Source organism: Daucus carota, chromosome 5 (assembly GCF_001625215.2).
Source record: "Daucus carota subsp. sativus chromosome 5, DH1 v3.0, whole genome shotgun sequence".
NCBI lineage: Eukaryota > Viridiplantae > Streptophyta > Magnoliopsida > Apiales > Apiaceae > Daucus > Daucus carota.
In genome coordinates, this window is record NC_030385.2 from 3,424,738 (window position 1) to 3,568,916 (window position 144,179).

Here is a 144,179-nt window from a genome sequence, read left to right on the forward strand (position 1 = left end):
TCTCTTACCAGATTTTGTTTTATTTAACCATCAGTAGCGTGGAGTGTTATAAAAATCCCCAATTAATCTTTAAAAATGTTCATCGATTTATCGATTACACTCCGATTTGACAAAATTTCCATTTATCAACAAAATCTCCTATAAATTCTAAATAAGTAAGTTAACCGATTAATTCTGATTTCCAATTTCGACAACAATGGTATTCATTTTTCATTGATTTACTTTAACTTGGACAGGTTTCTGGAATCCAAGGTAGGTTAGATTCTGTTAGCAGTTAAAAGACTCATTAGATGGTTGGTTAAAAAGCAGAGGGTCCTTTTCACCAGATTTTAAGTGCAAAAAGACCTTGAAAGAATCACATGCATGCAAGTTGTATCATATGCGCCACAGTTGAGTTTTACATGTAAGGGGAATGTATGCAAGTTGTTGATTATGCTGTAAAGTTTCATATAATGCTTTTGATATTATTTGGAATTTCGAAATTATGCAAGTAACTGATTCATCAACAAAGAATATACAATCCAAGTTATTGAATGAATAATGAATAATCATATGTAATTTTAAGAAAATAAAAACTTAAATTTCACAAGGACAATTTCTCACTTTCTTCCTTTTTTTTCTTTTTCTTTTTCTTTCTGTCATTAGACTATGACATTAATGAATTGTATCGAAATACAATCGGAAGTATCGGAAGAGCTTCTTTCATATATGAAAATCTTTCATCTAACCAAGGGCATTGTTAAAATGTCCCGCAATAAATTAGATAAAAATCTTCATGTCTGAAAAAAACATTCGAAAGAAAAACAAAATTCACGGAACTAAGAAGAAATGAGAACTTTCATTTAAAAAAGTCTACGGACTAACCAAGGTCATGCAGAGATGGCCCCGAAAATTTAGTCAATAAACATTTAATGGCCGAAAAGAAAACCCAGATGAAAGACAAAATCCGCGGAAAAGAAGAAAACAAAGAGGGGAGAAAAAAAAAAAAGGAAAGAAAGAAAGAACCAGGCACAAAAGATTATGCTTGGCACCGAAATAAAATCATCAAAATGACACAATCGTTAATTAACGACAAACAAAATCAGAATATACGATCAAAAAGCCATCAACTATGGCACTCCCTCGAATGGAACACTACGATTAAAACTAAAGATACAACAAGTCTAAAACACAATTTGTAATATAAAGTACTCCCTCCGTCTCTTTTTAGTTGTCACATTTCTATTTTTATTGGTCAAATTAAATAAGTTTTGACTAAAAATTATGAGTCAGTCACTCATTATTTTAAAAAACTGAAAATTACATCTTAAAATAGGTTAAAAGTTATCCATATAACCAATAACAAAGAACATATACGACAAATACATTTAAAAGCATTAAGACAGAAGATTTTGAACTCATACCATTGTCGTGGGGTCAATTCACACGATCCTTACCTTACTGAATATAAATATACGTACACACCAGATACAGCTAAAACTGAATCGCAGTCTCTTAAGTCGTCATTAACTCATCCCAATTGATTTATCACCGAATCACAATCTTGAAAATCGAGTAGATCTAACATCTAGGAACAGATCCAGATGAAGAGTATTATTAAAAAAATAAGAACAAATAAAAAGAGATTAACTGATTCAGATTTTTTTGTAAGTGAAAATCAATGAAATCTCTTACGGCGACTAGGAAAAGAAGGGAGAGTTACGGAGGGTGTTTAATGTTGTGAAGGATCAGGTTTTTGAACAAGATATTGTTTTGTTGAACTCGTTTCCAATTATATTAGAATATTGAATAATTAATATATAACAGAGCTATTATTAACAAAATTTATTCTCATATAAATATTATTAGACCTTGGCACAACGTTCACTTAGAACTCAAGTAACCGCCTTCGTTGTTTGAGGGGTTTTCATCGCCTTTCACCGGTGGAAAACCCCAAACTCTTTTATTTAATTGGTTTTCTTCAATAATATTTCCTTTCGGGGAAGGATTTTTATCTGGTTTGGTTTGTTTATCTAGTTCTAGATCATCAGAGCTTCCGATCTACTTTTTCTTTGATTCTTCGTTTGGATTTGAAAGTTAATCGCCTATCGTGGTTTCGACTATCAAATCTAAATGTTTTATTTTCATTTATTTTCAGTTTGCTTTTATTTCGATATTCGCCTTGTATTTTCATGTTGTTCTCTCCTGGGTGAGGGGTTTGTTTTCGCTTCTTCATTATAAGCGGTAGTCTTGATTTGGTGATGAAATCCGTATGAAATCGTAATTCTGGTCGATAGCTCAAACGGGAAAGTCCTGGGTTTTAAGCCGAGCCAAACCTCCTGAGTAACAAAAATAGTTTGCAATTTTAGATTTCAAAAAAGTTTAACATGATCGATCATTGCAAAGAGTATAATCCCCGATCTCGAAGCTATATTACCCTATGAAATGAGAATTATGTCATGGCATCATGTGTCCCAAAGCAACCGTACGATTATTTTAAATTAAAAAATGATCGAAAGAAAAATTAACTATCCAACAATACTTCTCTTCTCTGTCGTTTTGAGAGGCGACTCTCGTGACTAGGTTCCTGTCATCATTTTTCCGCCTTCTACATCTTCATCTCCCTTATCCTTTAACTCCTTTGCTCTCTCATCCCCTTTTTTATTTCATTAGTTTTTCAATAAAATTCAGATCTAATCTACTCTGGATTAAATCTTGGATTAGATTTTGTTGAGTATTTTGTTATAAAGATTGTTAGTGGTGCCCATCTTCTTGGGATGTAAGTTGTGTACATAAAAATATTGGAATACAAATCATAGTTTTTTACTTTAATCACATATAATATCTTAAATTTTCAAATTTATATATAATTTTATTCATTAGCAACTTTTAAACATAATTGTCAATTAATCATTAACATATTTCAACTTTAACAAGCATCAAAATTATTGTCCTGTTTATGAGTTATGCTACAAATCAAAGTGTTATAATAGTGTCATGTGATTTATAACAATAATTGTTCCTTTTGATTACAATATTATGTTGTTGAACAGAATCTGCAGATTGCCGGATGTTTACAATTGTTATAAAAAAAACTAAAATTAGATAATTAAATCACATTTTATCTAATTTTAAATTCTGATACCACAATATTTTTTATGTACTCTATAGAATTTAATCCATATGATTATGTGTTATGAATATCAATAATTTATATATGAAAGGGGTACAAAATAGAGAAAAGATCGATTTGTGCGCAAGGATCAAAAATCATTTTTACTAGGACCTTATTTGCCTCGGCTTAAAACCCGGGCTTTAAGTCATATCTGACTTTAAGCACAAAATGTATGTTTGTATGATAAGTCAGAAATCGGTTTAAAATCAGAAATAAGTCAGAAACTGACTTAAAGCTAGAAGTTAGTTTGAGATACTTTTTTTAGTGACTAATTTTTTTGAATATTTTTTGATAAAAATTTCTCTTGAGTCATAAATTACTCATAAATTACTCATAAATCACTTTTATTTTTCTTATTATATTTTTAATAACTCATAAGTCATTAATAAGTCAAAATTAGCCAAACAGACAGTTTAAACTCTCAGCCTATCCAAGTCACATTAAGTCATAAGTCATGTTAAGTCATAGATCATAAACTCACCCATATCAAAAACTCGTATTTTTGTTATTGTTAATATATAGGCCAACATATCTTGAGACAATAAATTCTTTTTGTATAGCCTAAAAATAATAGTATAAAATACATTAACCCGTTTATAATATTATTGCACAGCTGAGTTATACCAAAACAAATATGTTATTTAATTTTATTTTTTAGAGCAACTCCACTTATATTAAATTATTAGTAAAAAATGAGTTGGCATATCAAAAATAAAAAAGAAATATAGATAATTTCCTCAAAATCTCACACTCCAACCATATAGTGTCCATAAATTAGCCAAACTCATGGCTATATATATATATATAGAGTTTTACTCCAATAGAAACCTCCTTATCCTAGAAACTAAAAACCAAACTGAAATATCACTAAATCCTAAAGCAAATACCACTAAATTTTTAAACAACCCCATCTCCACCTCCATCTTCATCAAACCCACCTCCATCTTCACCAACCCCACCTCCACTACCACCACCTCCGTCGTCGCTTCCTTCATAACCACTACCACCTCTATGCCGCCCACCCCCTCCATAACCACCACCTCCATCTCCATCTCCATCTCCACCTCCACCTCCATTATTTCTTTAACAACACAACCTCCACACCTCCATCTTCACCAGGCCCATCTTAATCGCCACTTCAACCTCCTTCAGATTCGTTCATACTTCTTTCTCCACCTCGACTCAACTTCAAAGGCGGAGCCGCCACTATTCCGGCAACGCTCCAACCCCCTACTTCAAGCCGCCCAAACCTCCGCTACAATCATCTTTCCTCCATCTCCACCTTCACCTCCACCATCTCCACCACTATCACCACCATCTGAATCGAAAACATGAACAGATCTGGAGATTCTAAGCTGGTTAATATCTGGAGATTGAGTTTTCACTAAATTCTACAGCACAGATCACTAAATCCTAAAGAGATAATCACTAAATTGTACTGAGAATATCACTAACTTGTATTGGTTTCTAGTTTTTATTTTAAAATTGGTTTCTATTTGATCATGAGCCTATATATATATATATATATATATATATATATATATATATATATATATATATATATATCATTTATAATATATTATATATATAAGATAATAAGTATTATCACATTAAATAAATCATATTTTACGAAGATATAAATTTAAATAAGATATTAAAGTTTTATAAAATGATGACTATTTACTTATAAACTAGTTGAGAAGCCGCGCGTTGCGGCGGTTTATAAAAATTATATTAATGATTCAATATTAATATTTGTAGAGTACAATAATTTTGTGGCTGTCTTTAAAAAGTATATTAATGATTAAAAATTAATATCTGCAGGATAAAATAAATTTATATTATAAAAATCTTGATGTAATACCAATACTAATATATAAAATTGCAAAATTTGGACTTTAATTCATGGCGAAAAAATGAAAATAAATTTCTACACGTAATTAACAATTTAAAGTATGACGAATGTTAATTTTATTTGTGTTTTTTTTAAAGTAATCATGTTCTTATATTGTCACATTCCTCCAATTTTTTTAGATTGAGTGTGCACAAAAAAATCTAACTTAAATCCGTCAGATGGCGGTCTATTATTACCCTTGCGTGTAACAACCTTTATTTTTTAATACTGTATAAACAGCTCTAACTTAAAAGTTGCTTGAACGGAGCAAACAGATAGTGCATGAATAATATTCACCTGTATACAAAGTAAATCATGTAAAAATTAATAAAAACAAACATGTCCGATGAATAAAACAAATATTATAAAAAAATAACCAACAATCCCGTGTTTGGATTTGTCGACTCCCACATAGCGGTCTATAACTACCTTTGCTTGCAATAACCTTTATTTTTTTTAATACCGTATAAACAGCCTTCACTTATTGTTGCAGAAGAACGGCACCACCGAGTTAGAAATCGAGCAAGACAACTATCAACAGAGAGAGGTAGGATTGTGGTATCGAGAGAGAATGTTGTGTTTAGATGATCCAAAACCCTACAACCTATAAGGTATTTATAGGTGCAGAGAGACTTGTGTACTCCTTTTTTCCATAATTAAATAATCTGAAACAAAATTAGATTAAAACTTTCAAGCTGCTATATTCCATAAATAATCTGAAACAAAATCAGATTCCGAAACTTGCTTCTAATATATCTGAAACTAAAAAAGGTAGTTCTAATTTTTGATATTTTTCATCCGAAAATTCCAAAAAATTAAAAAAAAAATAGAACGGAGTGATATGAGAGGCGCCACCTACACGTCTCTCGCTTCTCCTTTATATAAGTATATTGATGTGATGGATTAAAAATATAATATGCATATGATTTCGAATCGAATATGAACCGTGGATCATATTGGGGTAGATTATATTATGAAAAATTATATGAGTCTGAATCTGAGCAGGTATAGGTGTGCTCATATCCGGGATCACGATCACATAATATACGGGATTAATTTTCCGCCAGATTTGGATAATTTTTAAAACGAATATGAGACATGTATCATATTTTCGACTTGGCTATAAGCTCAGACACCGGATACTCAGTACTCCCTCCGTCCCGACCAATTCTTTACGTTTGGTTTGGGCACGAAGGTTAAGAAATATGTATAAAGTAGTAGGAAAGAGAAAGAAAAGTGGGTGAAGTGGCGGGACCCATTAATTTTTAATGTATAAAAGAGAATTAGTGGAGTAAAAGTAGTGTGAAAAGGAAGTAAAAGTAGTGTGAAAAGGGAGGAAAAGTTGGGAAGTGGTAGGACCCATTTACTATTTTTGGTAAGTTTTGAAATGTAAAGAATTGGATGGGACATCCCAAAGAGGAAACTGTAAAGAATCTGCTGGGACAGAGGGAGAGCCGTAGTTGTAGTAGTATGGTAGCTTAGATATCGAGGGCATTTTGGTGAATGAAATTTGAGATCATAAACCCAACTTAGGGCTTTACATCAAAGACCCTCTCTCTGTTTCCTACACCCTCAAAAACAATCTTCAAACATTGCAATCTATACATCAGGTTAGCTAATTTCTTTGTACATTGTCTCTTTCACTGCTTATTTTAGTCTTTATTAGTTAACAATTATTATTCATACTAATATCTTTTCTCTCAATTGCAGAATCATAAACCCTAGAAATGCAATCCCTTTTGGGGAAAATTCGATGCGTCACGAGACTTTCTACTGATTCTTGTGCCAAATTGTTGCCCCCTGTAAGCCCTAGCTTATTTATCATCGCTATTGGTACTATTGAATTTGTGTAATTAGTCTTGTTACTGCGATAATATATTCTCGAACCTGAATCAGACTCGTGTTATGAATTTTGCTTGCCATTTAATTATGGACTTTTCGTATAATTAGGTTCAGATGGGGGGGGGGGGGGGGGGGGATCTCTGCGGGGTTTAATTGGGTCTGCATTGGCAATGAGAGTGATGATTACTGATTTAGTTGCTCGTAACGTGGGTTTTATTGTGCGTATAGGACTAAGGACCTAGAGAAGCTTGTGCTGCACAATGATTGTTTTATGTTTGGTATAGGATGTTGGGTTTTGATAATGCGTTCGTCCTTTATTGGAAAGTGGAGATGACAAGTGAGTGTTGGCACATGATTTAGATGCTTTGTGAATTCCACTTATTAGGCCGCGGTCCTGATACCGAACTAGTTGGATACTTGGATGCTTTGTGCATTACACTTATGGGCTAGCGTAAGCAAAATGGGAAAGGGACGATTGATAGTTATTGGTTTAGGCAAGCAGAGAGGTACTATTACATATGTATTTGTACGGTTTTGGTCTATCTTTCTACGTATTAGTTATTTGACCCATTGGTACCAGAAAATTGTTTAGAGAAGCTGTGCTGCTGCGATATTGTATTAACACCAATATGATGTTCTTTTTAAAATGAAACATCTGTAAAGTAGTGGAAAGCAAGATAGAGATTTATATTAAGGTGTCTTGTGTGATGTAGATATATTAGAGATTCACACGTGTCTTGTGTTTGTATACAATGTGTACAGACTGGAACACCAGATATACTCTATGCAAAAGTCTGACTGATTTTGCTGTTTTAACAGCTGTTACTATTACAAGCTAAACATAAGACTAACTAATAACATAGTTCAACTACCAACACCTGTCAGTAAGCTAATTGTTTTTGGACCGGGAAACTACAAAGTTGATACCTGATCACTTGTGTTACAGTAGTCATTTGTATGTTTCTGATTTACTGGTAAAAGGAAATTGTTTTAGTTGTCAGCCTAGTTAAGCGGAAAGAGCATCCTGGACATAGATTGATTAAATGATTATCAGTTAATATATATTTTACTCAGTCATGTTCTCCTATGAATTTTCTTATTCAAGTTGTTTATAGTGGGCTGCAGTGACCCCAGCCATTGGTAGGAGGTGCATAACAAGCAGTTCAAGTGATTCAGTTCCCCAACATGCTTCTACTCCTGTCACTGAAATTTCTCCACGCATCAAATTTAAAAGACTAGATAAAACAGCCAGAAACATCATGCAGGCATGAAATTTTGTTGTACTTTTTTTTAGTTCAACATATGCCCTTTTCAAAATTTAGATGTTTACTTTCTGTAATATGGAAAGTGTCGCTTATTTTTCCGTTGCAGATTCTTGATAAGGAAGCAGTAGAGGAAGTAAGAGCACATAGGGAGATACCTGATATAAAGCCTGGTTATATAATCCAGCTTAAAGTGGTATGAATTTGGCAAGTAACTAAATGAGGCTCTTGGGTTGTATGAACAAAATAATTTTGGGAATTCATATAACCAATGTTAGCGTTCATCATAATGTTTGCGACCTGTGGAATAATTTTTCTTACGGCACATCCTGTCACAGGAAACACCTGAGAACAAGAGACGAATTTCAACTTTGAAAGGCATTGTTATAGCTAGGCGAAATGCTGGCTTAAATACTACAATCAGATTAAGAAGGCTGATCACAGGAATTGGGGTTGAATCTCTCTTCCCATTGTAAGTAAATATGAAGAAACATCTTCGTACATGTATTATATTTCATTCTAGATCATTGTTAACTTGAGCTGGCAACTTTTGTAGTGGTATATAACATATAAAAGATCCGTTTCAGACATCTGATGTAATCAGTTCTGTTATACTGAATTGTTGATTTAGTTAATGAGTTTATTTACAGGGTGTCCAGATATATTATTGCGCTCTCCCTTGAATATATTATCTTCATAAAGAACAACCGACAGTATATAACATGCTTAAATTTATATATGTCATTCTAGAAGTTGAATATGTTATTCTTTTTTTAAAATCATTGTGTAACTTTCAAATGTGTCATCAAGTGTCTTAGCTCATAGGTGGAGTTTTCATTTGTTGATGTGCAAACCTTATCCATTTCGACCTAAATGTTCTTAATACCAAGTATCCTAATTCAGTGATGAGATGATCATTATGATACATCTGTGTACCCACTCTTTTGAGTATGACCTTCACCTAGATAGTGCTGCACATGTTAACCACGGTGTGTGGCTAATGACAGGTATTCACCTAATATAAAGGAGATAAAGGTGTTGGACAAGAAGAAAGTGAGGAGGGCTAAGCTTTATTACCTCAGGGATCGATTGAATCCACTCAAGAACAAGTAGTAGGCTAATATTTGGAGTAATGGTAGGGTTCAATGTCATCTTGTGAGACTCGCTCTCAGACACTGTTTTTTTTTCTTATATGAAATCTAGTTACTCTTTTTGTAATGTTAAAGGATATTATTATTACTTTAGAAATATCTCTCTATTGTCACTGGAGTGGCTCACAGCCTGATTGTGATTTGTGACGGTCATATTTATTTTTTGACACTATTGAGGATTCTTCCTTGTCCAACTAATTGTGGCCCGCTTAAGTTTTTGAAGAGGCGGGAGATAAATTCACGACTCTGATGCCTAAAAGAATGGGATAGCTATTCTGCTGTAGCTAAGATTGGCACATGATTAGTATATTATGGAATTTAGTAATTTCTTCATATATTTGGCAACACCAAGTATAATTTGTCTTGCAAACAGTAGTTTCTTGATCACATCCTTTACATTGCAGAATATAGGATGATATTGAAATATATCAAACGATTGCTAAACAGTTATCTTCTATAAGTTTCATGTGTGTTCATAGCGCAATTACTAGTTAGATAATCCATATGCTTCCCCAGCAAATCAGTCTCAGTCCAAGGCAGGGCAAGCAAGTAAAGCGCCACGGGTCTGTAGTCTATACTTCCCCCTCGGGTGAAATTTAACAAACCTTTTGTAAACCAACCTGCAACAAACATAAGATGGGATTTTGCCAGTTGTGTTTAGTGTGTGTTGCTTTGTTGCTTTTCAAATTTTAAAAATTTATGCCATTTATCAGTTTTTCTGCTAGATTTTGTTATTATTCACTTAGCTCTGAGTTTGTGTTGACATATTTTCGTTGGCAAGCTCTGAATTTGAAGCTTATGTTTTGCAGTGGTTGGTCTACAAGGGACTTGATTGATGGCTCTTAACAGAGAAATATTCACATGTTTCTTGGTTTCCTAGTTTAATATTAAAAAAATATTTATAATCTAAATACCACACACAACTCGATTGTATCTGAGGATGTCGTGTTAGATACGAGTTTTACTCTCTAGTATAGCAAGTTCCAAAAGCAATCTGAAATTCGAAAACTATTAAACAAAATGAATAAAAATAAAAAAATATTAGATATTTCAAAATTGCTCACAAAGTTTTTTTAAATTTGAATTGATCATCTATGATTAATAATAATAAGATTCTGTATGCATATAATCATCCTGATCTATGACGTGATGAGTTTCATTTGAGGGAAAAATTTAAAACATAATTTGAATACATAATTTTACTCCCCGTTCGATATGAATGCTGATACAGCAATTGCTGTCGCAAGTGAAATGGTTGAAGAGCTGGATCTGACTGATCAAGATGTAAAATTCATTCCTATATTCCGGAATTGGCACCTGGGGATCTTTTTAGCGATCATGTTCATACTGATGGGGATATCTCTGATAATTTTGTCTCTGAAAGTCAGGGTGATACTTCTCCCACAACAAAGGGATCAGCAGCTTGTCCTGGCAGTCTTGTTCTGGAACGGAATGGGCTCCCCACTTAGACTGGGACTTTCAATCGTGTCCAACGAGGAGCCTTCAAGTAGATGGTTGGACTGATGTCGATGAACAATCACCAGTTAGCTGTCAGTCTGGGGTTGATATAAAAGATGATGTTTCATCAGAAAAGCAGGATGGTGGTGAGCTTGACAATATCATGAAAAATCAAGAATGTCACTCAGCTTATCATTCACATAGTCCTCCTGATTCACCCTCTGACAATAGAGCTCATGTGCTGTTGGAAAACCAATCACTCAATGACATTAATTTAGGTGATGATAAGTTGATCGCAGAAAGACGCGAGTGCCTCTTACTTGAGCAACAAAGAGAGCTGGATGAACTTAAGAAGAAGCACAAACAGATTGCTTCAGATCTTCTAAAAGAGCTTCCTCTGGAAACTCATAAAAGAATTGTAAGCGCCTGTGATGTAGAGATCCCTGCCTATACGTCTCACAGTGGTGAGGATGTTAGGGGTTGTTCCACATCGGTTGTGGGAGGGGCGGAAAGCTAGAATATAAGCAGCCAGAACAACTCTAATAGTACGAGGCCTTTTGGGAGGTGCTCAAAAACAAAAGCCGTGCGGGCTAGGCCCAGAGCGGACAATATCGTACTATTGTGGAGTTTGGCTCGCTTAGCTGGCCCAACAAGTTGTGGGAGGAGCGGAAAGCTAGAATATAAGCAGTCTTATTCTTCCTAGTATTGGAGTACTAACATCCATGCGTATATTATGGCGCTTCTGAGGCGAGGTATTGGTCACATTTATGGATACTGGCTATAAGAATTTCATATCTATGGAAACTTGTATATATAGTACATGCAGCATGTCAGGCCCGAGTTAATTTGTACTGGCATATGTATGTTGAGGAAACTTTATTATTAATGAAACTTGACATATACAAGTCATTCCTGTGCGTTGAAACTTTTATGCAACATAAATTTTTGTTGGAGAAAAGGATGTCACTTGCTTTCTGGTGTTAGTTTCTGCATTTCTTCTGTAGTATGCGGTTATCTGTTTTTGTTTTTAAGCTTTCTAACTCATCTTCATGCTCTTAACATAATTACTGACACTGAATTTCTGCATCCATCTTCTTTGCATCATATCGAAACTTCCCTCTGGGCAACATATATATCTCGATCTAGATTAGAGTTTATGCTAAATTGACATGAATTTTCCTTTCGGTATATTGATATAATGACATATCTACTTGAAAATCACAAATGTAGTGCAAACCTTAGATAATATACAAGTATTAGATCAGTGAGGTGGAAAACTAGAATATATTACAGTTTCTTTTATCTGATTTTCAACACATTTATGTATGCTTTCTGATCTGAGGTCCTTTAAGGTTCAGCTAGCAAGTATGAGAAGCCAAAATATCTGTTTTTTATTTGTATTTGTTTAGATTGTAACTTTGTAGCTGCTAATATGTTCCATTGCATGTGTGAGGGAAAGTTCGTAGACGAGAGCTCGTATCATGTATGAAGGCTAACAATTAACTCTTGGAGATATTTCACAAGTAAGTATACCAAATTATTTGATGAGCAATGTTAATTATGATAGCTGGATAGCTGCTATGCTTGGTTTACTAGCAACTAGCTTACATGATCACATTAGTAATTCATATCATCATTTTTTCGTTATGTTTAAATCTTTACTAAATTGAGAAGATATTCCGGTTCCCAAAGCCCAACGAGCGGATGATCTTACTATGATAGTTTAAGACTTCAAGCTACACACACACACACCAACTTTGGAGCTCTCTATCTTTCTGCACTGTCCTCTCTTCCCACTGTAAAGCAATACAAAGGGAGTAAGAAGAAAAAATCGACTCGTTTTTGCTTTCTTTAAAGCTGTAGCTCTCACCAAATCCCTTTTGTTCAATGACTTTTACAATCTGGTGATTTCTACGTGACCAGTGAATTGTTGTCTATTTATCAGACTTATGTTGGTGAGTTTAACAACTGTATCTAATGATTCTAAGGCACACTACATAGAAAGACTTTTTATATATTCTAATATCAAACAAGAATTTATCAAACACTCTTCATAAGACATTACATTCTCATCAAACATCGACACTAAGCTGCTCTCAGGCTACAACTTCATATCAAAACCTTGAAACATAGTCAATATTTCTCGGCCAAAAATGAATGTGGTGAGTGCTACATATCTGATCACAAATACCAACTCGACAACCCTGTATACGACAACTAGCAAACCAGAACTGAAAAAATACGAGTCAATCTCCTTAGCAACTACTAGGAACAAAACTCTATAACTATACTAGAGACCAAATTAGCTAATTTAGTACTCGGACCAGGTGCTCTTGATTCCCCTTCCTTGTCTGTCAATCACGCGTGCATCAGGGTTCTCGCTGTCTGCCAAGAACCCTGTTGCAGTTCCTTCAAGAATCAGCCATGACCATCTTCACTGATTACCATCTGCATGAGACTGAAACTGCGAATGAGCCTAAACCAGTAGCCCTCGTCTCGAAAGGACTCGGAAAATTGAGGCTGCAGCATATGCTGGAGCTGGTGATCTGCAACCAAGTCCATATGCAGAATGCAAAGCAATAGGGTGGTGCATGTGTTTATAAAAGTGGGATGAAATGGGGTTTCTATATATGTGCACTAGTGCAGAAATGTCAGTATATATACGGAGTGCAGAGACGGAAGAGCTAAGCTAAAACCTAATCTTGTATATTCCCGCATGCAAATGTATCACTTTAATGTACAGTGTCACCACTAGTACATGATAGTGAAAGAAGCAGCTAAAGAATAAGTGAGCACTTTCACAATTAATCATCTATATGTCTTGGTCTTCTCCAGAAATTACAAAATAATATGTTCTTGCTTTGAATTAATATTTAAGCTTGCATGTACAAAATGGTCCCGATTATAAACGAACACGATCCTGACTTCAACCCAACAGAATTTATTATCCCGATTATAAATGAACGTGATTTACGTCAAAAATCTTCACAGTTTTAGAGCCTTATCTTGAAATCATTTGAAATCATTTTATATGAATTTGAAAATATGTAACTATAAAAATATATGTCTGAAATCTGATTTTAATTAAGTGTCTCGAGAACCAGAGATCGGTCTTGTGTATTTATTATTATAATCCTGATTGCTGGATGAATTTTAACTGTTGACCCCGTATAGTGTTTTCTAAGCACGAGACGTGTTCCCGTCTAGAGGTTAAAAAACGATAATGTACTAGAAAAAATGTTATAATCTTAGCCGGATATTCATATAGCGGTCCAGAATTTATAAATTATTTAACTGACAATCATTTATCCATATATTAATTAATTCAAACTCTAGCTTGAAGATTCTAAATTAGTATCCGATTTGAAATCTGAAATCCGGAAAATACGTAAGATGGAATACGAACTGGGATTGATATCTTAGATGGGGCAGTGTTGCTATATTGTCCTGTTTGCGGTGCCTGAAAGTTGAGCTTCTTTATTAAAGCGAGGCAGCATGGTGTCCTTTGCATATATTTAAGGGGACCCTTTAATCTTTTAACTTTTGTTTGTTTGAAAATGTTTGCCCTTGTGTTTTCTTTTTTGAGCCGGTTGCTTCAAACTTCAAAAGCCTTCCTATATATTGTCCCTTTTTTACCCCCCATAAAAAAAGGGTGTCTTTTTTGTCAACCTTAACATGTTTAATCGTTTCTTCGTGATATCGACGTTTATGTTAATTTGCTTTCCCTCCTAGTAACTCTTTCATCTAGTATAGATGAGAATGTGTACGATATTTAAGTTTATCTTCTTAGACTCTTACAAAATCAAATTTTTTCATAATAGCATCAGATTTCAACGATCTTAATTAAAAATGATTGTTGAGAAATGTATTAAACAACGATTATGTAAAAAAAGTTGAGTTCAGACGATATTGGTTATAAAAATTGACTATATTTTAAAAATGTTATGTTATTATTATTTTTAGTTATTGTAAAAATAACGTATTTTTTTTGGACAGTTGATGTATGTAATCTTGTAAAAGTCTATCAAGTTTACCAATTAGAGTGTTTTTCTCTTAAATATTATTTATTTTTAACATAAAACACCTGAATTTTTTGCTGAATATTCTTATAAATGGATACCCATTCTAACAAAAAAAAATCCCTCAATACCATGAGTAGAAGAGAATCTAAGATTAATCATTAGTATCCCATTAAACTTTTTAAGTTATCTTTTGTCTAACAAATCTGGATCAATCATGTTTTAAGTTTCGATTAAGTTCTTAGATTATTTTTATTATTGTGATTATTGTGAGTATATATGTATCTTATTTTCATTTCCCTCCAAAAATAAATATATATACTATTTTAATAATAAGGCACAATAATAATTATACTGCTGAAATTGATATATTAAGATGATCTCTTCAAACCAGTAGAATATTTCTTTTATTATATTTATAAGACTAGAATATTATTGGACTTGTCCTAAGTCACTCAATTTTTAAGAAAAGATACATATATACACGTATTCCTTGATTAATACTCTCTCCGTCCCTATTTATCTGTCCACTTTGGAAGTAAAAATTTGTCCCTATTTATCTGTCCATTTATACTTTCAAAACTAATTTAATGATAGTTTTTCAAATATATCTCCATAATTTCAATTTTCAAGGTTTGACTTATTTAAAACTTGGTTGACTTCATGTTTTCAAGACATAAAGTAGGGGTATTGTATTTTCAAGATATTAATTAGAGGTATTTAATGAAAAAGTTTATACAATCAATTATTCCTTGGTATGTGTTTTTTTTTTCCAAAATGGACAGATAAAAAGATAAAAAGGGTCGGAAGGAGTAAGTCTTAACGCAAGTTATCATTCATCTATAGTGTGCAAATTAGGTCTTAAGATGTTTGGGCCCATTGTAGGGTACAGAAAGTAAACAAGTAATTGACAATTTGGGCCATGAAAGTAAGTTGAGGATCGGGTATTCTTCGCAATCAGAGGACCATTAGGACAAAAGGCTGCATCAGGACCATCAAAAAGATCCAACGGCTGTGTTTTGTCAAAAGCAGTGAAGTGCATGCTACGAATGGGGTACACAAACTTTACCCCCACAACTCCCCGGAGGATTAATTCTGGCCTTTACTTTTTTCACCCGTTATGAACTGACACGTGGGACCTAAAATTTTTCACGCCTCTTTCTTCTTCGGTTCTGCTTGATAATGATAATCAAAGTAAACACTAGAAATTTGAGGATGATTGTAAATTGTAATTTTTCTACACAATTGACAGTCTGCAAAGTTCTTTGAGATATGTAAAAACAACACACAGAGGAAACAAGAATATACTAATATTAACAATTTAGGTCGAGAAAGACTGGGACATGATAGAATTAGAAGTGAAGACAAGAGACTGGGATGAGAAGAAACTACAGAGCTCGGTAAATACCTAAATAGCAGAAGTGATAAGAATAGGCGCCAAAAAACCTAAAAATCCCGCGAATCTGTTGTATAGGTTACTAGCAGGTTACCTTAGGAATCGATGAATTGGAGAGCTATCTGGACGATTGAGCGAGAAATTTGAGGATGCCTCGTCCAGCAGTTTTTTATTTGTCATCCAGGAAGTCCAGTCCAAATAAACATGATTGCTATCAAAAATCTTAACGAGGCCCATTCTGAATGAGCTCATAATATCTATCATCCAGATGTTATCAAATGATCCCTTAAATAAAACAACTAGAAACTTTTTTTTTTTTTTGAATAGTTAGAGCAACTCCAATGCAATGCTATACTTGGTTCTATTGCTATATTATAGCATCAAAAGTAAAAAAACTCAACTCCAAAGGGGTGCTATATTTGGATGCATCCATGCTTAGATGCATCCTTGGTTCTATATTTGAAACCAAGGATGGATCCATCCATGTTGCCACATCATCAATAACTAGAAATTGGAAACTAATTAATGAGTTAATGAGTTAGGTAAAAGTTAATGAGTTGGTTCTATATAGAAGTTAGGTAAAAGTTGATGAGTTGGTTAAATTTGAAACTAGTTATAGAACTTAGCATTGGAGTGCAAGTTTTATTTTAGCACCAAAAAACACTTTTTGGTGCTATATTATAGCAATAGCAATAGATATATAGCATCTAGCATTGGACTTGCTCTTAGACCCGTAAGTCTTATAAATGAGTATCTGTTTGTTTCAATAAATTTCAATGAGAATCCAACTCGCAAAGTGGGATTGACAAGAAAACTTAAGCAATCTCATCGTGCAACAACTAAAATACTTAAACCAGCCCATTAAGAAACTTTACATCTTAAACAAGCCATGCATGCCAACTTTCAGTCCAGGATGATCAAGCTCCAGTATGATATACAAGGATACTGTGAGAATCTCTTGGCGGACAATTATTAAGTACATCATCACAGACCACAGATGTATATATAAATTGAAGGAAACAAATGCGGCTGTGCAGCACTCAACTGAGGTTTATTGCTTATAGGGATCTTCCGGACAAAGCTACTGGCTCATAAATTAGGCAGGGAGCAAATTTCTTATAAAATCCAACAAAAGAAAAAAAAGCGCAGGAAATTCACATACATGAAAAGACACCAATTGACTACTGACAAGCTATAAGGAAAATTGATGTCTTGCACCAGGTGCTAATATAGCGTTTAATTGTTTTTGCTAAAACTTGTTTAGTATGCGTTGACATTCTTGAGCCATATTAAAAAAAATTACTGTTTTCTCTGTAAAGGAACAACATCAACTGACTAGATCATGATTGGTTATATCACAATACTCTGTAAACTAAGAAGCAAACTCAAAAACATGTATCTCAATGGATGAAACAAAAACACAAGTTAGAATGTTTTGGGAGGTAAGTCAAGAAATATATATCATAGATTAAGATATCAGATGAAAGAGCAGATTCTGATTCCTTTGGTTTCAACTGAGTCATATTAAAGTGTGCGAGCATATAGCAAGTTAGCATCAAACTTTTCATATCTGTTAGTTCAAATCCTTAATGCCATGATAACAAGGCAGGACGAAGCTTACCAGGATGTCAAGTTAATCATGATGCATCTTATGTCTTGAGGTGGACCCTTGATTAACAGAACGTCGATCTCCGAGTCCAAGCCAACTCTAAGATATACCTGACCTTGGTGTGGCACTAATCATCTTACTTTCCAACTCTTGAGCAGCCTCAACCATATTCAGAGCATTGTAGACTTCAATCATTGTACTGAAAGTGATATTATCTGGTAAACATCTTCTCTTCCTCATTTCCGAGAATAACTCTCTCATTTTATCTACATTACCAGCCCTTCCATAGGCAGTGATAGCAGAATTAAAGAATGGAGTATCCAAAATTACATCTGTATTTTCCACTTGCCTCATAATCGAATCAACTTTATGCATAAGACCTGCTTCAGAATAAGCACTGATGAGAGTGCAATAAGTGATTGAATTAGGCTTTAGTCCTTGATGCTTCATCTTGAGGAAGAATTCTTCCATTTGATCAATATTTTTTACTCTCCTGAATACATTGATAACTATGTTAAACGTAACAATAGTTGGGGAGACGAATCTTTTCTCCATAAACTCCATAACTAAACTCATTTTCTCGTACATGCCTGCTTTTCCATATGATTGAATCAATATATTGAACGTTATTATGTCCGGGTTAACTCCCATATGTTGAAATTCATCAAACCATTTCTCCATCTTTTCGATTTGTCCACAGTTACCATAAGTTCCAACAACCGAATTAAACGTGAAAACGTCCGGCAGGCATGTGCAACTTTCAATCATGATTGTCAATGAACTCTCCATCTGCTCAAACAGTTGAGCCTTTCCATATCCATCAATTATAGTATTGTATGTGACAGTGCTACACTGGATTCCCAAGTACGACATTTCTTGTAAGATGTGCTCTACCCTATCAAATCGACGGTATTTAAAGCAACAATTGATCAGAACAGAGTACGTATGCACATCAAGTTTGCACTCGGAGAATGACTTTATATCCTCAATAATCTGAAACGCCTTATCAATGAGACCACTGAACCCATAAGCACTCAAAAGCGCAGTATAAACATCAATAGTTGGCTGCAAGCCTTCTGATAACATAATCTCGAAAAGCAAACTAGCTTGATTAGGTTGCCTGCACTTGCCAAGCATCACCAGTAGCTTTGTGTATGTTTGGCCTTTCGGTTCATACCAGTGTTGTTTACGCAGAAGATCAAATATCTAAACAATCAAACACATCTAACTCAAATTACTTGAAAATTCATGTTGCATTTATAACTAACTTGAAAACCAAGAAATCAAACTTACTTTGAGAGCAGACTGCCATCTTTTCGCTTTGATAGCATCATCCAAAGCTTCTAAAACAGCTTTGGGCCACAAGCGAGTGTACTTCCTTGAATCAGCTTTCCTTTCAACACGTAGAATGGCTGCCTCAGTTCTTAGTATATGAGCCAAGTTTTTGTTTGATGACTTTTGTAGACCATGCCCAGATTTCTCCAAGTTTTTTGCTGCTCTGGGTACCAAAATTCGTGGGCTTTGTTGTCTTTTATGTTCTTTCAGACATTTCATCGAACAGCTTGTGGGCATTGATGACCAACATGTGTTGATTGTGTTCGGGGGCCTTAGCTCCATTGTCATTCAATCCAGTTTCCAATTATTTTAAATGATTTCGTGTAAAGTTGAAAAAAATAAATTAAAAATCAGCTTCCAGAATTTCTTTTGCAGGTCTCGAAATATATACTGGTAGTATATCAAAACTGATATTCTTTAGTTTTGAGCGATACTTGTCTTCTTCAGCTTCAACGTTTAATACAGAAGACACTTAAAACTGAACCTGACGTGAATCGAACACGCAACCTTCTGATCTGGAGTCAGACGCGCTACCATTGCGCCACAGATCCTTACTTTAAGGATGATTTATTTTCTTAATATGATCAAAGTAGAGTTCTAGAGCAGCTGAATTTGTTGTCAGGAATCAACAAGTTTCTGTAGTTTGAAATGCCAATTGCCACATAATAACGAGATCAAACAACCAGACCAGTGCATTAATACTGTTTTATAGCCTGTGCAATGTAGACCTTTTTATTATTTTATAAATTTTATTCATAATATATTTAAAATGATAAAAATTATTTATCAATAAAAATCATAATTTTAAATTAAATAAAAATATAATATGAAGTTATATTATTTTTTAAGACAAAACTTATTTGTGCAGTACTAACCTCTTGTCTCGTCCTTTTGGTTACGTCTTAATTTTGTCCTTTGTCATCGTGCTTATTACAAAAATGAGAAGAGAAATTAGTGACCAGATGTAGAGTAATTTATGTTCAAGATTTTGGCCAGTTTTAAATTTAAAAGATTTTATTGTTGTCCTAGATGTTGAGGATTCTGTTATGTATAATATTTTTGATTAATTTGTATGCGAAAATTGTGTATGTAATATAAATTTCTATTACGATAATTTCATGTCTTTCTTTTAATTTTTTTTGTTGATATGTATTTGTGTAGCAGAGTTATACATGTGACGCCAACTTCTATTAGATTATATTTATAAATGTATTTTGTATTAGAATTATGATACCTAATGTGATTTACTTATTTTTCTAAAAAGTCATATGGTTTCAGAAATAGAATTGGTAAACATAATTTGTTTTGAATTAAGAAAAGAAATCATAAACATGCAAGAACAAGGTAGAATTTGTTTTGGATCCCAAACTTAAAATATTTTAGAGAATTTTCAATATATATTAATAATATTAAGATTCTATTAATTGTTGCACCAATAATTTAATATAAATTTTAGCTAATTTTATTATTTTTATGATTCAGTATAATTTATTTATTAATTTTATTATTTCAGTGAAAAGTGAAACTATGATCCCATCAACAAATCTCGAATAATAATAAACATTATTACAGTGTTATATTAAAAAAAATATACTTGCAAAGCCAAAGACAACAGAATTCAATGCTAAGCAGGATAACAGCAGAACGGACATAAACATTAAACAAGCAAGATCATGAACATGATCATTATTTCAAACCCTTAGCTTAATATAACCAACAGGATATTTGCTGGATTTTTATATATTATAACCGACTCAATCGGACATGGTCTGGTGAGTCTAGAAGATCCCAAATGTCACTGAAGTCATTTGAAAATTCCATTGCTGCAGCACTTGATTCATCGGTCTTCCACATTAGGTCTCTGTGTGCATCCACATTTTCTGAACCACTCGAGGATGCCATCAACAATCCTCTTGATGAATCTTGCTCTGGATCATCAATATCTATTTCTGCAAACAAATTCTTCCACCACTCCGTGCCATCTTCATCCGGTGTCAGGGTCTCAATGCCTTCGTCATTCAGTGGCAGTGTTGCTGGCAATGATGGGTTTTCATTGTTATTGATGTTGTTGTTATTCTATAATGTCTTGTCATTCAAACCAAATCTCATGTGATTCTTGAGATTAAGATTATAGCATGGTATGCTTGTGCCTTTGGAAAACCTAAGTGGAAGAGGCTTAAGAACAGTAGTAGCAGTACCACCAATACTAGTTGCAGCAATGTTACTATCTTGTTTTCCTTGAATGATCTCTCCTCTTATTGCCACCTCTTTCTGGTTGCTGCGAGTAGCGAGCTTCTTATGAATGTTGGTGTTCCAAAAGTTTTTAACATCATTAGCTGTTCTTCCTGGCAGTCTCCCCCCAATTAACGACCATCTGCGTATATTAACACACAATAAACATATACGTCTATGTTATCTTATTAAAATCGAAACATTAGAATTTTGATGTATCTTACGATAATTAATAACAGTTTTATACATGTATGACATAATCTTTCCGCTCACAATTAACTTTACAATTCATTATTTTTTCTAAAACAAGACAACATGAAAATGACAAACAGTATATAAAATATTATACTCCCTATGTCCCTCTAATTTCTTTACACTTTTTTCCATTACATCTAGACGCATTTTAAGACGCATATAAAACATATATAGTTTCATAACTTCTTTTTGAATTTTTTCTATTTCATATAAAAATTTAGATAGTAATTTTTCATTTAGAGGAAAAAAAAAGTTCAAAATAATTTATCAAACTATATTTTATAAGAATATTAGAATACATGTCGTGCCCCTGTCCTCCAATGTAAACAATTAAGGGGGCGGGGTCGGAAGGAGTACTGGATTTCATGCTAAATTTTTGAGTATTTATTTTGGGAAAACCGGCCTGTTTCCTACTTGTGGCTTCACTTTTTCTTAACCCGTTTGTATAAATAAATAGAAGTATTTTTAAGAAGTTGTGAATACTAGCTTTTCACTCACAGTCTGTACTTTCTTCCAAACATTTTATTAACTTACTTATTTCTTACTTGTAGTACTCCACTTCCTTAATTTAAACAAAAAGTCTTTTATTTTAAATTAACCCAAACAGTCTTTATATTTTATGTTAAATTGAACATGTTAAACTTAACTATCATTATACTTTGCCTTTGTTATCTTAAACCATCAAATTTCTATGAAACTATTTACAAGTGTCATTCCGTAATTTTGATAAAGTACAACGTTTGTAACTAATGTACAGTCACTTATCTTTTTTTTTTTTAGGCAAACTCGTCAGACAGCTACTCCTTTTTTCGTGCCACTCATTTTTATAAAAAATATTTGCATTACGCGATGCATATTTTAAGATTTTTATAAAATATAGAGTTCTATAATTTATATATTTTTATTCAAACAAAATTTTTTTTAAAACAATTTATGAAATTATGTTTTTTAAGAGTTCTAAATAAGAGTTAAATGATCTGCCCCAAACACATATATTAATTCTTTTAGCAACTATATATAGTTATTTTTATCCATCAAAACTTGAATGTTGTTGCTATATATAAAAGAGAAAATGCCAGTAAAACCATATTAGCATATTAATAATATAATATAATAATATTAGCACTTTACTTGTTTCCCAGCAGCCTATGAAGGCGTATCATAAGATCCACTTCATCCTCACTGAATTCTCCTCTTTTGATGGTAGGCCTAAGATAGTTAAGCCACCTTAGCCTGCAACTCTTTCTGCATCTATTCAACCCTGCATGCAAATACATATTATGTTTTTATAAGCAATATACTTTTTATTAAAATCCCGGCTAATTAATTTTTCAATATCAATAAATAGTTATAATTATATATTTTATTTTTAAAATTATATATTTTATTTTAGATTATTCTGATTCCCGTTAACATGACCAAAGTACCAGCTCTCTGAGGAACAAGGTGCCACTTTCCTTCTCCATACTTGTGGATGCATTTTCGGAGAAGAGCGTCTTCCTCAGAATCCCATGCACCCTTTCGCAGCTTTGAAGACGTATTTCCACTCTTCATGCCCTTGGAATAGCTCATTGTCACTACACTCTGCATGAATGCAATGGTATTGGATAATAAGCACTTGAATACTTACCAACTGAACTTGCTATTTATACTAGCTAGATAAGAAATACGATGAATCTTGATTCTTCAAAGGTTCCACGTGCTTCCATCCTCCCCAAGTAATTACGATGAATCGTCAAATCAGACAAGTTTGCGTTTTCATGGTATTTTTGCTTGTTTTGGATTTCTTCCTAAGGCTAATCTGAAATGGGACAAGTTTGCGTTTTCGCGGTATTTTTGCTTGTTTTGGACTTCCTAATTAAGGCTAATCTCAAATCGGACAAGTTTGCCTTTTCTTGTGATCGATTGTTATAAATTGTCTGTCATTTTCTGTACCTCGATCATTCCATAATTTGGGAAGTTGTTGGGGATCAATAAGGTAGATTACACGTGCATCAACAATGAAAACAAGCACGATGGTCGTGAATAAAATCAGAAATCATAATTAACTGAGATAAGTAGAAGCACGGCGCACCGTGTAAGACGCTGAGACTTTAGTTTCGTCCAGATCGCCGGTCCGATCGAGAATATCATGAATTCTGAAATTCACAAATTACAAATAATATCATGATAAACAATGTTGTCCTATGGTTTTAGAATATGACAGGATTAATTATTCTCAGATTTGAGCTAATCATGATGGACCAAGCCAGGACATTAGATCTTGATTACTGTACAATGATCGAGAATTATTCAGAATCCGAGATTCAGGCATGTTCTGGGATTAAGAGCAAGTCTAAGAGTGTCTTAGTTGAAGCCATATAATATAAAATATTACTCCCTCCGTTTCAATTTACATGTCCACTTTGAAGAAAATTTTTTGTTTCAAATTACTTGTCCACTCCAACTTTCAATGCAAAATCATATTTCCTAAGTCAATTCTCCTCCACATATCTCTTATTTATATTTCCTAGATCAATCTCACACCACATATTATGCTTATTTAATGCAATTAATGTGTGAACAACCACTTTTCTTAAACTGTGTGATTTTTTGAAAGTGGACATCTAATTTGAAACGGAGGGAGTATATTTTAGTATTTTAGGATATATTTTCTTGGAACTCCAACAATGTGTTTTATTCTTACAGGATGTTTAATATTTTTATTAAAGACTCTCTTTCATCATTAAAACATAATATAAAAATAGAGAGAGAAAGTGAATGTTGATGAGAATTTATAATAAAATATGGAATATGACAAAGGAAGATGTGCCTCAAAAATAGGGTTTGAGGATGTTATCCTAGTGATATAAGACATCACTAGATATTGTTGGAGCAACTTTTTTTCATCAAATGCTCTAGATAATAATTTAGAACATCATATAGGATATTTCTTGGACTTGTTCTAAGGTAGATACTCCCTCCGTCCCTTTTTATCTGTCCATTTTGAGAAAAAAAACACATACCAAGGAATAATTGATTGTATGAACTTTTTCATTAAATACCTCTAATTAATATCTTGAAAATGGTGGAATACCCCTACTTTATGTCTTGAAAACATGAATTCAACCAAGTTTTAAATAAGTCAAGCTTTGAAAATTGAAATTATGAAGATATATTTGAAAAATTATCATTAAATTAGTTTTGAAAATATAAATGGACAGATAAATAGGGACAAATTTTTACTTCCAAAGTGGACAGATAAATAGGGACGGAGGGAGTATCTTATGTGATGTTACCAGACCATAAGAGTAGCTAACTTATGTGGTGTTATCAAAGGACACGCACGTAGACCATAAGAGCACCTATATACGCATTGGTGTTCCTTAGGACTCATAAAAGTTTTGGACATTTCCATCCCTGTCAAAAATCCAAATTTGGTACTCCCTCTCTCTCATTTTAGTTGTCAGATTTTTATTTTTGTTGGTCAAATTGACTAATTTTTGATCAAATATTATAAATCACTCTTTCATTATTTTTAAAAACTAAAAATTATATTTTAAAGGAGATTAAAAGTTATTTCCGGTGACATATTTTTTTTATTTTTTCACTTGATAATATATTAATAAATTTGAGTCAAACTTTGATCAATTTAACCGGCACAAACCCAAAGGTGACAACTAAAATGAGACGGAGGGAGTATAATTTTGTCCGAAAGCACTTGAACAGTGAACTAAAAAGTGATCCAGATAGTACTCCGTCCAAATTTGAATCCATACTACTAAATATTGTTACCTTTATCATTTAATGATTTTGTTAATGTTATTAAAGATAGAATATTAATTAATATTAGAATATAATTAAAATGATGATTAATCACAAATTAAATTTTCAAAATACATGCAATTTCAAAATATATGAAAATTAGAAACATGAAACAAAATAATACATCACATGTGATCAAACGTTAATACAACATTAAATAAAAACAAAATTATCGATTTAGACGTCGGCTAAATCAGTTCTTGTTCCAAATCGAGAAGTTGAGACGGTTCCGAATGATAAAAATGAGGGATTTTAACAATTTATCGATCGCTACAAAAAAATCAAAGATAAAGACGCCCATCTTGAATTTCGAAATGCACTAATTGAGCATTTGTGAGAAAAATATACTAATTCTGAGAATTAATATTCTTATGTAATAATATTTTAATGTTTTACTTCATTTTTATGTACCGTTTTATCGCTTTCAAATTATTTTGTAACATTTTATTATTGTCTCGTTGTTAATTTTATTATTATAATTAATTATGAAATTAGTTAATCTTTTTTGAACATATTTACAAAATATATGAAAATAATAAAAATGAATGAATTTGAATCTATATTTGGACCACATAATTCGAATAGGATTTGAAATGTGTCCTTGATGATCTAGATTTTGATCTATAATTGGATTAGTCTTTTGGAAGGACCCAGATAATATACAAAATTCGAAACATATCTTTGAGTTGGTAGATTTCTTGATTTTTTAATTGACCCGAAACATATCTTTGAGTTGGTAGATTTCTTGATTTTTTAATTGACTTGTTTAGTTTTTTTTGTGTTAATCTAATATTAAAAAACTATACAGCATGATCGAGTCGAACAAGCAGTATATTGCAATCGCCTGTTTTCATATAGATACAGTTTAACGGTATTTTGAAGATGTATTATTCAAAAACTAAGAAAAAAAACAAAGTAATTAAGTGATTCGGAATTTTACACCGGTAAAAATCGATTGAAGCTCCGGGCGGCTATGACAAGAGAGGTCTGAGAGAATTAGGGTTATGTAGGGTTTGTGCGATGGAGATTGGAATGTTAACTGACCCCTTTTGTTTTGAAATTGAAAGAGGTATGATCCGGAAAACCGGAAACAATCAATGAAGAATATAAAAAAAATTTTTTATGGAACAGACGTATCAATATGCGTGGATCATTCCTTTCCTTGCACTTCTGGGTACTATGTTAGTTATAACTTATAAGTACCGAAATTAGGCCAGTGATAGACACACAAAAGAGTATACTTCTATCACTTTGTTATCTTTCGTTTTCGCTAATCGATCAACACATGATGGTGATGCATGGGATCGTTTTCAAACAACGATTTTCAGTTGAAATTTAATATAAATAATGTCTTCTTTTTTTTGAAACTAAAAAAAATAATATGTCTTCAACTTGCATCTAAACTTTATTGATAATTTATGTTTTATGAGGGATTATTTGACATATATATAAAATATTTTAATAATTAATATATCTAAAATATTGAATAAACAATTAATATATCTAAAATTTTGACTAATGAATACTCACTCTGTACCGATAAATATTTTGCGTTCATTGTTTTCTTGAGACTCCTATAAAATATAGTTTCAATAAAGTTTTTCTTAAATTTTTTTGAATAAAGTTTTGAACGTCAAATTTTTGTTCAGGAAAATTTTTTATTGAACTATATCTTATAAGATATGTCAAAAAGTAACGTAAAGAATCTGCTCGGAGAAAGGAAATAATTTTATTTGATATATATTTCTAAAAAATATGAATGAAAGTATAATTCTTAATTTGTTTCGTTTTTGTAAATAAATATTATTTTTGTTTAGTTATGAATATATTTTATCAAAATAATCTTCAAAACAAAATATAATAACACCTATAAAATATTTTAAATTTATTTTTATTTGCTAAAACTTATTTTAATATTTTATCTTTGATAATAAAATTAAAGATGTCACAATATAAATCTAGTTATATTACATAATAGAATAATACAGATATATTAATAACAAAAGTATGTACGTACAACGTACCAACGCATGTGCACTTGTGAAGCAGAGAAAGTCATAAAAAAGCATATTCTCACTGAATTGTGGTGGCTGAGGGCTCCGACGTGAGAACATCTTTATTTGGCCAACCATTGGCCAACCACTAAGGGATGTAGTAGTATTTGTAGCAAGATTTCATATACCATATGATAATATACATTCTACTTATAACAACCTGAAAGACTATTGACTTACTATCTCTGAAATATAGCCAACCAATATAGCCAGTATTATCGAAGCAAATGACTTACACCTTCGACAAATTTTACATAATGTCTTAGAGCATCTCCAACGGTGTTGACTATAATCGTCGGCTAAATAGGACATGTAAGACATTAGGTAAATTTGATGAACCTGTAACACATTTTGCTTCAAATGGTATTGGTTATATTGGTTGGCTATAATTTAAAAATAGTATGTTATTAATATTTTAGATTGTTAAAATAGAATATATCAGTTTAATATGATAATAAATAATGTTCAATCTTCTTACAGACTCTTACAGACTTGTAGTGGTTCAACAAATTTAGCTATCCAGGTTGGCTAAAATTACAGACACCAGCTCCGTATGGTTGGAGTATGAATTTTTTGAGATGTTAGGCTAAATTTTTTTATTTATAGCATGCCAACTCACCTTTTAGCTAAGGGTTTTCAGTGGTTGGAGATGCTCACATGTCCATGTGCTGATATTCTTGCATTTGCAGCTAGGGATAGCATTGAGATGGTAAGCATCGTCTTCGCCCTCTTAAGAACAAAGGTTGTGTTCACTTGGATGGAATGGAATGAGGGGAGAATGGAATGAAAAATTATATAGAAATTTTATGGAGAAAGAAGAAAGTATGAGCTAATAGTGACTAAATATGAATGAGTTAAATTTTTTTGTGATTAAGATTGTAAAGAAATATGATGTAGAGATGGAATGAGCATTCCTTCCAAAACATGTGGGGTAGAATTCTAGTTAAAATAGTATGAATGGAATGATTGAAGGAATGAAAATTGTATACATTTTGTTAGATCAACACCATTTTTGAGTACAAAATTCATTCCATTCTCCCTCCATTCCATTCACTCCAAGTGAACACAACCTAAGAGTAATCATACATGCAAACGTTAAACATGTCTCATCAGCCTATACACATTTATATAATCTAAAACTTTTATACACGGGAGGACTTGGCTATGATGTACGGAAAAAGGATGGCAGAATTTCAAGAGCTTCAGAGGCAGCTGCTAAACTACCGCCCCCAACAAGTGACGTCGACCAACTAACTCAGTCATTTGCAAACAAATGGTTACACTATCTGCTAAGAATTTTTGCATTGAATAGCTAGGCAGGATCAATTCGTACAAAGAGACGGTGACAAAAAGTAAAAATATACTAATGTTTTATGAATCATAGGTGCACACACCATTGGTCGCTCTCATTGCCCTTCATTCAGTAACAGACTGTACAGTTACAACACGACAACAGTGCAAGACCCGAGCCTAGATTTGTCATATGCAGGGTAGCTAAAGCAGCAATGTCCAGAGGGAAGTACAGATGCTAATTTGGTGGTACCAATAAACCCTTCCAAGTTCCAGCCCAGCATCAACTGATGTAGATTACTACACTGATGTTCTGTTTAATATTTTCTCATGTTCTAAGAGGGGTTTACTTCATTGTTCGAAAGAAAATTAAGGAGGATCCATATAAGCAATCCTCACAGTACTGTAGGGATGGCAGGAAAAACCGATCCGAATGGATACCCGACCGTTTCGACCCGAATGGATCTTACCGAACTTATAAAAAGTACTGTGACAGTACTTTTATAAGTTCGACCGTCTTGCCTAGAGCTTTGAAGCGGCCTGGACAGATGCGTGTGTATCTTAATTGGAGACCAAGTATTGTCACATATTACATACTGTATGCTTATTAGCAACTGATAAAAATTGTGGGAATTCGGAAGTAACATGAAACAAAACCTAAGTGCATCACTAATCATTTTTTATATGGAAATGACTGAAATCCAACAAAACCAGAAAAATGTGCCATGCAATAAGAATTGAAAATCATTAATAGGCGGTTCATAAATAAAAAACTCATCACAAGTGACCAATTGTTCCCGAAAGGACCAAGATCCTACCTAGGCAGTGAGTTCCATGATAGCACTGACTATGTCACCATCATGGGTCTTGATAGCAGTGACGGCCTTGTTTCTTGATACCCCTGCTAGTGTCATGACCAGCTCGATATCAATGGGACTCAGTACATCAGTTTCTGTCTCTGTTTCATCATATTCAGAGCCGAAGGTGTTTGAAACACGAATAGGTTTAAGTCCCGCTAGTCCTACTGGTGCAGTTGTTTTGTTGCATCTCTCGGTTCTTGAAACACGAATAGCTTTTGTAGATGCTTGAATGTTTTTAAGTTCGACATACATCCACAAGCGGTACTGCAACTTCTTCTGTGTCATTATATCCATAAGATCATTCTCGTCTGTCATGGTAATCTCCTCCTCATCTTCATCAATATACGACATCTTGAGTTCTGTGTACCTCGGCAAATCAAAGATATAAGTGATCATGTCTCTCAAATTATCCATATTCGTGTTTAAATTCCCATCAAATATCGGCACACTCAACCGCTTCAGTGTCTTCCCAAATTTAATCTGCAATTAACATAAATCATTACAAGGTCAATTTAAATTTAATACGAAATACTTAACATAATATAATAATTAGTCGAACGAACCTTGAACAAGAATGTATGAGGCGATTCATCAGATTTAAGTTCTGCATGATCGTTCTCCTCATACTTAATAGTTGGCTCAGGCTCGGGTTCGGGTCTGGTTTCGGGCTCTGACTCCCCCGTAGAGGAGTAAGTAATGCAGAAGACATAAGCACACAAAAACCATAAGAGTATGAAGTTAGCAAGAAAACTAACTGTGGTGATCAGGGCCAAAATCATGATGGAGACTACAGAATTTTTCAAAGAGTTTAATTCTGTGGTCGTCATTATATGTGCATTATGAGTGTTTTAATAACATCTAATCCCTATATATGGATATCCTGTACTATGAGGTTTCCTATACTATATTGGTCAAGGATTTCTAATCTGTTTTTGAAACCAATTCTGCTAAGCCTTCTCCGAATATAAATTGGAATTAATCATAAAAACTGTTTTATTAGAAAAAGAATTAAAAAAGTTGTTTTTGCAAAATAAGGACTTGCTTTCAGAAAATATTGCATATTTATGTAATTTTTTTTAAATAAGTGTTTATGGAGTGTTCGGCGTTCTTAATTTTGAAAAATAATTACTTATTTCCAGAAAAAGATTGCATATTTATTTACGAGTAATGCAATTATGTGGCAGACATGTAGAACCAATCAGGCATTGTCAACTAGATTTGGGGAAAAAGATTTGGGGACGTTTTGGGCTGCCTAGTATTTTCCTTTATTTAGTCCTTTCTTTTTAGAAAAAATACTTATATTAAATCTGCTTTTTGATCTCATCTTAAGGTTTGAGTTCATATGCTGGTATTTCTAATTCTGCATTGATTTATCTGCATATTTGAAGCCCTAATTGCTTAGAGGTTCACAATTACACTTATGCCAAAATATTTATGAATGTTTTTTGGTGCTGCAGCAAAAGAAAGAAAGATGGTTGCATCTGCAATTGGAGAGCTGGATGAGACTGGGATCGTGTTGTGTATCCAATGGGTAAAATCCAAAACCAACATGAATTTAGGATCGTGTACCAAAAACATAAACTCAAACACTGAAATTTTTGTGTCGTTCATTTGTGTCGTGTGTCTGAAATTGTCGGGTCTAAATTCAAACTCTTCATAGAGTAGAGTACGATTACTCTAGCAGAATTTTGTCATTCAACATGTGTTTCATTAGATTCTGTAATGAGCCAGCCGCCATAATTAGTACAGTCAAGCAGCAGCAGCAGAAAATTATCCAAAGATTAGTTAAATTAAATATTCATTCCATTCTAGAAATTCAGAGATCCAAAAAAATAAAAATAAAAATTTGAATACTAAGAAAAGCTGCACCAAGCTAATTACTAAAGAACATAGGTATGAGAACATGCCCTGAATCAAGTAAGTAACCAGTCATCCATCTCGAATTCTGGAGTGTTGGTAGGTTTTGAATTACAGATAGGTTCAAGTCCTGCTAGTCCTACTGGTGCAGTTTTTTTGTTCCATTCCTCGGTGCTTGAAACACGAATAGCTTGTGTAGTGGCTTGAATGTTTCTGAGTTCGACATACATCCACAAGCGGTACTGCAACTTCTTCTGTGTCATTATATCCATAAGATCATTCTCGTCTGTCATGGTAATCTCCTCCTCGTCTTCATCAATATACGACATCTCGAGTTCTGTGTACCTTGGTAAATCAAAGATATAAGTGATCCTGTCTCTCAAATTATCCATATTGGTGTTTAAATTCCCATCAATTATCGACACACTCAACCGCTTCAGTGTCTTCCCAAATTTAATCTGCACGTAACATAAATCATTACAAGGTCAATTTAATTTTAATACGAAAAACGTGACATAATATAATAACAAGTCGAACAAACCTTGAACAAGAATGTATGAGGAAATTCATCAGATATAGGTTCTGCATGATCCTTCTCATCATACTTAATAGTTGGCTCAGGCTCGGGTTCGGGTCTGGTTTCGGGCTCTGACTCCGTAGAGGAGTAAGTAATATGGCAGAAGACATAAGCACACAAAAACCATAAGAGTATGAAGTTAGCAAGAAAACTAACTGTGGTGATCAGGGCCAAAATCATGATGGAGACTACAGAATTTTTCAAAGATTTTAATTCTGTGGTCGTCATAATATATAATTTGATTGCATTATGAGTGTTTTAATAACATCTAATCCATATATATAGCCTGTACTATGATGTTTCCTATACTATATTGGTTAAGGATTTCTAATCTGTTTCTGAAACCAATTCTGCTAAACCTTCTCCGAATATAAATCGAATTAATCATAAAACATGTTTTCTTAGAAAAAGAATCGAAAAAATTGTTTTCGCCAAAAAAAGACTTGCTTTCAGAAAAATTGCATATTTATGTAATTTTTTTTTTTGGAAATAAGTGTTTATGGAGTGTCCGGGGTTCTTAATTTTGTAAAATAATTACTTATTTCTAGAAAAAATGCATATTTATTTACTCCTTCCTTTAAAAAAATACTTATATTAAATCTGCTTTTTGATCTTATCTCAGGGTTTGAGTTCATATATGCTGGTATTTCTAATTCTGCATTGATTTTATCTGCATATTTGAAGTCCTGATTGCTCGTCTTCCACTAGAGGAAGATTACTCAAGCAGAATTTTGTCATTCAACATGTGAACCCATATGAAATTAGGATCGTGTCGTGTACCCGATTGGTAAACCAAAAACCGATATGAAATTAGGATCATGTACTTTCGTATCTTGTACTAAAAACGTAAATACAAACAAGAAATTTTCGTGTCATTCATTTGTGTTGTGTATATACAATTGCCAGGTCTAAATTCAAACTCTTCTTACAGTAGAGGACGATTACTCTAAAATTTTGTCATTCAACATGTGTTTCATTATATTCTGTAATGATTGAGCCGCGAGAATTAGTACTGTCAAGCAGCAGCAAAATTATCGAAAGATTAGTCAAATTAAATATTAATTCCATGCTAGAAATTCAGAGATCCAAACGCAAAAAAAAATCTTGCATACTAAGAAAAGCTGCACCAAGCTAATTACTAAAGAACATTGGTATGAGGACATGCCCTCAATCAAGTAAGTAACCAGTCATCCATCTCGATTTCGGGATGTTCCTGAAACTTTGGAGTGTTGGTAAGTTTTGAAGTACAGATAGGTTCAATTCCAGCTCCTCCTCCTACCTGGGAGGTTGCTGGATTGTTGATATCCCTGAAATATAGCTTCAGTTGCTCCGGCTTCTTCGCCATTACATACTGAAGATCACTGTCGTCGGTTATGATCACCAACATACCTTCTTCATCATGACACCGTACATCAAGCTTTGAATAACGTGGTAAGCCAAAGAGGCCGGTGATCCTGTTTCTCAGTTCATTCATGTCGATGTCAAGAATTCCATTAATTATCGGTACATACCACAGCTTAACTGTCTCTGTTTCCTCATTCATGATCTGCACAAATCAGAGAAAATAATGGCTTAAATAGAAACACATTGATGATTTGTTGAAGATCTAGTTTGCATAAGACCCTCTTAATTATAATTCAATGAAGCAGAGAAGAAATATTTATCGTACCTTAATCAAGAAGCGTTCATTAGACTTGGATTCTGCTTTACTACTCGACTCCTGCTCATCAACATGATGATTAGTCTCATCATTAGTAGCAGTGGCCTCGTGATCATCGGATTCGGCCATGGAGTCTAAACCCTTCCCCGAAAAGAGAAGGGAACACAATAAAAACAGCAGCAGAAAGTTAGAAAGAAGAATAAGCGCAGTGAAGAGTTCTAACATGGTTGATGATTAAGAGCTTCAAAGAGCTTTTGTATTTGTTTGTTGAATATCCTGGATTGTTTTAATTCATAGATGCCAATGTATATGGTGTGTGTGATATACTAAGAGGGTGTTTGTTACTCACAAGGACTCCTGATCTTTACTGAAACTAGAGTTCTTCTTTATCGGCTCTGTTTGAGTTTGGACGTGTTTTGCAAGGAGTTCTAGTTGTTTACCAACTCAGAAAATTTTATTTAATAAATGTATATTATTTTCTGGTAAATAAAATTATATTTAAATACTTCAGAATTTCGCGTTAAAAACTTCAAAAAAGGAGTTTATAACTCAATCTCTTAATAATTTACACATGAAAGTAATCAAAGTGTAAACTCGATATCTTAATAATCTACACATGGAGCAGTGAACTCAATTTCCTATCAATGTCTTGAGATCCCCAATTCCTGAGGGTTCAAAGAGAAGACAGACAAAAAAGAAGTGTGAAAACACTTATATTGGTCTCCCAGATGCTGGGATGTGCTTAATAAACATTGGAAGGCATGCAAGTGTTTGATATAGAGATATATTTCTAATACTAAACTTCTGCTGAAGACAGTCGATTTGTGGAACACATTCAGTACTGCTGATTGACAGCAGGGTCTCGGTTGGATTCATGAGCTCCCATATATCCTGAAACACTTTGGGTGGCGCCTACAACTGAATTTTTTAACCAGGAGGTGCTACGAGTTAACCAACCCAGCGGTGTTTCCTCATTGGCTTCGAGTTTACTCCTTGCCTCTTCCTCCGCCAATAGGTCGACCCTCCTCTGAGCCATATATGCCTTTACAGCTTCAACCCCAGAATTCACAATCTCCTTGGGAGGAATTACGATAGGGTTCTCCTCTAAGTTAAGTGTGCGGAGGTTTTTAAGTTGACCAAATGTATTGGGTAGTGCATGAATCTGATTATTGCTGATATCAAGATCTTGGAGGTTTATTAAATCACCAAATGTCTCCGGAAGTTCCTTTAGGTCACTAAAATTACTGCTGAGATTAATAGACTCAAGGTTTGTCAATTTCCCTACAGAATGTGGAAGACCTTGAAGCTCATTGAAGTGCACATCTAAGAACTGCAGAGAACTCATCTCCCCTATAGAAGTAGGAAGAGTGCGGATTTTGTTCAGTTGGATTGAAAGCCGGCGCAGATTAACTAGTTCATACCCAATGTTCGTTGGCAAGTAAGTCAATTTGTTGAAGCTGGCATTCAGTTCTACTAATGACCTGCAAAATTAAGATAATTAGATATGCAATCCTATAGAATAACATAAAGATCTCAGAGAAGTTTCATCAGTTCCACAAGTTTGGAAAATTACCTGCAGCTGCAGATGCTGTCAGGCAAAGCAGTGAGCTTGTTGCTAGAGACATCTAGGGTCTTTAAATTTAGTAGCAACCCGATTGATTCTGGCAAACTCTCCAACATATTAGATGAAAGATTAAGCTCTTCAAGATTTTCAAGACCAGCAATTGAATCTGGAATCAACTGTCCAAACACGCAAATAAACCCAAAATCAGGATGTACAGTGTACAAATAAGTATATAGACACATCAGCTGACAGGGCTACCAGGACCTAGTGATATAAAATAGACTCAATTGCACATATGGGGAGGAGTTTTCCTCTTTTCTCTACGTGTTATTGTAACTAAACTTTTTTTTACTAACCCTACGATTACTAACATAATTAACCAAAATTAGTTCATATTATTTGACAGCAATTTTTTGTTACCAATAATCCATTACAGACTGGTATAGCTCAACAGAGTTGTGTACAAAATGTTATCAATAACAAATATAGGTTTCAACAAAGACAAGTCATACTAATAACTATCAAGCTAGCATAAGCTATACACGCTTCACCAACAAAATAGATCCTCTCAAATATTGAAGGAGCATTCACATTCTTCTTTCTTAGATTTAATAGTAAGTAAACTGCAAAAGATCTAGATTTGACAGACATTTCTAAGGAACTTTCAACTTTGATATTCAAGACAAACCAGTCTGCAATTATATTAGTCAAATTGAGCATCCTTGACCTTGGACTGTTGTACATCTGTTGTTAGTTAGAAATGTCCCAATAGTTGAATAAAAACTTCTACTTGGTTATAGACTTGTGTTCAAATAAATATATACTGTCTGCTTTCTGATTTTTAAGTACTTCAAGATTTTAATGTATCAACTATTCATAACCAGTTCCAAGTAGGAACACATGATATTGTAATGCAGTAATTTGTAAGATAAGGACTTGAAAGCTAACCTAGAGCTCAGATGGTTGAACCTAAAATGATGATCTCATATACTCTTAACCAGTATAAAGAATGTAAAGAATCATTCAATGGAATTTCAGTAGAAATATATGAGTCAATCAAACATCCAAAATATTCCAAAACATCCTCTTTTTCCGTATCTGTTTCGTTTAAGCATTTTAAGCAAGCTGCAAATGAATTAATCTCAAAAAATTCCCTAGATATCCACTGACAACACACCTGATTCCACACGTCCATGCGTAGCAGTTAAAAGTATCATTGTAGTAGCTTGATCTATAATTAGTACGAGTACTGTAAATTTTATTTGCTTTAGTAATCAAGTCAGTAATACAAACTCATTCAATACTTAGAATCAGCTACATACACAAATATACATCAACAATTTAATCGAATAAGTTATATGTACTTATGTAGAAAAAAGCATCATCATCATCATCGAAGTTTGAGCTATAATCAGTACCTGTCTATTAAGTTTATTTTGTTTTAGTAATCAAGTAAGTCAGTAATACAAACTAGTTTCATAATTGTAATCACCTGAATCACAAACATACAACAAAAACAGCAACTTAATTACATATACAGATACAGAAAACTCGAGAACGGAGCTAACCTGGAGCTGATTAACCGAGAGATTAAGCGCCACAAGAGTACGAATCTTCCCAAACGCCTCAGGGAGAAACCTCACACCGCGATCAGACAAATCAATCCTCTCCACATCCTTTTGATTCGCCTCCTGTAAAATCCTCACTACATCCTCATTGACCTCCTCACTCCCCTCCGCCACCTCATCACCACCGCCATGACCAGCAACAGCCGCCGCATAAATCCTCTCCAATTTCGCCTCCGCCTCCGCCAACACCTTCCCATAAGTCTCATGTAACTCATCCAGCGCAATCACCGCCTTGTAAATCTCCTTATCCTTCTCCGCCTCCTTCTTCGAATCCTCGCCGTCCGATTCGCTCAGATTGATCTCGTCGAGATCGTTAGCAAGTCTAACCTCGATCTCCGCGAGCCTCGCCTTCGCTGTGTCGACTGACTCGTGATCGGGCCGTGGACCGAGTTGCTTGAGAATCGAGCGAGTCTGCGACACGTCGGCGACGGTGGATCGCATCTCGGAGATGATGTTGGGATCGGTGAGAGCAGGCATGCGTACGGAGGGATCGAAGAAAGGCTCCGCCGGCGGAGGAGTGGCCGGGGAGATCGGAGGTGGCTGTTCGATGTCGAAGGCGGTGACGGTGGCGCCGGCGGGACGAGTTAAGCTGGGGAGCTTGTTCATGGTGTAAGTGATAATTGGGATTGATTCCATTGTTAAGCTGAAGAAATATATTGAGATAGAGATTGCGCTAGAAGACAAAAAGATGATTAGGTTTTTTTTACAGTGGTGAAAACTGGGAGTTTTTTACACTGTGGCCTGTGCAGCGCTGTAGTGGGATAATAAGCCCAAATTGTTGTAGGTAAATTTTGTAAGAGAAGTAGGTTTGAAATGTGTGTCTCATAATTTAAAAGTGTAAATGTAATCAAATCCAAATTTAATAATCTTTCCCATGCCTTTTTTATATGGGTTTGTCTATGTGCCCATGGGCACATGCTAAGCACTAAAATCTATGCATTTGGAGGGTTTTGATTGGTGTGGTTGTTGTAAATGCAGGAGGGTCCACCATTATTAGAGAGTGTAAGCCAATCAAAATCTTCCGAATTCATAGATTTTAGCACTTAGTGTGTGCCCATGGGCACACCATAGAAAAACCGTTTTTATATTGATAACAGTAATTTCCAGAAAGCAAAAATGATTTGAATCTCACAGATTCAAATCATCTTTCCCATGCCTTAGCCTTCTTCATCCACCCCTTTTTAATCATTTTTGTGTGTGAGAAGTGTTCCTGATTTTTTCGAGCTCCCGGATCCTGGTGGCGTCAAAAGGTGAACTTCATGTAGACGGTGATCAGAATCTATCCATACAAAACATCTGTATATAAATCACAGATGTTGTGAACGAGTGAGAATTGGCTATATGTGGAGGCGGCTCAACGATTCATCACTAAATGGTGGTCCTCAAATCATTGGCTCATCTATATTCAAAATTTCGACTTTCAAAATAAAGGTGTACTCTACCCAATTCTTAACATGTTTCTGTGATTATTTGTTTTATTAGTGTATATAATTTCGTATGTTTTAGAGTTTTGTCGTAAGATCTCGGATTTTCTTACTTTTTGTTTTATGTTCTGGAGGTGTGTTTTTGTTTTAATTTTGTCTTTTGATTTATCCAGAAGATGAGATCGTTGGTGAGTTTCAGTCAAACTTATTTTGTATATTATGTGTAAGATATGTTGTTTTTTAACAATTTATTCAGAGTCACAAGTTCGTTTGCAATTGTGTTTTGAGCTTGTAGGAGTTAGAGTGTATATCGTTATTGTAATGACTATGACGAGATTATGGTTATTTCCATGTCGGTGATGAGATGATTATATCTTTTGGTGTGATTTTGAAAATAGAATATTATTGATAATTTCTTGCATGATTATATGTTCTTTTCTTGTAAAATTAGTAAGTTTCTTGCCATCTTTATTTTATTAAATTGACTTTATTAGTAGTAAATGTTGATTTAATTTTGCCTATTTTAAATGGCTAGTTGACTTTGTTTGATTGTTACTGACTTTCGAATTTTGTTTTCTGAGTTATTGCTAATTAATATATGCTCTAAATGCTTTAATCCTCGTTGATTAGAGTTTTATGCAATTTGTTAACTGATGTATAATTACTCGCAAGTCTTGATTATGGCTTTTATTTGTACCATTTATGGGTGGCCATGATTGGTGGCGTAGATTATTGGCCTGGTATACGGCAATTTGGTGCCATTTTGTTGGCTCGTTTTTATATTTAAGTTTTAAAATTTTAGATATATTTTTGAAAATTAGAATTTTATTTTTTAGCTTTTATATTTTAATTCTTATATTACTAATTATATTCTTAGTATTTGTTTAGTTTGTTATATATCTAGCCAAAGGGTCTCCCTTTGGTTAGATATATATATTTTCTGTTTTAGTATTTATTTTATTTATCACATTTTATTCACAAATTATTTTATTTATCTTTCATTGACTTTACCATCTTTTGATAAACTATTTTATATTTTATTGTAATAATTAAATTTATAATTTTCTTGTTATTAATGAATTGTATTATTTCAGGGATGAGGTGGAAGTAGCGTGGATTTGGAGCTTGGGACGTTTTATTTCAGACATTAAGTTTTATTGTCTAAACTTCCGGAGACATTTTCTTGTCTTTCGGTTAGATAATAAACTTTTTGAATGAAAGAAACTCTTCGGAGTATTGGCGTATTCTCGATACGAGCAAGTGCATTTCTGTCAAAAAAAAGAATAAAAAAAAATCCAAATTTAAATTGGTGGTTAAAAAAAACCCAAACCTAACAAAATAAATTTAGTTGAGTAGTAGATTTCTAAAAACGCAATAAGTTGAGTGACAAAAAAATTTATTTTCCCTATAAAATATAGCCAATTAATATAATTAATAACATCGAAACAAAATGTATTATATTTTTAATTTAGCTGATTATTTTTCATTGGAGAGCAACTATTACTCTATTAGAGTCTCACCTCTTCGTTTTGTCTTCACTCGAATATGAGTGCGAGCACTCGAACACAAAATATGTAAAACTTTTAAATTTGTCGAGTCCGAACACCTATCTAGTTTGGCCGCTTACAGTTGAGTCCAGGTAACACATTATTTATATCTATAATATTTGAATTTATTATTATCATTATTATTTTGATAATTTATAAATTATTAATAATATGAAATTATTTAAATAAATATTTATATATTAAATTATTATGAATCGTTATTATAAATTACCTATAAACGGACTCCAAAACGGATATAATTGTGAAATTTTGAGGATAAATATGAGTTACCAGCATTTTATTTTATAATAAAGTCGTCATGCATCTCATTTTCAGGCAATGCGCCGTTTCTTTTTTAATAATTCAAGTAGCTATCAACAAGTGATAAATACTTTCTTTCTCATGTAGTTCTTGACTTTTTGTAGAGTGTGAGAACGCCCAAGGCCGGCTGTATGCTAACTATATTTAACAGTTCACATCATTATCATTATATCACTAGGTATATAGTATCTTATGAGCTCCATCTTTCTGAGCTTCGACGACTTCGAATCGAAGCTCAGAAAGATGGAGCTCGTAAGATTTACTCCGCCGTACTTCATCAAGTAAAAGACGCCAACCGATGGGTCCTGATCGTGATAAACAAATGTCGGGAGAGCTTATATAACATACTGATTTTGAACCGTTAAATGCATCATGCACAGGATTATATCAAAACTCCGTTCAGCACTTTCTTTTCACTGAACTGGTAAATCTCATTTCAGTAAAGTTAAAAGAACTGTCGGAGGACATGTAAATAACCGTTTATGCTCTAGCTAAAAATCCGCTGAACAGATAAATGATCTTGAACACGACATAACGACACAAAATATGTTATATAAACCCAGCATGCACATGCGAAAAAACCAGTCGAATTACATATTCAAGTCCAAAATAACGAGTACAAGAGAGTTTGAAAGAAAAGAGACCAAGGCTTCTAAGACCAATAGGGAACTCCCAATTCATTGGCCTTCCAATACAATCAGACGGAATTCCCCGTGCCAGATTCAAGGTGCCCAGATTACATGATTCGTCAACTTCTTTTCAACATAAATTTAACAAGCAGACCTGACCGAATCAAACTTATTCCGACACCCAGAGCAAGAGCAGGATTTGAAAAGAGTATCATGTATAGGGTTCAAGGGTAGACATGCATGCATGGAAGGAGACTAGGATTGTGTTCTAAGTTGGGAGAGAAGATTGCAAACTTTGGAAACAATATAAAAACACCGATACATAACAACACAGCGAGAAATGAGTGCTATTTACATGATGCAAAAAGTATCCTTGAGACCTTGACTACTCGAATCCCTATCCAAATTTACAACGTACTAATTATATAGTAAATCCGTTGTTCCTTGAAATCAGCCACACTAAAAATATTTCTGCAGATCAGTAGTATGTATAGTCTATCATGCAACAAACATCGGAACATGTCTTATGATAAATTAGTCCACCAGAGAGGCTGAAAAAGACGCTTAGATAATTACCCCGGGTAGCCAGCATACTATTGACTTGCTAATAAGATCTCCCTCTCGACCTGCTCAAAAATTTCCTTCAATCGATGCTTAAATTTTGTAACGATGTTGCTTGTTACTCTGTCCTGAAACTTGGTGCTCTTCAGCCACATTACACCAATATACACATCACACTTGCATGATGAAATGGAAAGCTTGGAATTCTCAATCTCGTACCTCAGTTGAACCTGGGCTCCAAAAAATAGAATCTAATGTTAACTAATTTAGTGGAGGTGAGGAAGTCTACTTCTATTCTAAGCAGGAAGTGAAAGTAGAGGAAATTGGTCACTGACAACCTTAACAATTTCAATTCATTTATTTTAATATTCACTATTGCAGGAACAACATGCAGAACACCCTGTTAAAGGTACAATAGTGAGCCACTTACACGGAAGTAGTCGCCAAAAGGAACGTCATGTAAGACCATACTCTCATTTACAATCCATCCATTAGAAATGGGAGATTTTTGCTGTGTGCAGGTCACATCTCCTCCGAAGATTGAAACTTGACGGTTGAATTTGAAATACATCCGCCTTTCAAATACATTCGAATTTACTTCTTCCCAACTGGTAGTTACATAATTCAGACAACCAGATCTTTCCATCACCACATGCTCCATATATCCTCCATCAAATATCTCCATCAATGATTTGACCTGCACCATTGTAAAAATTAATCCACAAGATGCATGGTGCATAAATTATAGAATAGTAATCACTAAAGATCTAAAAAAAAATCTAGTTGAAAACATTTACTCCTCGTAGATGCACTTTGCATTTCTATCTTGCATATTGACAGGAGTATGTACAAGCTGGCATTTATTGCCACTTTCGAGTACGGATGAGGAGCGATCAATTAAAGAGTTAGCAACTTACATTAACAGGAATTTCTGCAGAGTAGATCTTTGACATCTTCACATCTTCAACGATCGAAGCGAAATCCTCATCAGGAACAGTGGACTTGCCATCTTGTTCTTGTTGTTCCTCGGCGATCTCAGCTTTCTGCTCCGGACTCAGTGTTCTGGTTTTCCACAGGGCCATAATCGTCCTGTTTTTACAAAATAGTTATCAACTCCTTGATCAAATAACAAATGTATTACATGCTAAGCAACTAATTTCTTTCTCTACCTGCTAGCTGCACTGAATGATACAAAAGAATGAAAATAGAACCGCAGCCTGCCTTGATCATCTTGAGACTTTGCACCATGCCTAGCATCCAGACCACGACCATTTCGCAAAACTATAACAAGCAAGGGACTTCCAAAAGATGCCAGGGACGGGGGAAGCACTTGAACATCATCAATGTCTTCCCAAAGAAAGAAAAATTTGGTCTTGTGTCCAAACAAGTTTGCGTAAAAACCAACAATTCTTGAAGATAGAAAGAGTCGTCCCTGCACCAAAGTTTACAAACAAAATTATGAGCAGGGGTGTTTGGGCTATAAATAACGTGTCATGAAGGATATAAAATCTTTGTGAAAACTAAGCATCTACTTTCATAAGATGCATGGGAACTGATTAACTTCATTCTTATAACTACATAGATGTGCTACTTACTTTAGCTTATAATACTAGTTCTATACCAATTACATGTTATGTTATGGTGGTCAATAAATGTCGCTTTCACACCACAAATCGTTAAACAGAATGCCGTTCAGAACAATATAAACTATAAACAATAATAAAGCATACTGCTTGCTTATGATTTGCGATCATGTAAAACAGGTCATGCCTAGGAAATGGAGATTCATTATGATGAATAGATTTGTTATAATGAATAAGCTATGTTGAAGTTTGCTTCCCAGGAGTTCCACAGTGAAACCCATGATAACACATTGTCCATTTCTCACATTTATGTGACTATCTACTTTGCCTTAACAGTTAATTCTCTTCTCAATTTTCCGAAGAATAAAGATCAAAAGAGCCAACAAAACAGAAAAACACACCAGCTAGTAGCCATGGTACCTGTAGTGGCATCTTCCTTTTAAGGGAACACGAAAAATCACTAATGAGAAACTCTTCTGGTGGCAATGAAAAAAGTTTCTGGAATGTAGAATTCCTGTGAGGGGACCGAAGGTTCAACTGTCAAGCAGAAGAACAGACATTAATTGACCGGTTCAACTCCAAAAAACACAACATGATACACAAGGCAAGTGTTCACCTTCTTCCCAACTTCTTTCTCCATCTTATTTAAATACTCTTTAATAGTATCCACACCATTATTGTTGTCCAAAAATATTCTCAAGTGCACCATTGACTGAGAAGCCTGAGCAAGTTTTCCCTCAAGAGGAACCCACATGTCTGCCAGTTCTGTAGAATTGTGTTTTAACAAATTAATTTCAGCATGCCCAAGTGAAACAGCTTGGTCAAATGGACCATCAAAGTCAAAAACTTCAACATCCACCACTGATGGCGGTTCTTCTGTGGCATCAAACTCAAGTATCTCTGCATAGTTTTTAATTATGATCAGTCTTAGAGATGAGAATGCAACAGGCAAACCCTATTAACAATTTAATACTCATACCATTCCATTGAGGATCAAGAGTTTGAAGCTTGACAGAGCTTGTTCGTGTCTTTCCATTGCAGGTGAGCACTACATAGGGATCTGGTAGCTCTTCCGAGTCTAAGGAAGCTAAATTTGTCCCTTCAATTAGTGCTACTGTAAGCACCCATCCATCACCTTGTGCTTTGACTCCATGATCACTTCCTGTTATAATCAATATGGATCCCAATAAAAATTAGTGTTTTAAACATAAACTCAACATAGGGAAAAATACAAAGAATGTGATATTGTTCACCTTTCCTAAACCTCGCCTCTATAAAATGAGACGCCATGACATAAACGCGCTCAAGCTGAAGAACTAGAATCCCGCTGGTGATGAGTTCTCCAAAACTGTCTGGCAAATCAAGACCATGAAACTCCAATCCTTGTAGCTTACTTGTCCCAGATAGTAGTATATGCACAAAAACATACATCACTGTGAAAATGGTGGAAATTACAGTGAAATTCCAAAAGTATTCAATTGCCAACTCCCAATCTGACTGGTGCTCAGTCTGCAAATTTTCCAGCATTTGATCTTTATTTGACATAGCTGAAGGATCTGATGTTCTGTAATTTTGAGACAGTAAACCAGCAAACTGATCAAAACTATCTTTTAATCCTTGACGAACTCCTCCTTCAATCATGCCTCTCATCATAGTGTTATGATGAAAATTAATGCTCCATGATATTATAAGATGGGAGGTTTCTTCTCCAGAAGATAATGTTGGCCCAGGGGTTATCTTGTACAAAATTTCAATTTTGAATGTGCTGCCATATGGTGCATCTGGTGTACTGACATTTACAGAAACAGAAAATTCCGATCCATTTGCCTTAATATAGGTCTGCTCTTCAGTGGCCTTGACAGCCTTTACTAGTTTTGATGGTGGGTTTGTATAGGCAACAACTCGTGTTAAAGACGACTTTTCTTCTGATTTCCAATTCCAAGGCCCCTCCTGAACATCTGTTGTTCCTTGCAAATCTGATAGGTCTCTCTTAAACTGTGAATTCGGAGCAAAAAGAACCTCATTCAGCTCTTTAGGAGGCACAACATATGTCTGATCAACAAGAACACCCCCCTGCAGATTCTCTGGCATTTCCCTGTCTATCGTTGCTGACCGCACCATTTCCATCAATTCATCAAAACTAAGACCGGAGATAGGCTCCTCTGCTGGATGCTCATCTACACAATCCTCATAATCAGACACTGTAGTAGATAGTTCAGATGAATCATCAACTGTTGAGCTATCCTCATTCTTATTGAAGAGCTTCTTTAATCGTCCAGCAATGGGTTTCATTAAATGTTTTCCCCCCAGGATCTTATGACGAGATGGTGACTTTGAGTTGGTATTATCTTGTGATGAAGCGTACATACCTTCCCAATCTTCACCATTTCCATTAATGATATTTGGTTGAGCATACAATGGTGGTTCACTGGAATTATTCTCAGGATCTCTTCCATGCAGAGAAAGAGTGACCAGGATTTTTCCTTCATTGGCCCAACAAATTTAAAAAAGTTCTTATCGTTGTCAAAATAAAAAAACCTAAATCATATATATATCCAGTGCTATTTCCACAAAGTTTGTATATGCCACATTAAAGATTCAAGAACTTCCCTATTCCTGAATTTTATTATTATTATTACTTGTTGCACAGAAATTAAATAAGTTGGAGATTTTTTTAAGCCTTTGAGTAGGGGTGACAATATCAGGCAAGACCCGAAACCCCGCATGAACCCAATCCGATTTGCCACCCAATTTACCGAGACAAAACCCAAAAGTTACTCAAAAAAGACCCGCTCAACCTGAAAGTGACCCGAAATTATTTCATTCCCTTCAACTTAAAATTCAATTTCATGCAATTTTAAGTAACTTTAACCCGAAATTGACACCCCCTACCTTTGAGGCATAATTATCATTATTACTACATTTTTTTAATATATGGCACTCGATACGAAAGGAAAATGTCCTAGCCACGACAGTAATCACATACCTAACATTTAGTTTCAGGCATATTCACACAATGTTACACATGACAAACTAATAGACCAAATTCGAGAATTTATCAATAGCGTAGTGACCAAAGGTAGCGGTTAAAAAATTCAAATAACACTTCCCTGATCCATCGCCGTACTTCAAATCCAATGTATTCAAAAATATGCAACATGAACCAAAAAAATACACGGGACAGACTTTTTAAATTTTGCTTTTCAACTATACAAAACCACTAACAAAAAACCGCAAACAAACAATCATTTGGCAGGACGAGGCGCCATAATACATACTCCCTGCGTTGTTTAGCTGTGGTTTAGCCCGAGACGGGATTTGACACCCGACTCTTATAAAATATAGGTTCACAAATTATTTCAAACTCTTTTTTTGTTCTGAATAAAAATTTGATGTTTTACATATTTATACAAGAAAGGAAAATTCTAATAATAAATTAAAAAACTATATTTTATATGAACTTTAAACTGTGTAAGTAATATAAAAACGGTTTGTCTAGGGTGTGCCCATGCTAAGCGCGAAAATTTTTGTATTTGGGAGATTTTGATTGGTGTGGTTGGTGTATTTGCAGGGTGTACACCATTGTCAAGAGATAGGAACCAATCAAAATGATTCAAGCACAAAATTTTCCGCGCTTAGCATGTGCCTATGGGCACACCATAGAAAAACCGATATAAAAAATTGTAAAGAAACTATAGGCACGGAAATGAAAGGAATGAAGGAGCACAGAACAAGAGTACTCACCAGCATCTCTGTTCCCAGACTTTGAGCTCTTGGGTCTCTGAATAGTAAACCAAGTAGGTGGAAAATTCATATTATCTTCATCAGCAACAGACCAAACCGGAATCTTGACCCGACCCACCAACTCTCCACACCCATTAAAAAAACCCGGATCATCCCTCGGATGATACACAGACACCACCAGCTCCTCCTCCAAATCATGAACTCTAAACGCAAACTCCTCATTCCAAACCGGGTTTTTCGTGTTCTTCAACACCCTCGTCTTAGATTTAAATTTCCCCACTTGTAATTTAACGTACGACTCCTCAACTATCCAGTCCCTGCCCTCCAACACATACACAAAAAGCCTCATAACTGTAGCACAAAATCTTGGCTGCGAAAGATGGGTATAAATGGAAATAAAAATTGTAATAAATCTATTTAAATATTGTTTTTATTGGGTGAAGAGGAAGATATGTTAACGTGGTGGGTGTCTGCACAAAGTGACACGAATATAAATCTTATGATGACTGGACTTATGGGCAACAAGGGCGGTTATAAAAGTGACGAATATGAGATAGTGCGGTGGGAACAGAGATACATAGAATAAGATTGTATGTTTGTGAGTATATCTAGATGAGTCTTGGCGTCAGCTGTACTGTTGTGTACTTGGTGGGAGTTTTGTGTGTATAATTAGAGGAGAAAAATGATTCTATTTGTTGAAGAAAGAAGAAAGTAGGTTGGTGTTACAATATAAGATCCTGGAAAGGACCATTCTCTAACACCTTGAGGTTTTAGAGTAATTGGTTCCTTGACATGGTATCAGAGCTCTGGTTTGCGGGAGGTCTCAAGTTCGAGCCCCTGCCACCCCCAATATTCTCACAATTTAAAATGGACACGAAGGCAATTTATGCCACAAAGATGGGCGCCCGTGATCCACTCTTCAACCCAAATAATGGGATTTCGAGTGAGGGGGAGTGTTGAATATAAAGTATAAGATCCATAAAGGGGCCTCCTCTAACACCTTAAGGTTTTAGAGGGAATGGTTCTCTACATAGTATCAGAGCGAGGGAATGGTTCTCTACATGGTATCAGAGCGAGGTTTGCGGGAGGTCTCGGGTTCGAGCCCCTGCCACCCCCAATATCCTCACAATTTAAAATGGACACGAAGGCAATTTATGCTCCAAAGATGGGCGCCCATGATCCACTCTTCAACCCAAATAATGGGATTTCGAGTGAGGGGGAGTGTTGAATATAAGATCCATAAAGGGGCCTCCTCTAACACCTTAAGGTTTTAGATGGAATGGTTCTCTACATGGTATCAGAGCGAGGTTTGCGGGAGGTCTCGGGTTCGAGCCCCTGCCACCCCCAATATTCTCACAATTTAAAATGGACACGAAGGCAATTTATGCTCCAAAGATGGGCGCCCGTGATCCACTCTTCAACCCAAATAATGGGATTTCGAGTGAGGGGGAGTGTTGAATATAAGCATAAGATCCATAAAGGGGCCTCCTCTAACACCTTAAGGTTTTAGATGGAATGGTTCTTTACATGGTATCAGAGTCAGGTTGGCGGAGGACTCGGGTTCGATCCCTGCCACCCCCAATATTCTCATAAATGGGCTCTCGAGTGAGGGGGAATGTTAGAATATAAGATCCTGAAAAGGGCCATTCTCTAACACCTCGAGGTTTTAGAGTAACTGGTTCCTTGACAGTTGGGTTATTGAAGAAGAGTAAAACAAGAAACGGCTCAAAATTGTAGTCCTCTAGTTTCAAACTTGTTAATTGCGCCCATTATTCGGGAGTTTGTAGTTCTCGTCTTTGCTTTCATTTTTTCTCGGTTATGATGGTAACACATGTTCGTAGAGTTGCTTTGAACATTTGAACATTACTCACCCTCAGTCTAATTATTGACACGTGTTTTAAAATTTTTATAATTAATTTTTTTAAAGATAAAGAGATAATTCAAAAAATAGCAGTCATGCGGTATCTAAAAAATGATCGAGTCGAACAAACATGATTAACACGCCTGTCTTCTTACACAAAATGAGACAAATAAGTGATGTGAAATTGACGATAGTATATTTATAGATCATTACTCTGTGTTCACCATCTTTTCCAAAAAAACTCGTTTGAGTTATCAACCACAAATGCAATTTTCGAAAGGTTTTTATCGATAAACCCAAATCAACTCTCACAGAAGAAGAGAAAAATCACACACTCTCACCACGGAGAGAAATCAAACTATAATTATAACGAACGAGAAAAGGTTAAGATATTACCCCACCAAAAATAAAAGTTATACACTCAAACTCTAAAAATTGAAAACATTAATTTATTTTAGTGACTTACTTTTATTTTCTTAATTTGATTTCATGAAAATATTTTATATATATATTTATTGAAAAAATATATATATATATATATATATATATATATATTATATGTGATATTAAAATTAGTAATATCCTATCATCTTATCTTATGCTCCCTTCAGAGCTAGGGAGAGAGGGCTAGACACGCATTTTAAGGCTTCTGTTAAGTATAGTTGCGTAATTTATTTTTAAAATTTTCTTTTTTTTTGAATAAAATTCAATGTTTAAATATTAATTTAGGAAAGAAAATATTTTAAATATAAATTATGTAAATATGCTTAGCGAGAGTTTTAAAATACATGTCAAGATTACATTGTACTGTGTAAAGAATATGATGGAACTGATGGAATATATCATATTCACTGTTTATTGATTAAGCCTATCACTTCAAACAACATGGTGCTTAGTCACATGACACAGCTTTGTGAAGGATTTCAAAATTCAAAGAACATTTCCTTGCGTGGAAGTTACCATGGGAATCAAAATTTTAAAATTGCCGCAGGCTCTTTTGTCATTGTTATTAGTAAAAAGTACGGAGTAAAAGACAACCTTAAACGAGATTTAAAATGTTTAAAAACAATAAAGTATGACTCCAATGTGATTTTTTTGTAATTACCTGCTTACTTGCAGTGAGAAACTTGAATTAGGGGTTAAAATATAAGCAAACTGATCAACTTTTCCAAAATTGTACTATTTGACTTCATTCGGAAAAAAAATATCTATTATTTATAGGTAAGATTTTTAAGTGAAAACATTTATTTATTTGGATAATCTTTCAATTTTTACGATTTACTAAATATAAAAATTAATAATATATCTTTTAAAGTATTTCAATATATTTTTCATGAAATCAAATTAAGAAAATAAAAGTAAGTCACTAAAATAAATTGATGTTTTCAATTTTCTGACTTTGAGTGTATAACTTTTATTTTTGGTGGGGTAATATCTTAACCTTTTCCTTTTAGAAAATAATAAATTATACACTATCACAAATTCATTGTCCTGCTCTCCATAAATTTCTTAGTAATACTTGTATTTGCAAAAATTAAAAAAAAAACTATATGATGAAAGCTCGTATGTCAAAAATATGAAATGTACTTCTTATGAACAAAATTTTATTTCTTTTTTCAAAATAAGTGTTATATAATTTCGATCGTGAGCGACACAAATACAATCTGACCGTGACCAAGACATATATAACGATGTACTCCCTCCGTCCTCCTAAATTGTTTACATTGGAGGGGGACACGGAGACCAAGACAATGTATGAAAAATATTTGAGATAGTGGAGGAAAGTAGTGAGCGTAATAGTAGTTTTTATTGTTAAATATGAGATAGTGGGGAAGATAGTGGGTGTAATGATGAAAAAAACTTACTATTTATGGTAATGTAAAGAAATGAGAGGTACATCTCAAAATAGTAACCGTAAAGAAATGAGAGGGAGAGGGAGTATAAGTTTAACTGAACCGTACGCAGGGCCCTTTGGTTTTTTATCCGTAAACAGCTAATCTTGAACATTAACTATTTGGGCTTTCCGGAAACTGGTTTGGTCGATATGATGTTGATTGGTGCTTAAATTCAAACGTGGGTCGCATCTTAAACATGAGAGCCATCACAAATTGGTTAAACACGTTTGATTTGATGGGCCTTTCGCCTTCCCGAACAACAATCCATCTAGAATTTCATGACTTATAAGTTGCGATTTCTTCACTTGTTCAATTCTAGAATCTTACTTTTCGATTATGAATAAACTTTGTGAAATAAGCTGATCAATAAATATATGTAGCACTTGATTATGTCAGTTAATTAGTAAAAATTTCTTTAAAATGAATGAGACAACTGAGATTTTATAATCGCATGAATAGTGGACTTAATTTATTAGGAAGATCTGTTACTCGAGGAACTACTCATCAGTTAAAGTTTATTGGGCTTGGACCTAAATGCATACAGTAGTCACACATGCATAATGCAACTCAGGCTCGCAGCGGAGTCACAGGTCTTCATTTAAATTTAAATATATTAATATATATTAATATATTTAAATTTAAAATATATTAAAATAATTTTATCTAAAATATAGGGAATCAAAAATCTATTTTACTCTAAGCAAATGGCTGGAGGGAAGAATTATACTGGTCAATGGATAAAGAGACGAAGGAATACTAAATGCATTTTCGAATGTGAAGCTAATAGTGGTGCAGTGAATGGGAGTAGAAGCAATTCGAATTTTGATGTGATTGTCGAGGATTGCAAACAGGAAAATGTGTTGGAGTTGTTAATACAAAATTAAATTAATAACTCAAAATTATATAAACCAAACCAAACATACTCAGTATATCCCGTTTAGAGCAGGGTCTGAAGAAAGTGAGATGTATGCAGTCATACCCCTACCCTTAAAGTAGAAGAGAGGCTGTTTCCGTGAAGACCCCCGGCTTAGTGCACATCAAATAATTAGTGTGTGATACGAGCCTCCTTCACACGGGACTTACCTAAATAGTCCCCGATTTTCGATGATGGTTGATGTAGTGAAGCCGGGTGATCTGTAGTGAAACCGAATATCAACCGCCTTTGCACACTTTTTTTAATTTACTTAATTCCCTTTTGTGTAATCCATCCATCTATTCTCGTTTATGTGCACTTCCAAAGCAATAACCGTCAATACACTAGGGGCCGTTTGGGTGAGCTTAAAATAAGTGCTTATTGCTTAAAATAAATAAGTGGAGTAGAAGTTAGAAGCAAAATAAGACTTATAAGTGATTAAAGTGTTTGGGAAATAAGCAGAAGCTCTGAGACAAAAGCTAGCATTCCTAGCTTTTTATAAGTGCTTCTTGACTTATTACACAAACGGTACGAATAAGTGCTCATAACTTATAATCCCGGAAGTCGGGCTTTTAAGTGTTTGCCAAACACCACCTTAACTGCTGTCTAAAGTGCATGTCGATTTCTTACCACCGATCCCGAGTACTGATGATTGAGAGGGACAGATTTGGGGTTTTGATGAAACAAAGAGATGGAAAAAGAAAAAGAAAGGGATGAAATGTGAACTAAAAATGAAGATTCGAGATCGAAACAAGAAGCAAAATGATAAAGCGACCGAGGGGAATTCAGGCCGTGAAAAATCAAAGATGAATAACTGAAACTCCATTCCGATATTCAGACGCGAAAAACCGCTATTCTCCCGGCAATCACCTTTTCTTGAAAAGAAAACAACTACCAAAATCCAACACTACTTCTCTATTACACACACTTGATAATAAAAAGGTTGGTTGAACACGTTGGAAAGGAGAGGGCAGGGATGGGCATTAATCCCGATCCACCCGATCCCGGTTTTTTCGGGTACGGGTCGGGGAACGGGGACGATTTTGAAAAAATATTGGGGATCGGGCCGGGTACGGTTTTTCACATTCCCCGGCCCGATCCGCGATCCCCGACTGTCAGCCCAATCCCCACCCGATTATTATATTATATATATTATAATTATTTATTAATATGTTTATATACCTCTTTAGGTGCAACTTTAGTCATCACCTGTTTATTTATTTTATATATTATAATTATATATTTAATATAATTAAACTTATTGAAATAAATTTTAATATTCAATTCTATTAATATAAGTCTTAAAAATCAAAAAGTTCATAATTAAATCATTGAAGATAAATTAAAATAATGAGGTATTAATAAGACATATTAAAAAACTAATCATAATTATGAATTTAAGTATTTAATTAGAAATTTTGGTTTAAATTAAAAATCTCCGAATCACCGCGGGTATTAGGGGTGATCGCGGTGCGGGCGGTGCGGTTTTTAACTAAAACCGCGAACCAAACCGCGCATGCGGTTTGGTTAAAAACTCAAACCGCAACCGCACCACGCTAGCATAAAAACCGCATAAACCGCACCACAAAAATGCGGTGCGGTGCGGTGCGGTTTGTGCGGTTTGTATGCTTAAGAATCAATATTTTTAGTTGAAGTTAGAAATAAAATTTAAATATACAATAATTAAAATCTTTTCTTGTAATGAATTTATATGATATTTATCATTTAAGAGCTACAACAACTACTAAAATAATACAAACAAAAGTGTAAATATGATAATAAATATGAATACTAATAGACATATTATAATAATATAATCATTTCATTCAAATTTGATATAATAGTAATGAGAGATCGATAAGTTAATTATTAACTATTATTTGAAGAGATTTAACGAATATATATAACATAATTATACATAATATATATATGAATATAATATAATTTTATTTGACAATAACTAATATATATATATATATATATATATATATATATATATATATATTATTGCGGTGCGGTGCGGTTTGAACCGCACTAGGAATATGTCAAACCGCAACCCGCACCGCACCGCGCGGTTTGTGAAAAATTCAAACCGCAACCGCACCACGAAAATTAAAAACCGCATTTTGTGGTGCGGTTTGGTGCGGTGCGGGCGGTTTATGCGGTTTGGGCGGTTTCTTGATCACCCCTAGCGGGTATCCCCGAATTCCGATCGGGCCGGGGATGGGGATCGAAAATTAATCCCCGATGGGGATCGGGCCGGGGATGGGAATTGGGTTAGGATTCGGGGATCGGGACCGGTTATAGCGATCCCCGACCCGAAGGGACCCGATGTCCATCCCTAGGAGAGGGGGTAAAAGAAAGGGAGTAAAATTTTGTAACAATTCAAATTCAAGAATTTCACCTAATTTACTTACGGGAAGAAAGGAGTAACATTCCGCCGGGGTCTCGCGATATAACACTTTTTCAAACAGAGTAATGATAATTCAAAATTATATAAAACTTGTTAATTCTAAAATACTCCATATGTTTTGAAATATAAGTCGCTTTACTTTTTGGCACACACTTCCAAGCCTTTTGACCACATAGCAAAAATCATATAATTTTGAAAATTTTATTTTTCTGAATTATAATATTAATCATATATTTTTATTCGAAAACAAAAATAACGATTTTAACTATGCGGTCAATAGATTTCGAAGTGTGTGCAAAAAAGTCAAACGACCTATATTTAAAAACAGAGGAAGTATTTTAAACTAGCTGAATTAAACTCTCAAATTTTTTTTAAAACAATTAAATTCATCCATAAAACCAAATACTTCAATCCTACATTACCTTGCCCCATCTCAAACTCATACTCACTAGTAGAGCCGACCATTCGGACGGTTTGGCTCGGACCGAACCGTCATTTAGCCCGCATTTTCACGTGCCGGTTCGAACCGGCACGAACCATGGTTGACGATGAGTCGGTTACGGTTTCAAGATCTTCGATTCGCAAATTTTATAATGTTTCGACTTTAATAATATAATATAGATTAGTCATATAAAACTTTATTATCGAATTTTTAATATTTAAAAATTATTAAAATTTAAACATGTAACTATAAAACAAAAATAAACTAGAAAAAGAAAAAGAAAAACGCACGCACGCACGTATTTGTCTGTAGAGTTGTACTGTTGTACTTGTAGTCTGCCAACTGCTAGTGCTATACGTCTAATCGCCTACACCACAAGTCCACGACCACAAGTCCACAACTGATTGAACCGCAGTCGCCGAACCACCAACCCACCGAACCGTTAAACCGGAGAAACCAGAAAAACCATGTGAACCGTATTCCACAGTTACGGTTTCCAATTTCTCAGCCCGGCCCGGCCCGAACCGGACCGCCAGTATTGATGTGCCGGTTACGGTTCCACCAGTGGCGGTTCAAAAACCGGCTGAACCGGCCCGAACCGCCTCGGCCCGCCCGAATGACCGGGTCTACTCACTAGCCTAGAAGTTTGAGATGAGTTTAATTTCTAGGCCTAGAAGTCCCTCTTTGTCTAGAAGTTTAATTTCTTGATATTTATTCTTGTGCTACAATATCACAGAATAGGCCTGAGCCTCAAGTATGAGGCTATCCTGGTTTTGCCTTAAAGATCATCACTCTGTGATGGTAGGCTTGATAAATTATACTCATCCTACCAATTAGCTGATCAGGCCGGTGACCCCAATGACTTGGTCCAGTACTCACTTTCACTTGCAAATGGACACATGCCAGACATAAAGTGCACAAAATGCGACTCTTTCTCAATTGTAAGGATGAGATGTAAGATTCTCCTATCGCTTCCCTCATAACACAAGTCAATTTAGAGGTCTTTCTATGAGGATATGCGGAAGATAAAAATTTAAACAAACTTCTTCTGTTAAACCAAGGCCACAGGTGGTGCCCGGAGAGTTTGACATAAAAAAGACCTGCAAATTGACAAAAGAGAACCGCCCCTTTTTTAAGTAAATAAGGCTTCGAAAGCAACGTTGATATAAAATATTTAGCAAAATTAATTCCCCATACTTTCGATATCTTTGTTTACATCTCCCTTTTGTAAAATAGTTTATCATGCCGGAGAAAGACCAGGACTAGGATGGAAACAAGGAGCTCAGAAGACATACAGTACTATAACCATCAGATGATGTCACCAGAAATCGTCGAATTAGGAGAGGATATAAAGAGTAGCATATGTAGCAGAGAGGAAGGAAGTGCTGATGTTTTTGTTGCAGTGGGGAAAAATGATTTGGATGTGATCACATGGGTTCTCAATCATGCTGCTCTTCCAGGAACACGCGTTTTTCTTGTTCATGTTTATCCGCCCATCGCCTACATCCCTACACCTGGTAACACATATCCTCTACTTGCAAATATGGTCTCAAGGGATCATGTTCTTTAGATTTGTCTGATGAACTTCTCTTCAATACTCAATAGTTTTGCCTTATCACGGAATCTTAATTGCATTATGATTTATATTGTCTATATAGGTATGTGACCAAATAGTTCTAGTGCAGGATTGATGCCATCAAATAGTGGAAGTATGCAAGATTTTTCAGGATTTCACTTTATACAACATTCTTTTAGAAATGTCAATGAAAATATATAGATAGATTCTAAATATTGTTAAGTAAACTTTAAAATGTAACTAAAAAATGGATGGACTGTTTTCGACAGAAAACAAGTCAATATCTGGTTTTTGGAATTGCAGATTTTCCCAGTATTTCCATTTTAGCTTCTAGGCAAATGACAACTGACTGCCAGTAGCCGAGCAGTAAGTTTAGTGAAAAATGTAAGACATCTAAATTTCATGCATGAATTTCTTTCTCTTTTTCTGATAAGACTTAGTTTAGATTTGTCTTCCTCCTGATATCTGTCTAATGAACTTCTGTTCAATAGTTTTGCCTTATCACGGAATCTTAATTGCATTATGATTTATATTGTCTAGACATGTGACCAAATAGTTCTAGTGGAGTATTGATGCCATATGCAAGATTTTTCAGGATTTCACTTTATACAACATTCTTTTGGAAATGTAAATGAAAATAATTAGATAGATTTTAAAAATTATTAAGTGAACTTTAAAATGTAACTAAAAAATGGATGAACTGTTTTCGACAGAAAACAAGTCGATGCCTGGTTTTGGGAATTGCAGATTTTCCCAGTGTCTCCATTTTAGCTTCTAAGCAAATGAAAACCGACTGCCAGTAGCCTAAAAGTAATTTTAGTGAAAAATGTAATACATTTAAATGTCATGTATGAATTTCTCTCTTTTCCTGACAAGACGTAATAAAATTGTGCAAATTCCTCACTTTGGTTCTCCTACATTCGCATGACATCAATACAAAGCTGATTACTGTTCAGAAAAACAGCAGATGATATGATAGAGTACTCACAGTTCGACTAAAGTCTGATGCAGTGATTTTAATATGATCTGAGTCGATTCATAATTGTTTTGCAACAGTTGGGAGGCTATCAAGCAGCCAGTTAAGTAATGAACAGGTGCAAATCTACATTAAGGAAGAGAATAACAAGAGGAGAAATCTATTGCAGAAATACATCACCCTCTGTACTGATGCCAGAGTGAGTTTATATTCTCAAGAATGAATTAAAATATTTAACATATTACCGGGGAATCCAGACTTACTGAATTATGCTTCGTATTTAATATACAGGTGCCTGTGGACACGATGCTTGTTGAAAGTAATGCAGTAACCAAAGCAATCCTAGATCTAATTCCAGTCCTTAACATTACAAACCTTGTCATGGGAACTAAACGGCCTCCTATTAGGTACTGCTCTTTCAGTTTTCTTCAATAAAGGACCGTAATAACTCTTTATCTGGCTCCTTTACAATTCCCCAATGTTGCATGACTAAGTTGAACTAGTAATGGCTCTAGAATATATTGTTGGCTCATTGATGTTAAAGTGAACAAGTAACGCCTTCTTATGAGTTGTTATGTAGCTCAACTTTAATTGGCACTTTGACACGTATTCATGATTGGCATTTTTCTGTTATCCAGGCTATTAAAGAAGAGTGTAGGAAAAGCAGAATATGTTCAGAAGAGCGCACCAGAGTATTGCGAGGTCACCATTGTTCATGAAGGCAAAAAAGTTGTCGATGGCAAACAACAACAATTAAATGAGAACGGCCCTTCCATTGTTGCATCCAATCCCGGGAAATTAAAAAGTGCTCAGCAACCTCCAAGAACTTTCCTCGACTGCATATGCTTCTCAGGGAAATTCAGCTGAATTAGTGAGCCTGGTATATGAATTATTAGAATGTATAACAAAATCATCATGCATAGACAAACTTAAAGAGGCCCATGTTGGGTGGCAGTATTTTTGCGAACAAATTATGTTTCAGCCGGACACATGATCGTGTAATCTGGCTAATGGAGAGGGGGGATTTGGGGTACGTAGCATTACTCAACAACTTATTAGTGCAATGTTCAATGGAAGGAAACTTGTCGCAATAGAATCGAATTAAGCACTGTAATGTAATTCATCAGCAGTTATAATAGGGAATTTCTTATTCCTGGGAATAATTTTTTTTGCCACATCTTGTATTCTTGCTGCACGGACCATTGTATGCTAGCAATAATTTGCCAAACGACTCTAGAATTTGAACATGTCTGAAAGTTAATCGAAAGTCGAAACGGTGGCCGACCGAAAAGTGAGAGCTTTAGAAAACTGGTCTAACCACGTGAGTTAAAAATTATAAATTAAATTGGATCAGTAATATAAATTGTAAAATTTGCTCAATGCATTTTGCTTTTATGGTATGATGGCTATATTAATTAAATATATTTGAAAAATAATTTATTATTATTATTTTAAATTTTTATAAATAAAATATATCATCTAAATCTGATAACAGAATACAAAATATGTTACTGATCTATTGATAAATTGATCATATTTTTAGGCAAAAATAATGGGTGTCTATAATTTTTATTTACTACTATGATTTATTAAATTTAAACTCGAGAAAACAATTTTAGAAAAGATCTAGGGCAAAATAGTAAATGAATTCTCACTCTCACTTATAAACACCTCCGAACCCTAAAAACCTTCGTTCCCTCCGCCGCTCCCCCACCAAACCCTAACCCCCAAATCACCCCTCCACAATGACAACTCGCTTGAAGAAGAACCGCAAGAAGCGCGGCCACGTCAGCGCCGGCCACGGCCGCATCGGCAAGCACCGCAAGCATCCCGGCGGCCGCGGAAACGCCGGTGGCATGCACCACCACCGCATCCTCTTCGACAAGTACCATCCCGGATATTTCGGAAAGGTCGGTATGCGTTACTTCCACAAGCTCCGCAACAAGTTCTACTGTCCGATAGTCAACGTCGACAAGCTCTGGTCAATGGTCCCACAGGACGTCAAGGAGAAGAGCGAGGGGTGTGACAAGGCGCCGGTGCTCGATGTGACGCAGCTAGGGTACTTTAAGGTGCTGGGGAAGGGTAGTTTGGGGAAACCGGTTGTTGTGAAGGCGAAGCTTGTGTCGAAGACTGCGGAGAAGAAGATTAAAGAGGCGGGAGGCGCGGTTTTGTTGACGGCTTAGGTTCGGGTTTAGTTTTTTTGCTGATTTTGATATGGATGTGATTTGTAATGACTTATGAATCCTTTTTTGGTATTGATAGAATTTAGAAATATCTACTTGATTGCGTGTTTTTTTGGTTATACTGTGTGCTTGTTATCGATTGATCAAATTATCGGGATTGGTATTATAGGGGAATATGGTAACTATAAAGTTGTTAGGTCTGATTGTTTGTGTGAATATTGCTGATGCAATGTACGTAGATCCGAGAACATGATTATAGGGGAATGCGAGGTCTAATTGGTTATGTGAATATTGTTGATTAATGTAGGTGGATTAAGTTGTGATTCGACAATGTGATTATAGGGGAATGTGGTAATTATAAGGTTGTTTGGTCTAATTGTTTATGTGAGTATTGTTTATGCAGTGTAGGTGGTGGATTAACTTGTGATTCGAGAATGTGATTGTTGGGGAATGTGGTAATTATATGGTTGTTAGCTCTAATTGGACATGTCAATGTTGCTTATGCAATGTAGCTGGATTAATTTGTAATCCGAGAATGTGATTACAGGGGAATGTAGGTTGTCGGGTCTGACATTGTGTATATGAATCTGATTTGCTTGTCTTTAAAAATTAAATATAGGTGTTGTTTGATTGCTGGTTCATGTGTAGTCTTGTATTGAAATGGAAGTAGTAAGAGTTTCTTATAACTATATGATGCAAATGATTGTGTGGGGTCAAATGATTTTTACCGAATTTGAACCAGAATGCAGGAGAAAATTTTTGTCTATTCTTCCTCCATTTTTAGTATTAAATTATGGTTCATTCCTTCTGATTATGAAGGGAGTGAACATTCGTTATGTGCATATAGCTGTATATCTGTTTCATATCGTTCTATTCTTCCAAGCGAAGAGCTTTAATGTTGTAAGCATGGCTTTTATATATGTCGTGCTGCCTCTTACGTTTGCAGTTTGACTTTAACCTGTCCTGCCATGTTTGCAGTTTGTTTCATAACCTGATACTGATATAATGTTTCTTTAGTTGTGAATATGATTTTTATGTCATTTGAGTGGATAAAACCGATTTGCTTATCTTCAATAAGTAAACTTGAGTATCAGTTGTTTGATGTTATTCATAGTATTTGATGTGTATTTGTAATTTGAGTTTTCGTTCAGATTTTATGTAAATGATTGTGCTCTTGTTAAATGGTTTTAATAAACTTCTGGAAAATTCCTAGAGGCTGCAGTCTACTACAGTATGTGTCTTTATGCTAAGATTGTCCTTGCTGGAGTAGAATGGAATTTGGACTGATTAATTACTCCAAGTCCCTTTAAATTTACAATATAATTTGTAATTAAATTTCACAATGCATGGTAATTCTTATGATCATGTTTCTGTTTCATATCGTTCTGTTCATCCAAGTGGAGAGAGATTGCTTTAGTTTGGTATATATGTGACAGTCTATAATATCGTAGATAATTGAAGTCATACATTGAGAAAATTTGTTAATAATGGTGCATGATTCCTGTTGCGAATGAATAGCTTGTCAAAACTATTTAGAACTTGGTTTCTGGGATAGATTGTTGGAGGCTATAGGTGTGTTGTGAATGATAACTGGAAGATGATCTACAATTGCTCAAGTAAAACCTCCCTTTTACTACTTGGTTCACTGGTTATCTTCACAATTCTATTATATTTTTCTTACATCTGAGCTTTTGATATCAACACGGTTCCCTCTTTTGCATTTTGATTTTTGGGTGACTTTTACAATTATGTATATATTCTTTTTCGGAAGGCTTAGTACGCATATAATCTACGCATTCATTTTAAGGCTTTTACGAAATATTGCCTCATAAATTATATTTTAATCTTTTTCTAAATAAAAAGTTAATGCTTATATTTTATTCGGAACAAAAATGTTGTAGAATTATATTTTACAAAAATTTGAAATATGTTTCCAGCATTAGAAAAAAAAAACAGTATAGAAATGAGTGGAATGGAGGTACAAAAGAAAATTGTATAAAATGGATGTAATAAAATAATTTGGAAGTTTGTGACAAAAAAATAAATAATTTGGAAGTTATAATTACTCCTTCATCCCATTTTAAATGTCCTGTTTTGACTTTCAACGGTTAAATTGACTAATTTTTGAGCAAGCATGAAAAAAATAAATTTGTTATTATTTAAAAAAACTAAAATTTATGTTTTATAATATATTGTATGTACTAGTTTTTTTTATTTTTGAAATTTAAATTATATGTATAAATTTCAGTCGGTTAATTTAACTATTCAAAAAAATGGGTGGAGGGAGTATTAGAAACGAGAAGGAAATAGATAAATCTGCAAGCCACAGCATATCGCGGATCTTGTGGCATGAGAATGCGTGAAGCAAAGCAAGATTTAAAATTAGACTGATAGATTACAATATAATGAGAGGCCCTAGTCCTGGTATGCAGGCTGCACCCATAACTAGATGCTAGTCACGGTGTCTTGAAACTAAAAAAGCAAGATTCAAATTAAGAACCTACTATTTGTTTAAGCAATGCATGACGATTCACGATACATTATTAGTAATTTCAATCTGCTATACTGCAACTAGCCAAAGATTCGTTGAGCTCTCCCAAGTCCAGCCTGGTAAACAAAGATTATAATATCACAAGTTTTCAAATTTCTAAACCCTATTACAGAACTCCTGCTACTATAGTGCTACTATAAATAGCTAGTTGGTCCAGAACATACGAACATACGGTCTCTGCGGTTCGACCTTCCTTGTACCAGAACATATAGTTCGATCCACAAAACATCTACTTGATGTGGCGACTGAAGCGATGTTTTGTGCATTGGAATGTATGTTCTGTAACAAGGATCTTGTAATCGTAATTATATCTCCCGCCTCCTGGATAATGAAACGGCATCTCTTCCGCTGCTTGAAATGTTCCAAACACTGGTACTGCATTCCGGGTTCTTCCATCCGGAAAAGATGTGTTTGGTACATTTTCAACCGGCGGAAGATATGCAATTTCCCTCATGATCTCGCTTGTCTAGGCCAACACAATGTGTACCTTTTTTCTGTGGACGTAGCATTTCTCTGTCTCGAAAGCAAGAGTTTTCTCTTTAACCCTCTGCTAATCCAATTCTGTTTATGCTACTAAAATCTAATATAGTTCACATCAGATAATCGATTAAGGTCAAGCTTAAGCCATTCACAAAATTTTCAAGAACACTGTTGAGTTGCAGAGTACTAGTGTTCATATTAGTATTCTTTCATCGGATTTTCTAGTGTGTGCCCATGAGCACACACTACATGGGAACACGCTAACAACCACTTTTTAGTTAGGTGATAAATTTCTAGTGGCTCTCGTACCATTAATAATGATGGTCCTCTGCAAATATGAAAGTCTCCACCAATCAAAATCTTTCACCTAACTAAAAAGTAGTTGTTGGGCACACATTAGAAAGACACTTCTTTCATAACTTCAAAAGATTTCGTTGGGGAATTTATTTTAGCTTATATTCCACTTTCGATGAACAATGTCTAAAAGCAATTACATTTTGAATGATATGTAAAGTATAGCATCGAGATTTTGCTTTTGGTCTTTTGCTTGAAGGTTCCAGTATCTTTCATGAAAACTCCCTGATATTCGAAAGATTTCCTCTGCCCTACTTAGTAATCTGTTGTCTGTTAACTTTAGTGAATCAACAGAGTTCTGTTTCCTGAGCAGATAGCCAAATTTTTCGACCCTTTCCTAATTGCAAATGTGGCTTAGCGTCGCAAGCTTGACACTTTTTTACGATCATCTGTGTTTAGTACTGCAAGCTGCTGCAGTGAAAATTCATGATTTTGATCTTTTGTGCACTTGATGTTTCAAATTAAAGTTCTAATTAGTTGATGTTTATCTGTCGAAAGCACTCACTACGTCCATTTAAATTTCTAGTTAGCATTGATGTGCATTTATAATTGTCAATATTGTTAGTGATTACTGATTAGGACTCATCAGGAGACAAGATGTATTTTCTTTATCTTTAACTACACTGTTTAACCAATTGCAGGTGTTCCGCAATCTGAAAGTTTTGCAATTTATGGAATAGGCTCAACCACTCTGGCAATAGATCAGATCAGACGACAATCCCCTAACGTGCAATTTCTAAGGTTGCTAACTCGACAGCAGGTCCTCTGTGATCACTCGTCGACCCCATCCATGCAAGTACAACGGTAAATTCTTATTCAGCACTCGTAAAATACAATATTTACAATAACAGACACATAATAGTGTGGGAACAACTCAACTAAGCTCACCTCAAAACCTTTTAACTGAAATCCTGTGCTATAAACATATGTATGGATTATTTATGATTTGAGAATACCATTCAATCTAAAATTTATACTTGTTGAAAAATATCTGCATTCTCTCCGATGAGATCTTGTGACGGGGACATTAAGGGATAACTAATGTAATCATCAGCACACTGAGCTTGAAACTGTCCTTGCCAGTGACCTGCATTTGGCGATTCTTCAGATTTTATTTCACCAAACTGGAACATTGATTCAAAGCTGTTATCCGCATCCCATGAGAAAGTTCTATCATTCTCAACCATTTTGTCCAACTCCAGTGCGGCATTTGCAGTACTATTTACAATTGAGCTATTACCTGAACTTTCCTTCACTTCATTGAAAATTAGCGAACTCATTGTAGAAGCTGTATTCGCAGAAAATTCTGTTTCTGCTAGACCTTGAATATCATAATTTGTTAAATTTGGCATGGAGGAAAAGCCAAATTTTGGTTTGACATCAAACTGGTTGTGGTCATAGATTGTCTCAGTTTTCTGAAATTGCCCCATGAGACCTGAACTGTATCCGCTTAGATTAACTCTTTCTTGGAATTCAAGCAAGAACAAAGGATCAAAGTTTGGTTTTCTGTCCATAGGGTCCTTCGAAGCTTCAGCATATTTTACATTACCATTATCAGTTGAAATTGGTGCAAACACATTAGGATGCCCTTGTGGTGGTTGTAGTATGGAAGCTCCGTCTGTATGATTCTTCTCATTCGTGGCTACAACCTCAGCCTCGCTTAATGGCTTGTGTGTGTTAGGATCGATACCTTGCTTTAATAGCTTCTTCTTCAAACACGAGTTCCAGAAATTCTTGATCTCATTGTCTGTTCTTCCGGGTAATTGTGCTGCAATTTGAGCCCACCTGCCATTTCCGTTTTAGTATACATAATCACATACTACTAATAAACACACAATTCTATTAATTCCCCAAAGATTTTAACTTTGATTTATATTCATCAGCATTTTGTCAATAGTTTACCTGTTTCCAAGAACCTGATGGAGACCAAGTATAAGATCCTCCTCTTGCTGCGAAAACATTCCTCTCTTGAGGTCGGGCCTCAGGTAATTTATCCATCTCAGTCTACAACTCTTTCCGCACCTCTGCAATCCTGCAACAACAATGCATTAGCACTATACCACAAAAACAAACCAAACATATCCAGTATATCCCACTCAGAAGCACGTAGAATGTAACTTACCAGCTAATTTAGGAACCGAACTCCAGCAACCGACACCATATCTAGCAATGTGATTAAACAACTTCTCATCCTCCTCCGGTGACCACAACCCTTTCCTCAACTTCTGCTTCACACAACAAGCCTGTCTCCCCATTCGCGAAGCCTCAAGAAAACTCTAGCGGCACTACGCCATAAAAGGCCTATCGCAACGCGACCTTTGTAAATGTTGCTAAAAAATGTTACCTTAGTTACACTACTTTCACCCTTCCGCAACATAATATTTTTCATGTTAGCTTAGCCAAAAAGGGGATGTTGCCTTTGTTAGAAAGTGTTTAAGGGTGCAACATGGAGACAAATATGTTAGCTTAAGCTATTAAAAGGTGAAAATAATATTTTAACTTAAAATTAAAGAAAAAAGTAATTACTTGTATTAAAAATAAAAATAGAAGTTATGTAATAATATAAACTAAAAATATAAAAAATTATATAAAATATTAAATAATTTAATAGGTGAATGATTTTATTTTAAATAATAAATATATGTTTATTTATTTAAAAAGTAAAATAAAATGTAAACAAAAAAATAAAATATAAACTAAATATATGTATATATGTTTATTTGAACAAGCGGGCGTGGTTCCCGGTGAAATCAGACAAGCAGCGGGACTTTGTTTCACTAACACCCCGCCCCATTTTTTCACTTCCTTTTCCACTCACACTCAGTCATCTCTCTCATTTTCCACACAGTCCTCTCTCGCTCTTCACCCCCACATCTCGTCTCTCTCTCTCTCTCTTCACCCCCACAGTCGCCTCTCTCTCTTTTCACCGTGTCTCTCTCGTCGCTCTGGTCTCTCTGGTCTCTCATCAGCACATCTCTCTCATCTCAGGTTTGGATTTCAAGTTAGGGCATGGTTTGAGGGCTCGATGCTTTGATACTCCTAACTAGGGGTTTCTCTCTTTAAATCAGGGCTTCATTTCTTTATTTTCTTCCATTTACAGGTCTTTCTTCTTTTAAACTACATCTAATCGTACTTTATCTTTGATTTCAGGTATTTTCAGCGGAGGCTTTGCATTTGGAATTAGGTATGGTGGCTTTGATTTAATTTTTTTCATCTGTATATAGTGGGGGCTGTTAATCTAACTCTATTTTCTATTTTCAGGGCTTCTTCGGTTGATTTTAAGGATTTCATTTAAAGGATTTAAAATTAGGGTTTCAGTTTAAAGATTTTGCTACAGGTATCTCCCTCTCTGCTTCAACATTTTTGAGTTTTTGGGTTTGTTTTTGTTGTTATTTGTTTTTATTAGGGAAGTTATCTGATTTTTGATTTTATTAGGGGTTTGGAATTGCATTTTATGAATTTTTGTTGTTTTCATTTTGTGGCATTTGTTATTTGTTGCATTTTGTAGTTAATATTTGTTACTAGTTAACATTTGATTGATATTTTGTGGTAAGTGTATGTGTCCAGGACTTGTTATTAAATATTTATGCTTGAAATAGGTTGTTCTGGTGACCAGTTATGACTCTGTTTTGTGGTTTCTATATGTATGCTCTGTTTATAACTTAAAAAAATTTGACAATTAAGAGTAGCTGGTGTTGATTCTCTGTTGAACATTTGTATATTTTTGTGCTCTGCTGCCATACATGTAAGATTCCATTGTAGATATTGTGAGCTAGTTGGTTAGATGCCATAACATATTATCTTGGCTCATAAACTCTATGTATACTCTATATATAACTTAAGGGAATTGCGATAAATTTCTATGTATGACTTACCTGATTAAAAGAATATTGTTGTTAATGATTTGTATGATTAATAATATGCATGTGTTTGGTCTTATATTTGAAAGTGAAACTATAAATTATGACATATATGTATATTCTGTTTATCTTAACCCCTGGGATGAGGTAGTACACGGCAGATATGTTAACCCCTGTATAGGTTACCATAATAAACATATAGGTTTTGAATGTTTTATTTTAAGTATAATCCATATATGATCTTCAATATATAAAGTAAAAGAATGGTCTTGTCTAGGAAAGGCATTGAAATCGTTTGTTTATGTGACCTAAATAATAAATAAACTGAATTGTCTTAATTGTAGCCATGGACGATGTGGATAATACTTGGATAAACCTTCCAAAGTATAGTGTCGAGTACATCAGAGGAATAAAAGCCTTTATTCGGAATGCATTCCCTAACGTAGCCGTAGGTGATGAAATGACATGCCCCTGTAGAATATGTAAAAACATAAAGTGGCATAGTCAGGACCTTATATACGATCATCTCATCTGCAATGGCCATTCGCCTTTGTGCTCTGAATGGATTGTGGGAATTGCACAGATTCCTCTCCAGCCAGTTAACGACGAGGATCTTGATTCAGGGGATAAAGAGAATAATTTAAATTTCGAAGATAACCTAGATGAGATGTTTCATCAGCCTAATGGACCAAATGTCGATGCTAAAAAATTTTATGCCCATCTTGAAGAGGGAAAGCAACCCTTATATCCAGGCTCCAAAAAATATTCAAGATTAAGTTTTATTATCCGACTTTATTCCTTAAAGTGTGTTCACGGAATCACGGAGTCTGGATTTGGGGCTATATTAGAGCTTATCAAAGAAGCTTTTCCAGAGGCAAACATACCACTGTCCTTCAACGCTGCTAAGAACATAATTAGGGATTTAGGGCTCGATTATCAAAAGATACACGCTTGTCCAAACCATTGCATGTTGTATTGGGGAGAGAATGAAAATGAAAACTCTTGCAGAACTTGTGGTATTTCAAGGTGGGTTGTAGTGGAAACCTACCTCCTCCCCCACCCTTGACAGAGTATGAAGTTCAGAGAGCTATAAGGATCCAAAAGAATAATGAAGTTTATTATGCTCTGAATTTACCTGTGCTATCAGCTGGACTTAAAAAAGCTGAATCGAAGGACAAACAAAAAGAAAAGACGCGGGATGGGAGTGAAGATTATGATCCAGCACAGGATGATGGTAGCGATGCTGCTGGATCAGTGTCTCCACCAAAGGTCTGTATTTTTTAGAGTCGAATTTTATGGTTTCAAGCATTATAATTGTAAATTAATTATTTGGGATATATGCCCCTGTATTTTGCAGGGAAAGAAGAAAGAAAGTAAAAAAAAGCTTGTCATGGGACGTGGACCAACAACACGTTCTCGAGCCAATGTTGGAAGCAAGACAACTGAGGATGGAAGCGATAAGGAACCGACGCATCATTCGGTACAACCAACAACAGTTGCAAATCCATTAATTGAGATACCCCAAGCAGATGATGGAAATGGTTCAATGACTGCTTTTTTGGCTCTCCGGAAACGCCAACAAGAGGACGCTAAAAAGGAAAAAGAAGAAAAAGAAAAGCTCGAAAAAGAAAGAGTTGAAAAGAAAAAAGCTCTTGCAGATGCAAGTAAAAAGGTTGTTCAAGAATCTATGTCTGAAATAGAAGAGGGCGATGAAGAAGGTAAGCAATTCCTATTTTATTTTATTTCTCGATATAAGTTTTTCAAGTTTGAGTACATTTCTTTGTTGAATGATAGGAGATACAAGAAACACATTGCTTATTCATGATCTCAGTATGATAAATTATGGAATTTTTTTTAAAAATATTCTTTAATATCTCTAGTTAAACATGATAACTGTTATAATTCAACTCAGAGTAGTTAAAATTAAAGATCCCCATTTTGAATTTTTTCAACAGCTTATAACTCTTATTAGCTCTACTTAAACATGATAACTCTTATAATACATCTGCTGAAATTTGATTAGAAGTTGTAGTTCCATACCGCCCAAGAGGAAAGACAAGAATGGATAAAGTTCATACAAGAAGTTTTGAGCAGAGAATTGTGATTGGGATGAATGAGCTGGGCCAACCCATAACAGAAAATGACAAGGTACTCTCTGAGCTGAGTAGCTTTTTGGGAACACTGGCCAAGCGATGTGTGCCACTGACTTATGTAACTTGGCGCAAAGTTCCTAAAAATTTGAAGGAAACTATGTGGAATTATGTCAAGGTAATTATTGTTGAATATATCAATATTTTCTTGTTCTTTTTATTAGTAATGCATAATTCAAAGCAGTATGAGTTAGGAACATCAATTAGTTAATTTTCATTTTGATTGGCTTATAGAAATGTTAGGTGATGATAAATTTAATTAGAGAATGTGAATTATATGAGTAGTTCGATAAAGTAATTCTTATTAATATTTGCAAGGCCCGCTATATTATTCCCGATGAACTGGAAAGTTGGGCAATTGAGACAATTCATGCGTCCTGGAGGGGGTATAAGTGTCGAACTAAGGCAGCGCATTATACAGCTTTTGAAACTGATGAAATTAGGCTACAAAATAGGCCTGATGATATTCCACTTGAGAGGTTCAAATTGCTGTTGGAATATTGGAATGATGAAAGTATTCAGGTATACTTGTGATTTTAGGCACTAAATATTGTCTTGGGAACATAGTATAAGTTGCTCAACTTTCGTTTAATTTTTTGTAGGATAAAGCCAGGAAAAATTCAAATAGCCGCAAGTCATATACCGAGACTCACACTCTTGGTCCTAAAAGTATCGCACAGCTTCGACACAAAATGGTATATGGTCATCTAATTTAAATTAATGATTTCTGGCTTTCTTGTTCGATAATTTATGTCTCGTATAATCTATTTTTGTAGAAAAAGAATGCCCCAGATGAGTCTGAACCATGTGATGCAGAGGTTTTTGTGAAAACTCGGACTCGTGATGCAGGACGCAAGTACAAGACCAGTACTAAAACAATGGAAAAGAAAATTGTAAGTATTTAACTTAATCAGTTACACATAATATTTGCCCTTTCAGTTTTCTCTGTTTTGAATTTGCTCGTTTATGTTCATGTTATTGTACTTTTGTAGGATAAAATTAACAAAAAAATCAATTCCGGGGAGGCTGCTGATGAAATGCTTTTGGATAAAGAGCATGGCCCGACTTGGCTCTTAGGGAGATGCAAGAAGCCGCAAAAACTATCAGCTGCTGCTCCAACGGATACATATGTCAAAGAATTGACAACAAAAATTAAGGAAGGCCTTGCTGCTGAAGTCGAGGAAAAAGTGAAGAAAATCCAAGAAGAGGTAGATGAGCAGGTAAACAGGAAGGTGCAACAAAATTTGGCATCGGTCCTTAAGAAACTTGGTGAAGCAAACCCCAACATCACAATTGATGTTACAGAGCTGTGTGCACATGTGGCTAGTGACAATGACGATGGCACACCAATGACTAAAGGCACCAGCTTCTAGTTTGCTAATAGTATGGTTGTTTAGACTTTGGTTCTTTGAAGTTATTTTGACTAGCTAATAGTATGGGGTTATATATCTAGACTTTTTGTTATTAAACTGTTAGTTTGCTGGTAGTTGGTCGATTCTGGATATTATGTTGGTTTAGCTGTGGATTTGATGTTGGAGTAAATTGGATTTGATGTTGGTTTTTGTATGTTTACAATGGTTTGTTGAAATGATGGACAAATTTTGGGAAGTATTGTATTTTAACAGTAGAATTGCAAAATTTTTTGGATAAAATGTTGCAGTAGCCTATTTAAATGTTGCAAAACTTGTATTTCAAAACTGTTGCAGTATAGGAAAAATATGTTGCCAATTTAGCTGCTGCCACCTGGCAACTTGATGGCCCCCACGTGGGCCCCACAGTGGGCCCCACGTGGGCCCCACAGTGGCCCCCACGTGGGCCCCACGTGGGCCCCACGTGGGCCCCACTTTTTTAAAAAAATAAAATTACTCTAAGGTAACATAATTTTTTGTTGGAGTAGGAGAATAAAATGTTAGATTAAACACTCTTTGCTAACATATCTCGGTTGTTGCTGTAGGCAAACGATATGTTGCCTTAGACCCCCTAAGGCAACGGCAAAAATCCTATCATAAAATAAATGTTGCCTTAGCCCTTTTATGGGCCTTTAGCAACATATTGACCCCATTCTGCAACAATTTTTTTATGTTAGATAAGGCCTTTTATGGTGTAGTGCGGTCTGCAAAAGTTGTTATAACAGAGCATGTTACGATAGCTCTAGTTCTGAAAATGCGAAAAGTAACATTTATATAGAAAATGGTTTGTGTTGGTTCACTAGAGGACCACAGAGGAACTTTAATACTTACAATTCAAGTTAAGAGATGCAAGAAAATCGAAGAAAGAGAAGGGTATGGAAGCTAAAGCACTCAAGTGGAATTTACGCAAATCTGGTGCTGCTTTTGCACTGGAATGAATTGAAATTTAAGATATCTGTATCTCCTTAAGGAGATACTGTAAGTGTCATTATCTGTAGTGTTATAAAGAAGAACAGCCGTTTAAACCTGTCTTGTTGAAAACTACAGCAACAAATACTGATACAAAGTTTAAATTCTACGAATACTGTACAGCCAAAGACTTGCTAGGTTCTGAGGTTGAAAAGAGGGTGCTAAACGAATTCAGTTTGAGTTTTGACTTTGGTTCTCGTCATTTTAAATGTCGAGTTCGTTTATATTTTGTACTCCCTCCGTCCCCCTCATTTGTTTACATTGGGGACGGGAGCTCGGTACGCATTCTAATGTTCTCGTAAAATGTAGTTTGGTAAATTATTTTGAGTTTTTTTTTCTTCTGAATAAAAATTTGATGATTATATTTTTATACAAAAAAATTTTTTTTAAAAAAATTTATAAAACTATGTTTTATATGCGCATTAAAGTGCGTGTCGGGCAATGTAAAAAAACCGTAAAAAAATGAGAGGGACAGAGAGAATAATAGTGAGTTTGACACTTGAAAAATTGAAAAGGTTTTTTTTTGTTATACCGGGTGTCAGAGAGTTTTCTCAACACACACGACTCTACAAATTTCGGATATTGACTAGGATAGCTTACCACGATCATTGATACTCATCGTTTTAAAAATTGATGATTAATTATGATTAATCATCAATTAATTCATACTCTGTAATTTGTTGAACAAATTAAATTTTGATTATTCAGTTAATCGCTCAATTAATTTTTATTTTGTGTTTTCACCGATTAAAACCGATTTTCGTTCTTACAATACACAATACTGTAAACACCCGCTTGAAAGCACTTAACGTATTAATTCCACAGCTACGTTCGTAATAGATGAACCAAAACCGTAGATCTTGTTTTTATATAAAAGGGTTTGTCTAGTGTGTGCCCATAAGCACATGTTAAGCACTAAAATTTATAGAATTGGAGGGTTTTGATTGGTGTGGTTGGTGTAAATGCAGGGGGTGCATCATTATTAAAGAAGGTTAAGCCAATAGAAACCATCCAAATTCATCAATTTTTGTGCTTAATGTGTGCCCATGGGCACACCACAGAAAAACCGTATATAAAAATATTATGTAGGATGCAGTTAATAAGTCACCCTATTATCCAAAGGCTACATGACACGTGTTGTGCCGGTATGTTACTTATGTTTCATAAATTGTTAATCTATGCTTCTCAAGTTATTCGCTAACGACAGTGACCATAAGAAAGCTCTCCTCATTCGCTTTCGATCTTCTTATCCTGTGGGGTAGGGTGGGGGCCATGAAGATTTTGGGTCACATCCACACGTGAAAAAAGAATTTACCCATGCATATGCTATGCTGCGTGAAAATTTGCTGTGTTGATGAAATTTATGATATTTATGCCAAACGCCCACTTTATTTTCTCAAGTGATAGTAATATTCTGATATTTGTTTGTAAAAAATTATTATTATCATAGCTTAGTAACTTATATATTTAATCAAATTAAATGTATATTTATGTGTAGGTAACTATCCCAAAATAAATTAATTAAACAAAAACTAAATAAAAGATTTGAAAATGGTCCTGATGGGTCTACTTAGATTATAACCAGGGTGACAATTTCGGGTAACGGGTCGTGTTCGTATTAGCAATCGGATCGATCTCGGGTCAAGCTAAAATCACTTGAAATTGAATAAAACTGAAAATTGAAGTTATTAGAAATGAAATTATAATTTCAGATCATTTCGGGTCTCTTTCGGGTCAATCGGATGATTTTCGGGTCACTTTCGAGTTTCGGGTTGGGTCGGGTTCGTGTCGGGTTTCGGGTCGTGTCCCAATTTACACAAGCGTGATGGGTTTGTATTTTCTTTTGTCTAATAAAAATAATTTGACAAAAGAAAAAGTCTTTATTAAGCTCCGGGCACTAAGATCATTTAAGAAAGAAAATACAAAAACACATACAAAAGTTCAGTAATCATATTTTTTCATATGAAATATCTTGATACCCACATGCTTGTGTAACTTCAAAATCACCATCTCAAATTTTAGTTTAAGAATAATTTAAGACTAGTCATTAGTCATTAGGTTATAAACTAGTGATTGTTCTACCATAATAGCTCATATTAATACCCATGACTCATAATATTCTTCTCCTACCGATAAGTCATTTCACAATTAGAAAATTTTCGAAATGGTTTGAAAATTTTCGATTCGGAGTTTCGTCGAAAATGTTTAAACTGCGGGTCCGCTGTTTGATGTATACATTACGATAGCTTTAATTCCAATAAATAACATTTTGACTTATAACATTTTCCATTTCTTCATGTTTTGAATAATTATAACATGATTTCCGTTTTAGAACATTGCTCGAATGCAATGTCGGCACATGTTGATGTTTCTTGCTTAAGATCTCTTCTTCCTTACCAAAGCAAGTCCAACAATGTCCTAACAATTGTCTTATAAATATGATAAAAAATTGTGTTCTAATGATTTAGGACATCATTTTTATATACCAACTCCAACAATATATTTTATTATTATGCCTTATTATTAAAATAGTAATATATTTGAACTATGGTTGGAGGGAAATAATAAGGAGAGAGGAGAGAGATGTGTTGAAACGAGATAAAGTTAACTTTTTTATTGGTAGAAATGATTGCATATTTGTGCCTCAAAAATGCATTTGAGAGATATCCTAGTGTTTTAAGACACCTTTAAGACATTGTTAGAGCACTCATTTGCTTCGAATACCTTAAATTTTGATTTAGAATTTAGGACATCAATTTGAGGCACTCTTGAACTTGCTCTTACAGTTCATTGAAACGTGCTTAATACTCTAAATCGAATATTTAATAAGAGCATTTGAGTTATTTAAATCGTGAATAAGGGAGTTTGGACCGGTTTAAATTCAATTGGAATTCATAAATAAACCAACCACGAGAAGCGGAAGTCATAGCATTGAAGGAAGCTCTCTCCTGGGTGAAGGATTTTGGGTACAGGAAATGTATTTTCGAGACAGATGCTAAAACACTTGCAGATACATGTAAAGATATTCATAGGCGTACTTATTTTCATTTGATTGTGTCGAGTTGTGTTGAGATGTTTAAGCACTACGAGGAAGTGCTAGTTGAGTTTGTTCATAGGTCTGCGAATGAAGTGGCTCATACTCTTGTCAGGGCTACTCATTCTACGTCAGGCATCCATGAGTGGGCTGATAATGTATTGGTGATTCATTCAGTTTAATATAAGCAAGTACGTTTATTTCAAAAAAAAAAGTATATGTTAGTTTCATTATAATCTTTCTGTCCCCTTCGATTTTAAACATTTTCTTTCAACACGTATTTCAATACTCGTATAAAGTATAGTTTTATAATTTATTTTAATATTTATTTTTTTGAAAAAAAATTTAAATATTAAACTTTTATACAGAAAAATTTATAAATTAATTAAATAATAAAACTATATTTTATATAGGTATTAAAGTGTATGTCGTTTCTCGTCCACTGATTCAAGAGATTGAGGGAGCAGAACATTATGAGACGAACCATGTGAATTACTATATAGGTCAGTTTGTAAATCGAATTGAATTGTAAGAATTATGTATTATCTAATTAGTATAGGAGTAATTATTAAATAGCCAACCGAAAATTATAAAAGTTCTTTTTTATTTTCGATAGCCTCACCGAAAATTTTAAAATTTTGTATTATGTCTAGGGATGGGCATTTACCCCGCCCTGCTTGATCCCGAGTTTGATCCCCGCTCTGTTCGGGTCGTGGATTTTTGGAATTTTTCAGGGGCAGGCAACAGGAAATGTTATATAAAAAATTCGAGGATCGGGGCGGGGTCGGGGATTTGTGTCTCCCCTCCCCGATCCTCGACCCCGATTGTATTTATATATGAATAATAATATATTTATACATATTATACTAAATAAATTATTAAATATAGATATCTTTTATAATCTTATTGAAATTAAAAAATAATTTTTATTTTTATTGTTTGAATGTGATTATATTGTAATATAATTTTAAAATTATCTTATATTTATATTATAAATCAATTTTTTTTCACATATTATAAATCAATTTTAATATGATTTGATGTTGAAAATATGAGATAATATCATTTTGTTAGCATATTAAGGATCCCCGCCCCGAACAGGGAACGGGGAACGGCGATTGGGGAGGAAAAAAAAATCCCCGTTCGGGGCGGGTCGGGAACGAGTATTGAATTCGGGGATCGGGAATGTGTCCCGATCCCGAAGTGTCCCGCGCACATCCCTGATTCTGTCGATTCGTAGAGTTAGTAGTAAGTATATATTTGTCAACGAAATTTTTGTTTAAAAATTTTGATGATTATAAATATTCGACAAAATTCGGATGGCGTTTGCCGTTGGGTGAAGTATGACATGTAAAATTCAAAGGGTGTAAGGTCCACGCTTGTTCCCAAAAAAGAAAGTGAATTGAAATTTAAGCTCAGTTTTATTTCTATATACGTTAACGTCCGGGAAACTAAAAGTATGTTCGACTAGTAATCCTCTGAATTGTTGGCTTGTTGCGAATTGTCTGTGATTTCTAGATTAGGACTTGAAGCTTGGAAGGTAGCGTACTGTCATATTTTATAAACAGACCACTTGACTTTACTATCTTAAGTAACATCCTGCAATTTTATTAGGAGAATCTGAAAAATATGAACTCTGTAAATACGAAGATGATATGTATGTCATGTTACTGTGTACCACAATTATATCAAGAGGTTTGAATTGGAGGTCAGCTGACTGATCTTAACGGGTATCTTTTCAATCATTAAAGTTGCAATAAATATCAATCAAATATCTCCAAATTTTAATTCAAAGAGTAAAAATATTGTTTATAAAGTTTTACACATTGTTCTTGAGTGCTACCACAGCCAAGTAAAAGGTTACGATTTCTAGTATTTGTGACAATATATTTAGATTTTATCAGTTTTGTTTATCATTTATCTTCAATTATATAAAAATAATAATTATATAATAAAAAATAAATAATAAATAAATTTTATAAAATCTAAATATAATATCATAAATACTAGAAGTCATAACCTTTTACTTGATTATGGTAGTATTCAAAAATAATGTGTCAAACTCTATAAATAATATTTTTACTCCTTGAACTGAAATTTGGAGGTAGTTGATTTATATTTATTATGACTTTAATGATTAAAATAATACCCCGCTAAGCTCAGTGAGTGAAGTGATATATGACCTCCACTTCAATGACCACTTTGATATCTAACCCGAATTTATCATGTCATGTTATTGTGTACCAAAATTTATCATTCTACTCTGTGTGTGTGGGGGGTGCTAGTCCGCTACAAAACTCTCTTAGAATAAAAACTAAAAATCAAAACAAAAAACTTATAAATAGTGTCCGATACAATATGATTATAATATGTTAGCCCATGACCTTCTTTACATGGGACTTACCTAAACATTCCTCATTAACGGTGGCAAAGTCCGGTGGAGGAAATGGTTGAAGAAATCAAAAACCATCACTTTCACCGATTGCAAGGTTGAAGGTGTGGGAGAAGAGAGGTTGGTGCAAACCTCATCCTAAAAGCATAACACCATAACATGGTACGGAAATTGATTGTTGGGAGAAGAAGAAAAATATAGTGAAGTCAAATTTCAAAAAAAGTGAACTGATTGACGGGAAAAATCAAATTAAAAATGGAGTGATTTTGTGGAATCATGTGTGAAAGCATACTGTTTGTGGTGAATATATACTACGGGGCCATTAGATTAGATTGATCTAATGGCTTAGATTAGTTTGAAGTTTGTATTTGATCACTACCCTATATATTTATATAATATATAATTACAGAATGCACATCAAATTAAATGATAATTAAAAATTAAATAAAAAAGGTTATATATATTTACATGAGTTTAAATATAATCATTTATTCTATTTAATAACATACATAAAAATACTTTATTAATTTTTTGAGGAAATAAAATGTCTAAGAGCATTTAATAGGATTGATTACAGTGATCGACTAAAATGGACTCGTAAAACATTATGTAAAAGAGATATTCTCTTTGTCCCTCTTATTTTCTTTACATTTTTTTTCATTATTCGACATGTATTTTAAGGAGCATATAAAACATAATTTCATAATATTTTTTTGAAAATTTTCTTTTTTGTGTAAAAATTTATTCAGAAGAATAAAAACTCAAAATAATTTTTCAAATTATATTTTATGATAGCATTAAAATGCGTGTCGAGCCCCCGTCCGCCAGTATAAACAATTGAGAGGGACGGAAGAAGTAATTGCATATCGCATCCTATTAGTTTCGTTCAAAAACGATTTTATACCATAACTACGAATAAATAAAATCGCACCTCATTATTTTAGCCGGCTAAAGTTTGCACATCTTCCGTTAAATATGCATAAATTTGTGCTGTTAACGTTAAAAATCGAGAGATGACTCATCAGTAAGCAGAATAAGCGCCCAATACATACAAGAGTCCCAAAAACTTTAACCCCTTTGTATATATAATTTTCAACGATTTATACATACAAACACACACACATATATATATATATATATATATATATATATATATATTAACATTTTTTACATAAATATATTAAAAATTATATAAATATGTTGAAAATAAGTCTAGATTCTGTATGGACCTTTTCAACAGACAGGCACACTATTTTCAAATCCAAAATATGTTTATGAATATTTATTGTTTAAAACTATGGTAATGTGAAAAAGAAGTACTATATAAAAGAATTAGCTAAACAAGTTGGAGTGCAAATGTGTAATGCATGGCTCATAACAAAGAGGGGAACCAACTAGGGATGACAATCGGGTCGGATCGGGTCGGGTTTCATGAAATCCATATCCAATCCGTTATATTTCGGATCGGATCGGATCGGGTTCGGGTTTGGATATTAAAATGTAAAATCCAAATTCAATCCGTCGGGTTTTTTCGGGTTTCGGATTGGATTCGGGTTTCAACCGGATATCTTAAAAAAAAAATTAAAAATTATAAACCTGTCTGAACTATGATAATTAAGTATTTTTTTTTCAAAATTAAGATTATTGGATTGGATTTTATTGGTTTAAATTAGAATAATATAAACTTAAACCATATTAATTTTCATTATTACCAATATACAATATATTTTATACAATATATTATTAATGAAGTATTTGTCTTAAATAGAAATCCTTATTCCTTTAACCTAGTCTATTGATATTGAGAGTATTATATTACATTCATCCAAATAATTAAATATAAATATGTTATATATATAGACACACACACACATTCATATTAAATTATTTATAATATATATATAATATTCGGGTTTTTTTCGGGTTTCGGGTTCGGATCGGGTTCGGATAGGATTTCGGGTTTCGGATCGGGTTTCGGATCGGTAGAGGTCATATCCATATCCAAATCCAAAAAATTTCGGGTACAAAAATCAAATCCATATCCAAATCCAAATCCAAAAATTCGGGTTCGGTATATCCAAAAATTCGGGTTTCGGATCGGGTATCCGTCGGATCGGATTATTTTGCCATCCCTAGAACCAACCAACAAGAAATCCCAAACTCGCAAAAAAGAAGAGGTAAAACTCAATAATCCACTTTTGAAGATAAGTAATAATAATTATGTGTTAAGATGAATGACACTAAACACAAGTGGACCTAAGGATAGAAAGAAAAAAGAGAATATTAATAATGACATCAACGGCCAATGATGTTAATGTTGTTCCTAACAAGTAACAAGTACTCAATTCTTCGCGGAAAAAAACTTAAACAAGTCAATTCAAGTTTTACTGTCTTTTTGTAATCATCCCGACTCTTAAATAATAAGCTTTACTTCCCCTGTGCATCCTGTATAAATTGCAGTATTCTTCCCGGAGAGCTTCTTGTATAGAATGTAGTTTTAAATTTTTTTTAAATAACTTTAAAATTAAGTATACTTATGATGCATATAATGTAGAGTAATAATCATACAAACATTCCCAACCCAATCAAATATAATATTGTTGGACTGAGCCGTTTTCCAGAATTATCAATGGATCAAAGCGAATATATTTCGCCCCTTTGTTTAAGAAAAATTAAGCAAAAGCTGCTTATAACTCCTACCTTTTATGACCGTTTGTGTAAATAAGCAGATGTCTATCTAAAATTTTTGGAATACTAGCTTTTTTTTTTGGAATACTAGCTTTTTCCTGAGAACTTCTATTTTTACCAACAGTTTATTACTTTTTTACTTCTCACTTATAATCCACTTCTTTATTTTAAGGTATAAGTAACTTTTTCTGAGCTCATCCAAACACGACACTTTTATTGGGGAACTTATTCTGGTATTTCATTTTTTTCCTCAGCGGGGTACAACAGTGTGGTTTATATGGACAATGCATTAAGCCCAACAGCAAGAATCTGTGTGGTGTTATGGTTAACCATTGAAATACTAGGTCATTAAGCCCAACAGAATTGGGTCCAAGCAAACATGGGTGATCGATCTCACTCTCAGTTATCCATTTACCATTTTTAGCTGTATTCGGCTCCTTTTACCTTACTTATTTTTGCAAAAATGAGCAACTTATTTTGATTTTTTTATGTAAAATTGTAAATGTGCAATAATTTACTTTTATATAATAAATTTAAAAACCCATTAAACTTTTAAATATCAAAAGATGTTGTATAATATAATTCTTTTAGAGAAATAAGTCAAATGAAAAGAGACGGTCAAACATATACATTGGGACGAACAAATTCAAGTATTATGTTGGATTCGAGACGGATTGACAATTGCGGGTCAAAAATTTGACCCAACCCGAACCCGACCTGAAATATTAATATATCATAATACACAATCCGAACCCGACCCGCCTTACTCGCGGATAACCCGATCCCGACCAACCATTATATTTATTGAAATTGATCAATTTACTCTCTAATTTCAAATTTATTCAATTTAATTACTCCCTCCGTCCCCTTTTACATGTCCCTTTTGAAATTTTTTTTTGTCCCTAATTACTTGTCCACTTCTCTTTTCAAAGCAACTTTTTGTATGTTTTTTCAAAATGTAACAACTTCCGATGTTTGACTAGCATATATATATATACACAACTCTATCTAATTCATTACATTTATTAGGGATATGTATGAAAACAAGATATCCACCTAACATTTTCTTAAGATGCGTTATTTTTTCAAAAGGGACAAGTAAAAAGGGACGGAGGGAGTACTAATTTCAAGGTTTATATTAATTAAATCATCTACTAAGTACTTGATTATTACAATTTAAAAATTAAATAACACAAAATTAAATTATTAATACATATTTTCGAAATTGAATCAATTTTAAAATAAATAAATAATTAAATATATTTGAGCTCAAGCCTTGTTGGATCTCAATTCTCAAGAAAATAAACTATCATAAAGACATAAACCCTTTACATTTTCAATTTTATCCGAAATTTCACACATAAACCCTCCTGGCAACAAGGCTGCCCCCTGATGCAGAGACTTTCACAGAGAAGCCTTCTCGCACTTGCTCATCAAAATGGCACCAAGATCTCTTCAAAACTGAACTCTTTTTCAACCCAAGTTGAAACCCACAACAACACTTCTGTAGCTAGAGAAATCTCCAGCTTTCTTAAGCAAGAAACCCAAGTGGCTGCTCAAGAAATTTCAAGAATTCTCAGACAGTCTAATTGGTCTTCAGTGTTAGAGGCCTCTTTCGATATTCGAAACAAGCTGAGCCCTCAAGTTGTGTGGACAATTATTGATCAGTACAATCAGGTTAATGATATCAAACGTTTGAATTATTTTTTTCATTGGTCAATAATTAGGATTGCTGAGCCTCAGTTGTTGGATTCTTTCTCCTTTTTAGCTGTTAATTTGTGCAATGCTGGTCTTTTTGGCCCGGCTTTCGGGGTTTTGGAATTGATGATAAAAATCGAAACTTTATCTGCTTGTGTGGTTTTTGAGAATGTGTATAAGATGTTTGTTAGGATTAAAGGGTGTGATGTTTTAGTGTTTGATATATTGATTGATTGTTATAAGAAGACGGGGAGGTTAGGGGATGCTTGCGTCGTGTTTATGGAAGTTAGGGGTATGGGGAGTGTGCCTAGTTTGAGATGTTGTAATGATCTGTCAAAGAATTTGTTAAAGAAGAATAAGATGAGATTGTTTTGGAAGGTGTATAATGAAATGGTGGAGGCTAAGATAGATTTTGATGTTTATACGTACACTAATTTGGTAAGCGCGCTTTGTAAAGTTGGAGATTATAAAGGAGCTAGAGAAGTACTTTTACGAATGGGTGAGAAGGGGTGTGATCCTAATACATTTATTTATAATACGGTGATTGAAGGTATGTGCCGGCTTGGAGCTATAAATGAAGCTATTGAGCTGAAATTGGTCATGCGTGAAAAAGGACTAGTGCCAAATGGTTTTACTTATGTTAAGCTAATCAATCAGTTGTGCAGAGAGAATAAATTAGATGAGGCTAAACTTATGTCTGAAGAGATGTTAAAAATGGGTCTAAAGCCTGATTCCTTCTGTCATAATATAGCTGATGGGTTTCTTCACAGTGCTTGTCCAAAAGAGGTCTGGAGAGAGAATGATGAGAAAAGACTGTATGACATCAACAAGCATCATGCTCATGTAATGCTTCTTGTTGGTGTATGTAAGGCTGGTGATATGACGAAAGCAACCGAGATTTACAAAGAAATGATTTCAATTGGCTTCAATCTAAATCCTGAAACTTACTGTTTACTGATTAAAGGGTACTGCAAGGAACATAATGTCGCCAAGGCCTTAGAGCTACTTGATCATATGACTGAGAAAAACCTTATTCCCTCACCTGTGGCTTACAATGCCGTCATCAATGAGTTATGCCTCTGCAAGAATTATCATGGAGTCCATGCCCTTGTGGGAAAAATGATATCAAGTGGGTTAATGCTAGATGCTGTTACCTATAAAGCTCTTATTGCTGTGTATGCAGCAGAAGATAGGACACTGGATTCGAGAAGGGCATTAGAGGAAATGATGAAGAACGGATTTCTTCCTGACAGCTTTTCTTACAATCACGTAATAAACTGTTTTTGCAAGGCTGGAAAGATGGCAGAAGCGAGCCCGTACGTGTTTGAAATGGTAGAGAAGGGACTAACCCCGAATGCTGTAACTTTTGGGGCATTTATCTGCGGATATGGCAAGGCCGGGAACATGTCAGAGGCAGACAGATTTTTTCAATATATGCTTGATCATGGCATACTGCCAAACAATGCAACCTGCACTGTACTGATCACGGGGCATTTTAAGGCAGGAAACTTGATGGAAGCCTATTCTACATTTAAAACCATAATTGGACTGCAGGTCCTCCCTGATATACAAACTTGCACTACCTTCATCAATGGTCTCTTAACAAACGGGAGACTTAAAGAGGCCATTGGCATCTGGAATGAACTGAAAGGGATGGGGTTTTCTCCTGATATGTTCACTTACAGCTCTATCATAACAGGGTTTTGCAGACAAGGTAAAGTAAATGAAGCTTTTAAATATCTTGATGAAATGTACTCTGAAGGTGTTGAACCTAACCATTTTATCTATAATTCGTTAATTGATGGGTTATGCAAGTGCGGTCAAGTTACAAGAGCCAGAAAGTTATTTGATAGTATATCTGAGAAAGGTCTAGCACCAGATAATGTAATCTATTCCACCATGATAGATGGGTACTGCAAGTCACAATATCTGTCCGAGGCTTTTTTGTTGTTTGATGAAATGCCATCAAAGGGAATTCAACCAGATAGTTTTGTGTACAATGCAGTTATTGGTGGATGTTGCAGGAATCATAAATTTGACAAGGCCATGGACGTGTTAAACAAAATGAAGCAGATGGGTTTTGCCAATAAATTTTCTTTTAACATTTTGATAGACGCATTTAACAAGTTAGGCAAGTTGGATGAGGCCATTAAATTGGTGCAAGAAATGTTAAGTATGCAGATTGTGCCTGATCGTGTGACGTACTCAACTTTGATTGATGGGCACTGCAGGGCGAGAAAGATAGAGGTTGCATATCAGCTCTTCCTGCAGATGGAGAAAAAGAATATGCAACCCGACATTGTAGCATACACATCACTTATGCATGGTTACAACAAATTGGGATATACTTCTGAGGTATTTTCAATGTTTAAGAAATTGGTGGCATGCAGAATAGAGCCAGATGAAGTCACTTACAACGTACTACTTGATGCGTACTGTAAGGATTTTAACTTTGTTGAGGCTTCTAGGTTGCACAAGAAGATGTTAAGATATGGTATGCGAATAAATGCAAATGTTTATGCCTCACTATTGCGAATTTTATGCAGAATGGACAACTTTTCTGATGCTCTGCTATTGCTCGATGAGATGAAAGGTCAAAAGCTTTCACTAAATGTTACTAATTGCAGCACTATAATTCATAAATTGTATCTAGAGAGTAAAAAGGATGAAGCTACAAGATTTTTGGAGAAAATGATCAGTTTGAAGTGGTTACCCAAAAAAACAAGCATAAGTCACCTAATGGAGCGACTTACTAAAGAATCGAACTGTGATGATGATAACAGTTCTATAAAACAAATAGCATAGAGATCTCATACATAGATTGTAAGTTTACGGTTCTGTTTCTAGTGCCTCTTTTTGACACAAATGTTGATACTGATTATAATGCCAATGACATATGTCTCATGTAGATAGATAGTAACTCTTGTTTGGTTGGTCTATACAATAAACATCGTTTAAGCTTTAGAAATATTTAATGTTTTATTATTATTTTTTTTTGGTGGCTATATGTTGCAATTTTATATTCTGCATTACTTACTTTACAGTAAAATTTAATACAGGGGTTTATAAAGTGGCTGGACTTTTAAACCATTTGGCAGTAGTAAACCCAAAGTGAGTTTAGATTCTCCCTATATATGTTATGTGCACTAATTATTATTCCTGTGTATGCTTTTATATATTGAGTAAATAGTCATTGAGACCTTTTGTTTTGCATTATACTTGTTTTGTAATATTTTGCATCTACTGTTATGGCTTCCATCACGTGATTGCAGTCTGAAGAAGGCTGATATTTTAAAATTCTCTAAACTTGCTTACATACATTGCAAGAAGTTTACTACAGTTAAATTTGTTGAGATTTGAGAAGGGGCTTGCCATTAGTTGTTTTTACGTTGAAATTTTTAATAGGTTTAGCAATATTATCCCAGTGGCTAACCTCTCTTTCACAATCAGTATTGCTTAAGCTGCGCGGAAGATTCTCACTGTATTATTTTGCTTGGATAAACGTTTCATTTATTCGTGATACAGGGGCTAAGGTACTTGTGCTGTTAATAGATAAATAGGGAATACTGAATATTAATTGAAGGTGGGAAAGTCATTTGCAGGTGATTTTATAGGCAAATTTTCTGTGACATCTGCAAAAAGCGTATACTATAAATTGAGACGCAGTGTTTCAGCTTTGCTTAAATTCTGTATTGGTTAGTTTTTTTTCCAGTTCTGTATTGGCTAGTTATATATTTTTGGGTATGTATTTCTCGTTTCTGTCCCGTTCCATTCTGCTGTCTAATGCTTTAATATATGCTATTGCCACATTGTTACTTGTAACCAAGATCATGTATTCATGTGCTTATTGTATTAGTAATAAGAGGAAAGCTGGTCGGTTCTTCGAAGAAGATGTTGAAGGGGTGGAAGGAGACTGCAACATGTGGTATGTACTTGGCATCTAGTTCAATTTTCACATTGCTTTCTGTTTTTCTGAGGGCCTCTGTTTTGCACTGGTAGAATGTCATTAAGCCCTGCCTAGACTTATTGTATAATCATAAAAGAGTTCTTTTTTTTTTTTTTTGGGTGCTATTCCTGTGAACTCATGGAGTTAAATTATCACATATACTTCCTATCAAGGTAATCTGCAAAAGTCTGAATAAATTTAGAGAGATTTGGGACTAAAATTCTATTATTCCAACTGCTCACAGTACATTTTGTTTAAAAAAATTTAGTTACTCTTTAATAACGGTTGGACTACTTTATATTAAGCCCTACAAGTTGTCAAGATCTTTTTTATCCCCAACTTTTTTCCCTTATGTAGTTTTTTCCTCTTGCTAAATATAATTCACTTGACGCTGTGCTAATTGACGTTTGACTCGTCTGAGGATGCTCTTAGCTAGTTAGCTTGACATGGTGCTATTCGGCTCTTATTTTGAAATTGTGATTGCCCAACCCCAGATCTGCACATTCATCACAAGCAAGAAAAAATATCTGTACCTTCGGGATGATTGATGAATATAATAAGGTACTGTCTTTATGATTTTACAAGTTGTTACATTGTGTTAAATATTCGAAGGGAGTGTTATTTTGTATTTTGATAAATATAATTAAAAAAATTCATGTTAAAAAAAATGATTCATCAGTTAAAGTGAGACAGAGGGAATTCACGGTTCTTCAGCCTCGGCTGGCTAAAACTGATAGCTAGAACTCTTAGCATATCATCCCCAGACCCGATAACTCTACCAGAACAACAAATATTGCAGAGCCATGCCAAAATCTAGTGACACTCTTTAGTTTTCTCTCTGTGCATGGTACAATGGTAGCTGTATACGTGTGTCTATAAATAACATGACAAGCAATATAAATCGTAAGAACAAACTGAATTTAGAAGAACACAGCAACATAAAGACCATGTGGAATACATAAAAAGAATTAAATTCATGACCCAGAATCAGACCCTCCTAAGAGCAAGATTAAAACTAAAGTTAAAAATGACTATAATTATTGTTATAATTTGAGACAATACCGTTCAAGTAATATTATATAATTTTAAAATAACATCAACTATATTAAAATTTTATTAACTTTTTTCACCAAGTTCTAATTCTAAATGGTTGGATGATCTGGTAAGGATGAAATTCATGTTGTAACTCGATAGTATTCTAATGCGAGGTATTTAAAAGAGCTCAAACATAATTAAGATTAAATCAAATTTTTATTTATTACTTCCACTGTCCCGGCAAGTTGTTACATTACGTTTTGACACGCATTTTAAGGTTACTATAAATTATAATTGTATAATATTTTTTGAATAAAAATTTTTATTCATAAAAAGCAATTCAGTAAAATTATGAAATTATATTTTACTAGAGTTTCAAATATGTGCGAACAGTGAAGATAAACAGCCCGTCGAGGAAGGAGTATGTATTTAATACAAGAATAGGTTACACGGCGCATAGAATTCATTACAGGTTACTAATTCAGTACGTAAGCTGCAGACATTAGCCAAAGTAAGGATAGAAACATCAGTAACAGAGTTGTTTACACTTTTTCGTCAGATATAATATAAATGATAAGTTTTGATGTTAAAATACCTAACAATATTTTAAATTTATTACGTCTTTCATGTGTTTTCAGCAAAAAGTTGTTATTAATCTCTCCAACAAGGCAACAACAATACGAAAAATAGTCTGAACATATAATACAATACCAAAATAGCCTGAATATATGACACAATCCCAATTCTAAATTATGTTAAATAAATAGATATTTGTATTTATATTATAATTTATGTTGAAGGCTAGCTAAAATGTTTTTGCCTATATGTATATTTTTTTAAAAATATATATTAAGGTATACAGAAAAATGTATTTGAGGCAAGGCATCAGAAACTGCGGGAGTACGGTGGGCCGAAACTCTCACTGATCTTGTGAAATAAAGCTAACAGATTCTAACATTCTTGACTGTAGCTTGAAAACTTAAATATTATGTATATATAAATTACTCCCTTCGTCCCGGGATAGTATATAGAGGGACGGGACCATCACGCATTTTAATATTTCCGTAAATTATAGTTATGTAAATTATTGTTGATATTTTCTTTTTCTGAATTAACGTTTGGATGGTATATTTTAATTCAGAAAAAAAATCTTAAAAATAAGTTATGGAAGTATATTTTATTACAGTATTGAAATGTTTATGGGGTAGTTAAAAAAAACGTATAAAATTAAATGAGATAAATATAAATAGTTACGATATTGTTCCAGATTTTTTTAACTTAAATATTATTTTAATCGAGTAATGAAATCATCTCTTAATTAGGTGTACATATCAAATAATTAAACCCATTAGCCTCTCCACTTCATTACCTTACCGTCCACTAGCTAGCTTTCAAATACTTTATCTCCTTCATAAATTCAGCTTTATTGAATAGTTGGTTCTATTTCCTATTCTCTTCCTCACTAAAGTTAGGGTTTTTGAAGAGCTAGCTATATATATGATCTACCAAGCGCACACACACACCCAATACTCTTAAGTTCACTTTGTTAATTTAGTAAACAAAGTACAACAGTCTCAAGTACTGAAGAAAGATCATACCTCAAGCTGCAAGCTAGCTAGCTAGGACAATACATCTCGAAAAGGTAACCTGATCACTCTTAATGACTCCTCTCTGGCTCTCTCAGTTCATTTTGTTTCCTCTTTTTCATATAAACCTAGATCTTATTTATATACTTTCTTGCTGTTAATAATATTTTCAAAAGGTAAAGTCTACCGTGATATATGTGTATTAGATCGGCTGATCTAGGGTTTAATTTGTTGAAATATTTGAGCAGCAAAAACTGCTTCTGTTCTGAATTAAATTTTTTTGCAGTGCTATTCTAGACTTGAAGAGAGATCACAATTATAAGTGCTTTCAGTGCTAGCTAGCTCTCATCAGATCCCATAGATACAGTACCCATGCTCTCGTACATGCACTACAAGAAAAGCAGCTATTTTCGACCAAATATTTTTGACTGTATTTATTTTTGATCATATTTGGTCGAAAATAGACGCCAGTCAAAATGCGCGGTCAGAAAATAGCCGTTTTTCTTACAGTGATGTGATACTCTATCTCACTGCTACTTTTTCTATAAACTAAATCTTTCTCATTTCTAGCTGCAAGCACACAGTCACACCTTTATAATTATATATATTGACTAAATATCTTAATTAAAATATTAATTATATACAAGAAAGCCTGCATTAAGAGTAGTAAAAGAAATTTTTGATTAATTATAATAGGGATTTATATATATGTAAAAGTAAGAATGAACGAGGGAGAGGATCTGGGTCCTATATTAGGATATGATGTATACGAGCTAATATTAGCACCACTACTACTGTTTTAATATTCATTTCATGTATAATAGTTCTGCAAATTCAAATCTGCACCATAGATATAGTAGTGTTGTTAGTGCGGGTAAAAATGAATTGATATATTCTGTGAATACATTCATCTCAAATTCGACTTGACGACATAATGAGTTCAATTAATTATTGGAATTGTTGTTTTCCTCGACTAGAGGCATATGAAGTTTGACATAATTACCGAACAAATTATTCGCGGAACTCATTGTGAAGGTTAAAACTTTAATTCTTAGTTAGTATACGAGCATATGAAGTTTGTCGACTAGTGGCATATGAAGTTTCACATTAATCTGTGAAGGTGAACACAGAAATACTAATCAAAAGTAGGTGTTTTTATTGTGATAAAAAGAAAATTAAATATATAATACTTAATATATGTGTACATCAAACAGAAAGGGAATTGATTTTACTGGTTTCCTAGTGGAAAATTTAGTTCAACTATGATTTATATGTATATATATAGTTGGTGCAGTTACCTAAATTAAACGTTAACTGATTGATGGCGGCTTCGTCCAACGTTGCAAGATACAACACACCTTGTGCTGCCTGCAAGTTTTTGAGGAGAAAGTGCATGCCCGATTGCATCTTCGCTCCTTACTTCCCACCAGAAGAACCCTCAAAATTCACCCATGTCCACAAAATCTTCGGGGCAAGCAACGTGTCAAAGCTCTTGCACGAGGTCCTCCCTCATCAAAGAGAAGACACCGTGAGTTCTCTGGCCTACGAAGCAGAGGCACGCGTGAGGGATCCTGTTTATGGCTGCGTTGGTGCCATTTCATTTCTGCAATTGCAAGTTGAGCGGCTTCAGAAGGAACTCGATGCGGCTAATGCAGAATTGGCTTATTATGCTTGCGCATGTTATAATAATTATCATCCGAATATCTGGAGTACTGTTGCATTGCCAAGGAATGCCTCGGTGCCGATTCATCCGATGAGCAATTGTGCTCAGATGAGGCCTGTTGAGGCGATTAATACAAGAGGAGCAGGAGTTGGTACTTATTCATTTCGAGGGAATGGCAAAAATGTTTCTGGCCAAGGAGGAGCTGCGGGACAAGGACCATGACTCTCTTCTCTATGCATATAGACCATGAACCATTTAGGGTTTCCGGGAATCTTAAATAAGCAGCTAGTATTGATTTTGTGCTTAAATAAAGAAGTGGGTCTGAGAAGTAAATAAGTCAATAAAGTGTTTGAAAAATAATCAAAAGCTCTTAGAGAAGCTAGCATTCTCAGCTTCTTAAAAGTGCTCCTACTTATTTACACAAACAGGTCGTGAAAAGCAGAAGCCAGAAGCAACTTCTGGTTCTTCAATACAAACAGTCCCCTAAGTAAGCATGCATGCTTGTGTACGCCGTTTGTATCAGGATTCCAAATAAATCGGGATAAATATAATGTAAAAATAAATGTAGGGAGTAGTAATAAATTATTTTTTTTGCATTTGTGGGAACTAATTATATAAAACTAAATGTAAGATTTCCGAAATTACTTGGGTGCTGCCCTTAGTTTCTTCCTGGCAGTTGGAGATTTCTGGGGATCTTCTGTCTTTGACAACTATCGAGGGTAGCATGATATATATTCTAGCTAGTGTTAAATTCCAAATTTAAAGTTTTCAGCTTTAAGATATATTTCCCCGGTCCCATTCAATTGTACAAGTTTGTGTTTTACCTGCTCGACACGTATTTTAAGACTCTTATAATATATAGGCCATCTTTGAAAGTTAGAGGTTTGAGAGAAAATTAGAGGTTTGAGGTGTTTTAGAGATTTGACCACTAAAATAAGCTAAAATTAGTGTTTGGTAGTTAGCGGATTGAAATAGATGTTGGATCCAAAAAGCTAATTTGAGGAGTTTTTTTGGATTAGCGGTTTTGGTTTGTGTCAGAAAAAGCTAATCAATCAGCTATTTACAAAACAGTTTCATGAGAAACAGCTAATTCATTTCGCTAGTCAAAACATGGTCCTGTTTGAGAATTAGCAGTTAGCTGTTAGCGGATTGAATTAGATTTTTGACTAGCGGATTGAATTAGATGTTTCTCGTTAAACTGTTTGGTAAATAACTGATTGATTAGCTTTTTCTGACACAAACCAAAACCGCCAATCCAAAAAACTCTCAAAGTAGCTTTTTCAAAATTAGCTTTTTGAATCCAAACCTCTATTTCAATCCGCTAACAACCAAACACTAATATTAGCTTATTCTAATGGCCAAATCTCTAAAATATCTCAAACCTCTAATTTTACCCAAAATCTCTAACTTCCAAATAGGCCCCTAATTCAATCAGCTGATCAAAACAGCTAATCGACCCGCTAACAGCTAACCGCTAATTCTCAAACAGGACCATAGTTATATAATTTATTTTTAAAATTTTCTTGTTTTATTTAAAAATATGAATATCATATTTATTCGTGATGCGTCCTGTACTATTAGGCGGGACGGAGGAGTATACATAAGCTTGCTTGTTAACACTCCCTCCGTCCCCCTCAATTGTTTAAATTGGAGGGGACACGGAGACTAAGACAAGACCAAGACAATATATGAAAAATGAGTAAAGTTAGATGAAAAGTGGGTAAAGTGGTGGGACCTATCAATATTTAATAATAGATTTGAGATATTGGAGGAAAGTAGTGGGTGTAATACTAGTTTTTATTGTTAAATATGAGATAGTAGGGGAAGATAGTGGGTGTAATGATAGGAAAAACTTACTATGTAACGTAAAGAAATGAGAGGGACATCCCAAAATAGTAATCAGAGACATACCAAAATAGTAACGGTAAAGAAATGACAGGGACAGACGGAGTAAACGACTAGCATGCCTTCTAGCTAGATGACTAGGAGCATGTTGTTGTCTCTTGCTTATCTAATGAATTTAATTTAAAGTTAAAAATAATCTGGAAATTAGTTAGATGGGAAGTTAATTAGAAATATTTTTTTGGATGACTTAATTTTTTAAACTTTTTTACTTATGAAAATCATAATTTATTCATTAAATCATTTTTTATTATTTTTTAATAACCAATAAATTATTAATAAGTCAAAAATATCAAAACGAACATTTTAAACTCCCAATTATCACATTAACAGCTGGTTTGGATGAGTTTAAAATTGTGATTTATGACTTTAAATGACTTATTGTAATAAGCTGAGAGTTCAAAATATCTTTTTTGGTAAAGTTTGATGTATTAATGACTTATGTGTTATTAAAAATATAATAATAATAATAATAATAATAATAATAATAATAATAATAATAATAATAATAATAATAATAATAATAATAATAATAATAATAATAATAAATGTAATGTATGGGTAATATATGATTTAGGAATATTTTTTATAAGAAAATTTTAAAAAATTTTAAGATACCAAAAAAATACCTCAAACTAAGTTTTAACTTATTTATAAGTTTAAGCCAATTTCTAACTTATTATATCTTTTAAATTTAAATTAAAAATTACTTAAAATCCGAATTTTAAACAAATAAACCTACTTTAATTTACATGAAGTCATGAAATCATAAATAGTAAAACGGCCCCAGCTCAGTCCAACGGGCTTTAGATAAGTACTCAGAGTTACTTTATATATCTCTGCATAATATGAATCAGATTTGATGATTGCATTAGATTTCTTGATATATATATACTTGAGTGCAAAAACGGCCTTAATAAATTGCCAGGCTCAGAAAATCTTGATTTTTGTTATACTCGTTTCCCATTTATTTCTATATAAATATAGTTAGTATTATGAGATGTCTTTATATAATTCATATATATTTCAAAGTAAATAAATTTAAATAATACAAAATATTATTATAATCAATAATTTATATTATTTCTATTTTATATAATAACAAATACTAATAAATTTATTATTTTCCTCCACTATCTTAAATTTATTATTAAATATAAATTATTTTTTTATCATTTACTCATTTTCATCTAATTTTACTAATTATATATTTTTTCTGATTTTTGTGTCCAAAAATAATAGATATAATTCAATAAGCGGGAGACACTGCCCAATAAAATACAGAACGAAGAGCATTCTTTGTATGTTACAAATGCACTCACACATCTGGTATTCTGGTGACTGTATATACTTTCCTCCCGTCTAATTAGTTGTTTAGTTTGATTTAATGTAAGTATATTGGATAAAATTAATATCATTGGAAATTGAATGTAATTTTTTTTTTGAGAATATAATTTTCAATATTTAAAATAATATATTTTCTCTGTCCCAACCATTTCCTGACATTTAGGTGTCCATCCAAGTTCTTCTTTGAAATATTATCAAAATTGGTGGGTCCCTCCACTTTTCTTCACTTTTGTAACATTTTTGATCAATATTCATTTTTGGTACTTCCAAAAAAAATAAACTATCACACCTACTATTTTTTGACACTACTCTTCACTATTTTACTATCTCTCTATTTTATACTCTTTTTACTATCTCTCTATTTTATACTCGTTTTTTTATTAAATAAACACTTACTATTACCCTACTACTTTCCTCCAGTATCTCAAATTTATTATTAAATATTGATAGATTCCACCACTTTATCCACTTCTCAACTAAATTTATTATTTTTCTTAATTTATGTGAAAGTCAAACAAGTAGTAATTTCTTTTAAGTATACATGCAAGGCCTAACAAATTGTATGATTGTATGCATACGCCATACGGTGATAGGCTGATATAGCTGAGAAATACTCTTTGAGTTTCATTTAATTCTATACGTTTTTTTCCAACTATTCGACACACATAACTTATTGTTGAGATTTCCGTACCGCGTCTCTGTCCTCCAATATATACTATCCAGGGGACGGAGGGAATATACACCAAATAATGTCCATGAAGGACCTCTACAGAAAAGAATGTACTCTAACCATTATGAAGATTTTATCATATTACTGATTGTCAGAAATAAATTGCACACTACCAGTTTGACGTCATGTACTACACCTGTTGATGCAGCTTTACAATAATGGCTCCCTTGTGGTTTCTACTCATCGTCACTGTATATGAAAACCTAAAAAATTGCCTGTAAAATCTGTAAAACTGATACTATGTGCCTCTATTTTTTTTTTTACTGACATGCAATGAATTTCAACAAGAGAGGTTACCCAGAAAGTAGGTGTAGTAAGTAACTGGTAAAGCATGGTTATTTCTGACAATATGCAACTACTCACAGTACTAGTACCCAACTAGCTAGCTCTCCAGTTACCTACGATAAAAATATTACCGGTTGTGTACTGTACAGTGAAGTTTTAATACAGTATGCTAATGGTTGATTATTATATTTATATATTATATTATAAATATTTTTATTTATTGTCGAACGAACACGAACTTCTCAAACTCGAACCGAACACGAGCTTAACGAACCGAACACGAACCGAGCAATCTAAAGTTCGGTTCGGTTCGTTAAGCTTATCGGACATAAAATGTTGTTCGAACTCGTGTTTGGTAAGCTTACCGGACGAGATTACCGAACTCGAACACGAACCGAACCGAGCGAACTTATCGAACAGTTCGGTTCATTTACAGCTCTACACTCAAAACCTCTTCGTCGCTAATTCATCTATCAATAAATGATCTAAGCTTTTCCCTGAAAGCAGAACATCATGACACTCAAAATCTCTGTAAACCACGAGACCGAGTCTCAACTACTCTAATACGCTGTCGCCAATAATCATTCTTATCTAATGTCATATGTACCGTGAGATTTAGGGATCCCAAATCCAAACTTAATTGATCAAACCACGTCCAACCTCAATAGTCACCAGATGATATTTAGGATAATTTTTTGTGATATTTACAACTTATTAGGTATGAATATTATTAACATAATAATAAAATATCATAAATTATTTTTAAAATGATCCTATATATTTTTGTAATGTCATTTTTTTAAAATAAAACTAAAATTTAGGATTTTTTTAAAAACTTGCTTTTAATAATCTATACAATCAAGACGAATAAAATGATTTTAACTTATTAATCAGAATCAGAAAATCCCAATAAAACATTCATTTGAAAGCCTTCATTCTATTTATTAAATTTAAAATAGTTATCAATGTTGATATTAGTACATGTTATTGCACTGGTATAATTGAGGCCAGATGAAATGGTTATTTAATATGAATTTTCTCCTTTTATCCTTTTTTGAAAATATGAAATATGTTTATTAGGTATCATTATTCAACATTATTCCTCGGCTCTCCCCCTCGTCTTTTTGCACCCTACCTAATTCATTTCCTATTAGTTTCATTACTTTTAATTAACAATACAAAGTTGTGATTTTTTAGATGATCATTATCTCATGATTAATTACTTGCACCCTTCGCGATCTAAATTTAATATGATCTACCAATACAAACGTCTGGTCAAGAATTAGCAACTTGATCACCATCTGCATGTGCTGATTATTCATGATCAAATGAGGAAAAGACAATCAATATTTAAGTACCTAATCTCTTTGAGTAACATCTTCTTTAAATTAAAGAACACTTAAGAAAAGAAAGGAAGATAAAGAAAGAAAAAGAAGATAGCTTAACAGCTAGTGTTAGCGGCAATCGACAGTTATGCCTACAATACTTAATTTAGCAATATAGGAGTATATTGTTGTGTCTAATGATTGCTACTAATTGCTTGTATTAAGAAAGGCGTCTTTTTGATTACCCGAATAGTCCGTCAGTCCGCTTTCCATTAGGTTAGAATCTAGTTCTGATATTAATGTGTGTCAAGTGCACACAATAAACACCGATTTTCATAACATCATTGAAGTGAACCTAGAAGATTTTAATTATGATTTTTGATGATTATCCATATATTATATTATAACTAACAAATATACATAACATTCTTGAATTCTTGAAAATGCTCTTGCCATTCTCCAATTCTCATGAAAGTTAAGTGACTATTGCGTAAACTCATGCATATCATATAAAATCCGAGGCAGTTCGACCATTCTCTTTGGACATGTCTGCGTATTTGGCATTGTTTTTCGATATATTATCTCAAACGTATCATGTTATTTGAAAAAATGTTGGTAAAAAATAATACTATATAAAATTGAATAATTATTTAATAAATTTTATGATATATGTATGTTTGAGTTATACATTAATAAAATTAATTTTTTTGCTGAGATTTGATGATGAAATCTGTAATAATCTGATGAAATCCGTGATAATTTCCAGCACAAGCTGAAAAACACCTCTCTTTTTGTTTTTTGAAAGAATGGGATATGTTTTTTCTAAAAATAGCTTTTGTGCTAAAAACTTTTAGAAAAATTGCTTTTAAATTTTTGAAGAAAAATTTTAATCGAGCGCGATTGGATAACCCGAATGAATTGTTTATTTTATAAGAGTATTAAAATGCGTGTCGAGTATCGTAAAAAGAATATATAGAAATGATGTGTTTATTTTATAGGAGTACTCAATGTCCCTATTATTAAATTACAAGCTTATAAACCGGGTCATGCACGGGTAATTTATGATATTCATAATTTTATCGTATATATCTTAAATCTAATTGAAAATACAAAGCGATCACACTAACCAAAATTTTAAATGTTTTGACTTAATTGATAATAAAAATATATATTAGAACACATTATAGACCCGTAAAATAATACCAACCGGCTGATAAAACTCGACCTATCAATAAAATTATTAATATTTCAGTTTTAATAGAATGATAATGATGATGATGATGATGATGATAATAATAATAATAATAATAATAATAACAACAATAATAATTTTAATAATAATAATAATAATAATATAGTATAATACAAAAAGATAGTATAGATCTATGAAATCACTTTTAAATAAAGTGATAACATGGATTAATTAGAAATACCATTAATGTATTTTGTTGAAACATATCATTGGCTGTATATTAATAATTATATATAATAACATTATCCTTTTCATACGTATCTTGTATGTGTTATTTTTTTGAAAATCAGTTTCTTAGTTAGGAATGTAAAAATGATAATGGGTTTCGGTTAAAAAAGATATTTGTTATTTTGTGCAATGTTATTTATAGGAAATTGACTGTTTTTAGTAAGAAAACATAAAAAAGATAATAATTTTAGTAAAAATAATAATTGATTATATGAGTAGTCCATAAATCGGTATTTGTCTAAATTTTTAATGTTTGGATTTTAATAGTATAGTTCATTGCATGTAATATCCAGTTCCTTTTCTGAATTGTAATGTCACTGTTTATGTTATCGGGCTTGTGATGTAGACATGTAGTCCCATGCATTATTGGCAAATGAGGCCTAGCCCAAGATCAAGATAAATGGGCCAAATGCACAATTCAAAATTGTGTAGATGCACACAATACGAATTGCTTTGTCGGAGTTGCTAGATGGCGGGAACGGAAAAATAAGCAGAGAGTGAAGGAAGGTGATGACGCAGGTTTGTCCTGCGCGCGTGACTGCGTGACTACGCTTCTCAGCTTTAATGCACACATGTGTAAAAATTCCATTATTTTGTTTGTTTGTTACTGTATTATTAAGTTTTTCTAGCTATTTTATATCTACAGTATTCTCAATTCGCTTAAATAATTACAGTTGAACCTCGATTAAGTAATAATCGATAAAGTAATATCCTAATTAAAGTAAAATTTTTTTCTAATCCCAACATAATGTAAATAGTGTATTTTTACTCTCAATAAAATATAAGCTTGATAAAGTAATCTTTTTCCGTTACTTTTTCGAAATCGGTATTCAAAATTATGTGTATCGATTTATTAGTTATCGAATCTTTGCATTTCGATTTTGGTTATTTTGAGTTTTAGCAGCAGTCCAGCAGAAGTGGAGTCCTCATCAAATATCATCATCTTTTAGATATAATCTACAGTGATATAAAAGAAGGAAGAGACCTTTTTTTGAAGATAAAGGAAGAGACCTTATTATTACAATAAAAACTCCTGATTAATTATGTTTAAAACTCACAAACATGTCGGGGCATTTATTTTTCTAAACGAATAGATAGACGAGGACGACCCCTCCGAACCAGGACCTCCGATCAAACAAAACTCTTAATTGTGCCCAGGCTTTCAATTAAAATAAAGGGTGATGTCTGACTGCAAAACAAGATTAAAATTAGGCTTGCCTTACAATATGTACAAGATAGTGTTTTTTGAAAAACTAATTACCAAGCTTGAGCAATTATTACTTAATTTTAGTTGCACACATTGATTCTTAATATAATAAAATTCATCTATTATCGAATCTGAATCGATATCTTCAACAAGGTCTCGCCCAATGTAAGTCATCATAGAATCTATTAAAAATTCGTGTTATATTTTATTGCGCAAAGCTCTTTTAGTATGTCCACTTACTTTCATTAACTCTTCGATAAAATGTACGACATTCCTATGTGGTGAAGTACAAAGTCCCACATAGGTTAAAAATGGCCATCTATCTCCATCATTAACCCCCTTCCAACAATTAAATTCATCAATAGTAAATGTGGGATGAAGATGTGTTTTTTTCAATTATAAAACCAGAAAAACAATATACTGTATATTTTATCGGAGAGTACTCAAACCAACTAAAATTTTCAAACCAGGAGTATTAGAAATTACGTGCTTGCTTGTGTGACCCATCTCTTGTCTTCGGATACTTTGCTAGCTTAGGTTGATACAGAATCATTTTAATGTATGCTAGTTTCATGATCTCGCTGATTTATGTAATGTTGCGAATTTCAGGATCACATTCAAGAGTATGAATATCAATTTCAACTCCAGGAGACTTAAAAATCAGTTTCATCATTTTCCTGATCAATATCAATACTAACTAGATTTTTTTTTTCAACATTAGCATTAGATGAATAATGTACCTTGCTAGTAGATGTGGATACACTTAATTTGGTTCAAAAAAAGATAATAACGTCTTCCCCCTCTTTTTTTCTTGACTTGCAATAAATATATTATGTAAAAAACAGAGTAAAAGAAATAGTTGTAAATTATAAAACCTAAACTGTAAGAATATAAACTATAAATCAAGAAAAAGATAAATTGAACTTGTTGTTAATTATCTTTAAATCTCTAATCTCTTTTTTCTTGCTTGTCTTGTTCCTTGCTTGAAATCCTAATTTAAGTTGTGTTTTTATATTTGTTTATTTTATTTCTTCACGTTGAATATTTTGCATAAAAAATTGGACTGAGCCAAATTTGTCTTGGGCTGACTTCAAAATTCGGGCTGCATAATAGAAAATTTTGGTTGTTTTTGCCCTAGGCTGCTGCCCACACAACCTTTGTTGTGGCTCTGCCCTTGATTGCAGATGAATGTAAAACTGAGGAACATATTTTTATTGTTAAAATCTCTGATACACACATGGCAGTATGTTTAAACTTAATATACACAATATACAATTTAATCTTTTTTGTTAAGAACACATATGGTCATCATATATGTTGAAAGAAATCAATTAGAAACAATGAAAAGAAATGTAGACATATAATGGAAAAGCTAAAAAGGTTTAATAAGAAGAACAGTAACATAGACATCAACAAAATTTATTAAAAACAACATGCTAGAAATTCGAATTTTTTTTGATAAAATCAGTAATATACAAAATATCGGTTAGGAAATTTAAAATACAACAATGAGAAATGGAGAAGTACTATATATCTAATATTTGTCTCTCATTTTTCACATCGTAATATGCAAAAGAGTAGCTAGATGGTGAAAAATGTTAGAGAAAACTAGTTACATGTAAGATCGGTGAATGGTAAGGAGTGATACATACACACATAAAAGAAATCACATATATCTAAACACTTTGTATATCTCTCATTATAAATTGGCGTCATGTAGATGAAAATCCCTAGGTGTTGGTTGTCCTTTCTTATAAGTAAGCCAATTTCCCTTGCAATGGGATGATTTCCCTATATTTTAAAAGCAACAAAACTTTTGTCCCTGAAATATTCATCCCGTATATGAAGACAGTCATATGAGTTGTGATGCTGGTAAAAGCTACTTTTTTGTTACAAATACTGATTCAATGATGGTCATGATCTAATGGTAGAAATGGTCAGGATTTGATAAAGATATCAGGATGTGTTTCTGGCCACGAACTGATATCGTCAGGTACTGATGAGTATCAGTGTTATTTAAGATATATATTTTACTGTTGGAAGCCAACGCATGGATTGATTTGGTTTTGCTAATTTTTAGGATTGTAGCTATTAGTTACGATATGTATGGAACATATAAAAATCAGTTAAAACATATCTTGTAATTGATATGGTAGCTGTTTGATTCATAAACACAGTGACGTGTTTGCGTTAGAACAACAAATTTACTTGAGTAGTATTGTAACCTAGAAGCTCTTAAGAACATCCATTTTTCTTGAGAGAGTTTGTAACAGTTTTTATCAAAGATCAATAGAAGCTGTTTTTAGTTTTGCATATTTGTGTTCTTTATTTTTTTTAAGTCGAAAATTATACACAACTATATCTAACCGCCTTCTACAGTTGATTGTTATTAGGGCAATAATTGGTATCAGAGCCGGCTAATAAATTATTATCAGTAAAGATCAAAACATGTCGACAAACAAATATGAAAGCATCAAAAAAAAATCTGAATATGCATGCTACATGGAAGGTCAAAATAATGATGTATGTGGTGGCATCAGATCCTGAATATCTCGATAGGATATTTGATGGACCATATATCCCCAAGAAGCTAGTTCCACAAACTGATGGCAGACCTGAACACTGTGTCAGGAAGACTAAAACTGATATGACACCTGAGGAGAAGATTGAATTACTCAAAGATGCTAAGGTAAAGAATATTCTCCACAATAGTCTGGACTCCGTTATGTCCAACAGGGTTATAGCTTGCAACACAACTAAGGAGATCCAGGACACATTGGAAACTTAGTGTCAAGGAACTGAGTCGATAAAAAAACTGGAGATCTCTTTTGATCCAGGAGTATGAGCAATTTGAGGCAAAGTCTGATGAAAGTCACACTGATGTGTATGACATGTTTCTAACTCTTCTCAATAATCTGTGTCTTCGGTAAGGAATATGAGGCAGATGATTCAAACACCAAATTTCTGAGAGCTCTTCCTGAATAATCAGTATGATCTGAATACTGTGTCACTTCATGAGGTATGTAGGATGATTAAAACCATGATCTTGAGGTTCAACAAAGGAAAACAAAGGAAGTGTAAAGGCTATATTTTCAACCTTGAAAGCTCTCAAGAACATCCGTTTTTCTTGAGATAGTTTGTAACAGTTTTTAACAAAGATCAATGGAAGATGTTTTGAGTTTTTCATATTTGTGTTCTTTATTGTTTCAAGTCAAAAATTATACACAACTGTATTTAACCCCTTTCTACAGCTAATCGTTATTCAGGCAACACTTTTTTCCAGGTAATTTTTGAGAGGGACCGTGTCTTTAGTTTCGTCGAGATAATTTTTTTCAAATTGCCAAATGAGTGCAGAGTAATCTGGGATGTGATCTAAAATAGAGAAGTCATGATACTTTAAAAATTGTTAGGATTCAAACTCACCAAGAGCGATTCACATGCCTTTGACCTATCAGCAATGTCCTTACCTTTTTGAGTTTTAATACTGGACCACGTCAGAGTGTGAAGTATATAATTATCGATAAGATAGGGGAGCTTGCCTTTGTCAACGCATGCGACTAGCAAGCTATGAATATGAAATCTAGGAACGGATGAATTGTCTAGAGCACAAGTGTATAGAAATATAAGCTCAATGGTAGCGTCTCCAAGACTATCTCGTTGATTGGTGTTGCTCAACACAAAATTAAAAATCCTCTATCTTAATTACTAATCTAGAATTTTAACCTTTTCCGCTAAAAGATTTAGGAGTATCACAGCAACTTGAGCGTGTAAACTGAAGGGGAAGAACAAGATGAACAAGTTCCGGAAGAATCAAAGTGTTGTGAAAAAGGAGCTCATCAATTTTAACCAAGTAACGCAGTAATGACGTGCAGTCGACTTTTCTTGGAGACTGAACTTGTGATTCGTATCCATCATGTTCAACAAAGAAACAACATCATCACATGCTATCATATTCGGCTGTATAGTGGACTTGTGAGAATTAGTCAACGAAGATGAAGAATTAGTGATTAGAGAATCGACGAATATATGCCACTATCTTGCTTTTGTATAGTAAATTAGAGAATTCGGGGTTTCCTGCACTCCATTGCAAAGTGCCCTAAGTCATTGAAGTTGTAACACCTTTTCTTTCTTTTGTCTATCAGATTTGGTTTGTAACTGCCAGTGCTTCTAGACCCTGACCCTGAATATCCACCTTTGCCTTGGAACTTGGTTCTGGAAGCTTTCTTGTACCGAGGGTTCTTTCTGAAATTGATATTCTTGAAGCTGGCTACCATATATGCCATGGAGTTATCCTCCAGCTGTCAAGCTCCTCTAGAGTATAAAACTCATCCTCCGGATTCATTAAAACTTCATCAACTTCAGCCTCAACAATCTCAGGATTTTTAGGAGTGTATTCAGATTTTGAGCGACGAAAAATCACTCCGAGTAGTAGGGAAATTATTCTGGCCATATCAGTCAATTGTTGATAACAAAAATATGGGTATCAGCTAGAAATACAGCAGTCTTTTGCCTATCCATACTCTTTGCTTCCATTGATCCACCATATTTCTTTGTTCGAGCTCCATCTCAAACTTCTCATCTTTCCAAACAATCTCTCCAGATTTATAGTTCTGAAGTCACTTCATTCTCGGATGGTCTCAGTCATCACAACTAGATGAGGCGGCATCACAAATGAACCTCTCCTTTAGTGGATATGTCTTTCCATGCAGAGTAAGTCCATTTAACAACATCATGAACCTCTCGTAGATTTGAGAAAGGATCTCACCAGGTATAGCCTTGAATGTTTCATATTTGGCAATAAGCCAATCGTATCTGTCTTCCCTAACTTCTTTGTTTCCCTCCATCAATGCCTGAACAGCCTTTCACATTTACTTTGATGATTTCAGAGCAAGTATCAGGTGGGTCATTGTTTTGTTTATTGCTTCGACAATGATGAGTTGTAGATTATGGTCATGAGCAATGTACCCTTTGTCAGTTTCAGTGAATTCCCTTTTTTCTTCAGGAACAAATTATTTTTAACAGACTAAGGAATGATATTCATTGGCACATGTGGCCCGTTTTCCAGAGTCCCAATGTATATGGGATCAGCAGCTCGGATGTATAACAACATTTTTATTTTCCAGTTGTTATAGTCACCCTTGTTGAATGGAGGTACCTTGATTCCTAATTTGTGGGTTGACATCTTATCAGATAAAATTACGATTGAATGCTCACTGTAAGTCTAAATGTAAAGACAACCCTATCTGTTACATAGGGATGATAACTCAACAATAGAACAGGACAAGTAAATAACACTACGCCTACACCAGAATCGGAAGATACGAAGACAAAGGTTGAAGAAGCCATCTACAGTCTTGAAGGAATAAGTTCACTGGAAGAAGTTCATTAATATGTTCATGCCTCAGTGAAGAATAAGGATTGAAGTATTCAAGATTGTGGAAGCAATGAAGATGTTGTCCAAGTACTCGAAAGATTTCAGTGCAACCCCTGAAGCAAGATATTTCTATATATTTTGGTTGGTTATTTATAATCAACAAACTGAAGCATAAACTAACCCGGAACCGACTGATCAATGTTTGCTGACAAAGACGGTACAATGTTTAACTTCAGTGTTAGTCGCTTGTGAACCAGACCAGTGCACTAAGCGTCAGCACGTACGGAGCTTTGCAAAGTATTTATCGATCGAAGAATTGATCCAGTCATATCAAGTCATTTGTTCCAAAGCCAAGCCAAGTCAAGCCAAATGCCAGCTATGCCAAAGCTTACTGCTCAAATGTCATATGTCAAAGCTTCCACAGAAAGCCATATCAGGAAGTGACATTTTATATATGTGTGCACTTATATATTTGTATATGTACAAATATAATTATATATGTATATATGTATATTTAATTAAATATAATATATATAATATATATTGTTAGGTCCTATAAACTCACTATATAATATGATATAGTGATCACAATCTGTAAAACAGTAAGACAATATGAGTAATTGGAATCAATAAATTCTTATATTCACAAAGCTTTGAAGGTTACAAAAACTCTCTCAGTGATTTATATTGTATCACTAAGAGCTGCTAGGGTTCTTAACAATATACTCGATAACTCAACTCTTATAGAGTAACCCTAATCTGTGTTTATATAGACACAGTAGATGAACGTCTGGAGAAAGGCTGGGAAAAGAAGAAATCTACAACCTCTGACAAGGATCAAGTTATGAAGGAAAAGAAAACAGAAGCTGCAATCTCTGACAGAGCTCATGTTGCAGAACCTCAAAAAGAAAGATTAACCTCTGACACAGCTCAAGTCAATAAAGAAGCAAAGAAAGACACAGTCTCTGACAAAGCTCAAGCTGTGTTCAAACCAACAACTACACCACTGGCTGGATTTGCAAAACCTACTTTGATGACTGAAATAAGTTTTGAAAAAGGCTCAATTAAACCATTTTCTCATCAAAAGGCAGGAAGAGATAAAGGAGGGCTGGGATCCAAGTATGAAAAATTTGATCAGAGTATAGGATCAAGACCAGATGACCCCTCATCTCTCTGTGCTCCCAAGACTGGGGTATTGCAAGACAAAATGGACAAACTTGATTCAGTCCAGTTGGTAAAGAATGACAGAGGAGATAATATCCTTATCTACTTCATGTCTGATGGAACAGTGTTTAGAGTACTTGAAGCAGATCTCTATGCTAAACACTGGGAGGAATTGAGATATGTATCTCACATATTTCAAGTGAAGAACAAGTCAGGACAACACATCTCCAGCCTGCTAAAAGATCAAATCAGAAGGAAGATGGGGATTACAGGAAACAAGAATGCTGGACCTTTCATTCCCAAATATCTTAATCATAAAGGACAGCTGGTGGAGATGAAGAAAAATTCAGCAAGGATTGAAACGATAGGTGGAATCAGAACTCTTGCATTTAATGAAGAGTCTGATAAAGCTTACAATATTAGGCTGGATAGAGACTTGAAGAAGAACAAGATCTATGATCTCAGAGCTGCAATTTATCAAACTGGAGTTTCAGATCCAGAGTTGAGAGAGATCAAGAGACAAATGATTACAGTGCTTGATGATGCTGAAAAAGAACTCCTCAGAGAGTATCTAAAGACAGCAAATGGTGTCTATGCAGCTAAGGAATAAAGTATCTGTAAGTTTTAAAAGTTTTCTGTTATATAGTTAAACTCTGTTGCATTTGACTTAAATGTTTTGACATCATCAATTATCTGTTAACTTGCACATAATGTATTTATGCACAAGTTGGGGGAGATTGTTAGATATAATTGATGATTACTAATGTTCTTAAAGTTTGTTTTAGAACAGGAATCATCAGAGTTTAAGCTAGAAGCTGATCAGAGTTTAGTAAAGTCTGACAGAGTTTGATAAAGTCTGATCAGAGTTTACATAGTCAAGACTCGACAGAGTTTACACGTGGAAAGAGCTCAGAAGCGGATATACTTCAAGGAAGGATAGAAGCTGAGGAGTGATTTGCTGACTATGGAAACTAAACAGAAAACTGGAGCAATCTTTGATTGATAGAATACATAGCTGATTTATAGTATAGCTGATTTATATTATTTTACCCTTGGAGGTGTATTCATCTTCAGAGTATACCTTCTTGATTGGCAAACTCTGATCAGCAACAGTAGCTTCTTTGATCAGTATTCCCTTTTCTTTTGGTCTGGCAGTTGATTTTGCAGGCTTTTGAATTTTTCCTGACTTTATTGCTTCAACATGTTCTTTCTTTAGTTCTTCTTCTTCTGCAGCAATCAACTCCAAATCCAAATTTGCTTCTGGATTTTCTTGTTCAAAAATCAATCTAGCAAGCTCTTCATCAGTCATGGGTTTGTCTGATCCAGTCACTGGTCTTTGCTGAGATCCAGATGTGATGTTGTGAGTTGGACCAGACTTTGTGCTTTGCTTAGATTGTTTCTGACTGTCAGAGTTTGAAACTCTTCCACCAGTCCCTGCTTGAAATCTTTTGTGCTTTGTAAAATCATCAGCATCATCATCATCATCCTTTTTCTTCCTTTTCAGAGATTGAGTAGTAGACTTGCATTTGACTTGAGCTACTCTCTCCCCCTTTTTGACATCATCCTCATCAGGAATCAGAATGGATGTGATCAGAGAAAGTGAAGTTTGGATAGCTTCAAGCTGTTTGGACATCTTTTCTTGATTGGATTCAATCAAGGTCATCCTTTGGTTAAGAGATTCATTTGTAGTGACCAGCTTCTGTACACTTTCTTTCATAGGATTGATGGTCCTTTTCTTTTCCAGGTCATTTGTCTCCTTGACCTTTGCCACCTCTGTTCTTAGACTATCAATGGATTTAGATGTCTTGGCATGAGCAGGATGAAATGTCTTCAGATATAGAATTGTGCCCTTGAGGCTTGACATAACATCAGAGTTTGTAATTTTCTTCTCTGCCATAGCTAAGAACTCTTCAGCTTTAGGTGTTTCCAAGGAGTGCTGGTGACTCAACCAGAGTTTATCCCAGACTTCATTTGGTGGATCAACCTGAAGATCCCTTGGGAGTGGCTCAGAGGCTGTATTCAGAGTTTGTAGCCTTGCATTGAACTGGCTAGTAGACTCCCATTTCTGTTGTGTCAAAGGGATTTCAGCATTGTCATCCTTGTCAGTATCTGAACTGGTATCATCCTCAGTATCAGAGTTTGCTTTTTCATCTGCAGGAACAGGATCTGCAACTTTCTCCACATTATCCTGAGCAGATTTTCCTTTATCTTCAGACTGTGACTTGATGGGCTCTTCACCAGTCTGAGCAAGAGTTTGTAAAGCTTCCACAGCTACTTTGTCAGTTTCATCAACTACATCAGACCTGTAGTTCTCTGGAGCTGTATCATGAACAATGGCATCCTCAGGAATTTTCATTGGAGATTGAGGAATTGGACCATGATCAGATAATGGAGTTTGAGAATCAGACAAATTTGCTTCAGCTTCAGTTGTAGCTTGTGCATCACACTCTATTTCTTCATCTACTGCAGATGCTGTAGAAGTTGCTTTAGGAGATGTTGTAGGAGATAATGGTGTGGCATCAGTGATAGGAACAGCTTGAAGAGGTTCCACCATCAGAGCTTGAGAAGGATCAACAGGAATTGGGCTTGATGGTGTTTGCTCTTCTTGGATAGTGAAATCAGTAATTTCAGATTCTGGAATCTTGGCTCTCTTTGGCTTGTGTGCCCTTCTTTTGAATCTAGCTGGTTTTTGTTGAGGACTAGACTGAGCAGGTTCATTGGTTGTTGTAGGTGTAGGTTCAGAGTTTACATCTTGTGCAGGTTCAAGATCATCAAAGTCATATGCTGCAACAAGCCTTCTTCTTTTCTTCTGCTTTGGAGGAGAAGCAGCTTCAGTGTTTACTGGGACATCAGAGTTTGGAGCGTCAGAGTTTACTGGTATATCAGACTTTGTCTGTAGAACTTGTGTATCAACAGAGGTTCTGGTTTTTGTTGTAGAGGGTTGGTCATCAGACTTTATTGATTTGGATGGTTTTGTAGTTGATGATTTGGATTTTCTGGTGACTGTGGGAGAGGTAGGATGTTGTGGTTGAGGTTGTTGAGGCTGTGGTTGTGGTTCCTGAGGAAGATTCAGCCTTGCCCTGAATGGAGCTGGGATTTGCAGAGGCCTGAGAACTGGTCTCTTCTCATCTTTAGATATGAGATCCTTAAAAGCCCTTTTATGAAGTTTAAAAGGCTTGATCTCATCTGCAGCATCAAAATCCACTTCTCCAACAGTGGCATTAAACAACAATTGACAAAATCTTGAGAAATAAATGACTTTTCTGTTCTCAAGCATTCTTTCACCAATATTTCTAAGAACTAATCTACCAAAATCAAAAGCAGTAGAATAGATCAGAGAATACCCGATCTGTAGCATGTCCATAGGAATAGCATCCCAGTTGGTAGATTTCTTCTGGAAAGCTCTGGTTATGCAATCAAAGAAAAAACTCCATTCCTTATTGAGCCATGGACGCTTCAACTGACCCAGTTTATCCAGAGATTCGTAGTACCCCAAATCAAGCATCATCGTTCTGAGATTTGCATCTCCATTCGTAATGTATGCAGGATGTTCCGGCAAGTTGAGTGCCTGACGAACAGTTGCTGGAGTAACTGCATACTCCTCCCCGTCATAGGAAAACACAATTGATGGTGATCCATCTGCACCACCATTGTCATATGTACCCGACCTCCAAAAGCTGATGATTTGGCTTCCTGAAAGTCTTGCAGGAGCGGTGAGAGCTGTACCGATGACACTCTGTGCCAAGAATCGCTGAAAGGGATGATAATCCCTTGGAGCTTCAGCAGTGTCAAGAATGGCTGCATAGTTATTTGGAACAAATTCAACACCTGCCAAGATAAAAGCTGTAGTGGCCATTAGAACAGAGATTATGAGAAGAAGATGTTTGAGGAAGTGTGTAGACGAAGGTTTGAATTTCAGAGAATAGAGTGTTTAGAAAGTGAATGTAGAGAGTAAGTGTAAAATTGAATAATAAGCAATAAAATCTGATCTGAAAAACTCTTCAGATTTTGTTGAACTGAGCACGCATGGGCTTTTTGTTCAATTAGACACCTGTCAAAATGTAACTGGTAGATGAATGTTAGTGGGATAGAGAAACGAGAGGAATCATCATTAGTGCAGTAAAACATGCGCAGTAATAAATGCTGATTACACGTTCTCCTATTAAAATGTTGTGCATGTAAACCCACTAATAATACATCCGTTTGAAACATATTCTCTTCACATTCTCTGAATATTTGAAATAAAAATCTAGATCAAATCTCTCGAATTTTAAACTCTGAGATTTAAGTCAAAGAAAATAAATTTCTGCAAACCTCAGAATAAAGACATAATTTTCAGAATATTCATCAATAAATCAGAGTTTGTTCTAAAATCCATAGCTCAATAATGTGCCTGTGAAATGTGTGTGTGGTCATGTTAAATCAGAGAATATAAAATTTCACAATTTCGTAATTATAAGGTAGACAAAAATAATTTATGCAAACTCTCAAAATTTAGACTGAGACATACTCTGATGATTCAGATAAAATAATATAACCCCCTTTTTTTTTTTTTTTTTTTTTTTTTTTTTTTCAAAGGACGCTTCTCAGTGTAAGTGAGGCACGACCTTTAAATATACTATTGCATTAGTATTTCTCCAGTAATCAGAGATTGTGACTGGTCACCATAGATTATAAAATCTTAGCAATTACTTAATACCAGCAAATGTTTGGTTCTTCCCAGTCACTGTCATATTAACATCTAAGATCTCAAAGGAGTACCATGCTTATTTTTCAGGGGTTTTGTTTCAGGTAACAAAAACATCAGAGTTTATAATCACTGTCTAGTATATGAGAGAAAATTTAAACTAATCAGTCTCACTTATAATTAAGATATGTGAAGTAGTAGAGTCTCAATGATATCAACATGCATAGTGTGAACTAATGTAGCACAAAATTGAGATCAGGATAAAGGAACTTAGCTGAGATTCATGATTACTCATTCAGAACATGCTTCATGGTATCTTCATAGGTGTTTTGTCTCAGAGAAGATAAAAATGAGATCATTTATCAAGATTCAGAGTTTTATAAGCATCAGAGAATATTATCAGAGAATGTTATCAGAGAATGTTATCAGAGTAAAGCAAACAGAGTATATCATCAGAGAATGTCATCAGATTTTATCAATCAGAGTATATCATGGCAGATGTGTGAGTAATACATATGATAAATTTGACAATTTAAATTTTTAAAGATCTAACCAATATGTTTACTCAGTTCCTGATATCATTCCTAGCTCATTCACCAGCCTAGTAAAAGTTGCTTCACTTAATGGCTTGGTGAAAATGTCTGCTAGCTGCTGTTCAGTAGGAACAAAGTGAAGTTCAATGGTTCCTTCCTCCACATGCTCCCTTATAAAATGATATCTTATACTGATGTGCTTTGTCAGAGAATGTTGAACTGGATTTCCTGTCATAGCAATAGCACTTTGGTTATCACAATAAATAGGAATTTTAGAGAAGGATAACCCATAGTCCAACAGCTGATTCTTCATCCAAAGAATTTGAGCACAACAGCTGCCTGCAGCAATATACTCTGATTCTGCTGTTGATGTTGAGATGGACTTCTGCTTCTTACTGTACCAAGAAACTAGTCTTCCACCCAGAAATTGACAACTCCCACTTGTGCTTTTCCTGTCAATTTTGCAACCTGCAAAATCTGCATCAGAGTATCCAATTAGACTAAAATCTGATTCTCTAGGATACCATAATCCCAATGATGTTGTTCCCTTGAGATATCTGAATATCCTTTTTACTGCAGTCAGATGAGGCTCTCTTGGATCTGCCTGAAATCTTGCACATAGACATGTGGCATACATAATGTCTGGTCTACTTGCAGTCAAATAAAGCAATGATCCAATCATTCCTCTATAGTTTGTGATATCCACTGATGCACCAGTATCTTTGTCTAGTTTGGTTGCTGTTGCCATAGGAGTAGTTGCAGCTGAACTGTCTTGCATACCAAATTTCTTCAAAAGATTTCTGGTATACTTGGCTTGATTTATAAAAATCCCATCTTCAGTCTGTTCAACTTGTAAACCCAGAAAATAACTGAGTTCCCCCATCATGCTCATTTGGTACCTAGACTGCATAAGCTTGGCAAATCTTTGACAGAGTTTAGCATTAGTGGAGCCAAAAATAATGTCATCAACATAGATTTGAACTAAAAGCAGATCATTACCATGATTCAAATAAAACAAAGTTTTATCTATGGTACCTCTAGTAAATCCACTTTCAAGAAGAAATTGAGCTAGAGTTTCATACCATGCCCTTGGAGCCTGCTTTAGTCCATAAAGTGCTTTGTCCAACCTGTAGACATAGTCTGGATGTTTTGGATCCACAAAGCCTGGAGGTTGTTCAACATATACCTCTTCATCCAGTTTCCCATTTAGAAAAGCACTTTTGACATCCATCTGAAATACCTTGAATTTCTTGTGTGCAGCATAGGCCAGAAAGATTCTAATTGCCTCCAATCTTGCAACTGGAGCAAATGTCTCATCATAATCAATACCTTCCTGTTGTGAATACCCTTTTGCCACAAGCCTTGCTTTATTCCTTGTAATGACACCCTCACTGTCAGTTTTGTTTCTGAACACCCATTTTGCACCAACTATTGATCTGTCTTTAGGTCTTGGTACTAGGGTCCAGACTTTATTTCTCTCAAATTCATTTAACTCTTCTTGCATTGCTTGAATCCAATCAGGATCTTGAAGAGCTTCCTCCACCTTTTTGGGTTCTGTTTGTGACAGAAAGCAATGATGTAAACACTCATTGGCTGTAGCTGTCCTTGTTTGTACACCTGCTTCTGGATTTCCAATAATCAAATCAGGTGTATGAGATTTTGTCCACTTCCTTGCATGTGGAAGTTGACCATTTTCATCATTGGATCCTCCCCCTTGATCCATGCTCTCCTGATTCTGCTGATTACTCTCTGTAGCTCCCCCTGCAATTGTGCTATCAGAGTTTGAATCAGTATTCTCTGATGAGTTTGAGTTAGTATTCTCTGATGAGTCTTGAGTAGAGTCTGAAACATTTTGATGCTCCCCCTCAGCAAGTGCTTCAACATCATGAACTTGTAAATTTTCATCAGAGTTTACTGTATTTTGTTCACAGTCAGAGTTTGACTGTTCATCAGAGATTGTTGAATCAGAGAATATTTCTTCATTTTCAAAATGCAGTTCTTCATGATCATCCGTATCTGTTAGACCCATTATTCTTTTGTCATCAAATGACACATGTATGGATTCCATGATCACCTTGGTTCTCAGATTATAGACTCTGAAGGCCTTTGTTATGATAGGATAACCTACAAAAATGCCTTCATCAGCTTTTAAATCAAACTTGGTAAGCTGTTCTGGATGAGTCTTCAATACAAAGCATTTGCACCCAAATATGTGAAAGTACTTCAGATTTGGCTTCTTTTTCTTCACCATCTCATATGGAGTTTTGCCATGCTTATTAATCAAGGTTGCATTTTGAGTGAAACAAGCTGTTTGAACAGCTTCTGCCCAGAAATAAGTAGGCAATTTAGCCTCATCAAGCATAGTTCTGGCAGCTTCTATAAGAGTTCTGTTTTTCCTTTCAACTACACCATTTTGCTGTGGTGTACCAGGTGCAGAGAACTGTTGTACTACACCTCTTTCTTTGCAGAACTCTTCCATTGTTGAATTTCTAAACTCAGTTCCATTATCACTTCTAATGATCTTCACTTTGTCTTCAGATCCATGATCCAGTTGTGTCACATGATCCATCAGATGCAAGGCTGTTTCATCTTTAGAGTGAAGAAAATATACCCATGTGTATCTAGTATACTCATCAACAATGACAAGAGCATATTTCTTCCTTGCAATGGATGGTACATTGACTGGTCCAAATAGATCAACATGTAGAAGATGATATGGTTTATTTATTGAGAATTCAGTCTTACTCTTGAAGGATGTCTTTCTCTGCTTGGCTTTTTGACATGAATCACACAATCCATCAGATGTCAGTAGTGATTCAGGGAGTCCTCTCACAAGCTTTTTCTTTATAAGCTCATTTATGGAATTGAAATTTAGATGTGAAAGCTTCTTGTGCCATTTCCAACTTTCTTCTGCAGAGATCCTTGTAGACAAGCAAATTGCTTTTCCTTCAGAGTTTGTAGGCAAGTGGATTTCATAAATATTCCCATGTCTGTGAGCAGTTACTGCCACTTTGCCTGTTGACTTGCTTACTATCTCACTGTGTTCTTCATAGAAATCAACATGATATCCTCTGTCACAGATCTGACTGACAGAGAGTAAATTGTGTTTCAGCCCTTGAACAAGAGCTACATTTGATATGATGACATTTCCAAGATTGATGTTGCCATATCCCAGAGTCCTTCCTATGTTGCCATCTCCATAAGAAACACTTGGGCCAGCCTTCTCCACAAACTCTGACAGCAGGGTCTTATTTCCAGTCATGTGTCCTGAACATCCACTGTCCAAGACTAGGATATTCTTCCTGTTGCCCTGCAATCACAAAGACCACTAGTTGTTAGTTTTAAGGACCCAGACTTGCTTGGATCCCTTGGCCTTATTAAGTTTGTTAGCTTTTGCAGCGGTATTATTATCAGAGTTTGAGCTAACAGACTTTGCAACAGAGTTTGTACTGGAAACAGAGTTTGTACTTGCAGAGTTTTTATTAACCTTTAAAGAAGGTTTCAATTGATAATAATCATAATACAGACTATGATATTCTTTGCAAGTATAAATAGAATGCCATAAACTACCACAATGAAAACATGGATCTTGTGGTTTATATCTAATACTACTTTTTCTAACTCCAGACTTTGTAGGTAAAGAGTTAATGTCCTTGTTCTTCCTGCAAAAATTAGCAAGATGATTAGTATTACCACAGTTATGGCATGTCTTCCTAGGTGCATTTGGAACAGGCATGTAGTTGTTACTCTTGTCTATGCCAATTTTGCCATTTCTATTTTTCCTAGGCTCCTTGTTTCTGTCATCAGACTTTACCTCTTTAAGCTTATGTTTAAGCTGTTTCTGAGTCATCAGTCCTATGTTAACCTGTTTGGGCTTTTCAGATTTTAAATTGTTGTTAATCTCTGATTTTGGTCTACATTGTTTATTCTTAGAGGATTCAACAACAAATTTAACAGGTTTAACCTTAGGTTTTTGAGTTTTAACAAATTCTGTTTTTGATGACTCAGCTTCTGAGTTATCAGTGTAACCTAGTCCCTTCTTGGCTTTCTTGCATTCAGATGCAAAGTGTCCCTTTTCACCACAGTTGAAACAGGTATACTTGTCAGCTTTTCCAGCTTTCCCTTCTTTGCCCTCATTCTTCTTAAAGTTTTTCTTGTCATAAACTCTGTCAGAGTTTCTGTCTTTCCTTGAAAAACTTTTGCCTTTGTTGAACTTTTTGTAGGCCAACTTCTTGAAGCTCTTCACCATCAATGCTGCTAACTGCATCATCTCATCATCACTTTCTTCAGAGTCTGAGGGAACATCAGAGTTTAAGTCATCAGAGTCTGATGTCTCAATGTCAGACTTTGTGACACGAGCTTTTCCTTTGCTCTTAGCAGCTTCCTCTTGAACTTTCAGAGCAACAGACTTTGATTTTCCTCCATGTCGTTTGCTCCTCTGTTCCATCTCAAGTTCATGAGTCTTCAGTCTTCCATAAACATCATCAAGAGACATTTCTCCAAGATCAAGATTGTCTCTTATTGTAGTGACTTTCAAATCCCATTTTTCAGGAAGAGCTAGAAGGAATTTGAGGTTTGAGTCTTCAAGATCATATTCCTTGTCCACCAGAGATAAGTCATTCAGCAGTTTGACAAATCTGTCATACAGATCTGTCAGGGACTCACCAGATTTTGAGTCAAAGTGTTCATACTCCTGTGTAAGGATTGTTTTTCTGTTTTTCTTAATGGCCTGAGTTCCTTGACATCTGGTTTCCAGAGCATCCCAGATTTGTTTAGCAGTTTTGCACCCAATCACCCTATTAGACATTGCATTATCAAGGGCACTATGCAACAGATGCTTCACCTTTGCATCTTTGCTGATTGATGAGATGTCCTCTGGAGTATAGTCTTTCTTTTCTTTTGGAACCATCTTTTGAGGTTCATCTGCAATCCCAACAGATAGCTTGGTGGGCATATGTGGTCCATCATAAATCCTGTCAAGGTATTCTGGATCAACAGAGTCTAAGAATATGATCATTCTTTCTTTCCAGACTGGATATTCAGATGCCTTAAGGGTTGGGACTCTAAAGGATGAAGCTTGTGATTTTTCAGACATGATTGTGTTTAAGATCTCACTGTAGTAATCTTAACAGACCTCGCTCTGATACCACTTGTTAGGTCCTATAAACTCACTATATAATATGATATAGTGATCACAATCTGTAAAACAGTAAGACAATATGAGTAATTGGAATCAATAAATTCTTATATTCACAAAGCTTTGAAGGTTACAAAAACTCTCTCAGTGATTTATATTGTATCACTAAGAGCTGCTAGGGTTCTTAACAATATACTCGATAACTCAACTCTTATAGAGTAACCCTAATCTGTGTTTATATAGACACAGTTACAAAATCAATCTCTGATTTGATATCCTATAAATCAGCTATGTATTCTATCAATCAAAGATTGCTCCAGTTTTCTGTTTAGTTTCCATAGTCAGCAAATCACTCCTCAGCTTCTATCCTTCCTTGAAGTATATCCGCTTCTGAGCTCTTTCCACGTGTAAACTCTGTCGAGTCTTGACTATGTAAACTCTGATCAGACTTTATCAAACTCTGTCAGACTTTACTAAACTCTGATCAGCTTCTAGCTTAAACTCTGATGATTCCTGTTCTAAAACAAACTTTAAGAACATTAGTAATCATCAATTATATCTAACATATATGTATATATGTTTTTTAAACATATGTACATGTATATTTATATGTATATATATTTAAATAAATATATATGTATATAGTATATATATTTATATTTTACATAAACATTTATATATTTGAGTGTATATATATATATATTATATTATGTGCATAAATATGTGTATATTTATATCTATAGATAATTATATATATATCCCTATATATATTTATATTTATATTTACATATAATTTTATGTATATTATATATATGAGAATATATGAGAATATATTTAAATATATGTATATATATATATATATATTACTATATGTTTATATAAATATTATTTATATACATTTATATATATATCTTTATTTATACATATATCTATATAATATTATGTTTATAATATAAATATATGGATGGAGCAAACTCAAGTCAATCTCAGTCAAAGGAGTGATAACAAGGGAAGCATTACAATGGTGGAGCAAGTTCATATTTGCCTTAGAATTTCTCTAAGTCACCAAGTACCTCTTGTACACTCTGTGGCGCAACATTTGACCAAGGCGCAAGGTTTGACCCGGGCGCAACATTTGACCAAGGCGCAAGGTTTGACCCGGGCGCAACATTTGACCAAGGCGCAAGGTTTGACCCGGGCGCAACATTTGACCAAGGCGCAAGGTTTGACCCGGGCGCAACATTTGACCGGTCAAATGTTGCTCCTCTAACCAACAACTCTTGGCACAAACTCCTTGTAACTTAGAATATTTTGTAAGTCACAAACTCTACAAGGGAAGCACTATATTGGAACAACATTTGACCTGGTCAAATGTTGCTCCTCTAATCAACAACTATGGTGCAACTTTGTTTTGGAGTTAGATTTATTTTGGATATCTGAATCCGTCCAGGACGAACTCAAGTCGTCCAGGACGAACTCGTTAACCATGGTTAGTTTATGAAAGTCTATAAATATGTGATTGTGGTTCTCACAATTCACAACATCCTTCGGGATGGATGGCCAAGTGCTATGCACAAACTCTCTCAAATATACACACACCCTAGCCTAGTTTTGTACCATAAATATTTGTAGTGGATAGGGCTTGTAATATTTAGAGGAGTGGTCATTGTAGCCAACCTTCGGGTTTGGATTTGTAGCACCTTCGAGGTATTTATCAATATACAGATATACCTTGGAAAATATTGTGTGTTGGTTTAATATTTTAATATCCTCATAAATCGACCCAATAAATATCCGGAACACGAAACCCATTACAGGACTGCAATTTATTTATCCGCAAGATTCGAAAGAATTTTAAATTGTAGTGAGTATCGTATTCAACCCCCCCTTCTACGATACTTTGGACCTAACAATTGGTATCAGAGCCAGGCTGATTGATATACAAATCAAGATCCTTATCGTACGGATAATCAAGAACCTAGCTTTTGATATTTGATTAGGGGAAATGTTCTTCCGGTTTGTGTTGCTGAATTTGTCCGTAGCCTAAGCAAGGATTATCTGTCGGATACTGAACTTTGGACTGGGACTTATAAATTTATATTTTAAATTTTAATAAGTTTATTTTATAAATTTGATTTAATTTATTTTAAACTTATTAATTGAGTTTATTATGAATTAATTAAATTTATCTTATAAACTTAATTAAATTTACTTTATAAACTTTACTAAATTCATTTAATAAATTTGAATAAATTTATTTTAGACTTGTAAAGTTTACTCTTAGACTTTATTAAGTTTATCATAAATTTTATAAATTTATTATTTAAATTTTTATAGTTTGTGATTTAAATTTAAGTTAAAATATAAAATATAAATTTAAGATGATTTAACTGATTATGGATATAAGTTCAAGTTCAAGGGTTCAATTTAGTTTGTTCTGGAAGCTATGATTTAACTGGAGACGAGACACTTGAATATTTTCAAAAATTAAATTTATACAATAAATTTTAATATATTTACTAAATGAATTTGAAATAAATTTATTCTAAACTTATTCAGTTTATTATGAATTTATTTGAATTTATTTTTTAAATATAATTAAATTTATTTTATAGATTTGACTAAGTTTATTTTATACTTTATTTTCTTTCATCTTTTGTAACTTATTTTTAAATTTATTTTCTTTATAATTTAAACTTAGTTTAAATAATCAAGTGTCCCGTAACTTTTTTAATTATTCTACTTCAAGACAAATCAGATTGACATTTAGTTGAGACAGATCAGGCTGACAGATTACAAGACAAACATCGGGCTTTCAAATACCAGATTCTCAGAACCGGTAATGGAAGTACATTGATGACCCAATCCAATTGATTTCTCAAAGGATTATTAGAAGCAGTTTTCTATGTTCGGCAAAGATGATTGTGATTCAAAGAAGGTTCTATTGAAGACTAATTTGGTACTACTGACAGTGGATTTTGAAGAAGGTACTTCAGGCCTTGATCTGAGTAATTACTCCTACTTGATTATCAGATCACCAGATCAGGATGGGAACTTGCTTTATGTGTTGAGTGCATCTTCCCAGGGCTCGGAATATCAACTTTGAATGGTACCACTGGTAGTAGGAAAAGAGAAGTTTTTACGAACGAATCTTCAAGGGATTTCAATCTAACTCAGTGATTCAGGGAAATACAATTACACAGTGAATTGTATCAATGCTAAATCCATCCAGAATCAACTGAACCAAAGACAGAGAACTGTGGAGGTTTAAGGATATAATTATTGAGTTACTACCGCACCAAATCAGTTTCGTGCATTTATGTCAGAACCTTAGGATTGAACAGAAGAGTTTGTAACTGCTGAATTTGAGGAAGCTCAAGTCGACGAAAGTTAACACTTTTGAAGAATGTGAGGACAGAACTTCAAGGATTAGCATAACACTGTCTGAGAGGTTTAGTCATGTCAGATTCAGATGGAATCCATTGGTTTCAAGTGGTGACTCTTCGGGGTTCAGTTCGACAGGTTGTTTGAAAACTGAGTTGGTCAGTACACACAATATTGAGTGGTATCTTTAGCAAAGAAGGGTTGCTACATATATTTGAAGCCTCGACAAACAAGGATGATAGGGCTTGTCTGAAATTCAAGTGGATGTTTTGAAAGAAACATCACAACAAGTTCTTATGCTATTTTAGGAAAGGTGTGAGCTGGATCAGTTGCTGATGAGAAGGATGATTATGGTTATCTGGCTATCCTAGCATTCTCTGAAGATGACTCAACTCGCACATCTCAGGTACGAATTCTTTCTAACTATGCAATACATATTTCTTTATATTCAAAGCATGTTATAAATCTCTGAGTAGAATTGTTTAACACACAAGTACAAGCATGATAGCATCACAGTAGAAAATGTTAAACTGGTATGCTAGATGACTGTTCTAGTTACTAGGCTTGATGATAATCTTGTGCATGTGTCTTTAGCAGATTCTTAACATGTGTATGAATATTTAGGATTTGATTATTTGCAATGGTGAGATTAGAAGCTTTCCTTTGGAACATGACTCTTAGTTTTATGGGTTATGATCCTAGCATATATAACTTTGTTAAAACACTTAGTTTCAAATTCCCTAGTACAATTAGATTTGCTTATTTATCTGAATTGTTTGTTAAGGAATTTATTTGTTCTATGATGGAATGTCTACCTTGTGTCAGTAGAACTTTTAGAACTTCATGTTAGATCTAAAACTGACTTAGGTAATAGAGATAGTATAATGCCATATAACAACAGATTGGGATTAGTATGAATTGATAATGTGATTATTAATTTGTCTCAGATCCTTATGCTCTTAGAAGATTATTGAATATATGTAATTCTACTTGATACCTGTTGCACTTGTGTTAATTGGTTTAAGTAGAGAGTACTGAATCTTCTGAATTGCATAACTGCCTGTCTTGCTCTTGTCTTATCTTTGTCTGTTTGCCATGTGTACTCAACATCATGTCTGCTTATTTTCATGTCATGAATGCATTTCTTTGTACTTGCATTGAATTTAGAAAAGCATGTTTGAGAATCACATTAGGGCAATGTCTAGATAAGAATTAGCATGTTAAGGTTGCTTCTGTTGTTACCACTGTTAAAGAAAAATCTCTAATCCATCCGGACCCAGTTATGATTGGGGACCATAGAACTCTTTCCATTTGTGATTGCAGGTTACATATGATCCATATGATTTTTGGTGCACTCTGTTTGCTGAGTAGCTGAAATCATATGATTCACAAAAAGTACCCTGTCAGCAAATGTGATCGTGTGAGCAGTTCCGTCAATAATCTTTGAAAGATGACAACAAAGATTCTCTTGCGGGACATGCCTGTTTTCCTGGAATGTCATCATGGAAACATATCTTTCTTGAAAGAGTCAAAGCACACAAATTCCTAGTATCAGACTGTTCTCTGACAAAGGACATTATGTCAGTTCATGGAATAGTGTTTTATCTCAAATCAGGAAGGATTTGAATTTGCTCGTAGCTAATATGTAACTTCAATTGAAGATGGAGTGAGCTGTTTCGATAGTAAAGCTTCATGAGATAAGTGTTAGCTATGGCATCTGAAGCTCTCACACTTGTATGTCAAAACAAGGAGCTCTTTCTATTCGTAAGAAGATAATTGGTGAGAGGACTACCTCATCTGGAATTCATTATTGGATGAAGAATATGAGTTATGTCAAAATAGGGAAGTCGAAGGAGCATCGCACAGAAGCAAAGATATGATCAACATTACTGAGCCGCTTCAGATGATACGTATGGATTTCTACGGATCAGCTAATGTCATGTCTGCAAACAAAGCCAGATATCTTTTTGTGATGATCATTGACTACTCTAGATTCTTTCGTGTTGTTCGTATGTGTTCGAAGGACAAGACGTCACAAATGAGGGTTGATCAAGATGAACCCTGATCATTGATAAATCCAAAAAGACACCATTCTTGTCAGTGGCCAATCAGAAGCAAACACCAACTCTTGGTATGTGTTTGGAGGAAAATGCCTCTTTGCAACTCTTGCATTTGAAGCTCAAAGAATATTTTCCTCGGCTACTCTATGAAGTCTACAATCTACAGGGTGATTGTGATTGATCAATAGAAGGTGATTGTAAGTCTAGACGGGACATTGAACGACACTTTGCTCCAAGCTGTTAAAGGTGATAGTATTGGTTTAATAATGATTCAGATCCAAGCAGAATCTCTTTGCAAGGATAAGGATTATTAAGGAGATCCCAGCAACAGCTTAGGGGGAGCATTTGGTGGATCCACTAGTCAAACTCAACACCACACAAGATGAACAGGACATATCAAGAACGTATCTGCTTAGACAAAGGGTTTGGAGTCAATATCATTCCCGGGTTCTAGTTCTTAAATGTTCCTAACGGTGAAGTGAAGACTGGGAGAGCTATTGTGAAAGGATGTTATTTCTTTGAGTTTCAATCTGAAGTGAAACTTGAGGAATATTCAGAAGCTCTTGAAGGGATCCGGATTGAGTGATTGCAGAGCAAGATGATCTCAATCAGTTGTAAAGCAGATTGTGCGGATTCTGATACCTTGACCTAAAGACAATTCAGTACTTAGTACTTGTCGGGTATTCAGATTCCAACTGGATAATTTTGGCTCTGTTACGAGGGACAAGCCAATTTGGTTGCTTAGAGTTACTTCAAAGGAGAAGGTTATGAAGATGATAGAAATATAATCTTCAAGTTCAGGACTCTACATCTTAGGGGACTCAACGACCTTCATGATTGAACTAAAGCACCATTGACGAGACTCGGGTTCAAGATATTACAGTGAGCTAGAAGATGAAGATTCATACAAAATTTCAAGGACTTTGCAGTTGCAGATCCAACGGAATTTGTATATCTCTTTCTTCACCAGCTCTCTATGAGTTGCTATCCAACACCTGATGATCGTCACGAACATGGTATGACTTCTGATTAGCATATTATTTTAATATCTGTTTGCTAGAGTCATATTTGGTATCCAAATTAATACCTCTCATGATACAAGGCACACACAATACAACTATCTGTGCTGTGATACCATGATTATATTATATGTGGACTAACGTCACTTGTGCAAGATAATTGCTAAGTGAATGCAGATTAGTGATATGATGAGTTTGTTGGAAAGTTGCAATTCTTTATGGTCTACTAGTTAGCCTAAAGAATGATGGCAATAAAAGGAAGTCAAGGATCTTTTGAATATGCGCATTTTGGAAGATTCTAGACCTGCCAAGACTTATGCCAACAACCACTGGACTTGATCAGTACAAGAAAGGTACATCAACTGAAATGTCAAGTCTCAGAGGCATTCAACTCATCACTTTACTCAACTGCAAGTGGATCACATACTATATTTTTCATAAGGTATTACTTCTTTCATGAGCATGTCTATCGTATTTCTTGAATGAATTCATGAGTATTAAATTGTCTATACATAGGACTTGTGAATTTATTCAAAATCCAGTACCTCGTGCTTTTTGCTATTATATGTGATTGCCATATTTATTATTTTGCATGCTTAGATGGTGATTATATGTTTTAGCATGAGTGTTTGTTATTTCAAATTATTTAAATTGTGTTGCGTGACAATTAAGTGACTTATTTGTTCATGATTTAAATGATTAGAGATGACATGAAGCATGACTTAATTATGTTTTTTTTCTTGATCTATACCTCTTTAACAATTGGTATCTAGTAGAGAACTTTGTCATAATTTGGTCGTGATATATCTGTATTTGTGAACATACTTAGGATTATTTTCTAGGTTCAATTCATTTTTATAGGTATAAAATCTGAAGCATGACTTATTTGTTTCTAGACTTGTGACTTGTATCAGTAATTGGTATGTGGTTAGAATTTAGTTAGAATTTAGTCATGATATACTAGTATTTGTGGAGTTACTTAGATTCTCTCTAGGCTGAATCCATTTATATTAGTGTATATATTTGAAGCATAACTATTTGTGTTAGATATTTGATGATTTATTAATTGATATTTTGTTTCATGTCTAACTGCATTAGTTGTGATACTTATAGTATTAGTGATATTTTTGCATGCTTATATGTAGATCACTAATATTAAGTATTAATATTTTCTGCGAGGAGTTGTGTGAGTTCACTTGTGTTTAATGATTATCTGTGTAAGACTCGTGAACTTTTCTTCAACTTTCCCTCGGGCTTGCGAATATCTTTGTATGATTGTCATGATTTTAGTTGTTATATGCTGATCTGATAATTATATGATATTGCATAGGTAATTATTATTTTATCTTAGTTAAATTGTGATCCATGACAATTATATGCCTATTTGTTTCATGATTGACTTTGATAGAATAATAGAAGCATGATTAATTCATTTTTGAAATATTTAATTGGTATCCATTTCTGATGCTTTATTGATGTTTTATTTGTGAATTGATTGTGATGTATTGGCACTGGTGAAATATTGTTGCATATTTCTTAAAACCACTGGTGCCAATATATTTTAGGTGTTTAATATTCTGAGTACAAGGGAGACAACATAATCTTTATTCTGTCTCATATTTATGTTCTGGAGTGGTGAGTTTCTTCAAAGAAATTTTCTTATCAATTGATTTCAACAATTGGTATCCACTACTCTATTTCATAAATACTTCTTAGAATATTTTGCATCTATACATGTAGCGTCATAAGACGAGATATTGATTATCTTGTATTTGTGTACTTGGTGATCTTTGTCACTTGCAGCGTCTGTTTTGACGATGTGCTAGTATGAGGCTTTTTCACTAATTAGTGTGGCGAGTGCTTTATACACTGTAGCGCATAAATTTTCTTGTTTTCTTTTTAAATTGTAGTGAGAAACAAGAGTCTGTGTCTTTTTCAAAGACTAGTTCATTTAAACTTTTATGCATAGATTCAGACTCTCGTACTCAAACAAGTTTTTAATGGAAAACTTTGATTCTTTCATCGGTTGTGATTGTCATTCTTTATGCAAATCATTTTTACAATCACAACTGATTCATTTTTTCTCAAAAGATTAAATGCAATTGCTTTCATTCAAAATCATAGATTTTCTAAAGTGCATTTATATCTCTTTCTGTTCTTTGGAACTTAATCAGCCTCTTGGCTTTCCTAGATAGTCATAAGGTTGAAAACCAACAATCTTTATCCCAGACTATAAAACCAAATTCAGAACACATCCCAACTTTTCCCCTGGAGTAATAAGGAACCTATTAGACTAGAGGTCAATGAGGGAGAAACTGTACTCGTTACAGCAAATAAGGATGTGAGGGATAGTGTACCCACAGCTCTACCTCTCAAGAAGAAAAGGTGTTTTGAACTTGAGGTAACTGTTGCTCATCTGTATTCTCCCAAAAGAATATAGAGCTGAAAAGGCAATAAAACAGTCTCTGGAATCATTCTCTCAATAGGATGAGTCCATTGAAATTCGCTCGTCAGCCAGAGCATCTTGTATTGAGTCAAGCACATCATCAGTAATCACTCTGATGAAGAGCCTAAACAAAAATCTTATGGACACAATACAAGAGAGTGCACAATAAGGTTGAAGGTTTTGTTCCAGAAGCAACTTCTTCATTCACCATTTTACGGTAAATAAGATGGTTGATGCCTTTACAGGTGTAAGGAGGAAACGAGGATCTCAATTGCCAAATCTTCAGGTTTTTCGTCTCCCTCCCCAGATAAGAACAGATCTGGATCCAATCGGAATGGATTTCCTATTTATAGGAGATCGGCAACTCTCTGACTATGAGTCAATTTATTGATGAGTCGGTTGAGGATCGGGGATTTACGAAACCCCATTGCACCGCCAGTGACCTCTCTTGAAGGGGCTATGGTGATTTTCTCATGCAGGGACAGAAGACCATACTTTGAGTGCTGAGAGAAACACTGTGAGCCAAACACTGAGAGTTAAACACTTGGTGAGATTCTGAGAAGAACCAGTGAGATATCAGAATGAGAAATATGTGAGCATGAGTGAGTGCAAACACATAGGATTTTGAGAAGAGTGAAACACTTGTGAGGTACATATAATAATAATTGGCATTGAAAGCTCACAAGTTGTTGAAAGAATTGACGGAAGCAACTATAGTTCATTCCATTTCACGGTGTGAACCTATGGTTGATGATTCTCTTGAATCAAGTGTCTTCACAGACATTGAGGAGGACGTAGGCCTTTGCCATAATTAAGCCTTTGTCTAACCTCCCAGAGCAAACAACTCTGGATCCTTAATTGGATAAGCCACTTAGTGGTTGGCAACTTGTGGACCATGATTCGGATTTATCTGATGAGTCTATAGGGACTGAGAATTACGAACTCCCATTGCACCACCGGTGACCCCCTTTAAGGGTGGCTAAGGTGATTTTCTTGCAGGTACTCAGCATTTTGGAAGCTCAGTATTTGTGTGGTGGGATACACTTACAGAACTCGTGAGTGACACCCTTACCCAAAAACCGAGAGAAAATTGAGTGTTGAGTGATACACCTGCAGAACATTTTAGTGAGACACCCACTAATTACCAAATTTATACGTAAAGACAAAGTGGATGTTGTTACTGGAATGTTAGTTTTTACTCATTATTTTTCCGTTTGGAACCTATTCTTTCAGCATAGGGACCAACCCAATCAAAGTAAACCCTTCTTCTGAACTCTTTCTTCGACCCCAGCTTTAGCGTTGTTTAGTTCTCTATGGGGAGATTATCTTTTGGTACAGGAAGTATTGTGCACGTTCCTTGACCTATTTGATACCACATATCCTCGGAGGATTCCACAACTAAGGGGGAGAATATATTTAGGGGGAGAATATATGAAAGGGGGAAGAAAAAGTAAGTTAGCTTTCTTCTATTGTCTACAACTAAGGGGGATTAAACTACTCTTTAGCTGTGTACTACTGAGGGGGAGATTCTTCTTTCAACTAAGGAGGAGGATTGATCTTTCATCTAAGGGGAGATAGCTACTTATCACCAAGGGGAACCTGATCAAGGTAACGGGAGGAGAAGTATAAGGTGATACATCTATTCTTCAGTAAGTGGTAGACATGAACTTATTCATTACCACTGAAGAATTCAATGAAGCTGCTGATTGTTCTTTGCATAATGGAATGTTTTGAATTCTCTTCAAGACAGACTATGAGGATTATCTGGCAGGTAAGCAAGAACCAGAGAAATAAAAGTGATATGCACATTTGTTATTTCTATTCATGAAATCTGGAAATGTATTATATGATCCAGAAACTTTGTAGCATTATTTACTAGTCCAGGACTTTACTTTTTCTAGTGTTAGTTGAGTTATCCTCCAGAGGATTTGCTTGTTATGATTAACAAACAAATAGGGGGAGATTGTAAGTCTAAATGTAAAGACAACCCTATCTGTTACATAGGGATGATAACTCAACAATAGAACAGGACAAGTAAATAACACTACGCCTACACCAGAATCGGAAGATACGAAGACAAAGGTTGAAGAAGCCATCTACAGTCTTGAAGGAATAAGTTCACTGGAAGAAGTTCATTAATATGTTCATGCCTCTGTGAAGAATAAGGATTGAAGTATTCAAGATTGTGGAAGCAATGAAGATGTTGTCCAAGTACTCGAAAGATTTCAGTGCAACCCCTGAAGCAAGATATTTCTATATATTTTGGTTGGTTATTTATAATCAACAAACTGAAGCATAAACTAACCCGGAACCGACTGATCAATGTTTGCTGACAAAGACGGTACAATGTTTAACTTCAGTGTTAGTCGCTTGTGAACCAGACCAGTGCACTAAGCGTCAGCACGTACGGAGCTTTGCAAAGTATTTATCGATCGAAGAATTGATCCAGTCATATCAAGTCATTTGTTCCAAAGCCAAGCCAAGTCAAGCCAAATGCCAGCTATGCCAAAGCTTACTGCTCAAATGTCATATGTCAAAGCTTCCACAGAAAGCCATATCAGGAAGTGACATTTTATATATGTGTGCACTTATATATTTGTATATGTACAAATATAATTATATATGTATATATGTATATTTAATTAAATATAATATATATAATATATATGTATATATGTTTTTTAAACATATGTACATGTATATTTATATGTATATATATTTAAATAAATATATATGTATATAGTATATATATTTATATTTTACATAAACATTTATATATTTGAGTGTATATATATATATATTATATTATGTGCATAAATATGTGTATATTTATATCTATAGATAATTATATATATATCCCTATATATATTTATATTTATATTTACATATAATTTTATGTATATTATATATATGAGAATATATGAGAATATATTTAAATATATGTATATATATATATTACTATATGTTTATATAAATATTATTTATATACATTTATATATATATCTTTATTTATACATATATCTATATAATATTATGTTTATAATATAAATATATGGATGGAGCAAACTCAAGTCAATCTCAGTCAAAGGAGTGATAACAAGGGAAGCATTACAATGGTGGAGCAAGTTCATATTTGCCTTAGAATTTCTCTAAGTCACCAAGTACCTCTTGTACACTCTGTGGCGCAACATTTGACCAAGGCGCAAGGTTTGACCCGGGCGCAACATTTGACCAAGGCGCAAGGTTTGACCCGGGCGCAACATTTGACCAAGGCGCAAGGTTTGACCCGGGCGCAACATTTGACCAAGGCGCAAGGTTTGACCCGGGCGCAACATTTGACCGGTCAAATGTTGCTCCTCTAACCAACAACTCTTGGCACAAACTCCTTGTAACTTAGAATATTTTGTAAGTCACAAACTCTACAAGGGAAGCACTATATTGGAACAACATTTGACCTGGTCAAATGTTGCTCCTCTAATCAACAACTATGGTGCAACTTTGTTTTGGAGTTAGATTTATTTTGGATATCTGAATCCGTCCAGGACGAACTCAAGTCGTCCAGGACGAACTCGTTAACCATGGTTAGTTTATGAAAGTCTATAAATATGTGATTGTGGTTCTCACAATTCACAACATCCTTCGGGATGGATGGCCAAGTGCTATGCACAAACTCTCTCAAATATACACACACCCTAGCCTAGTTTTGTACCATAAATATTTGTAGTGGATAGGGCTTGTAATATTTAGAGGAGTGGTCATTGTAGCCAACCTTCGGGTTTGGATTTGTAGCACCTTCGAGGTATTTATCAATATACAGATATACCTTGGAAAATATTGTGTGTTGGTTTAATATTTTAATATCCTCATAAATCGACCCAATAAATATCCGGAACACGAAACCCATTACAGGACTGCAATTTATTTATCCGCAAGATTCGAAAGAATTTTAAATTGTAGTGAGTATCGTATTCAACCCCCCCTTCTACGATACTTTGGACCTAACACTCACCTAGCTTCCCGGTTTGGTAACGGATCTCAGATCTATATATCGATCAACGTAGATCCGATACCCATTGTTAGTCCCAATTAGACGTAGAAGGGGGGATGTTGAATACATCTTATACTAAATGTACGTTTTTAATTCGATTGTGGAATATTTTTTTTAAGTTCGTCTATCAATCGTAATCAAATAACTCCATCAAGTTCGGGGTATATTCTTGTATTAGAAATGATCCTCGGGTGCTACAAATCCAACACAAGATCGGATACGAAGACTATAAATCACTATCAACACAAACGCTCGTCCTAACAGATTTTCTATCTTCGTACTTGAGAGTATGTATAGAGAGTGTGTGCACTTTACAAATGTTGTAGTTATTTTCAAATGAAAACACGAAGTCCTATTTATAGACTTCAACATTAACCATGGTAAGATGAGTGATCCCGGTTCTATGAAAGTGATCCAGGTTCCCTTGGACTGATCCTGGTTCTATAAATTAACCAAGGATGGTTAAGCAGTGGAGTGATCCTAGTAGGTTATTAAACCAAGGGTGGTTAAAGCTTTAAGTGGCGCCAGGAAATACTTAACACATACAAGTGGCGCTTCATCCTACCCTAGTATACTCTATTAGCCTTGGGGAATAATCAGTAAAGTTCAAATGGCGCCTAAAGTGTATACATAAGAGTGGTGGTGCCACTTGGTTTCTTTACTTAGCCAAATAACACAACAAAGTGAAGTGGTGCCTTACTGTGAGTAGGAGTTGCGGAGTGGCGCCAAGGTCCCTTGTTATCTCTCCTTTGACTGGCACTAGTACAAAAAAGTCTTTTTGCAACACCTTTATTGCGTCGGTTCTATAAAACACCATCACCTGAAACCCTTTTAAGCGTCGGTTATGACATTCACCGACGCATAAACTTGATTTTCTTTCCTTTTAGCGGTGGTCCTTTAAATGACCGACGCATAAGAGCTATATCTCGCGTCGGTTTGCTTAACGCCATTGACTAGCTAAAACTCCTCTTTTGTGTTAGTTGAGAAACCACCGATGCTATAGGTCATAGTTTTAAGCGTCTGCAAGTTTTTTTACCAGATGTACATTTAAATAATATATTTAAAAAAGAAAATGTAAAATCTGAATATATCCCTCAAGCAGCCTAACTCCCGACTATCAGTAATATCAATCCCACACCCTCAAGTCCGCTCCCACAACGAAGTTTGCTTCATCGCCCCGACTCTATCTCGATTTCTCCATTGCTTTGCAAATCAATTGCTCGTTGCCTCCATCTCGATTTCTCCATGTCAATTTCTCAGTAAAAAGGTTGGGTGTCATCTCCATAAGTTGTTGCAAATATTCATCTCGATAAGTTGGTTTTCAATTTATTGGGCTTGAGAGCTTTAATTTGTTGGGTTTGAGAGCTTCAATTTGCTGGGTTCAATTTGTTGGGTTTGAGAGCTTCAATTTGGTGGGTTCAATTTGTTGGTCCATCAAAATTAGGGTTTCTCCAAATTAAGTATGTATGTATTTGTATTATATATATGAATTTAAATTAACCCAATTTGAATGAACAAAGATATAATAATTGTTTTAGGAATATTAAACTCAATATTTGTTTCAACATCTTATCATCATTTGCATTTGCAAGGGCCTTGGTTCAAGAAGGTATACAAAGAAGGAAATCAATGAGGTGCGCACGAGAGTTGTGGGCTGAATATTTTACAGTTGAATGTCTATAATCAGGTTTGAAAATAACTTCACTGAATTAAATGATTTTTTTCACTCTAGTTAATTATCATATCTTATATGTATTCATTTGTAATCATATATAGAACCCATTACTGATTTATTTGTTTGATATATATGCAGAGAGTTGACATTCTAGGGAGGCCACTTCAAGCTTTTTCATGACGAGGACGAGTGAAGACATGGGTAGACTTATTCATCCATTGATTTCATAGACTTTTGTTAGTGTTGACTTGTACTTTCACAAAAAGATATGGGGTTAATTTGATTTTAATGTACATGCTTGATTCCTAATTGAATTCGTGTTATTTAAGATTAATTTAGTGTTAGCCATTTGGTATTTGTTGTTGGATTTCCTAATTAATGCACATGGTTAATTTTATATATAAAGCAATTGCTCAGCACCTGAAGCATATATATATATATATATATATATATATGTATATATACACACATGCATATATATATATATTAAAAAAAACACCTACAACGTCGACATTTGGAAGAATCTGACTGACGCTATATGTGTGCCCTTAAGCAACGTCATTCTGACCACCGACGCATTAAATATAACTTTTAGCGTTGGCTGTTTGACTGACGACGCATATAATACACAACAAAGAGACTTTAAGCAACGACAGTCTGCCCAATTGACGCTATAGACTATACTTTTAGCGTCGGTTGTTTAATATGCGACACATTGATGTTACTTTAGCGTCGGTTAGAGTATCTCTTGCGTCGCCCTTTAACTGTGGCAAGTGGACTTTAGGCGTCAGTTATTTACCCGACGCAAAAGAGGCCTACATATAGCGTCAGCTTCATATACTACGCTGGAACGCTGACGCTAAAGGGTTAATTTGAACGACGCTAAAGGCCTATTATGTACTAGTGTGGCCATTGACCTTGTGTGGCGCCTGGTTACACTATGTGTATCAATGTGACGCCACTTAGGTTATTCACTTAACCAAATTCTTATACTCTTTTAAGTGGCGCCTGGTAACATACATACATACATACATACATACATACATACATACATACATACATACATACATACATACATACATATATATATATATATATATATATATATATATATATATATATATATATATTTCATTGCTTGGTTATTTCTTGAGTCAATTAAACTCGAGAAATAACCAAGTAATGACTATGTGTATCAATGTGACGCCACTTAGGTTATTCACTTAACCAAATTCCTGTATCATACTTACGTATTGTTTCATGTTCTTTTGTAGTGTTGAGTTATCGGTATTAGATTATGTTACATTATACTTTACAGTTATACCACCAATCCTCCTCCTGCATTGAACTGATTGTAGACATTATGGTGATAAGTCCCATCCATTCCAGCATTGTTCTAGCCCCTCATGTGCATTAGGTGAATATCTACTCTTGATAACTCTCAACCACAGAGCATGCCTCTTTTTATACCATTTCCACTACCATTATAATGGAAGAGATTTATTCTTGTTTTCTAAATTTCTCATGTTTAGTCCTCCTTGGTTCTTTGATTTACAGACCACCTCCCAATCCCCATTGATAAGATGCAGCTTCCTTTTTTTTTTATATATCTCCTGGCTTTTCTGTCTCACCCCAAAAGAAGCTTTTCCTTATTTTATCTAATTTTTGGATTATTCATACTTAGATTTTTATAACTGATCGGAACTACTAAATGGGGAGTCTGTTAATAACTTATTTTATGAGCACCATGCTGCCTGCTTGGTTGACAGAGCTGGATTTCCATCTGACTTGTTTGTTCTTGCACTTATTAAGCAGAGGATTTCAAAATACCTTTTTATCTCGGATTTAATCCCAAATAAGCTCCCACATAGGATATGAAAATTTGACATTTTCTATATTTTCCAGGTTTTTGCTTCAAAAACAAAAGGGTGTAATCAGTAACTTGAGCCTTGAGGTGTGTTATTGAATTACCATTATCCTCCGTTCCAACTCCTTTGATTAAACCTCCCTCCATTGCATTACTAATCATACATCAAACATTTCCCAAACTATATTAAATAAGAGGGGAAACAGAGGATTCCCTTGTCTTAGTCAATATTATTATATAAACTTCTCTAAAATGATTATATCTATGAAATTTAACTTGTTCGTACACCAAATATCTTACTTCATTCGGTATATATATAAATTTAGTACTAAGCAGACAGCTATCATAGCACACTCGCTTGAAAGTTGAATTTATAAAATACAAGCTAATGGCTAAACAGATTTTTAATTCTTTTAATTAATAAAGCTGAAATATATACATCTATACTATACTATTAAAGCCGAAACATTAAAAGTTTGGTCAGTCGGTACTTGGGCTAAAATACGGGCCTATCTATATAATTAATTATTCTTTTTAGTTTGGGCCAAATTACGGGCCTATCTATGTAACCAATTAATAATTCTTTTAAAACCGAAACAATAAAAGTTTAGTAGGTCAGAGCCAAAATACGGGCCTATTTATATAACCAATTATTATGGACCCATATATATATACTTATATATATATATCTATACTATACTATTAAAGCCGAAACATTAAAAGTTTGGTTGGTCGGTCGGTACTTGGGCCAAAATACGGGCCTATCTATATAACCAATTATTCTGGGCCTATTTATATAAATAACTATTCTTTTTAATTTGGGTCAAAGTACGGGCCTATCTATATAATCAATTAATAATAATCCTTTTAAAACTGAAACATTAAAAGTTTGGTACGTCAGTACTTGGGTCAAAATACGGGCCTATCTATATAACCAATTATTCTGGGTCTATCTATATAACCAATTATTTTTTTTAATTTGGGCCATAGTACGGGCCTATCTATATAACCAGATAATCCTTTTAATTGAAATATATTACTTTTTTATATTTTTGACTAAAAAACTTAATCTTCTAAAATAACATTGAGAAACATGGTAATTACTTTTTTAACTAAAATATATTATCTTTTTATAAATTTTTCAACTAAAAAATTAATCTTTTACAATTAATACGGACATGGGCGACATATTTATATGTAAAGATGTGTGCCAAAAGTCTAAAAGTCAAACAATAAAAAATAGAGGGAGTATTATTATATTGGTCGGGCGGTCGGTACTTGGGCCGAAGTACGGGCTAATCTATATATATAACCAATTATTCTTTTTAACTAAAATAAATTATCTTTTATATATTTTTTAGATAAAAAAAACTCAATCTTCTAAAATAATATCGAGCAACATAGTAATTGTCTTTTTAATCAAAACGCTTTATCTTTTTTAGATTTTCTAACTAAAAAAACCGAGTTTTTACAATTAACACGGGCGCCATATATATAAAAATATAATATCATTAAATATAATTATTAATAAATAACATGTGATATTATTCAACCAAAATACATTAATAACATTATTTTTAAATACTCTAATGATCTCATATTAAAAGAAATATTACAAATCTGTCATATACTATATATTATTATAGTATTAAAGCCAAAAATAAAAATTCACTTGGTTGGTCAGTTAGTTGAGTTTGATGAATCCTTTGGTATTCGACCCACGGAGCTCTTGAATTTATAACATGTTATAGTATATTTTTTATTATCAATTAAACCAAAACATTAAATTTAAGTTAGTATGATGGGGAGGTATTTGGTTTCATGCGTATGTTTTATACCATATTATTAATTATTAATAACAAAATATCAAAGGTTGATTGGTTAGTTTATATCTGAGTTTATAGGCCACCTTAAATTATAACATGTTAAAAAAATATTTTAACATTCTCATTAAAATATATATGTTCGACCTAATTTTCAATTAGCCATTTGACGGACTTAACTATGAAGAATTTATCCAACTATTAAGTAAAAAATTTATTAAACCATGTTATTTAATCATAATTTTATTTTTACAATAAAACTAGGTAACTTTAAAATATATATAATAAAATAACAAATATGTTAACCGCCCGTGCATTGCACGGGTTATAAGCTAGTACTATAATAAGCCAATACGTGTATAAATTTTGGTTTGGTACTCTCTTTAGAATTAGAGTCTACATGGTGTAGAGGTCTACATTGTTAAATAGTTTTAAATACCGAAAACACTCATACAATACATTATCATATAATATTTCATAAAAAAATTATAACTATATTAAAAATTATAAATATACAATTTTGAATATCTTTTTTTAATAAAAATCTTCATATAACTCTTTTTAACTCTGATCTGTTACATGACAAATAACTTTTTTCATACTTATGAAGACACACGAAATATGAAAAAAACTGATTTAAAATTAATTGAATAATACATTATCACATATTAATATAACAGGAAAATATCTATAAATAGATAATAAATTGTAAAATCTAAACTTTGGTGAGAAAGTATAATCAGTTGGTTAATATAATTTAATTAAAATTCAATTCATTAATGCTAAAATATTAATAAAATGAAGTTCAACTTTAAATTATAAATAATAAATTACAAACTATATTAAAGGTTAGTATTATAAATAAGGGAAATGATATTCCTGGAGTTTATTTTTTTACTGCATAATCTCTAAAAATTATTTTGTAATATGTATTATTACTTTAGGAAAGGGTTTAGTTCGGAGATGCTATTTTAGTTTTTAAACCTGATTTTATGTTAAATAGGATTTTGATTTCAACTGATTCTTAAAATGTTAATGATATAATTGTGAAATTTTTATATACGCCGTTGATAATACAGTAACATAATACTCCCCACTTAAAATCAATAACTTATTGAAACTAATTTTAAAATACATTTGGTTTTTATTTATACTCACATATAAATTCTAAAGTACACGATTTGCTTGATTAAGAAGAAAAATAAGAAAAATCAATATTAAACATAACAAATATTATTGGAAACGGAGCTATAGTGAATATACAAGGAGATTACATACAACTAATTTGGGAGAGAAAAAATAATTTTTTTCTTACAAAAAACTACTCCCTCTGTCCCATTTAATTGTATACGTTTCTTTTCAATGCTCTTATAAAATATAGTTCCGTAACTTATTTTTGAGATTTTCTTTTTCTGAATAAAAATATAACATCCAAATTTTAATTCAGAAAAAGAAAAATTTAAAAATAAATTACACAACTACATTTTTCAGGAGCATTGCGTCCTCGGACGGACGCAATTGTCAATTTGTCATCAGTGTACCTTCCGTCTAAAATTAAATTACAGTAGAAACTCTTTAAATTAATACTCGGTAAATTAATAAACTCTCTAAAATAATAAATTTGTCCGGTCCCGACTTGGGCCAATGTAAAAAATTGAAAAATTCGATAAAATAATAAGATAATAAATTTTTGTGAAATCCCTTTATACTTTTAAGTCCCAAGAAAATCATAAATTAATAATTTATAAAAATTGAAAAATATATATTACATTCTGTTGAAATATGATTCAATAGTTGTCTGTTTTCTTTTAGATTTCGCAAGATCTTCTAGATGAGAAGCCATCTTGTGAGATATGGATCAAATACTATAACATATTCATGTAATTTATATATGCCAAATTTGCTTAAGAATACATCGAATACATTTAATATTCCTCTCGTTTACATTTATTGTACAGTACCTTAAAAGTTATTATTGATTTCCAATACATATGAACACAATAGTTAGTAATTTATGTTGAGTCTCAAGATTCGCTGCAATGTAAGACATAGACTAATTTGCCTTTTTGTTCGACATGTACAGTATAATGGTTAAAAACTCTTTAAATTAATAATTATTAATTTATCGATAAATTAATAACTCTCTAAATTAATAAATTTCTTCGGTCCCAACATTATTAATTTATAGAGTTTTTACTGTATGTGTTTCCCATTCATTTTCTCTTACCCCACTGGGTTTGAAATTTTGCTTCTCCTTGATATATTCTGCTTCCCTTTTTTACTCTCGCCGGTCCCCCTCACTAAGTCTAGGGTTTCTGCATCTGTTCAGCTCCTTTCAATTCAATTTGTTCTTTCTTTCTTATAGAGATCGACCTAGATCTTACTCTCTGTGCTTGTGTTTTCTGTGTTATCATTCTCTTAATTTTCTCGAGTTTGCTCTCTTTGAACATCAAGAAACTCTCACTAAAGGTACTCCAGCTATATATCATCAAAAAAGGTAACCTCATCCAAAAGCTAGATCTTGCTGTTAATTTTTATTCTGGTGCTTTTATTAAGTTTGCTCCTTCTGGTGAAATCTACAGGATGATGTGTATTGCAGGCTTAAAGCAAGCCCATTTTAATACTCTATTTGGTTATATTGTTATAACTTAGACACCGAATGTAAAAAAAACTGAACTCCTTTGTCCTGTACATCACCGAATAATATATAAAAACAAAATTCTGCAAAATTGAAAGAATTCTGAAACAAATACCCGAATGTTAATTTTATTTTAGTACCAGATGATATTTTTTTGATACTATATCATAACAAATAAGCATAACTATTTTGAATATTGTAAGATACTATATTATATTTGACTTGCTCTCACTGATCTAGGGCTTTGTTATATATTGTTCCCATTATCTTTTTGCAGCCCCATTTTAGACCTGCAGATCTGGCTGTTAAATAATTTTGGTTCTAAGAGGTATATATGCCTCTACTTAGGTACGGGATTATTTATTTTTAAGTTGTTCAGATTTGATAATTTTATTCGGATATAAACTGATCTCGGATATTAAGGGTCTGGATTTGAACTGAATATGAGTCAATGTTGTATTTTCTAATTTTCAAAGGCCGGATAGTTTATAATTCACCAGATGTGATCCACTAACATTAAATATCATTATTTTTTTTTGCTAATTAACATTAAATATCATTATTACTTTAATTATTCAAATCAAAGGGGGCGGAGGGAGTATCATCTAGTCTATACAACACAATAATATAATAAATATAATTAATATAAACTAAAACTATATATATATACAACTTCTTAAATATATATGAAGATGATAAACATGATCATGGTGAAGAAAATCATATTTTAAGAAGATCTAAACTTAAATAAGATCTTAAAATTTTATAAAATGATGATTGTTTACTTATATATGTAATGGGTTAAAAATATACTTTGTATATTAGTTCTAATCGAATATGTACTATATATGAATCTTATTCGGTATTCGGATAGAATCATATATGAAAAATAATATGGGACACAATCTGAGCAGGTATATGAGTGTTCATATCTTATATCATATTTTATCGGTGTCTAGTTTTTTCGCGAGATTCGGATCGTTTTTAAAACGGATATGAGACATACATGACTACATGTATCATATTTCCGAGCCGGATGATATAAGCCAATACTGCGGATATTCCGGATCGATCATCAGCGCTATGTGTAGAGAGCACACGATTATCGGTGATTTCAGTGTTAATGATGATGAGATCTTAGGATACACGTGCTCTTGGGTATACTAATATTTAATCATCTATATATTTTCTATAACCATCATCTCTTTCGCTAGCTACATCCCTGGAAGGCCAATTCTTTATCAAATCTCTACCCAGCGCCGCGCATCCACCATACATATGTTTTAAATTTAGTTATTCAATAGTATCTAGTACAGATCTTGCATTGATTACATAGAAATCATGGGTGAATTATATATATAAATGAATTTTTCTTAATTGTCATAGGGATTTATAATATTTTAAAGACTAGATTTAACCCAACGGTCGAAGACAGACAATTCAAAGTACATTTCATATATGCTTTGGATTGCTTAGCTCGTAAAGCTCGCCAATTCAACCTAGCTATAATAGTTTTCCATACCACATATCATTTATTACATTGATCCTCAATTTTTTTCTCTTAAAACTAATACAAAGTTTACATAGTTAAAAGAGTTGAAAGTTCAATTTCAACTTATGCTTCAATTCGAACTTTATCAGTTAAGGAATTTGAAATTTTAGGTTGAGTTTAAGCTTAGTTATAGAACTTTTTTTGATTCCAGTTCTGAGCTCATGAAAATGGAGTCTGAATTTCTTAGGCTGAGTTCAAACTTTAGCTTGACAGTGATTGACTAGGAAGGTTGGTTTTTAACCCTAGTTGTCCGTAAAATTTGTTGGATGACATTTAAGTGCATGAAAAACATAATAACTAGCTTTTTCTGTAATAATCATACAAATCTTTAATAATAAAATTTTTACATATGTTGTGTAAATACAAACACTTGTATAAGAATTATTATGCATTTTTCGAAAGTTTAGTAAAAAAATGTTTACCAAAGCTATACATTGCTTAGAATCATACTAATTTACCTTTCTCATTTGAAGTCTGCCCTATATATATACCCAAAGAAACCGAAATTAAAATTTACTGGTTTATTGGTGGAATTTCCGTTCCTTTGATGGTGATTAATATAGTTGGTGCAGGCTAATGGCAGCTTCATTCAACGTTGTTAGATACAATTCCTCGCCGTGTGCTGCGTGCAAGTTCTTGAAGAGAAAATGCCTACCAGATTGCATCTTTGCCCCTCACTTTCCACCTGAAGAGCTCCAAAACTTTATAAGTGTACACAAAATCTTTGGCGCAAGCAACGTCTCAAAGCTCTTGAACGAGGTTCTCCCTCATCAAAGAGAAGACGCGGCGAGTACTCTGGCCTATGAAGCAAATGCTCGACTGAAAGATCCTGTTTACGGTTGTGTCCGTGCTATTTCTATTCTGCAATTGCAAGTTGAGGGGCTTCAAAAGGAACTCGATGAGGCTAATGCAGAATTGGTCAATTATGCTAGAGGTTATAACCATTGTTATCATCCGGATATCAGTGGTACTACTGCTGCACAGCCAGCACCTAGCGCGGTGCCTGTTAATCCTATGTGTTGTTATGCTCAGATACCGCCACAAACAAGGCCGGTTGATTTGATTAATACAGGAGAAGCTGGAGTTTGTAATTATTACCGAATACCTTCCTCTGTCACATTTCCACGGAATGATACAAATCAAGGAGGAGCTGCCGGACAAGGACTTTGATTTAATGATTCTCAATCTATTAGATTATAAAAGATGGATGATTAATTATAATATAGGGTTTCCCGGGGTCATAAATAAATAGCTACCGTCTGTCCATTAACTAGGAATAAATATAAGCAGGGACAAAAATGATTCAAGAATGTTAAACTTAAAATACCAAAAGATTGTTAGCCCAGCTTCAGCTCAAGTTTATTCCCCTTCCCAGCAAGTGGAAGTCTATCAAGTCCTTAGTAGGATCTTCTACTAGTTTAATTTTCAAATCGAAATTACACAATAATTACATTTTTGCAAAGATTTTCTTAATGCATATAGTACCTGACTGCAGAGCGACCTTGTATTATTGAAGGTGGGATTCTGCAGGACTCTTAATTTTTTGTGACAGAAATGCAATGATAAATGATGACCTCGCGCAGAATACATCACTTGTTCCTGTCAATATAAATTTTTAGAAATTATCAAGTGTAGTAACATTGTATGGTTACGCTAATAATTACTCCTTGATATGACGGCTAAACATGCATGTCTACTCATTTCATAGTGACATCCTTAATCTAATGATTTCCTTATATCTGACTTTCATTTTATATATGTATCCTGTACTTGGGGAAACGTTCTTGATTTAAAATATTTTTAAATGAATATTTTATTGTGTAGCTAAATATATGTAAACATATCCATCGAACATATCTCTACTCTGTCCAATCTTAATTACTCAATCTTCAAAAAAAGAAAATTGATGAGCTTAATCATTACGAATTTATTTCACATATTAAATGAATTTTTTTGGCACACCTAATATAAATATATTAACTCAAACATATTTATCAATTATTTAAAAATGACTTAATCACCAAAAAAACTATTAAACTTATGTGATTTTTTCATTTTAATCATAAAACTGTTTTTGTTGCAGAATAATGCAACTAAGTATACAAAATCAATTTGACATAACCCAATTTTAATGAATCTCTAAGGTTATTTCATAGTTGACATGAATGCCGCATACAGCACAACACATCAATTTTTTTAATTTAATTTTAAAATTTTACATAATTTATTTTACATACATAAAAAGTCAGCTATATTTACGTTTTCTTTTTGTGTATAAAGGTTCAAGTGATAAATTTTTATTTAGAAAAAATAATAAATAATTTATGAAACTAATTTTATTTTTTTTGCATGTCAAACTCTCGTTATCAGATCACCAAATTATTGCAAACTACCACAATATTTTAATAATGCTAAAGAGAATAATTTAGTGTTAATAATCAAATCCGAATCTAACATCAGTGACAAAAAATCTGAACCTAACATCAGTGACAAAAAAATCATAGTTTAATGCTAAATTTCTAAATACACAATAAGTTTGGTGGCGAAAAAATCTATTTTTTCTTAAATAAAATTATCAATTCGATATAAATTAATATAAATCGCATGATAAATAATCGATATACACTAACATCACACTAACATCGCCGCCTTCGAACATAAATTTTAGTACGCTCTGTGTTTGTGTAGATTGTGAATTGGGATTTTGACCCTTAATGAGATAGTAAAAGAATTAATAAAACCCATGTACTAAATAATTTAATTAATAACTTGATAATATATGTGGCACCCATCTTGATTTTAACTTAATCATGGTTATGAACTAGTGAGATTGGATTTTTAAAATAAAGTTTTTTAAAGTTACTTGCATTATCCTGCAACAAATATACTATTGTGGTTAAATTGAAAAAAACATGATAGTTATATAGTTTTTTTGGTAATTAAGTCTTTAAAAATTTATGTTAATTAAAAAATACATATTATTCAAACATAATTTTATCTCACAAGTAAGTTAAATATTATAAATTTATGATAAAATAAAATATTATAAATCACTCATACACTATGACTTATTAACTAGTATTAATAATAACAAAAATGTACTATGTCAAAGGGAACAGGGTAATATGGAAATTGAATAATACACCTATTCTAAAAAGGCTCGTTACTCTAACATAAGTAATCCAAGATACTCAACTAGTAGGGAAATGAATATGTTTTTAAAAACAAAGATGTCCTCTAAGATCAACATTCTTTTTATAAAAATTATTGTCTAGGATCCTCCCCACGACAACACTTCTACGGTCAAGATTTGGACTGATAATAGACTTTTTGATTGTTAAAGAAATACGGATTCTAAAAATTAACAATCATATCTTTTTGAACAGTTTTGAAACTAGGTCAATATGGAATATATGGTAGCAAATTCTGTAGACGATTTTGAAGATATAATATGAGGATATGTATGGTTAGGTTCCATTTGTATACTTGCTGGAATCTGGCATATCTTAACCAAACCTTTAACATTTGCTCGACACACACTTGTATGGTCTAGAAAGGCCGACTTATCTTATAATTTAGCAGATTTATCGTCTTTGGTTTCATTGCTTGCTATTTTGTTTGGTTCAATAATACTGCCTATCCAAGCGAGTTTACGCACCCACTGGACCGAAAGCTTCTCAAGATCAAGTATTTACTTTCTAGTTTAGGGACCAGCGACTCGGGCTAGCGTGGGCTATGCTCGACGACCTACCAATTTAGGTATATATTTAATACGTTCTCCCACTGAGGAAGTCATGTTTGGAGGAGAAACCCCGCATTTTTGGGATCTACGTGCCCCTTGGTTAGAACCTCTAAGGTGTCCAACCATATTGAAGTTTCCTACCGAGCCACATCCACAATTATATCATGTTGCATGGGTTTGGCGCAAAGAGTAAGTCGTTCTTATATATGATCACTAATTCATATATCCCCAACGAACTCTCAAAAGGAGACAAAAGTTTCTCAGGACCTCCTCAAAATAGACAGTCTTAGATAAATAACATTTCATACGCAATTCCTTGATTCCAATATCGCACTTGACACGCAATAAACAACTGACTATCTTCACAGAAAAAGAGAAGTTTCTTCTGCTCCATTTCGGCGCACTGTTGGAGAGATCATAGGGTTCGTCGCTTTGTTTTCTTTGTTGATTCCTATCAATTAAATTTGCCATGTTGCACTAAGTTATTTATGGATGTATGCATGCGGTCCAAGAACACTTTGGGGTGAACACCCATCCGAAGAAGTAGGATAGTGATTCACACAACAATAACAATAACACTTCTTCAACTATAGCTCTAACAACAAAGAGACAGAAGTAAGAACTGTTCGCTCAGATGGCAGTGGAAGCTAATATGAGAGCAACAACTATGATACAGAAAGCAACAACTATTATACAAAAAGCAACAACAACACAAGTGCGTGCGAAAGGAACAACTATGATAGCACAAAAGTGAGCAACTGTGAGAGTGATTCAGACAACAATAACAATTGCACTTCTTCAACTAGCTTTGATTCACCATTCAATATTTATTGGCCAAACTACTTGGGTACTTTGTCCCAAAAAAGAGATAAAAAACTAGGGATATTATGTGATTCTTTCATATTCAAGAATTGAATGGCACTACGCCCCACACATAGGCAACCCCTCAATACAGTTGCATAAGACCTAAATGGTGTTGCACAAATTAATAGACAACACTAGGGCAGTGTTGCCAATACATGGGTAATCTAATACATATAAGGCAACACTTTGTGCAACACCATAAAGCACTGTGGGCCCACGTGCACGTCAGCAGGCCATGTCAGGTTTGTGGTCCCATATGCCACCTTAGCATGCCACTTCGGCATTTTTGTTCCCTAGAGAGGCCATGTCAGCAATAGATATTTATTTAAATTGCTAATGCTTCTATTGTTGCACTTTGCACATCAGTGTCTATAATAAGCAACTGTAGTTTAATTGTGATGCAACGCTTTCTCTGTTGTGTTGCAAAATATCTAAATTTTTATAGAAAATGCAACACTTGCTAAAAAGAATTGCCTATGTGCACTTATGACGTAGTGTTGGTATTATAAATATATAGGATTAAAATAGTCATGTAGAAAAAGAGACGTTTGAATCAAAATAATTATTATTTTAAGCTATATATTTTTTTCGAGGACAATATGCATGAATTTTTTACTGTTCCATCAACACATCTCTCGACCGTGTATCCAAGGGACAGTTGAATGAGCGACTCATGAATGCCGCCGCGGGTCGGACAAGCTAAAAACTCGAATGTGTTCAGTCTATTTCTTAGCAAGAACTGTAGTGTTACCTTATCACCATGATGGACTCCAGGTTCTTATGGCAGATCACGAGGAGATTGATCATCAATCATATTGATGATGGGTCTTCGTGGTCCACAACATAATAAAACCACCAGCAACTATAATGCAAGCATGACACTTCAGTAGTACTGGTGAACCAAATGGCCCCGATGATGGAATCTGGGACAGAGGACTTGTATTGTCTCTCTAAATCTAGGAAAAGAGAATGACCTCCTAAAATAATTCGAATTGAGGCTGACCGGTGGGCCCACTCTAGCCTCGCAAGGCGGGCACCTTTGATTATAAGCTAGAGCTGCCATAGATTAAGGCTGGAGCAATAAGAGGGCCCCCAGTAGAGATAAAAGTGAAGATAACGCGCGCTTCGCCCGCTAAACGGGCGGCAAGTGCATCCTAGGCCAACAACCCAATAAACAGGACGACCGCTCGACGAAAGGGGACACACTGAGCAAGTACGAGATATTGACCCTACTCCTCTTTCTTAATATCAAGGATCACTATGGGAGGTAAAACCAAGGACCTACGGAATTCGGGGGGCGCCCCTGGTCAATATTGGATCCAACAAAAGGAGGCTGTAGTAGTGACCTCTTTTTTGTTTCAATAGAATAGGGAAAAAGGTCGTTCAATTCCTTACCGAGATAAACCCTCAACGGATCCTCCACGCACTAGGCATGGATAGGAACCAAAGACATAAACTATGAAAAGAATGTGAAATCATGACTATATACAAAGACAAGTTTGTTAGTAAATTTTGAAAGATAACAGTTGCGTCAATTATATGATTTTTTTTATTATCAAGGAACGATATTGTCTTCAACAACAAGTGATAACTACTACAATTTATACAAGAACTTGTCAAATACAGGGCTCTTAAATGGTTATATATATTAATATCTTTCTCACCGGAGCTAAAGAATGTTTGGTCAATGATTCCTATAAGAGCAACCTTGCTACGCAAGAAATATGAATTGTAAAAAGACATGGTCTGGTGAAACATAGTTTTTGTAGCTTTTACAAATGGATCTTGAAACGTCATGCAAAAAAGTTTAGAAGCGGGAATAGGAGGATGCATCTTAAACAAGGAAAAAAATCTTTTATTTACCTTCTCTGGTACTTCTAAGGCTAGTTTACCTAAAGATGCAGAAAGAGAGGTAATAATATTCGTCTACAATCATTTTATAGTCAGAATTTCATACAAGAGAAGCTACAAATTAGAAGTGACTGTCTTGTAGTAGTGAATGAGCTATAACAAAAAGAGGGGGCTGTGAAAGGATTCAGTTGATGTGGATTGGAAGCATGGGTGGACCTACAGCCTTGGTACTGGGTGCCAAGGAACCCACTTGGCTGCTCCTAAGTGTATTATATATAGTAAAGATTTTAACGAAAACCATTGGATTATTCACATGAATCCACTACTAGCCTATTAGGTAAAGTCTGATAAACTAAAATAGAGTCCATATAAAACAATCTTACAGCAGGCACAAGGTCCACAACACAGAAATAAGAGTGAAAAAGAAAACTTTAACTGCCTTCTCGCCTCTCAGTGTTCTAAATCTCCTCCTTGCCTTTGTTAACATTTATATAAGGCACCCACTCGCAAAAATTTCTGGGTCCGCCACTGATTGGAAGGTGTTTATTGATGATAGCTATATGCAACTTCTAGGAAGCTCGATATATAATAGCTCATGAGTTGGCCAAGTAAGGAGTAAAGAAAGATATATCATTGCATGCATGGTGCTCAAGGCTTTAAGTACCAGTACAAAAAGAGCCTATAACGTCGGTCAAAACATACTTTTAGCATCGGTCAAGTGGCGTAGTATATGCATGCGACACTAAAAGTATGGACATGTTGCATTGATTATTTAGGAGACGCTTAAAATAGTCATAAGCGTCGGTTATCTGAAATGCCGACACTATAAGTATAGGCATAAGCGTCGGTTTCTTGAAAAGCCCACTACGCCAAAAGTGGCCTATTGTAATGCCACTCCTACTGTTACAATAGGCCAAAACAAATGTTACAACTGGTCTATTGTAACACTAGGAGGCGTTACATCTGCGAGCATTACAATAGACCGTCTATTGTAACACTTGTTTGATCTATTGTCACAGAACTAAAAGTATTACAATAGGGCCCTATTGTAACATCGGAATGTCCAAATGTAACACCTGAAAATATTACAATAACTTGACTGATATTTAATAGCAGGTAGAAATAACGTAACACTAAATCTAAAATATTGTAACATTACACTAGGCTAATGTAACACTTAATATATAAATTTTGAAATACATGCTCCAAATATTTAAACAACAATCCGTATAGCAAATATGCTCTTTTAGACAAC

General features: G+C 34.1%; 13 protein-coding genes, 1 non-coding gene and 1 pseudogene across 31 annotated transcripts; 8 read left to right on the forward strand and 7 right to left on the reverse strand.

Annotated features, from left to right (window-relative positions):
* Nucleotides 1-6,520: 6,520 nt before the first annotated feature.
* On the forward strand, nt 6,521-9,475 carry LOC108220935 (large ribosomal subunit protein bL19c-like). Its single transcript, XM_017394834.2, has 6 exons — nt 6,521-6,658; nt 6,759-6,850; nt 8,006-8,155; nt 8,262-8,348; nt 8,491-8,624; nt 9,160-9,475. The coding sequence occupies exons 2-6, from the start codon at nt 6,776-6,778 to the stop codon at nt 9,263-9,265; spliced, it is 552 nt and encodes a 183-aa protein (XP_017250323.1). The 5' UTR covers nt 6,521-6,658; nt 6,759-6,775; the 3' UTR covers nt 9,266-9,475.
* A 1,043-nt stretch (nt 9,476-10,518) lies between these two features.
* On the forward strand, nt 10,519-11,278 carry LOC108221184 (uncharacterized). Its single transcript, XM_017395081.1, has 2 exons — nt 10,519-10,810; nt 10,893-11,278. Exons 1-2 carry the CDS (start codon nt 10,519-10,521, stop codon nt 11,276-11,278), a joined length of 678 nt encoding a protein of 225 aa, XP_017250570.1.
* A 1,533-nt stretch (nt 11,279-12,811) lies between these two features.
* On the reverse strand, nt 12,812-19,657 carry LOC108220127 (pentatricopeptide repeat-containing protein At3g53170). Of its 2 annotated transcripts, XR_001806672.2 has the most exons (3): nt 19,079-19,657; nt 17,798-18,991; nt 12,812-15,952 (listed from the first exon to the last, which is right to left on the reverse strand). XR_001806672.2 is itself a non-coding variant. In XM_017393805.2 (2 exons), the coding sequence occupies exons 1-2, from the start codon at nt 19,406-19,408 to the stop codon at nt 17,885-17,887; spliced, it is 1,437 nt and encodes a 478-aa protein (XP_017249294.1). In that variant the 5' UTR covers nt 19,409-19,656; the 3' UTR covers nt 17,433-17,884. The 2 variants fall into 2 exon arrangements, 1 of the variants encoding a protein (XP_017249294.1); XM_017393805.2 differs by lacking the exon at nt 12,812-15,952 and having other exon boundaries at nt 17,433-18,991; nt 19,079-19,656.
* TRNAW-CCA (transfer RNA tryptophan (anticodon CCA)) lies at nt 19,600-19,671 on the reverse strand. Its single transcript has one exon. It is a non-coding gene; the product is annotated as a tRNA-Trp (tRNA).
* Nucleotides 19,672-20,863: 1,192 nt separating this feature from the next.
* On the reverse strand, nt 20,864-23,179 carry LOC108221186 (transcription factor MYB75-like; annotated as a pseudogene).
* A 9,911-nt stretch (nt 23,180-33,090) lies between these two features.
* LOC108223847 (uncharacterized) lies at nt 33,091-34,109 on the reverse strand. Its single transcript, XM_017398285.2, has 2 exons — nt 33,719-34,109; nt 33,091-33,595 (listed from the first exon to the last, which is right to left on the reverse strand). Exons 1-2 carry the CDS (start codon nt 33,932-33,934, stop codon nt 33,221-33,223), a joined length of 591 nt encoding a protein of 196 aa, XP_017253774.1. The 5' UTR covers nt 33,935-34,109; the 3' UTR covers nt 33,091-33,220.
* A 120-nt stretch (nt 34,110-34,229) lies between these two features.
* On the reverse strand, nt 34,230-37,552 carry LOC108223846 (plant intracellular Ras-group-related LRR protein 9-like). The gene is made up of 3 exons (XM_064093572.1): nt 36,842-37,552; nt 35,283-35,449; nt 34,230-35,190 (listed from the first exon to the last, which is right to left on the reverse strand). Exons 1-3 carry the CDS (start codon nt 37,535-37,537, stop codon nt 34,545-34,547), a joined length of 1,509 nt encoding a protein of 502 aa, XP_063949642.1. The 5' UTR covers nt 37,538-37,552; the 3' UTR covers nt 34,230-34,544.
* A 3,570-nt stretch (nt 37,553-41,122) lies between these two features.
* LOC108223328 (C2 and GRAM domain-containing protein At5g50170) lies at nt 41,123-47,375 on the reverse strand. Its single transcript, XM_017397521.2, has 9 exons — nt 46,711-47,375; nt 44,220-45,449; nt 43,946-44,128; nt 43,583-43,866; nt 43,387-43,503; nt 42,553-42,815; nt 42,301-42,472; nt 41,814-42,080; nt 41,123-41,613 (listed from the first exon to the last, which is right to left on the reverse strand). The coding sequence occupies exons 1-9, from the start codon at nt 47,057-47,059 to the stop codon at nt 41,416-41,418; spliced, it is 3,063 nt and encodes a 1,020-aa protein (XP_017253010.1). The 5' UTR covers nt 47,060-47,375; the 3' UTR covers nt 41,123-41,415.
* Nucleotides 47,376-55,186: 7,811 nt separating this feature from the next.
* LOC108221059 (U-box domain-containing protein 52) lies at nt 55,187-57,961 on the forward strand. The gene is made up of 4 exons (XM_017394960.2): nt 55,187-55,751; nt 56,867-56,985; nt 57,078-57,193; nt 57,425-57,961. The coding sequence occupies exons 1-4, from the start codon at nt 55,502-55,504 to the stop codon at nt 57,651-57,653; spliced, it is 714 nt and encodes a 237-aa protein (XP_017250449.1). The 5' UTR covers nt 55,187-55,501; the 3' UTR covers nt 57,654-57,961.
* Nucleotides 57,962-58,451: 490 nt separating this feature from the next.
* LOC108220717 (large ribosomal subunit protein uL15x) lies at nt 58,452-59,088 on the forward strand. Its single transcript, XM_017394567.2, has one exon. The coding sequence runs from the start codon at nt 58,532-58,534 to the stop codon at nt 58,967-58,969; it is 438 nt and encodes a 145-aa protein (XP_017250056.1). The 5' UTR covers nt 58,452-58,531; the 3' UTR covers nt 58,970-59,088.
* A 4,064-nt stretch (nt 59,089-63,152) lies between these two features.
* On the reverse strand, nt 63,153-64,631 carry LOC108221189 (transcription factor MYB15). The gene is made up of 3 exons (XM_017395086.2): nt 64,477-64,631; nt 64,257-64,386; nt 63,153-64,139 (listed from the first exon to the last, which is right to left on the reverse strand). Exons 1-3 carry the CDS (start codon nt 64,607-64,609, stop codon nt 63,326-63,328), a joined length of 1,077 nt encoding a protein of 358 aa, XP_017250575.1. The 5' UTR covers nt 64,610-64,631; the 3' UTR covers nt 63,153-63,325.
* Nucleotides 64,632-64,864: 233 nt separating this feature from the next.
* On the forward strand, nt 64,865-69,972 carry LOC135152571 (uncharacterized). 3 transcript variants are annotated; one of them, XM_064092912.1, is made up of 10 exons: nt 64,867-65,403; nt 65,505-65,538; nt 65,616-65,691; nt 67,362-67,483; nt 67,572-67,932; nt 68,238-68,482; nt 68,683-68,886; nt 68,967-69,059; nt 69,141-69,257; nt 69,357-69,972. In XM_064092912.1, exons 5-10 carry the CDS (start codon nt 67,605-67,607, stop codon nt 69,735-69,737), a joined length of 1,368 nt encoding a protein of 455 aa, XP_063948982.1. In that variant the 5' UTR covers nt 64,867-65,403; nt 65,505-65,538; nt 65,616-65,691; nt 67,362-67,483; nt 67,572-67,604; the 3' UTR covers nt 69,738-69,972. The 3 variants fall into 3 exon arrangements, with proteins under 3 accessions (XP_063948983.1, XP_063948982.1, XP_063948981.1); XM_064092911.1 differs by having other exon boundaries at nt 64,867-65,342; XM_064092913.1 differs by having other exon boundaries at nt 64,865-65,538; nt 68,241-68,482.
* A 10,215-nt stretch (nt 69,973-80,187) lies between these two features.
* On the forward strand, nt 80,188-88,606 carry LOC108223906 (pentatricopeptide repeat-containing protein At5g61990, mitochondrial). Of its 15 annotated transcripts, none has more exons than XM_064093774.1 (5): nt 80,188-83,377; nt 83,614-84,249; nt 84,411-84,479; nt 84,995-85,061; nt 88,469-88,606. In XM_064093774.1, exon 1 carries the CDS (start codon nt 80,249-80,251, stop codon nt 83,357-83,359), a length of 3,111 nt encoding a protein of 1,036 aa, XP_063949844.1. In that variant the 5' UTR covers nt 80,188-80,248; the 3' UTR covers nt 83,360-83,377; nt 83,614-84,249; nt 84,411-84,479; nt 84,995-85,061; nt 88,469-88,606. The 15 variants fall into 15 exon arrangements, with proteins under 15 accessions (XP_063949844.1, XP_063949845.1, XP_063949849.1 ...); XM_064093775.1 differs by having other exon boundaries at nt 83,614-84,087; nt 84,157-84,249; nt 84,411-85,061; XM_064093779.1 differs by having other exon boundaries at nt 80,188-83,147; nt 83,614-83,665; nt 84,005-84,087; nt 84,157-85,061.
* On the forward strand, nt 88,443-89,006 carry LOC108223907 (LOB domain-containing protein 25-like). Its single transcript, XM_017398375.2, has one exon. The coding sequence runs from the start codon at nt 88,443-88,445 to the stop codon at nt 89,004-89,006; it is 564 nt and encodes a 187-aa protein (XP_017253864.1).
* Nucleotides 89,007-137,043: 48,037 nt separating this feature from the next.
* On the forward strand, nt 137,044-137,637 carry LOC108221191 (LOB domain-containing protein 25). The gene has a single exon (XM_017395088.1). It carries the CDS (start codon nt 137,044-137,046, stop codon nt 137,635-137,637), a length of 594 nt encoding a protein of 197 aa, XP_017250577.1.
* The last annotated feature ends 6,542 nt before the right edge of the window (nt 137,638-144,179 follow it).

What these genes read in the sequence shown, in the direction of transcription:
- LOC108220935 (XM_017394834.2), top strand. Translation starts at nt 6,776, where the DNA reads ATGCAATCCCTTTTGGGGAAAATTCGATGCGTCACGAGACTTTCTACT. An exon ending in CAGCCAGAAACATCATGCAG is followed by an intron (nt 8,156 to 8,261) that starts GCATGAAATTTT and finishes TTTCCGTTGCAG; the next exon opens with ATTCTTGATAAGGAAGCAGT. An exon ending in GTTGAATCTCTCTTCCCATT is followed by an intron (nt 8,625 to 9,159) that starts GTAAGTAAATAT and finishes GGCTAATGACAG; the next exon opens with GTATTCACCTAATATAAAGG.
- LOC108221184 (XM_017395081.1), top strand. Translation starts at nt 10,519, where the DNA reads ATGAATGCTGATACAGCAATTGCTGTCGCAAGTGAAATGGTTGAAGAG. An exon ending in GTCCAACGAGGAGCCTTCAA is followed by an intron (nt 10,811 to 10,892) that starts GTAGATGGTTGG and finishes ATGTTTCATCAG; the next exon opens with AAAAGCAGGATGGTGGTGAG.
- LOC108220127 (XM_017393805.2), bottom strand. Translation starts at nt 19,408, where the DNA reads ATGACAATGGAGCTAAGGCCCCCGAACACAATCAACACATGTTGGTCA. An exon ending in GATGGCAGTCTGCTCTCAAA is followed by an intron (nt 18,992 to 19,078) that starts GTAAGTTTGATT and finishes TTGATTGTTTAG; the next exon opens with ATATTTGATCTTCTGCGTAA.
- LOC108223847 (XM_017398285.2), bottom strand. Translation starts at nt 33,934, where the DNA reads ATGTTAGAACTCTTCACTGCGCTTATTCTTCTTTCTAACTTTCTGCTG. An exon ending in ATGAACGCTTCTTGATTAAG is followed by an intron (nt 33,596 to 33,718) that starts GTACGATAAATA and finishes TGATTTGTGCAG; the next exon opens with ATCATGAATGAGGAAACAGA.
- LOC108223846 (XM_064093572.1), bottom strand. Translation starts at nt 37,537, where the DNA reads ATGGAATCAATCCCAATTATCACTTACACCATGAACAAGCTCCCCAGC. An exon ending in TCTCGGTTAATCAGCTCCAG is followed by an intron (nt 35,450 to 36,841) that starts GTTAGCTCCGTT and finishes GTGTTTGGACAG; the next exon opens with TTGATTCCAGATTCAATTGC. An exon ending in GACAGCATCTGCAGCTGCAG is followed by an intron (nt 35,191 to 35,282) that starts GTAATTTTCCAA and finishes TTAATTTTGCAG; the next exon opens with GTCATTAGTAGAACTGAATG.
- LOC108223328 (XM_017397521.2), bottom strand. Translation starts at nt 47,059, where the DNA reads ATGAGGCTTTTTGTGTATGTGTTGGAGGGCAGGGACTGGATAGTTGAG. An exon ending in AAAGGAAGATGCCACTACAG is followed by an intron (nt 42,816 to 43,386) that starts GTACCATGGCTA and finishes ACTTTGGTGCAG; the next exon opens with GGACGACTCTTTCTATCTTC. An exon ending in TCATTCAGTGCAGCTAGCAG is followed by an intron (nt 42,473 to 42,552) that starts GTAGAGAAAGAA and finishes TTGTAAAAACAG; the next exon opens with GACGATTATGGCCCTGTGGA.
- LOC108221059 (XM_017394960.2), top strand. Translation starts at nt 55,502, where the DNA reads ATGGAAACAAGGAGCTCAGAAGACATACAGTACTATAACCATCAGATG. An exon ending in CCCTCTGTACTGATGCCAGA is followed by an intron (nt 56,986 to 57,077) that starts GTGAGTTTATAT and finishes TTTAATATACAG; the next exon opens with GTGCCTGTGGACACGATGCT. An exon ending in ACTAAACGGCCTCCTATTAG is followed by an intron (nt 57,194 to 57,424) that starts GTACTGCTCTTT and finishes TCTGTTATCCAG; the next exon opens with GCTATTAAAGAAGAGTGTAG.
- LOC108220717 (XM_017394567.2), top strand. Translation starts at nt 58,532, where the DNA reads ATGACAACTCGCTTGAAGAAGAACCGCAAGAAGCGCGGCCACGTCAGC.
- LOC108221189 (XM_017395086.2), bottom strand. Translation starts at nt 64,609, where the DNA reads ATGGGGAGACAGGCTTGTTGTGTGAAGCAGAAGTTGAGGAAAGGGTTG. An exon ending in TTCGGTTCCTAAATTAGCTG is followed by an intron (nt 64,387 to 64,476) that starts GTAAGTTACATT and finishes TTGTTGTTGCAG; the next exon opens with GATTGCAGAGGTGCGGAAAG. An exon ending in CATCAGGTTCTTGGAAACAG is followed by an intron (nt 64,140 to 64,256) that starts GTAAACTATTGA and finishes CGGAAATGGCAG; the next exon opens with GTGGGCTCAAATTGCAGCAC.
- LOC135152571 (XM_064092912.1), top strand. Translation starts at nt 67,605, where the DNA reads ATGGGACGTGGACCAACAACACGTTCTCGAGCCAATGTTGGAAGCAAG. An exon ending in AGAAGAGGGCGATGAAGAAG is followed by an intron (nt 67,933 to 68,237) that starts GTAAGCAATTCC and finishes AAATTTGATTAG; the next exon opens with AAGTTGTAGTTCCATACCGC. An exon ending in AAACAATGGAAAAGAAAATT is followed by an intron (nt 69,258 to 69,356) that starts GTAAGTATTTAA and finishes GTACTTTTGTAG; the next exon opens with GATAAAATTAACAAAAAAAT.
- LOC108223906 (XM_064093771.1), top strand. Translation starts at nt 80,249, where the DNA reads ATGCAGAGACTTTCACAGAGAAGCCTTCTCGCACTTGCTCATCAAAAT.
- LOC108223907 (XM_017398375.2), top strand. Translation starts at nt 88,443, where the DNA reads ATGGCGGCTTCGTCCAACGTTGCAAGATACAACACACCTTGTGCTGCC.
- LOC108221191 (XM_017395088.1), top strand. Translation starts at nt 137,044, where the DNA reads ATGGCAGCTTCATTCAACGTTGTTAGATACAATTCCTCGCCGTGTGCT.